The 144179-nt window shown below is 33.0% G+C and overlaps 1 protein-coding gene across 1 annotated transcript; it reads right to left on the reverse strand.

Annotated features, from left to right (window-relative positions):
* Window positions 1–3556: 3556 nt before the first annotated feature.
* LOC145239849 (uncharacterized protein C05D11.1-like) lies at window positions 3557–82927 on the reverse strand. The gene is made up of 23 exons (XM_080103401.1): window positions 82637–82927; window positions 64603–64685; window positions 63944–64102; window positions 62542–62751; window positions 60288–60410; window positions 55302–55442; window positions 54046–54156; window positions 48025–48116; window positions 45788–45890; window positions 43694–43768; window positions 42431–42541; window positions 41296–41439; window positions 40194–40376; window positions 39422–39524; window positions 38789–38919; window positions 37307–37487; window positions 34996–35081; window positions 33734–33897; window positions 23893–24129; window positions 20612–20705; window positions 18342–18502; window positions 12188–12340; window positions 3557–3798 (listed from the first exon to the last, which is right to left on the reverse strand). The coding sequence occupies exons 1-23, from the start codon at window positions 82779–82781 to the stop codon at window positions 3732–3734; spliced, it is 3057 nt and encodes a 1018-aa protein (XP_079959527.1). The 5' UTR covers window positions 82782–82927; the 3' UTR covers window positions 3557–3731.
* Window positions 82928–144179: the final 61252 nt, after the last annotated feature.

The raw sequence follows: 144179 nt of genomic DNA on the forward strand, positions 1-144179 counted from the left end.
GATGGAGTACTGCTGCCACATCTGGGCAGGAGCTGCTTAAAACAGCCTATCCTGCCTTGACAGAGTGCAAAATGCCCTTTTCTCTTCCCTACAACCTCTCTCCCATAGGAGAGAGGTTGCAAGCCTGTCTGTTTTATCGTTACTACCATGGCAAGTGCTCGTCTGAGCTCCAATCTGTCCCCCTTCACTAATCTTTCACGATAAACACCCGACTAGCTCAAACCACTGTCAAAAATTTTCCCCACTCCTTATCTGTACCAAAATTAAAATGTAGATTCCATGAACAAAGCTTCTTTCTTAGAAGTGCACGCCTGTAGAACTGTTCCGGTTGCCTGTTTTCCCACCTGACTACAATCTGGATCAATATTTTATGCTCTTTTAGGAAGTTTAGAATGGTTTTAGGGTTTTCTTTTTTGAAGAGTTCAATTTAAGTTTGTGGCCTTGTAGTGTTGACGAGTTTGTGCAAGGTCATAGCAGTCAAGTAAAGTGTTTCACCATATAAGTCCAATGCAAACAAATTCCTGATGAACCGCCCTCTAAAGTAAGACACTTTATCAAATCTCCAATACTAACATACTGTACATGCAATAACCCTTATCCCCAGGTGACTTCCAGGTCTTGATAAGCTACCTTGTAAAAAAAAAAAAAAAAAAAAAAAAAAAAAAAAATATTCAAAGTTGTTTTATTTTGAAATGAAATTATAAACAAAATAAACATATCCATTGGCTTATCTTTTTCCTTTGTTATTCATTAAAGTTGCAAACATAATGGATGACATCACATGATTATTTTTTTAATAGAAATTTAACTGTTTTTATTTTATATGCACATATATATATATATATATAATATAATATAAAGCTGTGTGTGGTCACGAATGGGCTCCTATATGGTTGACTATTTTAAAAAACTGATTACATATAATGATAGGAGATGTATCGAGACACAGGAATGGGTATGTTTGATCTGGCAGAACGGTGGATAATTAAAATTGTGGGGTCTGCGTTCGCACCTGGTCCACAAAGTATGTAAATAAAAAATTAAAAAAAAAAAAAACGTTTACAAGTGTTTTTAATATAGATGTACATAATACTTTGATAAGTATGTTTTAACTTAAATAGGGATGGTATAATAAAATTGTGGGGTCTGCGTTCGCGCCTGGCCTCCATAGAATGGAAATAGGCACAAACTTTAATAAAGACTTTTCATATCTATCTGCGTAAGTATACTTTGATAATTATGTTTCAGTTGTTTGAAGAAATATGGTATGATAAAATTATGGGGTGTTTGTTCGCACCTGACCTCTATAAAATGGAAATATGTCACAAAGTTTAACAAGATTTTTTAATATAGATCTACAGAATATTGTGATAAGTGTTTCAGTGTGAACAGGTATGGTATAATAAATTATGGGGTTTATCTATTTTATTTTTACTTTCATCATATTTTGCTTTGGTTTTGATACCCCCAAATTCGAAGCTATCTCTTTACAACCCTTCCTTTTCATAACCTATCATACTTTCATAAATCAGAGTCCATTTTCTGCAGGCTGTTTTGAACCCAGTCAACGACGGGTACTTTTGCTAGTATATATATATTCTTTAGGGGTTAATTTTTTCATTCTTTGAAATTTTCCCTTAAAATTTACAAAAAATATAAAACTTCAGTAAATGTGAAAAGCAAACCATAATAAGTTTCAATAAGATATTTTCAACTATTCAAATTATTAAAACCAAACAGTTAAGTTTTCCTGTAAATCAACACAACCTGATTTTCATGAATTTAATACAGAGTTAAATACTAAATTATTTACTCAGATACAAGGTCACAGTGTGGGTCAAACTCACTTTACTTTCAAATGTAAAAGAAAACTTTTTTAGGCACTCATTAGTTGTGAGAGGTTGCAAAATTTGAGATAAAATTCACATTGTTCACCGTTTTCATCTTTGATGTTATTCTCGCAATGTTTCAACTGATGCAACCTCGGGCCTTCATGTGTGTCTTGTTTTAACTTGAAAATCTTTATTTGTACATAAACTCTTAGCACAACAGATAAAGTTTAAAGTGATAATCAATTCTAAGTGACTTCTGGAGGCTGAAAGTTGAATCCTCAATATAGATAAATATTTTATTTTTAACACTTCTACTCAGTCATGGATAACAGAAGGAGAACAATCTACCTTAGTAAATTAAATGAAGAGTTCAATTTAAAATTACATAGATTCCCAAGTTCAATAAGATACACTTTAAGAGGATCAATGGTTACATCAGTTGAAATGCTGTGAGATTAGTTAAATCCGAGATGAGATTCTTAGTCTGAATAATGCAAAGCTAACTTAACTGATAAAACAAAGTTAACTGATCAGAATTTGATTTAAGAGGGTAGTGAGAAAAGAATTTGTTAACATTGTACTTGAAAATGACCATGCTATAGTCAGCTGGGAAGCAGCCTCATGGTATTCTTGGAAATAAATTTTGCTTGTGGAAATTGTTTATTTTTTTGTACACAGAAGAACATTATTTACAGTGGTTGTATTTAGATGAGTTATGTTTTACAGTGAGGATTATAGATTGAAGCTCATTCAAACACCTATCATTAGAGCAGAGAAAGACTAGCAACCTTTATTCTACAAGAAAGAGACTGTAGAGAAGAGAAGAGGACATCCCCCTACTAGATTTTGTAGTTGGTTTTGCAGAAAATGTTCTTCTGAGCAGCATCTCCCAATATGTGGCAACAGTATTCCAAACGTATTTGACTCTCATACAGGTAGAGGATTGCATCAGAAGCGAGTTAATTACTGTAGTGGTAAAATAATCCAATTATATTTCTATCAATTTTAGCTAAAGATTTGATGCAAGTTTTCCATTGACTGGATGTACTTTAGACTACTTTTATAAGCCTACCAGAGAGAAAAGATTTGTTGGTTGAAAAGATATTTCTAAATATTCTATAGCTAGTTAACTTGTGAAGTAAAGGCCTTTGCTATTTCTATTGTCCTAGATACAAAACCTCCATCAAATAGATTCATTGATCTTATGTGATATTACAGTAAACACATCTTACAAGATGAAATCCATATTGCTTGTCATTAAATAGATTGTTTTTGCTGGCTTAGTTAACCACTTTTTGATTTATTAGATTCAAACTCTCTCTCTCTCTCATATATATATATATATATATATATATATATATATATTATTTATTTTTATATCTTGAAGTGTAATTTTAATCTGGAATCTAAAGCAGAGTTGAGGTAGGCTTGTTTCCAATGTCCAACCTGTCTTGTGCTGAATAAAATGATGTGATTTCATTTTTTATTCTGCCATTTGTCCATGTGCATAAGTGTTATCATTTCACCAAATTAATGTACTTTGTGACCATGTTTGTATACAAATTTAAAAAGGTTAATCTCATTGTTTTATTATTGCTTTTGAGTAGAACCCCAAAATTACCACTCATTATCATTTCAGAATTTTCTTTCTCCAATTTAATCTATAGCTGAAAAATGAGAAATAAAATTAAGATTTTGTATTGAATGTAAAGAAAAAGGTTATATTTTTGTGTTGCAATGAAATTTATTTCACAGATAAATTATCTTTAGAACATTTGCACAACTTGAACAAAAATGTCAACATGATATTAAAATATGCCCTGGAAATTTGCCAAAAATTACACTGATGGGATGAGCCATGGGTGTTTGAATAAGGTCAATGGCTCTCCGTCAAAGAATTCATTCATGAAGATTTACTAAGAAGGCCTCATCCAAACCTGGCAACAAATCCAATTCAAGGTTTACTCTGAAAAAAATAAAGAAAAAATATATTCTTAACATGAACCAAAATAAAAATACTGGATTTAAATATTTTTTTATAACCGATTAATTTTTATTTTATTTAATTAAAATTTGAAATATGATTTTGATATGAATATAAATGAAGTTTCTGACATATTCCTATTGTGGAATTGTTATTTAAAAATATTGAAATTTTTACAACTTTAAAAATTAGTACAATCTCAGTTTACCCATTCTACAAGATTTCTTTAAAAGAATCAAGTGTCAAATGCCAGCATACTGACCTTCTTTGGGTCATTTAATGCTGGATATATAATTTAAATTTTTAGATGCTTTTCAAGGGTATATTTGAGTAAAGTTTTGATATAGTTTGTTATTTGATGGCATCAATATTTTATGCTCTTTTAGGAAGTTTAGAATGGTTTTAGGGTTTTCTTTTTTGAAGAGTTCAATTTAAGTTTGTGGCCTTGTAGTAGTGTTGACGAGTTTGTACAAGGTCATAGCAGTCAAGTAAAGTGTTTCACCATATAAGGTTTGTGACATGGTATATATTTAGAAGGTTCTTCACTTTTTAGTATGAAGGTGTGAGTTATGTATGTATGTCCTATATGGATATTTCTTTGTGATTTTCTGGGATCTAGTAGGATCTTTTTAAGTATAGGCATAATTTGAAAGAGTTTGTTGTTTTGGAAATTGTTCCAGTTTTCTTACCATTTCTTTGTAATAAAATTAATAAAATTGTTTATTGAAGGTTTGTAGTCCATGTATGGAACCTTTATATCGCTTATTTGGAGTTTTGGGGAATTTTTTGACTGCCATATTAGTTTTTTCATTTCTACAGAACTCCTAGTGACTAGGAATCCAACAGAAGAAAGTTTTGTGTTGTATTATAGAATGGATCCTTCGTAGCAGTTTAATTAGTAAGGGATTGTTTAATTTATGATTTTTTTAATGATTTTAGTACTGATAATGAGTTTACAAATATTATGAATTTCTTGGAGTTTCAGTTGTTGATAATATCTAGAGCCAAGTTTATGGCTATTATTTCTGCACTATAGATTGAGGAGTTATTTGGTAACCTTTTCTGCCAAATAGTGTTTCTGAAATCGCAGCACATCCCACTTTGTTTTGATGTTTGGAACCATCTGTGTAAATGTGTGTCCAATTTGGGTAAGAAACCAGAATGTTATTTAGTTTTTCTCTATAGTCTGAGGGGTGAGTATTGGATTTGTATATATTGTCAAGTCTAGTGACTTTAGGTTGATTTAACAGCTAGGGTGGGGGTTCTGTGAAATTCCCTCGTGAATACTGGTTTGATTTATTGAGTTATTTGTAAGTGGTTTTATCATTTCTTCCACGTAGAGACCAAAGGGTTTAATTGCATTTTCATTTTCTTTTAATAGATGTGTGTAGTTGGGATTAAAAGTGCATTGATATGCAGAATTTTGGGGGTTTGATTTGAGTTTTAGATAATATTGTAAGTCTAATTTTTCACGTCTCAATTTTAGTGGAGGTTCATAATATAATGGAATATAAGCTTTTTATATATAGTGGAATATAAGCTTTTTATCAAGGAATATAAGCTTTTTATATATAGTGGAATATAAGCTTTTTATCAAGGAAGTTTTGAATGTCCACAAGGCAAGTGCCTTAATCCTGTGTAATGGATGGGGTTCAGAGTTTTAAGATAACTTTTTCTGGTTAAACCATATATAAAGCTCCCATAGGCTAGTTTGGCACTTATAAGGGTTCTATATAATTTTAGGAGTCTGATCCCCACTCAATATTTGCTATAACCCTTAATAGTTGTAGGGCTTTGAAACATTTTCATTTTAAATATTTTACGTGAGGGGTGAAGGAGAGTTTTTTGTTAAAATAAGTCCTAGAAATTTATGTTGGTTAGCTATTTCGATTTTTGTTCCTTTTAGGTTGAGAGTAGGGTCATTGTGCATTTTCCTATTACAGAAATGAATACATTTAGTTTTGGTTGTTGAAAATTTAAAGCCATTGTCTGTGGTTCATTGTGTTAGTTTGTTTATGCACATCTGTAGTTGGCGTTCGGAGATATTTTTTTATCTATGCTATAGATAAAAAAAATATTCATATCTCAGAATGCCAAGTCATGTCAACATGTCATCCACATATAAGGAGCCATTTATCTTTAGACAATTTACAATATTATTAATTTTTTATATTGAAGAGTGTGACTGATAAAATACATCCTTATGGAATGCCTTCCTGTATTTTTGTGTCTAATAGGCTTGGTCCGATTCTTACTTTAAAACTTCTATCAGATAGAAAATCTTTTATCAGGATAGATAGTTTGTCTTTTAATCCAAGATTATAAATGTCTTTTATTATACCCTGTCACCATGTTGTATCCTAAGTCTTTTCTAAATCAAAAAAGATAGCTATTGCATGTTCTTTTTTAATGAAAACTTCTTTGATAAATGGTTTCTAATTGGATTATGTTGTCCATTGTTTCTCTTTTGTTTCTAAAACCACTTTGTATGTTGGCAATTGAATCATTGGTTTCTAGATACCAGTTCAGTTGTTTGTTTATGATTCTTTCAAATGTTTCGCAGAGACAACTTGTCAATGCAATTAATCTGAAATTTTGTGGATATGAACTGTCTTTCTCTGGATTAGGGATGAGGATCACGATAGCATGTTTCCAGCCATTGGGTAATTTTCCCTTTAACCAAATTTTGTTGAGGGTGTTTAAAAGATATGTTATTGATTTGGGAGGAAGTGGTTTCAGAAACAACTAATGTATCTCATCTGCACCGATAGCTGTATTATGTGTTTCGTTTATGGTTTTTAATTCATTTTTAGTAAAAGGATAGTTGTTTTTCTTTGCTGTTTGAGTTAAAATTTAATTTGTTTATCTTTTTTCTGTATCTTGCTTTGTCTTTTGAAAGAACTGACTAATTTTTACTGGAGGAATTGTTTTGAAAACTTTCGTCGAGAAGATTCGCTATATTTTTTGTCTGTTATTTTAATGTTTTGTCCAAAATTTTCTTTACGATGTTCCACACTTGTTTGGGGTTTGTATTTGAATTTATTTTATTTATATAATCTTTTCATGATGTCCTTTTCGCTTCTCTGATAACTTTTCAAGCTCCTGCTCTTTTTGCTTAAAAAGGTTTAAATTGTACTTCATTGTTTGTTATTTCTGCCACCTTTAGGTATACAATCATGTGCAATGGCTAGTAATGTTTTAGAAAAATATTCTATACATTTATTTTTCCTCTTCTAAGAATTTTTGTTGGTATTTTTTTATATTCCTCCCAATTTGCTTTTTTTTTTTTAAATTTTCCATTGGGGAGATGATTTTTTGTTAAAACTACTGGGAAATGGTCGCTACCCCATAAATCTTTTAGAGCCTGTTAGTTGTAGTCCATGAACATAGTGGGGTCACACAATGATAGATCGAGTGCTGAGTAGGTGCCTGAAGCGGTAAAAAGATATAAGTTGGATTTATTGTTTAAGTCATTCTCATTAATAACGTTTTCAAGATTTTTTTTTTCTTTCTTATCCAAGTATGCAGATCCCCATACATCGTCGTGACTTAAAGTCATCTAACAGTAAGAAGGGTTTGGGTAACTGATTTATTATTTCGTTTAGCTCCGTTCCATTTACTGGATTTTGGGATGGGATGTAGATAGTGCGGATATTTATAGTTCTGTGTAGTGTGGCTGTTGTAGCAATGGCTTGAATATTAGTTTTTAGATATATTTTGCTTTGTAGGATAATATTTCTAATAAGGATAGATACTCCTCCAGAGGCTCTCTGTTGGATATTGTGGATGTGGTTGTATTGTTTGTAGTTTTTTATATTTATTTTCAGCTATTAAAAAAGTTTCTTGAAGACACATCATGGCTGGTTGATGGTTTGTTATAAGAAGTAATAGATGATTTATATTAGGCTTTAGGACCTGGCAGTTCCATTGGATGATTTTTGGGTTATGGTTTGATTTTATGTATTTACTAGCATTTCAGCCTGGCGTTGGATGTGTATGTTTCAGCCGGGTGTTTGGATGTGTATGTTGTGCAAAAAAAAAAAAAAAAAAGTGGTAGTAGGAAGGCAGGCTCGAACCCGTACCGCAAAGGACGAAAAGAACGGGGTAAAACCTAAAGTTTATGCTGTTATGATCACCGCCAAACCGGAAGTGACATTTTTTAAAAGTAAGGCTAGACAATCTAAAGGAGAGGATAACTTTAAAAAATATCGGCGAAAAAAGTGACCCTCCACCCTGTAGAAAAGTGCCTAGTTGAAGGGGAAGATATTTTTTAGCCAATTTTTCGATATTTGTCATATGAAAGGTCGAACTTAAAAACGATACTGATCTTGGTAAAATCCGTTGCCTCTATTGAAAGTTTAAGGCAAACATGCAAACAGACATACATACATACATTTATATATTGGTAACAAAAAATTTTCGACCCAAACTGATGAAAAAGCTTGCCCTATCTCTGAATACCCTTTATATAAAATTTCAAATATTTAGAACAGAAATTGTCTGAGTAATTTGGAAGAGACCACAGAGGTCAATTTTTTAAAAAACTTTGACCCCTATTATGACCCCTTAAAATTTATAGTTTCGGGCTCAAATCACTTTATTAAGTTAGATCCAGGTTCAAGGAACCTATATCTAAAATTTCAAGTGTCTAGACCCAAAATTGTCGGAGGAGTTTGGTAGAGTTCTTAAAGGTCAAATCATTGAAATTTGACCCCTTAACAGCCAAATTTCTGGCTGACACCCGTCACATCGATTTTCCCAAATCTCAGTACCCGGTATTTCAAATTTCGAGTCTATAGACTAAAAATTGACAGAGTTATTGTGTAGGGAAATGTACACAGACAGACAGACACGTTCACTTTTATAGATATATAGATTTTTAACTTTTGTTAGTTGTTAGTATCTGATGTTTGATCTTCCATGTCCATTTTCTTAAATCTGTTTTGGATGAAGTCTCTTAGCCTGGAAATCGAGCATGGTTTGTTTATTTTGGTTTTAACTTTGTTGGTTGGTGGTTTATTTCCTTTTCCTACATGGGCACTTTTTGGGTTTCTGTTTTTTTTTTTTTGTTGTTTTATTTTGGTGAGAGGGGTTGTTTCTATGGATGTTGTAGTACTTTGGATCTTCCGAGTTGAGTTTTGGAAGTTTGTGTAATCTTTATTTACAATGCAGATTTGTTTTTTTTTTCCATAGTTTTTTTTTAACTCTTCCCATTAGTTCCCTTATTTCATTGAGTAATTTAATAATATCTCCAGGTTTGATAGGTTTGCTTTTGTTGTTTAGTTATTTAGTCCGGTGATATGCTGTATGTTTTTTTGTTATTTCAGAGTATCTTGTATTTTCGGCTAGGTTATGAGCTTCTTGGAAGGTTATATTTTAGGTATATTTTATTTTAGTAATTTCTTTTTCTTTCATTTGTCGCATTCTTTTGAGTTTGCACTATGACCTTTTTGGCAGTTGGTACATTTTAACTCTTTTTGGCAATCTGTATGGATATTGTTTTCTCCACACCCCATGCATACTGGAAAGTGTGTGCATGGGTGTCGATGGTGTCCATACCTTTGGTAGTTGTAATATCTGAGTAGGTTTGGTATGTATGGTTCAGTGTTTATTTTTTTTTTATATAATATTTTGATGTTACTTGGGATTTAATGAGTGTTAAAAACTTAGAATGTAGGAATGAATTTGTATAGATAGTTTCACCATATATTTTAATTTGGATTCTTTTTACATCGATAACATTTTGGTTTCTCAAGTTAGTCTTGATTTCTTCCAAGGAGCACAAGGATAATTTTGAACTTCTGATCACTTTACTGGTATTCAGCATTTTCTTGCAGTAGATTTTTACTTTTTGGTTGTAAAAAGTTTCCATTTGAAGATTTCTATTATGTTTTTAGCTTTCTACTTCCACTAGTAGTCTGCTGTTATTTAGTTTCTTGACCATTTTAGGTTTGATGTTTGAAAATATTTTCTCTATTTTGAAGGGAGACACTTTTGTTATCGGTTCTTCTTCAGTTGCTTCTATAATTATAAAATAAAGATTTTGATTTAGATTTCGGTTTTGGGATTCTTTTTTTCTTTTTTTTTTTATTGCATTTTCACCCCAAACAAGGCACATTGCCACTTTGTTGTAGGGGGCTACTATCAGGGACATTGGCAGCAAGATGTCGGTTCACATTACACTTGAACTTCTGCATGTCAGTACAGGGACCCGGAAGGGAATTCCAAAGTCTCACTGTTCTGGGGAAGAAACTACTGGAGTAGAAGGCTCTCTTGCATCTAGGGATCTCTATTGTAAAGGGGTGGGATTTAGCTGCTTGTTGGGTTTGTCGGGGGTATTTACGTCGAGGAGGCACAAGTGCTTGCAGTTCGCCGGAGCATTCACCACTAAAGTACTTGTAGAACAGGCAGAGGGATGCAACATTTCATTGATGTGACAGAGGCTGAAGTTTAGCTGACAGTTCAGGACCTATCAGATTGGCGACTATTTTGAACCTTGTCTAGGAGCGAGACTAGTGGCAGATGCACCAGCCCAAATATGACAACAATACTCCATACATGGGCGAATGGTGGCCTTATAGAGGTATAGAATATTTTCAGGCATTAATAGCTTTCTAGCACGATAGAGAGAACCCACTTTCTTGGCAGCGGTCCTGGCAATGTTCTCAATGTAATTGTTCCAACTCATGTTTCCTGTGAACGTTAGGCTGAGGAATTTAAAAGATGTATTTTCAGATAAAGAGTCATTGGCCATTCCTATTGGCGGTAGGGAAGGTTTCTTGTAATTCTAATTCTTGGGATTCTGTTTCTGAATCTGAACTAGATTCATCTGAAACATCACAGTGGTTTCTTTTTTGAGGCTTTTTATTTGACATTTATATATTTTGGATTTTTCATTTCTCCTGCTCCCCCCACCTGCCTTGGAGCCCTGTGTGGGAAGTGTTGGGAGGAGGAGGGGCATTTGCCCCAATGCAACAAGGATACAAGAGAAGTATACTTATCCTGGTGATGGACTCAAGCACACATGTTTCCTTCGTCTTTTCTAATGGCCTAATTTCTGGAAAGATGTTAGTTTTCTAGCCATGTTTTATCCATTCTTCAACAAGTTGATTCATCCTTAAGTCACCACAATCAGTTTATTGTCTAATGTGAGGAGCATGAGCATATTTTCTTGTGTTTATCTGATTTAGTGCTAGTCACGACCAACCGATTGATTTGATCGGGCCTATCCTAGCTCAAGTAAGAGCCAAAGTGGCATGTTGCATCTCATGTCCTAATAGAACCTTGAACATGATCTGCTCTACAACCAGGATCTCGTCTTTAGGCATTACAGATTGCCATTCACGGTTACCAAGTGACCCCATTGAAGGGCTTTTACTCTTTGCAGAGAGGAAGGGGCAGTTGGTGGATTTTAAAATGCCCCACCGATAGAGTCATGTAATGATTGAAAAAGAAATATTAGAAATTGCAGATATTTAGAAGGCAGCATGTGACAATTGGGATTAAAGATAGAAAGACGTTAAATAATGCTTTTAGTTCATTTTCCATTCTTCTGATACATATCAGAATATTAAAGTTAAAATCCATTTATATAAAGTTAGGTATGTGTAAATGTTTCTATGTAAAGGTATACACAGTGTATGTATTTATAAATGGGATTCATTCTTAAGCTAATAAACCAATTATTACACATTTTTTAACACATTTGTTAGACATAAGGCACATAGTGAGGGCTGTATTTAGTTTAATTTGATGCAAAGAGGTAAAAAGGTGAAAACTTTTTGTGAAAATTCGGATACCTATGATTTTTGTGCAACTTTAACAATAACTATTAGACATCACTTAATAAAAATTCCTCAAATTTCATATTCTTTGGAGTATTTGAGTTTTACGGCACATTTGAAAATATTTCAGATTTGCATTAAAGTTGATACACAGTCATTAGACACCAATCAAGCAAGATTCCTTAAATTTTAATTTCTTCTTTAGATTCACAGAAGGCATAAATTTTCTAGAATCACAATTGGATAAATGATTCAAGACATAAATATTGTAATATTTTGATGTTAATCTTTGTAAGGAGACACAAAAGTAGTATAAAACTATTCTGTTCGGGAAATTAATTTTCTCCTTCTTGGGACAGATATACTACTAATCTATTTTATATAAAATAAAAATGTGGATGGGAGGACAACCAAAATAAACCACATTTAACGAGATATGGTCTCCCTAGAAAGATTTGAAGATATCATTTCAACTATTTGCATTATACAACTCTATAAAAAAAAAAAAAAATATGCAATCATTTCACAGGATAGAAAACTTCGAGATGGAGCCAATACTAAAATAAAAAAAATAAAAAGATACATACTGCTTTAAACCATTACGCACTTCTTCCACTTTTGATGGATGACAACACACAGAACAGCGAACCTTGTTTGCATCAAAGAAATCACCCAGATATTTATCACCAACTCTCTTCAGATCTTCCAAATTCACTTGAGAAACTTTCTTGAGCATTTCTCTGAAAAAAAGAAATAATTTGTTTACATAAACATCAAATTATGCAAACTCCAACAGCCACGCGACTTTGACCGGATCCAACAGCCACGCGACTTTGACCGGATCCAACAGCCACGCGACTTTGACCGGATCCAACAGCCACGCGACTTTGACCGGATCCAACAGCCACGCGACTTTGACCGGATCCAACAGCCACGCGACTTTGACCGGATCCAACAGCCACGCGACTTTGACCGGATCCAACAGCCACGCGACTTTGACCGGATCCAACAGCCACGCGACTTTGACCGGATCCAACAGCCACGCGACTTTGACCGGATCCAACAGCCACGCGACTTTGACCGGATCCAACAGCCACGCGACTTTGACCGGATCCAACAGCCACGCGACTTTGACCGGATCCAACAGCCACGCGACTTTGACCGGATCCAACAGCCACGCGACTTTGACCGGATCCAACAGCCACGCGACTTTGACCGGATCCAACAGCCACGCGACTTTGACCGGATCCAACAGCCACGCGACTTTGACCGGATCCAACAGCCACGCGACTTTGACCGGATCCAACAGCCACGCGACTTTGACCGGATCCAACAGCCACGCGACTTTGACCGGATCCAACAGCCACGCGACTTTGACCGGATCCAACAGCCACGCGACTTTGACCGGATCCAACAGCCACGCGACTTTGACCGGATCCAACAGCCACGCGACTTTGACCGGATCCAACAGCCACGCGACTTTGACCGGATCCAACAGCCACGCGACTTTAACAGAATATAATGTACAATCGATTTTACCAGAATATAATGTACAATCGATTTTACCAGAATATAATGTACAATCGATTTTACCAGAATATAATGTACAATCGATTTTACCAGAATATAATGTACAATCGATTTTACCAGAATATAATGTATGTACAATCGATTTTACCAGAATATAATGTACAATCGATTTTACCAGAATATAATGTACAATCGATTTTACCAGAATATAATGTACAATCGATTTTACCAGAATATAATACACAATTAATTTTACCAGAATATAATACACAATTAATTTTACCAGAATATAATACAGAATTAATTTTAACAGAATATAATATACAATTAATTTTAACAGAATATAATATACAATTAATATCTTGGGAAAAAAAAAGTTCCACTACTAAAAGACACATTTTTAATCCCTTTATAAACAAACAATTTCACAAATAATAGATTTCAGAATCTTTGTGATAGGAAGTGATAACTTGTATTATAACCTCTGCTAATGAGTATGTTTTTAGTATAGTTTGCTTGGGTACAGCCTAGTGTCCACATCGTCTGACTAATTGTCACCAAACTGTATCAAAGATTCAATGTTAGTAAAATGATGGTGATAATTTTGGTTCTGTTCATTACTTAAGACTTATTACTTGATCCATCTTGTAGTCTGTTACAATATTGTTGTATAATGGGGTATGATTCCGCACAGTCGGGAGATTCTATTCATAAACGATGCTGCTAGGAACAAACAAATCAATTCACATTCTGCTACCAACCAATCAGAAACCAGAATTGCTTCATAAATATTAAACCTTTCTGTAGCAATTTCGCATATGTTTTTTTCCGTCTTGACATGGTAAGAATCTTTTGCTCTGTGGAACTGTCTACTGAAAACCAGTCACCTCTCAGGACTTGTATAGAATAACGAACCATCAGAAACTGTTCTGAAACTAAACATGGCCTACACTTCTAGAGGTTATGGACCGAATATGCGTCTTTATTTTGATGGATCCGAATCAAAATTCGAATTGTGGCAAGTTAAATTTCTCGGATATCTACGAATTCAAAAGCTACACAAAGTACTTCAAACTCAACCTGAAAATAGAAACGACCCCGACTTCATTGAAAAGAACGCAACTGTCTTTGCAGAATTAATACAGTGCTTAGATGACTGAAGTCTATCACTGGTAATGAGAGAAGCCCTGGACAATAGCTGCAAAGCATTGAACATATTGAGAGAGCATTATTTATCGAAAGGAAAACCCCAAATTATTTCTTTATATACTGAACTGACCTCTCTAAAACGAATGGAAGCCAAAACCATTACTGATTATATTATAAGAGCCGAAACGACTGTAAATTCTTTAAAAATGTCTGGTGAAGTTATAAGTGACAGTATGTTAATTTCCATGGTCCTTAAGGGATTACCGACTGATTTCAAGCCATTTACCACCGTGATAACCCGGAAAGAAAAACCCATAACGTTTAGCCAATTCAAGGTAGCACTCAGAAGTTACGAGGAAACTGAAAAAAATGATCACAGAAAAAAACGAATCTACCAATATCATGAAATTTAAAAATGCACACATAAAAACACCAAAATCAAATTATAGCCATGCCGGGAATAAAAACCGCAACTTTGCCAAAAACAATTTTTCTCGTAAGAAAAGTATACAAATTATTTGCTATAATTGTGGATGACCTAATCACAAGTGTTTCCCATGTAGATACAGGACTCAAAATGGTAACTCCATTAAAAATGTGGAGAGTTCCGTTAGCGAACATACATTCTTATTTGCATGTAAGTTTAACACTTCAACAAACAATAATAATTTTCTTGTCGATTGTAGTGCTACGACACATGTGATTACAAAGAAATCTGATTTTATCAATTTTGATCCCAACTTTAAGCCACAAAATCATTTTGTAGAAGTAGCTGATGGGAGTCGAGTAAATGATATCGTTTTGAAAAGAGGCGATGCTAAAATCTCGCTAAGGAACAATAAAGGTGAATTATGTTTCTGTATTCTAGAAAACGCTCTTCTAATCTCAAAATTTAAACAAAATATATTTTCTGTACAAGCTACCACTAAACAAGGTGCAAATATAAACTTTAACCCCAATAAATCAAAACTAGTGTACCCGAATGGAACTGTATTCAACATTAAAGAAAATGGAAGACTATATTATTTAAATAGCGTAATCCCATCAAAAACTGCCTGCCATGATCTACAGACATGGCATAAAATTCTTGGACACTGCAATATTCCTGATATCAAAAGGTTGCCAACTGTAGTTGATGGAATGAAAATACAAACATCAAAAAACTTCAACTGCGACGTCTGTATGCAAGGGAAAACGACAAACTATCAAAGCAAGATACCAGACAAGAAGGCCAAAAAAATCCTATCAATGGTGCATTGTGACTTAAACAGTGTTGAATTTCGTAGATGACTATTCAGGTTTAATAATGTTTACTTTTTAAAGAATAAATCTGATACCCTGTTAGCAACTAAAAAAATATTTAGCTGACATGGCTCCCTACGGTGAAGTAAAGTATATTCGCTCTGACAACGATACGGAATTCACAAAGACTTTGAACTTTTACTAATTAACCATCATATCAAGCATGAAAAGTCAGTTCCTAGATTGCCACACCAAAACGGGACTGCTGAACGAGTGTGGCAGACACTTTTTGAAATGGCAAGATGCCTACTCATTGAATCAAAACTCCAAAAAAACCTCTGGACGTACGCACTTATGGCGGCAGCCTATATATGCAACAGGTGCTTTGACAAAACACTATCTAAAACCCCATATGAATCTTTCTGTGGTAAAAAAAAAAAACAAATTTAAGCAGAATGCATATATTTGGTTCAACTTGCTTCGTATATATAGATAAAAAGAGTAAATTGAATATTAAAGCCGACAGAGGTATATTTCTTGGATATGATAAAAACTGTCCAGCCAATTTAGTATTTTTTCCAGAGAAAAATAAAATAAAAAGAATCCGATGTGTAAAATTCAGACACGTTTAATTTTAAAGATGAAACCCCGTCAGCTGAAGAGGATGAAATATCTTGTGTATTTTAATCAATGAGTTGACAATAACTTCAAAATTAAGCACCACTGTTCTAATAAAATAGCCAAAGATAAAACTTTAACAACAACTTTAGTAAGAAACAACCTATTCATCATCTTGTGGAAATCTTACACCATCTTACTATCCTCCATTACAATTAATAGATAGGCATAAATGCATTGGGAGTTTTCTGCTAGTTGTTTGATGTAGATTCTGTGTGACAGAGTACAAAATAGACTTCGTCGCTTGGTGGGGGATGCCTTTTTCTCTCCCCTGCAACCTCTCTCCCACAGAAGAGACGTTGCGAGCCTGTCTCTGTTTTATCGTTATTTCCATGGCAAGTGCTCGTCTGAGCTTCATTCTCTGCCCCCCCCCTCATCAATCTTTCACGAAAAATACCCGACTAGCTGAAACCACTATCAATTTTCCCCACTCTTTATCTGTGCCTAAATCAAAATGTAGATTCCAGGAACTCTCTGCCGCTTGCCTGTCCCCCCCCCCGACTTCAACTTGGATGTCTCCAAGTCCAACACAAACAAATTCCTGATGAACCGCCCCCTTAAGTAATGACACCTTATCAAATCTCCAATACTAACTATTACTACGATAATATTCCATTGATTACTGTACACACAATAAACCTTATCCCCAAGTGGCTTCTGGGCCTTGATAAGTGGTGACCACCATGTAAAAAAAAAAAAGAAAAAAGAAAAAAGATTTCTCATTACTTCCATATCAATTGCTGAAAAATGATGTCACATTTGAGGTCCTAACAAGCAAGATCTTTCGAACAGTCAATGTTGATAATGAATGAGAACTTTTTACAAAATCATTAGAAAACTTAAAACTTGCATTAAAAAAGAAATAAGTAACAATTTATACTGAAACTGAACTTATGCAATATAAATTGGAAAAAAAAAAAAAAAAAAAGAGAATTAATTCAAAAGGAAAAAGTTGTTTCTGTGAAACAACATTCTGTAAAACATTTTGTTGTTTCATGAATTTAAAAAAATTAAATTTGTTGATTATTTACTAAAAAAATTGCATAAAAAAGAAAATAAATGAACAGGATTCAATTTATACTGAAACTGAACTTTAATATGAAATATAAAGCAAAAACAAGAATTATGTATGTCAAATTATGTATGTTTAAAACAGATAAATACTGCAAAAACTGAATTATGAATTCAGCAAATAAAATTAAATTGAATGATAAATCATTTTTAAAATGAAAACTATTTAAATTCAAAGAAATAATTTAAATACAAAGTTACTCGTGTAAAAATTTTTTTTTTGTTTTTTTTTTACATAGGCATCACCACTTACCATGGTCAAGAGGCCACTCGAGGATAAGGGTTAAAGAGTGTACAGTAGAAATTGGACAATATAGTAACCGTTAGCAATGGAGATTCGGTAAATTTGTTAACTTATATGGAACAGCTCATCAAAAACTTGTTTACGTTAGACTTGAAGACAACCATATTGTAGTCAGCTGGAAAGCAGACTACAATATGGTTGTCTTCAAGTCTAACGCAAGTTTTTTTAAGATTCTTATAATAAATTATACACTTAAAAGCTAATTCAACATTGTTATATTATCAGGAGAAAAATTATTTTAAAAAATCTTGTTTAAATATTATTTGAAAGCTGGTAATTGCACGTGTCTAAATCTAAAATATTTTTTTCTCTTTCGAAAAATAAAATAGTCACTTTTGAGCCAGTTTTATGAATCCTGTGGCAATTTCTTTGAGAAAAGAAACAGAAAATAATGATCCTTCATAATAATCAGTACTGTGAGTCCATGACCGTAAGATTTCACCTGTGACTTAGTGGCATAGCCTGCTATATTTACGTTGGTCTAAGGTCTCCCCTTTGAGCAACATCCTCATTTTGGCATCCACAAAAAAATCATTGTTGATAGTTTAATTCTTAGCACTCCAGCAGATCTGTTTCTCTATCTGATCAAAGCTGAGATCCGAAGAAGGTATCCACAGAGTTGCTTTCATGTGGGGTGCTGCCTTCAAAGATGTTAAGAGTAGCATTCTGATGTATACACCAATTTACTTCAATCTTTTCATGAAAGTCCATATGCTACTTCCATATACAAGACATTAAGACATGTTTGAGATATTAATATAGATTACCTGTTATAATTATGATCAACCCGCTTGAGGTAAGCACGAAGAGAAGCCATTGATACATCAGCTGTTGTCTTCTCTAAATCAATGATTTCAAATATCAAACTGCTTCGGGCACTTTCCAATTCAATCTCATTAAACTGAGATTCACCTTTGATGTAACTCATCTGGCAAAGAAAAACAAAAAATATAAGGCTCATAAAATGCACAATTACTTTTATACCATCACACTGATATGTTTATATCAATAAGATTTTAAAGTGACCTGAATGGTTTTGTTTGTTATGTTAGGTTTTACGGCATGTCAACCCTTTGGTTTATTATATGCAGAGTGTCTACGGGTTCAGGGAGTCTTTTCCCCCTGCTCTAGCTGTTGTATAAGCGAGTTCTTTTTAAATTTTTTGATAAAAAACAATCTTTTTGAGATATGAAAGTATGATGTGGGGATTGTTATTTTCGAATAGATCTTCCATATTTTTTCTTTGTAGAAATTATTCCTTGTTATTTCAAAATCAGTGCATTCAATCAGTATGTGTTTAATTGTGAGTGATGTTTGACAAGGTATACAGATGGGTTGGCTTTCTTTTTTTTAGCAGGTATGAGTGGGTTAAATGTGTACGGCCTATTTTTATTCTTGTTAGTTTGACTTCTGTTTAGTATTATATTTAGTTCTTGTTTTTTTTTTTTAATTTTTGGCATTATTTCATGAAGTTTGTTGTTAGGATATTTATTCCAGTATAAATTTGCCATTTTCTATTAACTCAATGACTAGGAATCTTGGGAAGTTTCCTTTGCATATAGATGGTACAGTTTTCCTAATTTGGGATTTTTTTTTCATTATCTGGACTAGGATTTTTTAAGGGTTTTCAGGGGGAAGTATTTGTTTTTGTCAGCCATGTATTTTGGAGTTTATTTTTCATCAACCACGCTCCCTACCCACCTCAGAGTTCAAAATTGTGACATAGTAAGGGGGAAACCCATTCACCTTGATCATGTCGGAGTTATGTAGAGTATATACGCTTTTGGTAAGGAGTTCTCAAATACTTTCTATTTCCTTTTTATTATGTCCTTAAAAATATAAATGTTTAGATGAAGTGTTGAGTTTTGGTCTTTCCAATTGATTGATCCATGCCACCGTTTTCTAGCACTTGTTTTTGGTAGCAAGGAAAAAAGATGAAGTGCCTTTGAGTTTTGTTCTTTGTTATGGTAGTTGACATTTTGAGTGTAAGTGCTAGGGCTTAGTGTGACTGGCTGATTAGTCAGATTGAGCCTCTCTGACCGCCCATCTAGCCCAAGAGCCAAACGGTGCCTAGATTTCTATGCACCCAGGTCTAGGTCAGCTCAATTACCAGGATCACGTTCTAAAATGTTATGGGTAGCAACCCACAGCTAACTGGTTGCCCCATTGAGGGATTTCTACCCTCTACAGGGGGGGGGGAGTCGGCTTAATTTAATGTCCTACTGATAGAGTGAAAAAAAAAAGTGTAAAGGTTTTATACTTTAAGTTGTTTACATTTTTCCTATATTTATTCATGGGTTCCGATTTACTGATTTTGTAGAGTAAGGTAGAGATAAAGCTGAAGACTTGTAGTGGATTTTGTTGTTTTTATTCCCGACACTACAGAAGATGATTTAGCTCTGCGAATGGAAAGGGTTTATAATATTCTTGATTAGTGTGTTTTAAGTTAGGAAGTCAGTAGGGAAGTGAGAGTGAAAAAAGAAAAAGGAGGGAGAGGATGGGGACTTGTTTTTGTAGAACATGATTTAGTTGTACAAAGAGTTAAAAAAAACAAAAACCAAAAGATGTTAATGCAGATGCATTTGAATCAGGAAGCCATCTTCAGACAACCTGATCCAGTTACACTAGCCGAATGGTTTTCTTATGTAAGGTAAAACGACTGAATTTAAAACAGTTATATATAACTGTCTTTGAATGATAACATTAAAAAGTTTCAAATAAACCTGATAAAAATGACACCATTCTAAAAATAGACATTTTGCTTACTTTTTATTTTTAGGTTTGAAAAGTCTATTTTTACTTCAACTTTTAGCATGAAATAAATTTTAAAGATTTATTCTGCAAATAAAATACTGTTTAAAAAGACAAATAAAAAGTACAAATAAAATAAAATTTATAAATATTTACATTTAAATAAAATTTAAGTGCATAAAATAAATTAATTTTATTTAATTAACTGAACTTTTCTAAGATCCAACTCATCATAAATTCAAAACTATTTTCCAAAATTTGATTAGAAGACACTCCAAACACTTACCACAATATTTTGAGCAGCTTTGTAAGCTTCAACCAAGTTAACAGAACGTCCGAGCACAAGATAGAGCAATCCACTTTCTTCATTTATCATCATACTAAAACATGAGAAAAAAGTCAAATGAAAAAATTTGTATTCCCACTCATAAAAGATCATAAATTATAATCATAGATTATTTCCATATAAAATTGCAAATAAAAAATCCATTAACAGGACAGTAAAAACCATTAGAACTCATTTTCATGTTTGATTTTAACAGAAAACCATGTTTATTTAATTTATAATTATCATAGCAAATGTTAATGAGATTTTGATGTCTGAGAATCCAATTTTTATTTTATTTGGGATATTTAATTTTAGATTTGGCCATGTCAAAAAGTTAATCCAACTAGAAATATTTAATAATAATAAAAGATTAAAAACAAAAAAAACACTGTTCAAGATATCTTTCAAATGAATAAATACACAATATTTTTTCATTACATATACTAGTGCTCATCAATAAAATAGAACATCAAGGTTTTTACAACTAAATTCTTATTGAGGACGATTTGTGAGATGTAATTGGTGTTGAAATACCCCTATCATGCTAAACTAACTGAAATAGTTGTTTTATGACAGAATGTTTTTTTTCTTATCAATTGCAATGTCAGTTTTCGAATATTTATTATTAACATAAATACAAATAAAATTAAACAATATTTAGTAGCAGCACCTTTTGCCTTGATAACAGCATCAATTCACCGGGGCATGTAATTAACAAGCTTCTCGCTATCCTGTGTAAACACTGAATCCAATGTGTTCGGGTTTGCAAGGGTAGTAGGTTTTTCTTTGCGGAGTTTCCTCTTTATTTGGTCCAACAAGGCTTCAATAACGTTCAAATCTGGCGAGTTCGCCGGCCATTCAAGAACAGGGACCGATCGTTCTCGGAGCCAGGAAGATATGGTGTTAGTAGAGTGCACCGGTGCCAAGCCATGTTGAAAAATGATGTCTGTAGCCTCCCTGTCAAACTGGTTATCCTACACTGGCAGTAAATTAGCTTCCATTATATCTTGGTACACTTTTGCATTTACAGTTCATTTGATGAAGCATAAATTATCAACACCTTTAGCACTCATACAGCCCCACACCATGCAAGACTGCGGGAACGTCACAGACTTCTTAACGCATTCTTGGTTATACCGTTCCATGGTTCTACAAACACGTGGCCCTTGGTCGCCGAAGGAGATACAAAATCAAGACTCATCTGAAAAGATAACACGCCACCATTCGTCTGCAGTCCAAGTTTTATGAGCAGTTGCTTTTCAGATGAGTCTCGATTTTGTATCTCCTTTGGCAACCAAGTGCCAAGTGTTTGGTGAAGACCCACGGAACGGTATAACCAAGAATGCGTTAAGTCTGAAGTTCGAAGTTAGCCGTTTCACGGTTTCCGTAAACATCAGACCGCTAATCTTTTGTGGCAAGATATAGTCGATGAATTTGTTGTGTTGCATAGCCCCTAATTTTGTGAGTAGCAAACATTTTTTTGGGTCTACCCAATTTCCACAGTCGATATTGTACAGCTCTTCATACCATCTGAAATACGTTTCAAATGTTTGATTTTCTTCAGGACAGTAAGTGAAATTATTTATTGTACTTAGTACTGCACTCTGGGGAAACGCTGTATTGCTCTCTGTAGCTCGATTCCTATTCATTAAAGTAGCAGTGCTTCAGTTCTCTTTTTTTGTGTTCTGTTTGTAATGCAAAGAGTCTGTCATCAGCTCTCTTTTGCATTTGGATCATTCTTTCTATCGTTAGTTGTTTTTTGCTGGTCCATTTGAAATTCAATTAGACGTGTTATCGTCTCTTTCACATCTTCCATTGTGTCTCTTTTTATTTTATTTCTCGAAGAGAAAAAAAAATTCTATTCTTTTAAGGGAACTTGTAACTTAGCGGAAGTCACAGCAAGGGAAAACTTTTATAATTTATGGACTAGTATACACTTCAGTAGCTGTAGCAGAAGTGCAAAAATTATAGATTAATTTTGCATACACTTATTTACACGTTGACACATGTTCCTTTTGTCTCAGATATGCCAATAGTTTGGATCGAGGCAGATTTTTGTTTTACTATAGAGAAAAAAAAAATAGTACAATATACTATATACACCATGAAATAAACAATACAATACAAAATATACAATATAACACATACAATATACAAGTCGACTTGTGTTCAGCAAAGTTACGGGTTTAAAAAAAAAAAAAAATTGTTCCGGGTTCCTATTTGCAGTAATAGATATTGTTGCACGAGCCATATTTTTTTTCACTCCACTGGCGAGCAAAAATTTATCCAACAACAAAAAGAGTCTTTATTTTAAGTGCTTTAAAAAAAAAAAAAAAAAAAAAAAAAAAAAGACAGGTGAAAGAAAAAAAAAAAAAATAGTATCATTTCCCTTCAATGTGCATGTGTGCCGTTGCAAAAATAAATGGGGAGGAAGAAAGAAAAAAATTCTTTTTTTCTTCAAATCATCAAAAAACAAAAAATGGCTTCCTAGCACGTAAGAATATTTGCCCTTTTCACAACTGTTTCTTTTTCTTTTCTTTTTCTTGGTACAGTTCCAACAAACAACGAGTCGGTCAACAATATTCACTTTGTCATAAAACAAGAATTCATTTCCCGAAATTTCAGTAACAGAGGAGAAAAGAAATCTTCCAACATAAAGTCCATATGTAATTTTGCATAAACAATTGAGTCAACTCGGTAAAAACAAGATTACTTTTCTTTCACCCCCCCCTTTTTTTTTTTTTTTTTTAGCAAGCATGAAAAAAAGAAATTCTACTTACAATTTCTTTTAGTAGATAAATTTAAGTGTTGTAGACTTTTTTTTTTTTACACTGCCATTTTCCGTCGTTGAACTTTTGTGGTTTTGCATTGTAACTTAGAAAGTTTGCATTTCGTATGTTTGAAAGTTGAAGTTTTGCACGTGAGTTCTTTAAAAAATAAATTTTTTTTTTTACATCCTTGTTGCCACCATTGTAGTGGAGTCAGAAAGGGTGAAAGTAGGAACACGACGACTTTGTGAGAATAAGAAGAACATTTATATCAAGCAAGGGTTAATGGTACAGAAAAGGTTCATGGAGAGTCGTCTCTGTTCGACATCTGGGATAGCTCTCATTGAGTGGTCTAGACTTGGTAGTTATATGCCTAATGGACAAGTTCATCTTAGCGGTTATAAGGGTGTGTATGTCCCCACAAAATATACAACTTATAAGCTTTTAAATAATGCGTTAAAATAGTCTTACCTGTAGCTGTAAGAAAAACCAAGTCCTCTGATTTGTCTCCACATGGGTCCCTCACACTGGGTCAGGTATTGTAATAGAACCATCAAAGCTGGCAAATCTGGATTGTGATAGTCAGCAATCGAAGGTACGGACAAATATAAGTAAGCAGACTCTTCAGAGCCAATGCCGACAATCACACGTTTAGGCTCAACCACATCTACTGGCAATACATAATCCGATGTACGCTTTAAAAAGTCTCTGGAAAAAATAGTTTTAAGATTTTCAGTTTTCACATAAGAATTAAATATTTTAGTAGCAAAAGAAATATTTTTAAATTATCAAATGTGCAACGTTTGAAAGTTTTATTCAAATCTAGTCAGACTGTGAGATTTAATCTCAATTGCAGAAGGAAAATTAATTATTAAAAAAGTAGATGTTAGAAATTACTGCAACATTTACTTGCAAGAAAGTAATAAAATATATAGCTCGAGTATCTATATTCAAATATTTTCAGATAATATAAACTAGAATAAACTTGCCAGGACAAGTAAAATGATTTTCCTGAACAAAAGGTGTTGTACCACTTTTATGTCCTCTTATAAAAAATAAATCAGCAGTGAATGATAAACTTATGTCTTATTCTAATGAAAATCCATTACATGATTTTCATTCTGGAAAATGTCTAAGGTTTAAGAGATAAGAAATTGAAATTAAGGAAATCTTTAACTGGTATGCTATGATAAAAAATTTAATGCAAATCTGAAATATTTGAACTTTCAAAGGAGTGCATATTATGCCTCCTGAAAAGCATTGAAAATACTTAGAAATTGAAATGTGGGAAATATTTATGTTCGTCTAATACCTATTGTAAATATTTCACACAAATTAAAGTATCTGAATTTTCAAAAGGTAAACTAAATATAACACACATTTGGATACTTTACACCTAACAGCTGTGTTCTAAAATGCATAATGATTAGAGTGAATCCTTTACATGCAAATATATAAACCCCATTTAACTTTATAAAATAGGATTATTTAGGGGGTCATATAACATCACATTCAACAATATAGTGAGAACTAAGGAATAAATTGTGTTTATGTTTCAAATTTCATAAAAATCTGTTCAGTATTTTTTTCATCCTATTCGTGTACAAACAAACATTCATCTTTATCATTGGGTTGAGAAGAAAGTTCTTGTGGAATTTTTAATTTTGATCTCAAATGATGTATTTTCAAATAAGTTTTGTTATAATACCTTCACTTTATATATCATTTTAAAGAGCATTTTTCGCTCTTGTTTGTTGGTTGGTTTTACAGCATATCAACCTTAGTGGGCATTTAATGTCGAAGTCTTTTTTTTTTAACAATTTTGGTTATATAACTATATATATTATCTCCTATATATAATAATTTGATTGTAGAAATTTTCATCTGGACCAAATTACAGTAGGTTTGCAATAACAAATGTAACATACAAATTAATTATGTCTTAACTTTTACCCACCATCTTATGTAACTTTTGAACGCCGTTACAGACATTTATTTGTTATAATAAAATCATATATTACTTCCTATGAACGACATCACGATTGCCAAGATCATTAGACGAATTAGTTCGTATTTTCCCCTCTACCTTAAAAGTCCTCCCAATCTCCCAGTAAGGACTGGGTAAATATATAACCATTATAACTATATTGACCTGACACCCTTATTAACTGGATTAAACTCTCAGATACGTATAACTATCATTACACTTTACTATTCGAAAGTAATGATTTCTCCCCAATAGCATTCTGTCTATTCTCATTGGCTGCGACCATGAAATTCTATTATTCCAGATTATACACAAACATACAAAAACGAACACCGCAGACCTTATTCAATATGGCCGATCAACCGCCACGCATTGTTTTACATCAATTATACTTTACTATTATCGCTTTTGCTTTATTTTACAGACCTAGGTTTACAAAAATTAACCACAACATTTACTTTTAAGTTACACTTGCCATTACACATTATTTGGATTAACATTATTTACTCATTAATGTTCTACTAAATTGACCATCACCAAGAAAAATATTACAATATTTTTCTCAGTGATGATCACAAAGTATGTATTCAATTCAGTAGAACATTATAATTGAAAACTGATCCCTGATGATAAGTCATAAAAAAGATGTATTTTTTTGTTTTTTTAAATTTTATCTGAAAGTTAAGTTTGTTAACCATGAGATTAACATGAAAAAAAAAAAAAAAAAAAGAAAAAACGTACATTGTGGAATTTACAAGGGGGGGGATTTCATAAACGTCCACCAAATCTCATTAATAGAGTTGTAGTAGCCCCCAATATCAAAGCGGCACCAAGCCTAGAATGGGGTGATTAGGCAAAAAAAAAAAAAAAAAAAATTTTGAAAGAAAAATTATTTTTCACTTTCAAAATCATAAAAACTATTTCTTTTTATACAAAAAATTTTCACACTCTAAGCTTAAATTACATCCAGATAAATTATCATTTTCATTACTTTTCATTCAGTTTGTATTTGACTACATTTAATTCCATGTTTTTTTTTTACTTCCTTTGTCTGTCAAATAATTTACGCTACTAAAGTACAAATTTCCCCTTTATTACATTGCCTACGGATATACTTATTTGTTTTATATTGGCTTTTGTTTTGTTTAGTTCTCTTTTTAGGACTCCTTTTCCACACTGCTCAGACATGAACCTTTTTTTTTTTTTTTTTACCTTACCACCAACTACACTATTTCCTTTAAATTGATGACTTCTATATTCTAACGTATTGAATTTGTATGTGGCATCTAGTCCAGAGGAAATTTCTTCAATCAAAATATTATATACCAATCTTAATGCTGCTTTTGCTGTATTGTCAGCTCTATCATTACCCTTTGTGTTAGCATGACCAGGTATCAAAAAAAAGACGTTTTTATTTTTGTGAAATATCATTGATTCTATTTAGGATTTTGGTTATTACTGGGTTTATCGGTTTCCTATTTTCCAGTGTTACAAGTACTGATCTGGCATCTGAACGGATAATGAATTCTTTATTTTTAGAATATTCTATAAGGTCAAGTGCCATACTGATAGGCAATACTTCAGCACTGTAGATGGATGCTTTGTTTGGTAATCTTTTGATTAGGATCGTTTTATTGTGTATAGCTGCACATCCAACGTTATATTCATCTTTTGAACCATTTGTATAAATTGTTGAGTGTTTGGGATATTTATCTTTGATTATTTGGAATTTTTGGTATAAGATTGGATTGGTTTTTGTTTTGAGATATTTAATTAGATCTAATATTATTTTTGGTTGTTTTGTCAGTCGGGGGGGGGGATATTTAGGTTTTACAGATTCATGTATTATTACAATGTCTATCTGGGCTTTACTTATGGATTCTTCCGTACGTAGACTAAATGGTTTTATAACATTTTCTTTTCCATCAAAAAGGTTTTTGTACTGGGGGTGGAAAACATCTAAGCATGATTAGTTGGATATGATGCCAATTTTGTATAATATTGTAGTTCTAGGTTTTCTCGTCTAAGCAATAATAGGAGTTCATCTGTCTCTACATATAAGCTTTCAACTGGAGAGCTGGGGAAGGCTCCAAGAGCCAATCTTAGCTCTTGATGATGTATCGTGTCTAATTCCTTGTTGTAAGATTTTCTTGCAGATTCATAAATATAGCATCCATAATCCAGCTTTGATCTTACAAGGGATCTGTATAATTGAATTATTGTGTCTTTATCTGCATCCCAGTTTGTGTGTGCTACTACTTTTAAGAGTTGGATGGCTTTGTTTTTTAGGTATTTGATATGAAGAATGAATGTTAGCTTTTTATCAAAGATGATGCCCAAGTATTTATATTGGTTAACTATGGGTATAATTTCATTGTCCAATTTCAATATTGGGTTATGGTGCATTTTTCAAATTCGGCAGAAATGGATGACTTATTTTTTTCTTTGGAAAATTTAAACCCATTTTCTGTTGTCCATTTATTTTGTTTAGACAGTTGTAAATGGTGTTCTATCCTTGGAATATATTTTGATTTATAACAGATCAGGAAATCATCCACATAGCGCACATTCTGTTCCTGCATTTATATTTTTAACAATGTTATTTATTTTGATGTTAAAAAGTGTGATGGACAGGATACTTCCTTGTGGTACCTCTATTTCTTGTTTTTTTTTTTACTAATAGATAGGGTAGCACCGAGTCATACATTAAATTGTCTATCATTTATAAAGTTTGTGATGAAAATTGGCATTATGCCTTTTAATTCTAGCTCTTATAATTTTTTTTATTATGCTATGCTATGCTGTAAGCTTTAAGCTATAAGCTTTTTCAATATCAGAAAAAGACTGCTGTTAGGTGTTCTTTCCTGATGAAGGCTTCTAGCCGAATCAGGTGACCCATGGGGCTTCTTTTATCCCTAAATCTTGACTGATAATCTGTAATCAGATTATTTGTCTCAAGATACCATACTAGTCTGTGCTTAATCATTCTTTCCATTAGTTTGGAAATACAGCTAGTGAGTGCTATAGGTTGGTAATTCATGGGATTTGTAAAGTTTTTTGATGATTTAAAAATAGAGATCACTGCCTCTATATTTCAGGGATGTAGCCACTTCCCAAATATCATTAAATATTTGCAGTAGGTAGTTTGTAGATGTATCAGGAAGTTGTTTTATAAATTGATAGTGGATTTGGTCAGGGCTGACGGCCGAGTCATGAGCTTTGCTTAGGGATATTTTCAGTCGGTTTTTAGAGAATGGTTGGTTGTATTTTTCTGTATTATTTATCTGAAACTGGAGTTTTTCCTTTTCTGCTTTATCCTTAATAATTTGAAATTTTTTGTTTGGATTTTGGGCAAGGAGTTTTTTGCAAAAGTTTCAAGACAATCTACTATTTCTTTCTTGATAGTAATTTTTTTGTTGTTATATGTTGGGTGTTTAATAGGGTTACTGTTATATTCATTTTTCAGTTGATGTCCCAAACCTTTTGACTTCTTGTATTTGTATTTATTTTTTATATATACTTTTTCTGTGTTGTTTGCTTTGATTCTTTAATGGTTTTGTGAACTTTAGTGCCACTGTTTTGATATTTATTAAGATTTCTTTAGTTGATTCTTTTTTGAATTTCCTTAGTTCAACGCGTTCTGATCGCTACTTTGCAATATTATAGAGTGTATTGGTAAAATGTTATATTATTTAGGTTTAAATTATTTTCTGATGTTAGTTTAGTCAGACATAAATTTTGGAATTTCTCCCAATCAGCCCTCTGTAGGTTTCATTGAGGTATTTGTTTTCTGGAATTGGATCATTATTTTCAAGTATAATGGGGAAGTGATCACTTCCATATGAATCTTCCAGTACATTCCATTTGTAATCCAAGGCAAATGGTGAATCATGTACTTGCAATAACGCTTATCCCTGAGTGGCTTCCGGGCCTTGATAAGTGGTGATCACCGTGTAAAAAAAAAGAAAAAAAAAAGCATATTGGCTGATGTATACAAAATAATCAGTGACACAAGCGACTATGCATCTGCCATGAGAGCTCTGGACGCAGCATACATCAGGCCTACTAATATCGTTTACAACCGACACCAACTTATTACCATAAAACAACAACCAGCGCAAACAGTGGATTCTTTCAGGCTACAGTTGGAAAACCTTGCTAAGACATGCAACTTCCAAGCCGTGAGTGCTGAAACAAATAAAAGCCAGTATATGCGGGAGGCTTTTATTAACGGTATCTCCTCCTCCTCAATTCGGCAACGACTTCTCGAGAAATCCTCGCTAACTTTTCGGGAAGCATACGAGATGGCAAGATCTCTGGAACAAGCAGAAAAACACTCTGCGTGTTACAACCAGGAGAGTGTGATTTCTGCGCCAATAATCGCTTCAGGAGAAAATACGAGTCTGGCTGCAACACAAAAAAAAAACGAGGCCGAAGAAAATTTATTTTTTTCTGTGGGAATTCTCGTCATCCGCGTCGCCTTTGTCCAGCACGGGACTCGAACTGCAATAAGTGTTCGAAAAAAGGACACTGGGCCAAAGTCTGCAAATCTTCCGTGTCAGCGGTGTTAAATGAAGACACTGATTTCCCAAGTCTCACATGTCTAGGAAGGAAAAAAGACATTACTTTTACTAAGTGTAAAATAAATAGATTCACTGTCAATGCCATGATAGATTCTGGTAGTGTGGGGACTTTCATTAACGACAATATTGCCAAAAAAATGAACCTCGAAATTATCCCCAAACACAAAGAAATATCATTAGCCGACCCTAAAATGTGTGCGAAAATTGTGGGAGAAACTAAAGTCGATATCTCTCTAAATAATAATGTACACTAACATAATAGTGGAGGTCATTAAAAATTTATTTGTCGACTTAATCATAGGAAAAGATATTCTCGGCAGATACAAGATGGTAACTTTCAAATTCGATGGACCGGAGGAAGAACTTATTATCGGAGCAGTCACCAAGAATACCATTTTTCCATCCATGAACATTTCTCCTCCTCCATTATTTTCTCATCTCTCTACGAAAACAACACCAATCAGCACCAAGTCACGTCGCCACACAATTGCTGATAGCAAATTTATAAGAGCAAAGACTGCAAAATCGTTGGAGGAAAATGTTATAGAACCTTCAATTTCACCTTGGCGAGCGCAAGTTCTAGTAACATCGAATGAAAACCGAAAAAAAAGAATGGTGATTGATTATAGCGACACAATCAACAGATTTACTGAATTAGACGCTTATCCGATACAAAGTATATCAAAGATTGTCGAGGAAATAGCCAGGTATAATGTTTTCACTACACTTGCTCTTAAATCAGCATACCATCAAATCCCCATCAGTAAGGAGGATCGTAAATTTACAGCATTCGAGGCGAATGGTAAATTATACCAGTTTACTCGCCTGCCGTTCGGGGTTACTAATGGAGTAAGCGCCTTCCAAAGGACCATTGACGGCATTGTCAGCAAAGAGCAATTAGTAGATACTTTTATCTATGTGGATAATGTTACTATCTATGGAAAAACCCAAAAAGAGCATGACTATAATCTTCAAAGATTTTATGAGGTTGCTAAACAGTACAACATCACGCTTAATAAACAAAAAAGCATCGTTTCAGTCTCAACGATAACATTACTTGGGTACACTATCAAAAACAACCAGATATCACCTGACTACGAACGTCTTAAACCTCTACTTGAGATGCCACCTCCTCTAAATCTAAAATCACAAAGACGGATTATTGGGATGTTCTCCTACTATAGCAAATTTATCCAGAATTTTTCAGAGAAAATATTAGCACTAAACCGCAATAGAGAATTCCCGTTGTCTTCTGTGGCGTTGGACCCTTTTATAAGGCTGAAAAACGACTTGAAAGATGCTATGCTGGTAATGGTTGATCCAGAAAAAGAATTTATAGTAGAAACAGATGCTAGTAACAACTATTGCAGCTACCCTTAATCAAGAGAATCGTCCGGTTGCATTCTATTCCAGAACACTAAGCCCTAGTGAAACGAAACATCACGCGGTAGAAAAAGAAGCAGCTGCTATTGTTGAAGCACTACGTAAGTAGCGACATTTTCTCCTTGGTAAACACTTTACTGTAATTATGGACCAAAAAAGTATTAGCTTCATGTTTGATAATACCAGGAAATCAAAAATAAAAAATGACAAAATATGCCGTTGCCGCATTGAACTGTCACAATTTAAGTTTAGCATCGTCTACCGTCCTGGTAGAGAAAATATTGTCGCTGATACGTTTTCCCGAATATCTGCTCTCACTTATTCCTTACAAGATCTTCGGGACTTACACTGTAAATTATGCCATCCAGGCATTACCCGACTCTTCCATTTTTGCAAAAAAAGAAACTTCCCTTTCTCCCTCGATCAAATAAAAGGAGTAACTAATTCGTGCTCGTCTTGCCAGTATTTAAAACCCAAATTCTTCACCGGTAACAAGGGAACTCTCATAAAAGCAATAGTACCATTTCAGCAATTAAACATGGATTTCAAGGGACCACTGCCTACGTCCACACATGGTAACAAATACCTACTTACGATAATCGATGAATACTCGCGTTTTCCTTTTGCATTTCCGTGTAAAGATATGACAAGCTCAACGATCACACAATACCTGAATCAACTATTTGCGATATTTGGTATGCCCGATATGATTCACACAGATAGAGCGACTGATTTTCTGTCGGAAGAAACGACCAATTACTTACATGGGAAAGGCATTGCGACTTCGAAAACGAGTAGATATCACCCAGAAGGCAATGGTCAAATTGAGAAACTAAACAGCACACTATGGAAGGCCATACAAGTAACCTTACATTCTCGTAAAATGAGACTATCCTGCTGGGAAAATATTCTACCTGATGCTCTACATTCTATTCGATCATTGCTCTGCACAGCTACGAATGCGACCCCTCATGATAGACTATTTAAGTACAGCTGTAAATCCACTTCTGGTACTTCTATTCCCCTGTGGGCAAAACCAGGCCAAGTATACGTCAGAGATCATATTATGTCGAGTAAAAATGACCCCCCGGTTACACCTGCGACGTTACTAGAGATCAACCCTCATTATGCCCAAGTACGATTACCTTCAGGCATCGAAACTACCGTCAACGTCAGAGATTTGGCTCCCAACACAATTAATGGAGACAACACGTTAGAGAATGGTTGCATGCCAACTGTGAGTAAGCCAGGGAGTGAAAACGAATACTGAAATTTCCTGAGAAATACAAGGACTTCATTACTAAGTAAGGCACGAAAAAAAAAGTTTAAATTATAGGCAAAAAAAAAAAAAAAAAAAAAACTTGAAGGGGAAAGTAATATCCCCAACCCCTCATCCCTTGAATGAACTCTTCTGTTAACTATAAATGCTGCGTAATTAACGCTATTTGTGACTTGCTTTCTTTTGTGAATAAAACCTTTACAAAGGTATTCGGCTCTTCATTTTTCACTACATATGTTTTTGCTGTTTATTAGGTTTTCTATAGTTTTGTCCCTTTTGCTTATTTTTTCACTTCCCCATATCTCATTATGGCTTTTTAAATCTCCCATAAGGATATATAGCTTTGGAAGTTGTACTAGAAAAGATGTTAGCTTTCCAGCCGTGTTTTATCCATTCTTCAGCAAGTTGATTGACCCTCCAGCCACCCCTTATTAAATCAGTTTATTGCCTAATAAGGGGAGTGTGAGTGTATTTTCTTGTTGTGTTTGTCTAATTTAGTGCTATTCATGATCAACCGACTGATTGGGCCTATCCAACTGCCCGTCTTAGCCCAAGTAAAGGCCAAAGTGGCGTGCTGCATCTCATGTCAACCACCAGCATCCCGTCCTTGAGCATTTTTTTTTTTACTTTTGATCTCACTACTATATATTAGTGTTAATATAATACTCAGAGAATTGTCTTTATAACAATAAGTATGTAATCTGCATGCATTAAAATATCATATTTAAGCGGATCTTACGACCGGGCAATGCTGGGAAACCTGCTGGTAATTAATAAAACTGAAAATTTAGAATTTTCTCTTATTGCTTTCCTGACACACAGATAAATGGAAATAAAGTATTAGAATTTTGGATGATTCTAAGATAGAAGTAGATCATATTATTGGTTTGTTGTTCAGCATTCACCCAAGGTGGGTTGAACCAGCTCCTTCCAAAGGAGGAAATGTCAAAGGAATATTAAATTCATAGGAAGTTCCTAGTATGGTAAATCATATATAACTTATCCAAGCTCAGCATCAGCACAAACATAATCTCTTCATTTAGGATCAAAATCTAATTCTTAGTCTGAAATAAAATTTACCTTGATTTGTCACTGCATACACCTGCACTTTCTGGAAGGAAATTAACCCATGGACTTTCAAGAGGAATGTCTGCAGACAATTTCTTCAGATTTACAGCCACATGAACACACAAATTGTCAGCTTTAGTCAGCAAACTGCGCAATTTTTCCATCTTGTTTATTACCTGCAGCAAAATAAAAAATATATATGCATATAGGTCTGAACAATGAGCCATACAATATCTATTTTTAAATATAGTAATAAAAATGTAAATGAACACTTACTAACTTTGAAGCATGTTAAATGCTTTATGTGTACGGCAACCGTTTTCTAGAGAAATAAGAAACTGTTCATAAAGGCATATTTTTATAGTTAGAACCAATTTACATACATTAACAACTAGTTTGCATCTGTAGATGCATTTTTAAAGTGTTTTGAATTTGTGTGTTTATTACGGTGTTGTTTAAAGAGTTCCTTGTGAAATTTTTAACGTCATTATACCTACAGATTTACATAGATTTTTTTTTTTTTTATATTTTAGTTATTTTCTCAAATGATTTCTAAAAACAAGTTTAAAATTCATTCATTTGGATGAAGACAAAAATATAATTGTTGATTTTCTACAAGTACCAAAATAAAAATTGGAATATTTAAATTCATTAAACTTGCATTTGGATGAATAAGTAGTTTTTGTTATTTTTTTTTTATTTTAATTATCTGATAATGTTATGGATGTCAGCATGTTTATATTAAAATTCACATGTTTGACATTTAGATGTTTCACAACTGTAAAAGCATTTTATGTCATCACCATCTAATTTAAATGCAAACAATATGGTGACAACTATCATGTAAAAAAGAAAAAAAATAAAGTAGAGGGCGACCTGAAGACTCCCTTTTTCATTAGTTGCTACACAGAATTACTTGCATTCTTTATCCAGGATTATTCAATTAACTCTTATAATGCCAAGTGTTTAAACAAAGAGACATCAAGTAACATTTTGAGTTTTTGGTCTGACTCAACATAGAATTGAATCCTAAACAAATGGGCATGTTTATGCATCATATAATTTAATATTAAAGCAAAAAAGTATAACTTTTTAGAATACAACTATTGTAAGATTCGCTTAAAAACATCAGTTGATTTGAAAATAATTTTTTATAGATTGTAAAGAATTTTGCAATAATTGTTAAAAACTTGTAACAAATGAATTTTTTTAAAAGTTAAGATGCAAATAGACTTTGATAATTTTTCTCTTCTATACCAACAACTCGTACTTACTGAGCTTGGATCCGTTTCGAGTTGGCTGAGAAGACCAGTTAGGAATTTGTGCTGCCTCAGCATGCCATTAACATGAATGTTGCATTCTGGACAAAAAAAATGAAAATAACATCTTAATTCTATAAAACCACACAAGAAAAGTTGGGGCTAGGAGTTCTAGGATGTGATGATGACTCATCAGTAATCTAACACTAACATATTTTAAGATGTGTCCAATTAATCTGTGCATTTCAACCTGAAGATGGATCAACACTCAAACTTTTGAGATGACATTCACTTAATCACTAGATTTTACCCGATACATTTTTGGGTATTCTTTGGTTGCCAAAGACACTTAATCTTAAGGATTCTTAAAACAACTTATATTCGATATATTAAGTACATAACATGTGATCCAATATGATTGTCTATGAAAACGTGAAATAAAAACAAACTTTCATTATCAAAACAAGACTTCTTAAGTATTGGGGAGGGGATACAGTTGTTAAACTTTAGTAACTTAGTCTCTTAGCTATCTTTTTTCCAATTCAGTTGATTCTTCAAGTGTATTTTGTTGAACTCGGGAATCTCAAAGAAGCAGCACATATGACAGGTGACGATCCATTACTAAATAAACCTAGTATAGAATCTAACAATATGGGAACCATTAATTATAAATAGATAATATATAGAGTAATAAAGAATAATGTACTCCTATAAATGTTTTTTTGTATATTGATATTCATATTAAGAACCCTTTTTTCTATTTATTTAAAAAGAAAATACAACTTTGTTATATATGGATTGTGGAATTGCATTTATTTGCAAAAGATCTAGATAATTTGCATATTTTTTTAAACATTAATTTTAATTAATTCCCTATTAGTTTTCTTATGGAATGATCATCTTTAGTTAACTAATATGTGTAATTATATTCATTTTTAAATTATTATTATATATTGAGTCCAATATAATACAATAATAAATACAAAATCTGCATTAATCAAAATATATTTAAGTGTATTTTACGACGCGGCAATGCTGGGCAGCATGCTTGTGTATATATATATATATATATATATATATATATATGTGTGTGTGTGTTAGTAAAAAGAAACAAAGAAAGAAAACTGACATCTACATCTAGAAATAAAATAGGTTTAAAGCTCCTAAAATTCATACTAAAATTGTCCATAAGGACTTGTGGCACAGGGTTTAGAGTATTGGAAAAATTCAATTGTAAAATTATATTTTCCTGAGTGGGTGACAGAAAAATACTACTGCGAATTACTTAAGATTTCTACCCAGTCACGAGAGCATGGGTTCCATTCAAAATTTTGTCAGATTTCTACAAAATACATTTTAAGAATATCAGTGGTTTTACCGACTGAAACGTTGTGAAAATGACAGTAAAGATGAGAACAGTCATCCGACGAACCCAAATACAAATAACTAATCTTCATCTCAAAAATTCAGTTACTATTTTGAAATTGCAAATGAAAAGGCAAACCGTTTTCATTTTTTACAGTCATATTCAAAAAATGACTAAATTTGTATCGAAATGACCAAAATATTAATGTTTACCTATCTCTATGAATATATGGCACAATCATGTTGACACACCGGTTCTTGCCAGATCACCGAAGTTAAGCAACATCGAGCCTGGCCAGTGCCAGATGGGTGACTATTTGGAAAGGCTAGGCACTGTATGTACCTTCTGGGAAAGTTGGGCGTGGGGCCAGCACTCACACCCCGAGAAAAAAAAAAAAAAAAAAAAAAAAAAAAAACTCCTCGCTACAACAGCATCTACAAAGTTGTGGAAGGCCAATGCCCTTCCAGGGGCCATGGATGAATGGATTTCTATGAATAATTGAGAAAGATTTTGTTTTGTGTTTACAACAAAAACATGAAATGTTTATTTTAAATTAATGTTTCAATTATTTCAAGTAGCAAACTTTGCAAATTGATAACGAGCTGGTAGTAAGTTTATTTACAAAGAGAGAAACAATGAATTTCAATTTGAAAGATAAATCAAGCTCTATCTGATCTTATTTATTTGCAGAAACATTTTCACATCACGAAAAGAAGCTCCATCCATCTATTCATCATAGCATTTTTCATAATTAACCATGTAGGTTGAATGGACCTGTGCTTGTTTAACTGCAGTTTTTATTGCTTCATTTTTAAAGCTCCGAATCATTTTGCCTTATTTAGGGAAGAGGAGAGGGAATAAGATGGCCAGAATATGAAACAAAAATGTCAAAAACAACAGATTCATTTAATTGCTTAAATGTAAAACAAAAATTGTCAATTGAAATTGTTTAACTTGTACCTTTGCTGTAAATGAGATTGTATAGCACAGTTCTAGCAACGGCAGCACCATGTCTCTTCAACATTGGCACATCATTAATGAATTTGGTTGCAGCAATTTTCAGCCTCTCTTCAGTGAATTGTATTTGGTACAGAATTTCTTTCAGCCACTGAACACCTCTGTGGTATTTTTCACATTGAACCTAATAAATTTAAAAAAATAATTTTTATATCAGGATTGAATATGATTCATTATGAATCAGCTGTTCTGAAAGGAATTTTCACATTTTCATCAAAATATAAAAAATTGTATGTTTACTTCCATAACTCGTACAATTAAGAACACTTTGAAAAATCTAACTTTAAAAAAATTCTTTGAAAACCAAGGTGGATACATTGTAACTAGAATCCTCATTTTCATGCAAAAAAAAAAAAAAATCAAAAACTTCCTTTCTTAAACACAAAAGTTCCAAGATATTTTTTTTTAACAAATTTGGTTTAAAAAACCCAGTTCAATTTACAGTTGAATTTAAAACCATTGAAAAAAGAACAAAAAAAAGTGATTTATGTAAAGTAAATTTGATAGCATTTCTAGAAACTTAATTTCTAAAAATGCTATCAAATTTTTTTTTCTATAAGAATTTCATTGCAGTAAATAAAAAAAAAATAAAACTTTCTTAAATATATTTTATCTCAAGCTTAATTAATTGACATGGTTCCAAGAAGAACAATTTGGTAGCTCCTTTTTTATTTTATTAGGCATACAGATAATAATTACTCTAGTAGTATAAGTAAATCTGTTGCCAAGGCCGCTGGAAAAATGGTGGGATCTTTCTATCGATCCGGTAGATATCTCACTGCTGATGCTATTCTCTATCTATATAAGAGCCAGGTACATCCAAGGATGGAATACTGTTGCCACATCTGGGCAGGAGCTGCTAGAAAGGACTTGTCCTGCCTTGATAGAGTTCAAAATAGACTTCGTAGCCTTGTAGGAGATGTCCTTTTCTCTTCCTTGCAACCTCTATCTCACAGAAGAGATGTTGCGAGTTTGTCTCTGATGTATCGTTATTTTCATGGAAAGTGTTCGACTGAGCTTCAATCTATGGTCCCCTCTCGCCAAACTTTCACAAGAAACACTCGTCTAGCTGTAAACACTATCAATAATTCCCCCCACTCTTTATCTGTGCCTAAACCTAAACGTAGATTCCATGAACAAAGCTTCTTTCTTAGAACTGCACACCTGTGGAATTGTCTTCCGTTTTCCTGCTTTCCGGCTGACTACAATATGGTTGTGTTCAAGTCTAACGTAAATAAGTTCTTGATGAGCCGTTCCATATAAGTTATCAAATTTACCAAATTTTCATTACTAATGATTACTATATTGTCCAATTTCTAATGTACACTCTTTAACCCTTATCCTTGAGTGGCCTCTTGGCCTTGATAATGTGGTGATACCTATGTAAAAAAAAAAAAAAAGTATTAGTTATTAAAGAGAATATACCTTTAAGGATATTAATACAGCCTGGGGGAAACCACCACAGAAGAATTTTGATCCTTCCAATCCAAGACTTGCATGATTCTCCAGTGTATCAGCCTGTAGCTCAGCAATCACAGTTTCACGAGGAATTATAACTAAAAATAAATATAAATAATTAAGTTTGAAGTCTGGTTAAAAAATCAATTTTCTTTAACATTTTTTAAAATATGAATTCATTCAAATACTTTTCAGGTTTCAATTTCAACAGTGCAGAAGACAAAAATTAACTAGGAAAAAAAAAAGAACTTATTTTTCATATCAGATTTTCAAAGATTTCAGATAAAACAATTACTTATAGTACAATGCTTTTAATATTAATGAATCAATTCTTTTCATAAGAAGCAACACTTAGTTTTGCACAAAATTTAGTAAAATGTAAACGTTTTTGATTTAGTTATAAGGCAATTTAAAGAATGCATTAACTTACGATTCACAAACTAGAAAAGTTAGAGTTAATAAAATAATTTTCTATATAGAGACAGTTACATTAATTATATTTCTAATTATCCAACTCAAATTTACTAATATGTAAATAACTTTGAAATATTATAGTAATCTAACAAAAAACAAATGACACTAAATTACAAAAGTACATACCACCATCTCTGAGGATAGGACTCTCAAAAAGAATTTCAAGATAAAGAGGTAAGTAGTACCGAAGTTCCATGGGAATATTAACCGAATCCAATAAAACCATCATCTACAATAAAAAAAACAAAGTCAAACGTAAACTTATATACTACATTAATATTTTCAAGCAAAAATGAAAAAAATTACAGTAAGAATATTATAATATTTAACCAAAAAAAAAAAAAATTATCTAATTAAAAAGATAAAGACATATATCTATAATTAAATATGAAAAATTAAATAGAATTCCCCATCATCCCAAAAAAGAAATTAATGTTTCTAAGATTTAACAGCTCTAAGAAAAATTGAAAGTAAGATTGTAGATGTATAAAACATCGTTTCTAAGTCAACATGTATTATTTTTTTTACTTCAGCAACAAAAATAAATTTATTCATAGTTATTCTATCTGTCCTTGCTGAAATATCTTCAAAATAGTGTAAAAAAAACAAAAAAAAAAACAATTTACACTTTCCCAATATAAATTTAACATAATCCACTATTAATTTAAATCCTAGCTTTCAAACTAGTATCAGTCAATAATTAAAAAGAAAAAAAAAAGCATTCAAATTCTGCATTCTATAATTAAATTGCCATAATATCACTGTTTCTTAATGCAAAAATACTATATATCCAAGATATAAACATAGAATTATTTTTTTGCATAGATTAAATAGAGGAGGGGGCTTGTTGGATTAATTTTTTTTAAAAAACATAAATGTGAGTGTAGAAATTATGTACCTGTACAAAATTTGTTTGTAAATCATCAAGTTGAAACTTGAAAGGAATATCATCGATCGGAAATGCATCTGATTTTTCAGATTCTTTATTTATATAATTACAATATGGCTTCAAGTGATGGAACTGGATGAGACCAACATCAGGTACTGGAAGACTGCGTAAGATTTCATCGGATGGTTTGATCTGGAAAGGATAAAAGTAAAATAGAAACATTTTTTTTTTAAATTTATTTTGTTTGTTTTTTGTTTAAATTATTACATCCAACTTATAAAAAAATTACAACTTCTTCCCCTCATGCGAAAAGGAGATATGGATACACGACATGGATGATGTGACCCTCTTTTCCAGTTATGCGAGAGAATGCGATTAATTTACTTTCTCACGAAAGAGACGATGACTTTTTCCTCATCATGCAAAGGAGATGCGGATGTACTGACGCGGACGATGTGATCCCTTATCTCTCACGAAAGAGACAGATATATAAAGTGTGAGCAAGAAAGAGAACATGTGAATTTGCTATTCAAACTTTTTTCCCCACTGAAGGAAATATCTTGGATTAACTGCGTCGTTGACAAGTTGTGAAACACCAGCAAAAAAAAAAAAAAAGGGGGGGGGGGGAGACAAAAGAGACCTGTAAGTGCAAAGACTTTGATTAGCCCCCCCCCCCAAGACTTTCGCTCATTTCAATACGCATAGATATACTTCAGATTTCATAATTTTAAATACATTTCTTTTTTTTTTTTTTTATCTTAAATCTATTTGTATCATTTGGAAAAGTGTTTGTTACCTCGTTATTTCATTGCATTTTTATTGTGTTCGTCCTTATATCTCTATCCACTTGTTTTATTTTTTTGCGGTGTCACATATGTGATAAAGAGAAAAATAGTTGGGTTTTTGCTTTCCCGTACATTCCCTTATACCTCCCCCCCTTTGGCAACGTGTTACAAAGGTAAACAATATTTGTTTTTATCATTAAGTTTCTGTTCATACCCCTATGTTATAAATTGCCTTACCACACCTTTTATCGCATATGTAACACATGGCAAACAAAGATACAGAGGAGACGCAGTAAATATAGTAAAGAAAAATACAACAAAATTACTTCATTCTCTTTGTTAGCATGTCTTAGTTCTTCTGCTTTCTCTTTTAATCCATCTTCTCCAAGGTTTTCCTTCTGAGTTTTCAAACGACTTTTCTCAGCTTCTGCCATCTCTTGCATTAGAGACGTACTGGGAGAACCAGTAATCTAAAAAGATAGAAAATTTTAAATTCCATATAAAATTTATTTTAAATAGAAATTAGAAATTAAAAAAATCTATAAAGTTAGATATGTTTATTTATATGCATGTGCAGGATTCACTTCTAACCTGATAGATCATTTATGAATTTTGGAACCCAACTGCTAGACATAAGGGATCAAAATGGCTATATTTAGTTTTATGCAAAGAAGATAAAAGCCCTTTGTGAAATTTCAGATTCTTCCAATTTTTTTTTTTTATTAAATTTTAACAATAGGTATTAGATCTCAATAAATGTTTCTCAAATTTTAGTTTCTTTGTAATATTTTGAAGGGTGCTTAGAAGATATAATATATGTACAACCTCTCATTTGAAAATTCCATATCAGATTTGCATTGAATTTGATCCAGCATATTAGACACAAAATAAGCAAGATTCCATTAATTTTTATTTTATCTTAAGACTTCTTAAGATAAATATCTTAAGATGTTACATTTAGATATTTTTTAGAATTAAAATCATGTAATAGATTATAATAAAAACTAGAATAATATTTGAATATTTTGTCTAAACAGTTTTTATGCATTTGTTTTAAATGTATTTTCTTTCAATAAAAGGTGAAAAAAATATGAAATCTAAAAATGGCTACTTTATTAGAAAAATAAACATTTCAATGTTTTCTATTTCTAAAATTAAAATGCTGATTTCAGGATTTACAATGCTTATTTTAAAACAAAATGTTTGGAGGTAAAAAATGGAGTAATATGATGATAATATGTTCAGAAACCAAATGGGTAAGTTTTCCCTAAATTCTAATTAAACTGCAATTTTTTATTGATTTAACTCAAAAGTATACAATAAACTACAAATTTATGTTGTTAGTACCTAATACTTTTCAGTTTATTTTAAGAATAATAAAATAAACTTGGAATAAATGATATTACTAAATTATAACTATAGTCAACATTGGAAAAGTTGACATTTTAAAAAACAACTTACAGCAACATAAGGCTTGTCAACACAATAAGTTTTGAGTAAATTCACCCAATATTCTTCATCTTTTTTTTCTAACATCTCATAACAAGACAATGGGTTGGTACGGACATCAAGCTAAAAAAATAAAAAATATTTCACAATATAATGTTTAAGAAAATAGACAGTGTTTAACTACATTAATAAAAGGATACTATATTTACAATATACAATTTCCTGGGGTCATAGGTAAATTAAACTCTTGGTTTTGCATACCACCTCTTGCTTCTAATGATGGAGTGATATCCAAACTAATAAAATTTTTGTTTAAACTATACATAGTCAACTGCAATATTCAATTTAACTATTATGAGATAAACATTTTTGATATTCAATAGCCGCAAAAGGTTTGGGCCAGTTTAGTTTAATACAAACATTAGTAAAATTTTAATTAACTTTAATATTTAAACAGTTATAAAAATCTTAGACATAATATGTTGAAATAGTATTTTAATGCAAGTATAAAACAGAATGATTATACTTATAAATAATGGTTAAGACAACTAGAAATGATTTTAATCAATTTCATCTTTACAAACATTTGTCAAATAGTTTCAATTAACAGAAACCTTTTCAGTAGAAATGGTTTGTTTTCCCTTTCTGACATGATCATAAAATCGAACTAATAGTGAAGTATAATGGGGGTTAAATAGAAACAGTAAACTTTCTTGATGTAAAACTAATCTATCAAAGTTATCTTGCCTATCTATTAATGGATTAATGCCAAATACTTCTTAAAAAGTCCTGTTTAAAAATCAGTTTGTTTATGAAATTAAAGTTACCAAAATTAATTTCTACTTCTTCATGAATAGATAGTTTTTTTTTTTTTTACTTTCAGGCAATGCTGGATAGGTACAGCTAGATATAACTATTTTATTAAGAGATTTCTTGTTCTTGTCAATAATTAAACGTTCAAATGAAATAGTTCATCATCACCAAAAAGTTGCAGTGTTACCACATTCTGCAAGGTAAATGAGATTAGCTTAAATGCATAATCTCAGATTATAAGTAAAGCATATTCCTTCCAACATGGTTATTTTTAGGATGTCATAGGTTCATTTAATTAGTCTGGGCCTGCCAGAGATTGGAGTTATCTGCAGTATAAATTTACTTCCTCAAAAAGTTTGATAAAATTCAATTTAAAAGGAACTGATAAACTTTAGAAAGTGTTTGAAAGGAGAAACATTAATAAACTAATTCCATTGGTGAACAGATAAAAAGCATTATTACATCTTCTTTGTTGTCTCCAAAGAGAAAATCTCCAATCAATATGAATGCCAAAGTGTCATGAGGTTCAGTTTCAACCTGGAAAAAAAAAAAAAAGAAAAGATATTTTTAATTTGAAATGAAATTTTGAAAAAAATGAAAATCTTTCATTACAATTTATAAACATTTTCTGAAAAAAAATTAAATTTGTATGCATTGATGTATATTATTCTTTCTAGTTTTGATCCTCTTCCACTTCCTTTTCTTGGTTTCATTTCTTTCTGCTTCTTGTTGCATATAAGTGTGTTATTTTACAGCATATCAACCTTTTTCAGGTCATTTAATGCAGACTTAAGTTGGATTTATATATCTTTAGCTCTTTATATTTTTGTATATCGCTTTTAAAAAGTACATTATAGTCTTTGTTTTTTTAACAGTTCATTCATTTTTCAATACATTCAGTAAGAATGTGTTTGAATATGTAGTCTGGCATACATAGCATGCCTCGTATCATGGATGTGACCGAATATCCAGTGATTCTTGATATTGATATTGTTCCCTTCTTTGAGGAAGATTTCTTTGGGCCAAATAATTGTGGGAGACTCATGCATTAAAAATAAAAGCAATCCATAAAGACTTATTTTTAAACTATGACAATGACATTGGATTATTTTTTATAATTTGATTTGGGTGCTGTTTATTTATTTATTTTTTTTCAGAGTTATCTATCACTTACAGCATCTCAAACTGATTTTGTATCAGGTTTGCTGATTTTTGAAGCGATGTTTCTTTTCCTTCAAATTCCATATGGATTTCAGATTGATTGACCCTTGCCGACCCTTGCCAACTCCATCTTGCCCCTTTGCATGGGGTTGCAGTCGATTAATTCTAGGCTGCACTGACAGGGAATGTTGCATATCAGGTTATTCATAGACAGATACAAGTTTGAATGGCATAAACATAGAATACATGGCACACACACTACAAATATCTTACCATGCACTAAATTATATTCTTATATGGGATATTGTCAGGATATTGTCATCCTCAGGTGTTTAAATCCCCTTATTTTCATAGACATTACATTATGTTTCTTTACTAAAATATAATCAACAACTGAAATCTTCAAATCCTTTTGAGGTCATATAATAAAACTAGTCAATCATATCTATCTTCATATAAATAATCTTTTAAACCAAACACTGTCGATCAGACATAACCATTCGTAAATTATTGATCTACACTTAACTATCAATACATACTACCAAGTAACGTTAAGCTGTCTACATTATTTAAAGATTTAAAAAAAAATACACTATCAGTAATAGTGAGCACTCTTTCCTTATAAATAGTCAGTTTATAAAAATAATAAATGGACTGGTTATGATGAAAGTTGATTTACATGTTTAAGCAATAAATAGATTTGCAGACAATGATTTCAGTCACATCTAAACATTGTGGCAGCTATGATCCCAGAATCATAAGACATACTTATGTAAGAGACTTTTGTTAATACACTTGTTAACTATACTACTATGTCTTGATTATTAACCTGCAAGGTCACAACACTTGTTGCCACAGTCAATAAATTAATGCAGTAAACAATCGTTGGATATTTTTTGACTTCTCACTTTTCTGCTTCTTTACTTTCCAAGTCAACAGATTTCAGACAATAATCTCAGTCAATTCTTTTTAACCAATGAGAATACAGATAATTTATGAGCTCAGTTTTTTCTTATGATGTGCATTTGCTTATTGCAGTGCAAAAACCAATTTTGTTTTGTCTACATTGTGAGTTTGATCTTCACTTGTCAATTTCAAACTTAATATTTCAAAGTACATGCCAAGTAAAAAACTCTTATGGTCAAATAAGTTGGAGTCAATTCCATTGCTCAATCCAAGTTCAGGTTAATCACGTCAGCTAAAAAATATATTTCAACATTTTCTTTTTAAGAATCATACATACAAGAAACCAAGAAAAATCATACAGATCAAATTTTAACAAAATTTTTATAATATTTTGTACTTTTTTCTTTTCTTTTTAGATTAACTAATTAAATTAGCAATAAAAAATTATCAAAAAGTGAAAAAAAAAAAAAAAAATCCAAGATTACTTACACTATTCAATAAATCCAAAATTTTACGCTTGATCACCGTCCGCATTCTACTGATATCAATTATTTCCTCTTTGGAAGCAATTTTTTCAAGGGTTTGTTTTAATCTAAAAGTAAAAAATAAAATTCAATAGGAATATAGTTAGGATTTAGAGTAAGAGTCATTTAATTTAGCCAACTGCCCACATCTGCAAATACCACAATTTTCTAATACATGTCAAGAGATAGGACTGGGTTATAAAAAAGAAAATTATATTTGAATAATATACAAATTAATGCTATAGTAAGGTGCTTTTTTTTAAAATGCAACATTAAACATAGAAATAATTTTAAATTCTAGTACCTTGTTGAAATAGGACAGCCAATACCTTAACTATTATACAAATCTTTAGGTTAGTAAAAGTTATGTTACTTAAATAAAAACAAGAATTCTTATAAATTATGCTTCTTTGCCATGTATATCTGTTAGTAAAAATGGTTTCCTATATCTGTTAGTAAAAATGGTTTCCTATATCTGTTAGTAAAAATGGTTTCCTATATCTGTTAGTAAAAATGGTTTCCTATATCTGTTAGTAAAAATGGTTTCCTATATCTGTTAGTAAAAATGGTTTCCTATATCTGTTAGTAAAAATGGTTTCCTATATCTGTTAGTAAAAATGGTTTCCTATATCTGTTAGTAAAAATGGTTTCCTATATCTGTTAGTAAAAATGGTTTCCTATATCTGTTAGTAAAAATGGTTTCCTATATCTGTTAGTAAAAATGGTTTCCTATATCTGTTAGTAAAAATGGTTTCCTATATCTGTTAGTAAAAATGGTTTCCTATATCTGTTAGTAAAAATGGTTTCCTATATCTGTTAGTAAAAATGGTTTCCTATATCTGTTAGTAAAAATGGTTTCCTATATCTGTTAGTAAAAATGGTTTCCTATATCTGTTAGTAAAAATGGTTTCCTATATCTGTTAGTAAAAATGGTTTCCTATATCTGTTAGTAAAAATGGTTTCCTATATCTGTTAGTAAAAATGGTTTCCTATATCTGTTAGTAAAATTTATTTTGTATAAATTGAAATGCTATTTTTGTTTTAAATCCATTAAAACAAAAAAGATTCTATTTTTAATATTCATGCAAAAAAAAAAAAAAAAAAAAAATGGCACAACTTTTATACAGATAATATCCACATTTTTTTATCTAAAATTAAAAAAAGTAAATTATATAAAACTTGAGATAAGATTTGATATATTTTTTACACATTAAAACTTGCAAAGTTCAGAAGCGAAAAAAAAAAAATTTATGTGCATTAAAATAGTTTTACTTGATTTTTTGTTAAAGTTTTTAATAGCAATTTTAAATTATTCAAGTTATGTATATAAAACTTCAGTTATTATAAATAAAATATATAAATCAAACTTAAAGTTATTGATTTTAAAAATTTATACTCAAGTCTTAAATGATCACTTAACAATTGATTGATAAATCATTAGTAATAAATCATGACATACTAATATGATTTAATACATAAAACAGGCATGCAAATGATAAAAGCACTGAAAATATGATCAGGCAATATAGAGGTTTTTAATTATTTAAAATGGATTAATATAACAACAGCATAAGCACTGCAAGGAGAGTAAAATGTGGAACACTGGAAACTGTTGACTACTTCAAATACTTGGAAGCAGTTTTAACTTAAACGGCATCCAAAATGGGAACACTTTCCAGGATCACAATAGTGTTCACAAAACAAAATCTAGGATGACAAGGATATCATACTCAGTTCAAAGATGAACCGGATGCACTCCTTTGTCATCTAAATTTTGGATCCTGACAGTAAACCTAAGATGACTGATAGAGAACAAGCATATTGCTTTTGTAAACTTTTCAGCACCTCCTCTTACAGCGATCATGTCGCCAACAAGGAAATATGAAAAAAGTTACAAGTAATTCAGCTCCACAAGGATCTCTTGACTGCATTAAAAAGATGCAACATATAACAAAGCCAGTCAGCTCAAACAGCAAGTAAGCAAAGCAGATAGAAAATGAGACAAGAGGACGACATAATGGAATGGACACGTAAAAAATTGAGCAACACTGAAGAATGGAGAACTGTGGCACCTTCAATAGCAGATGATAGATGAAGGTAAATGAAGAGAAGGATTGTATGTTTATACTTTTTTTTAAGTGACAAAATTTCAATATTGCAATGTAAAAGGAAAAAATATTTTTCTCCAATAATTAACCTCACCTAGGAATTATGTCAGAAAGTTTATCCTTTGGTACACTTTGAAAATGGAGGTAGATAACAGTTTCTGCATTTTCAATAATAGAGTGCTTGACCTAAAAACAAAAACATGCAAAATATTTTTTAACATTCTTTTATGAAGAGCAGAAATAAAAATCAATATTCCTAAGTTAATTTGTGACTACTGGACTAAACCTACATCTCTATGGTTGATAACTCAAGGTTTTAGACATTTTATTAACATCTATTAGTTTAGCTTAATAAGTAACCATATATTTCATTTTAATTTTTATATTATAATAGATTTTAAGCAAAAAGCAAATTTCAAAACAATATGCACTAATAAATCAATAATTATTAATAAAGAGAAAATTAAGTTTTGCAACTTAAAACGTCATCAAAACATATTAGTTAAACATATGGCATACAAATGTAAAAATTGCAAATATTACTACAGTTTCAAAGTTGTCATGGCCAATACCTTTCCGAGAGGGCAATGTTTAAACTCTCCAGCCTGAGATTCTCAGGCAACATGAAGCGAAATATTTATATAGATGTTGCCAAGTCCGCTGCAAAAAAAGTAGGCTCCCCCTACAGGGTTAGAAAATTTCACATCTGCCAGTATTCTCTATCTCTATATAGTTGTCACATCTGGGCTGATGCATCAAGCACTATTTTTTCCTTCTAGGACAATGTACAAAAAAGAATTTCTAATTTTATAGGATTTGCATTGTCTCACAAGACAATGCAAATCCTATAAAAGTCCCTGTTACATTGCCGAAGGGTTGCATTGTGCTCCCTGAATGTAAGTACTCCCTACTCATATGACTAGTAAAATCTCACCCATTTCACTTTTGCTCCATTGACCATACCAACATACAAAAATTTAAATGTAATGTGATCTTGCTGCCCAACTCCCAACCATGTTGTCTACCTATAAATCTGATCAATAGCAAAGTATCTCCTTATGCTTCAGTGGCAAAACTAATATATTTTAACCAAAGCAATGCCAATGTAAATAATTGGAAAAACTTTACAAAAATGCATTTAACTTTTATAAGAGTTAGAAAAAAAATCTGATAAAAAATCTATTAAAGAACTCAAAACGTATATTAAAAGCTCTAGTTTTGTATACAGTTTCAAATAATTTCTGCACACATTCTGAATAGTTCCAAATAAAAGAATTGGAAATCAAATTCACCAACTTTTGCTAAACTCAAAGATGTAATACAGTTCTCAAATAGCTCACAGAATTTAATATTTATTGTTATAAAGCTTATTTTAGTATAAAATATTTTTAAACTAGTGGGATATTGTGAAAATTCCAGTATTTTATACATTTAATCGCTATAATTTACTATCAATAATATTCCTTTTGAAATAAGTGTCAGAATCAATACTATGAAAGGAAAAAAAACAAAGAATTTTTTTCCTTTCATAAAAATAATAGTCATTGTCTGCTAAATCTGAACTCACATATAAAAGGGACTTTGTGTAAGCGTGTTTATTCCAATGGACTCCTAAATGACGGACAGTTTTTAAATTACACAAATGTATTTTATGAATCTGGGAGTGTTCTTAGATGGGTTTTGTATTGGAATGCTTCTGATAACTATCAAATTGCTAATAAAAAAAAATAAGATTAAAGAAGGAACAACCCGATTTTGACTTATACAGCTTAATATCACAAGTGCATTTGAGAAGTTTTAACACTACAAGCAGAAGGACCTGGCACATAAAAATAAACAAGATGTTCTTTAATAAAACAGGAACACATTTGAAATGAATGTTTCCGTTTATAGCAGTTTCAAAGTTGTCATGATACTTAATTTTTGTATTTTAAATTTTATTTCAAGCTATTATATAAAAATAATTTTATAAAATCAACAGTAGGTTCTCTACAGTACAATGTAGACTACAATGTATTGTGGACTAAGTTACTGCGGTGGGTGGGGGCATTTGAAGTGTTGTCCCAGCGCACTGCAATGAGTCCTCAACTACAGAGCAGGCAATCAATCGATTGATTAAAACATGGGCGATTTCATCAATTTCGATGATAATGAAAGTATTGGAAATATGAAACATTTATTGATCTTCATTCAATCCCGGGCAATATCAGGTCTCCCGGTGCTAATGCACTTACTGATCCGCGCTATTTTTTAAATTGTATTTCCAAGTTTAATTAAAGTTTTATGATGTTTTTTTAATTGTAAGGTATACAATAGGTACAAAACACCCTGCCCTCCCCATGTTAAGAATGGCTTATTAAATAATAACATTATTTCAGCACAGATCAATAAGTACATGAGTACCGGTCTCCCTGCTAGTATTCTTTAAATACAACAAATGTTTCTTTATATAAAATTGTAGTAATTCTTTTTGAGACAAAATATTTTTGATCTTAGCATAAAAATAAGTGTCAGCTAAAAATTCAATAAAACAAATGTCACTTTAAAATTTATTGATTAGAAATATAGTTTTAGTCTATGGGATGTCAATTTGATTTTAAAACAATTCATATTAAAATGGGAAATGTCTAAACTTTTTACCTTAAAAAATTAACCCTCAATCACTATCCTTTGCTAATTGGACAATTGCTTTTTAATATGCATAAAACATGATAATGTATGTACAAACATGAAGTTTGTCAGCATATTATTATATGAATTATTCTTTCCAAACATTTTTCAAGTCAATTTTTTAACAATTTATACATGTAACTAAGCACGGTTGTTCTGAAAGGTTTTGTCAAAATTTAAAATGAAAATCTACATTAGATTTTCAAATGTTTCTATTAGTAATGATTAATCAACAATTTTTAGTATTACACTCAAATATACAAAATTCGAGTTAAAAAATCGATCTCACAAATCACCAGAATGGGACATGCAGATAAGATTGGGCATTTGTTTCAATATGCTTTAGTTAAAAATAAAAATTAGTGTTTGAATAAGTTTCATTTTCCTTCATCAAATACAGATAAAACTTTAGCAATGGATACTTTTTCTTTAGATCAAAAAATGTAAAAGGTGTCAATCATAATTTAGATTAAGCACATTTTTGCAATATACTCATCTCAAACTTTTTACCTTCTTAGTAACAGTGAAACTAAATGCTAATAGTGATGGTAGCCAATTCATTTGAATCTACGTAAAAGTATTATGCTGAAGGAGGAGAATAAAAGAACTATCTTCCATTTTAGAAAAATTATTTTTAATGAATTTTACAAATGATAAATACAATTTGAGATTCACTTTTACAGAAACATATCAAAAAAAGACAAAAATGCCAGTCTATTTTTTTCTTAGTTAATTTAACAAAAAAGTTATTGCAAAATAAGAGATAACCAAATCTCTAGGTCTTAATTGGATTGCCCAAACTGTGACATAACTTTCATAGACTTAAAAATATGGTAATCATTCACCTTCCTAATGTCAACTCAGAACCTGTCATTGGTGATAACATACGCACAACTACTATAAAAAAATGTATAAGAAATAGTGAAGAAACAATTTGCAGAAAAAACCTTCAAGCAGTGAAGAGATGAAATAAAAGTAGGTGTCACAAACCAGTTTAGTTTAAAAATGGCCAAGTAGTGAAATTCTCTTCAATTTGTGATAATTTTTTTTTTTTTATTATGTTGATAAAATTTAGATGCAAACAAAATTTAAGCTTTTCTCTTTATAAATATACAATTCTTTTTTTCATGGCATTAATAGTTCTTTTCAGGTTACTTAAAATTAAGTTACAATTTTCAGTGACAGGTGATTTATTGTTTAAGGTTGATATTTTTCCATTTTATGTATACAATATTGTGTATCTGTATGCATATAAAAACAATCCCATTTTAAAGAAAAAAAGGCTATTCATCAATATGTTGGGCTTAATATTGAGTTTTTGTGTTTTACAAAAAGATTCAACAAAATATTTGCCCTATTATCAAATTGTGTTTCTACTCGTTTTTACATGATCAAAATAAAAATCTAGCTTGATATCCACTGTGCTGTGAATCATTAAGATTCAATGCGTTAGCTGTTGAAATGAATCTCATGAAAAATCAAAACTATACTTCTGTCATTTTTGTACATCTTTTTTTTGGAAAGATAATGGAATTTTACTCATGTAAAGACTGGTTCAATCTAATAATTATTGCTTCAATAATGATCAATTTTCTTTCACCACAAAATGACATCACATTTGTTTGAAGCATGCATTTTAATTATAATTGACTTCTGAACCAATAGCAAATAAGACATCAAATTTTCTAATTTCGTACAAATTTTGAACGGTGATAATTTAGTGGCTAATTGTGCTATCAAAATAAATTTGGTACCATTCTTTTTCTTTTCACAAAATTTTAGTTTGGAATACTTAATAAGAGAATATAAAGCTTTACAAGTCTTTTTTTAATAACTTGTTAATGGGTCAAGAAACTGCTTATTTGATGCGAACAATTTTATGATATAAAGCAAAAATTCCAACTTCTGTCACATCACTGCAATATTGTATCCCTGTGCTGATTTTACAAATACTCCCATAGAATGTGCTCTGACGACTTTGTGGCACTAGTACCTCGCTATATATTAATTACATGACCAACCCAACAATCAGCAAAATCCCACCCCTTCATTGTGGAGGTCCCCAAATGCCATAAGGCTTTCTATTTTAATAGCTTCTTCCTTCAAACTGCTTGACTTTCAAATTTCCCCATTCCCTGACTGTACCAACATGCAGAAATTTAAACATCTTGCTGCACACCTCCCTACTTAGGATATCCTTGTAGGTATGGTCCCTCACAGCATCCCTTACGTCTTAGTGGTAATATGTTCTGTTAGGGATGAATAAAAGTAAAATGTAGACCTGTCTGTAGGGTATGCAAATCAACCATGCAACGTATAGTGTTCAAGCAGGAGTTATTTTCTTTAACAGCAGGGTACGTTAGTATGAATCATTGCTTAATAACTTTAAATCATAAGATAAAAGTAAATATATATACTTGAAAAATCCTAATCACCTTTGTTAGTCTCTTCTTGCTAATTGGTACATACCAAATCTATGTAACATTAACATATTAAAAAAATGGAGATTTTCTTTGCTTATATGCTGTAATAACCTATCTTAAACATTTAAATAGGTCAAATAATAAATTTAACAAAATAGATTTTTATATAACTCCTATGAATCCATTTATATATTCTTACAATAAACATAAAAAAAGAATCACAAATTTGGTTAACTATTATTATGAACAAGCATTTGTTTGTCGAATCTCAATTTCTATGACAGATTTGATAAACAAATGCTAATTCCATATTTTTCATGTAGTTTTAAATTATTTAAATTGAAAAAAATAAAATGTAAATGATTTTAATGTTTTGTGATTTTCAATAATAAAATCTTTTTTTCAACTGAAAGAATATTTCACATATGATTAATTTTATTTTATAAAAGAATCAAAATTAAATAATTAAATCTGTTGAAGTTTGACAATTTTTTTTTTTTTTAGGAAACTTATTCTAAATAGTATCCCCCCAAGCAAATATAATTTATAAAAGTTCAAATTAACTTTTCATTTATAATTTAGATTATTCATCTTGACTGTTATATTCAACACATTTGCTTTTCAATGTTTTAAAAAATCATTTACTGGGAATAATTTTTAAAAAGTACAAGTGAATAAATATTTAAGATTTTTAAGGTCCCCTTAACAAATCTTTCTATGGCTAAACAAAGTAATATTAGAATTTCTTCTACTTCTTTTTTCGTTATAATAGCAAAATTTGTTCCTTTATTCTTAATTGAATACTTTGGTTTGATTGCAAAAACAGCTTATTATTCTATATTTCTGATAAATATGATGTGATTTCCTACATATGAGCAAAGCTGATTCACCCTTCTATGAAAAGATATAGAGTATTTTGCTTTTTACAATTTCAATTTATTGAAATTCAGAACAAAAAAATAAATTAGATAAAAAGATTTTTAAATTTGTTAACAAAGCATGAAAAATATAAAATTACACACCATACTGCAGTAAGGTTCTTCCAATTCAACAAAATCTCTTTGCAGTGGAGAAATAGCTGTGTATGTTAAATACTCCAGCAGGATTTTCAATGCCATCACTAATTGCTGCTCCTAAAAAAAAAAAAAGAAAAGAAAAAAGTTTTATTTCCTTTGTTTACAAAAAGTTACCGTCTACATATGGAACAGAAATTAAAAAAAAATGTGTCCAAATCTGTAAAATAACAACAAAGGAATAAGACATATGAATACAAAAGATTCAAAGACAAAAAAGAATCTGTCGCAACCAGAAAATGTCACAAATTAAAATGTTATCAGAAAAAAAAAAAAAAAAGGTGAAAATAGCAAGCAAAATAAAAAAGGGGGGGGTAAGAAAACATTGCTGTGTAAATACAAAGGGATACTTATTTTAAATTACTATGTGTGATCCCCCCCCCAAAAAAAAAAACTTTTCTTAAAGGAGGTGAGGAGGTTATGGTGAAACAATTGTTTAAGGAAATATAATCAGAAAAAGGGAGATAACTTGTTTTATTTTTTTAATCCAACAAAACATTAACAGTACGATTAAGTAGTTAATGTTTTTTTTCTCATATCATCATCCCAAACTACTGCTAATATAGTTATTGTTGATTAAAAAAATTATTTAGCAATTGCACCACCACCTCTTGATAAAATGACTTAATAATGGTCCCATGAATTTTTCACATAATCGTCCTGAACTTTATTGGCAACTTGAACTAAGATCTGTTGTTTGATTAAACAGAAAGTATGTGGTCTTTTTCTTTTTGTCTGTTTTTGTATTAATTTCTGAAATAAAAACACTTTTTCATAAAGATGATAATAGTAGTCTAACTGTTCCAATCAACAAAAAAATCCATATTATTTCAAGTCTAGATTACTAATTGAACTTCCTTCACATGTTAGAGTGGCAAGTACCCCCTCTCATGTTTTACAGTAACATTGTGGGATCTAAGTTTGCATTGGACAACTATAAGCAGTAAATAATTCAATAGTTGAAGGTTAGGGCTTTAAATAGAAGTTAATTTACTTTCTCAGGCAATGCTGGGAAACAGTTTTATAAAATTAGTGTTTTATAAAATAAAATTTTCAGAAATACTGAAAAATTTTTATAATTACTTTATCAAAAAATATATGGGGTTAGAGATGTGCATACATGCATATTGCACAAGTAGTCAGCCTTGAAGAACTATACAGAACTAACACTTTATATCAATTTCAAAAGGAAAAAGTAAAGTTACTTTGGCTTTTGGACCTCTCCAAGCTGAAAGGACCATCCCATGAGTTTCCTCATCAGAAGGATACGGCACAATCTTCTCTACAGTTTCTAACAATGGATCTACTGGAGATTGCCAAGGTTTTTGAAATGGGGTAGTAATGTTCTGCAAGAAAAAAAATAACATTTCTTAATATATCAATAAAACGCACTTTTAAATTGTCAGATAAAGAAAAATACTGGCAATTTAAATGCTTATTATTAAAATTATAAGATACAAAATAAAAACAATTTTTAAATTGTAAAATAAAAACTATAAGATTATATAAAAAAAAAACTATGTCAAGACAAGTAAAATTCTCCCAAAAAAGCAGTCTTGCGCCAATTTTTATGTTGTTTTATAAAGACTATAATCAAGATATAATAATACTAAACCTTATAAAATTCTTATAATGTTGATCAAAATTAATTATACAATTTCGATACTAAGAAGTCAAGTTTAAGGTTTATGCTTAATAGGTGTTCAAAAGAAATTGAAATTCAGGAAATATATAGATCAAATTTAAAGCAAAACTGAAATATTTGAATTGTCAAAAATGTTACATTCTTATTATACTCCTTAAAAACCATTTAAATTATTCCAAAGAAACTGAACATTGAGGAATATTTATTGATTAATGTCTATTGCAAAAATTTCACAAATATTGGAGGTATCTAAATTTTCATGAACGGCTTTCCTCTCCTTTTCACTCTCTTTGTATTAAACTAAATGAAAGCAAATATAATCAACACTAGGGATGTACCAATTAATCGGCAGGTAATCAGCCTAATTAGCCACTTTGCCAATTAATGGGCCAATTAATTATTTTTTTATTTTCTATTAAATTTAAACCATTTCATCACTGCCAAGAGACTCATCAGATAGCTTTGATACATTAACATAGTAACTACTAATTTAACTTAACATTTGTTAAGTGCCTGGCCACTATTATGGCTTTTTAAGTACAATTTCCAATTCTCAAATTAGGGGTAGTCTATCTGCAAATCAAGGAGTGCAGTCTCATTTTGGATGCATTTTGGGATAAGAAACATGAATAAAAAAAAATATTTGAAAAATAGTCATTTTTGGCAGTTAGCACTCTCAAAAAAACTGCTAAAATAATCATTTTTGGCTAAAATTGTAAAAAAAAAAATTCATATATCATGCACTCACCCATAGAAATATTTTAAAGTTTTATGACAGCTTCAGGTGACAAAAATAGTTGCTACGCCACTGGTTACAATGAGAAGTATGGTACATCGGTTATTGCACGAAAATCACTGAGAGGGATTCCACTATGTCGAACATGTCCTCGCACAGATCAAACCTAAAGTGGAAGTATCCTACAATACATGAGAGAGAGGCCGAGACTTTGGTGTGTGTGTGTGTGTGTGTGTGTGTGTGTGTGTGTGTGTGAAGTGGATGGGGAATGGAACTTGACCCTGAGAAATAACGTTTTCACCCTGAAAAATCATGCAGACATTCATGCAAAATTTTCCAAAGCCATGCAAAAATGAGAAATGAAGACTGAGTTTTGGTCATTTGATTACGTTTCGATTGCGTCCTAGTACCTTACTTATTAATCTTGCAAACCTTTCAAGCTCTCAAGTACTTCTGTGCATTTCTACAGCTTTTATCAACAGGTAATGGAACTAGAACTTGACAAAAGTGACTTTGAATACACTGCATCCATCTACATTTAAATCTGGTGTAAAGCGTTCTTGCTAACTGAGCTATTGGTAATGGTGATACTAACACCAGGTTGAATTTGAACCAACAATTGTCCCTTAATTCACCTTAATGTATCTAAAAAGTTTATGATTTTTTCAACATTTCCAAGATTGGCCTGGAAAAGTTTGCAAGCTTTTTTATTTCCAGAAATTTAACCATACTTGGATAAATTCTTATAGTTTTATCCATGTTAGTATTTTTGTTGATTTCCAATGTTTATGTTTTTTTTTTTTGCCTCATGCTTTTAGTTATCTTAAGTGAATTGGTTGGTTTCTGTGACTAATTTACTGTACTGTGGTCTGTTGAAAGCAAACCTAAATGTTGAGGGTGATTGGAGTAGGAGAGGGTGATTAATCCTAGGTATTTTCTGTATGCTACAGACAAATGCGTGTCAAAATACTCTGAAAACCCGAAATTATCTCCAAAATTCTATTTTTCAACTAAATACCCCATGAACACAATTTTAATGAAAAAAGAGATTAGATCAATTCCAAGCACATAGAATATCATTTATCAACAGAAATCAGCAATATTTCCTCATTTTACCCCCAAATCCCAATTTCTGACAGTTTTTGGGGTGCTAATTGCCAAAAATGTACTTTTTTCAAAAATTCTTTTTGAATCTTACTTAGGCACTAATTTACACCAAAAAATGAAACTGCACTCATAAATTTGAAGCTAGACCCTATTTTCAACCTCATATCCCTACTTACTTAAACTATCAGATGAGAAAAAAAAAATTACAAACCAACTACAAAATACAAATTGTCATTTTTTGATTGACTAACGATAAGCTAAAGTTCTGCACCTGCTGCTGTTCTACTCCCTCTTCTATTCTTGCTGCCTGTCTCCTCTGCTCTCATAGTCTCCTCAGTATTTAAAGTTGAATATTTTTAAGTTGCAATGTGGAAACAAAGTTTCTCCATTATCAGGACAGCCTGTTCCTGGTAGGTTCATACATATTTCCACCTGCACCTCGTGCGCTTAAATATTTTGAAGCCAGTTTACTAAGCAGTGGTAAGGTCTTCTACTACTGTGAGTAGGTATAAAGTTACATAATAATCAAGTTCTTTTGTGCACTGAAGCATAAAGGATTTACTCCTTTTGAGTTGAGATTGTGATCTTTGAATTTCTATTGTAGTTGCTGTCTCCAGCTTCTACCTGCTCTAAGTTTTGATATGTTACTTCAGGCTTATTTGAAGCTAATTCATCAAATAAGGTTGAAAGAAATACAGTTTTACTTTCAATTTAATCTTCTTGACCCTCAACAGAGCTTGAGGAGTATTCTGCTGATTTTGCTTCATTATCATCAGAACAATGTAGATATAGATTTCAATTTTTAGTATTCCCCAGGTCATTCTTTTGAAATTTAAATTTAGATCTAGGAAGTACACACACACGTTATCATTTAGATAAGATGACAATCTTGTTTCCATTGATTCATTGAATTGTTCAACAGTGGTAAAGATTCCACTAAAGTCAGAAATATCAGAATTAGATAGGACAGCTTTTGAAAGAACTAGTCGTCAAAGCTAAAATTGTAGGTATTATCATTGATACAATTGAAGTTCTGTGACTTGCTTCTTTGATGATTTCCTCAAATGGAATCAGTAACTAGACAATTTTTGAACAAGTCCCCATTGGTAAGTTAAGATAGGAATCTTATCAACAGCATACATTACAAGAACTTTTTTTTGTTCTAAATTTCTTTTTTGCATATATGTTGAATTCCACCGTGTGGTCATATCTTGAATGAGTTTGTTTTTCCAGATGAAGCTGATCCTGTAATTCAGTTAATTTCCTAATGAAGAGTGATGAACGTGAAAGACTATATTTCTGTTAGTTGTAATGATTGTTTTTACAGCCTGCGGAGAAAATGAGTCATTTATTGAGAGTTGCAAATGTATGTATGAAGTAGGTTAGTGATTCTAAACCACATTCCTTGACACCAGCAAACATATTTGTATTTGAATCCTACAAGACTAAGAAAACTTTGAAGATTTTATACTCATCCAGAACATTGTGCAATTCTTCACTTATTCTTGCACCTGTGTGTGCACCAGGAAATGGAACAACTCTAAGCACAGCTGTGCACTGTTCAAAGTCATTTGAAAGCCAATAACCTATCAAACTCAGAAAGAGCATTATTTGTAGCAACTGTCCAAATGTCTAGTCAAACAAGTGTTAATTTCATCAAGAGATGATTGAATTTGTTTTTACTTTCGTAAATATATTGAGAATTATTTTTTTATTTATTTAAATTACTTATGTCTGATATTTAATTAGTTATTTATCTCAATAAAATATACATTATCTAAACCAGAAAAATAAAAATATATGTAATGGTAGCAAGAGTCCAAAAATGAGGAACAAGGGTATGACTGATGAGGAATGCTTTATTTTCGGTTCACATTGTTGCAATTTACTGTACAATTCAACATGAAAACTTAAAGATAAAGTAATAATTTTCTTTGACAGTGATTGAAAGCACAAAATAAAGTATGATAGAAAGAAAAGAGAGAAATTTTCTATGTTTACATCTATTTGCCTCAAATTCAGTGCAATTGTAAAAGTCTACATGTTAACAGCGCGTCATGCCTGTTATTTGATAATATGATGTAAATGATGCATTGATAAATGTAAATGATGCTTGATAAATTTTCACTGGCAAGCAAAAAAGAGAGTTAACTTGTCTTCGTTTAAAATATAATTTAATTAATATTAGTATCATTTATGACAATAAAATTTGCTGAAAAATTGGCATTAGAAAACCTATTAATCGGCCGATTAATTGATAATCGATCAATTTGCTAATCGGTACATCTCTAGTCCACACTACTACTCATTATGCCCAACAGCTGTGTTCCAAAATTCATAATGATCAGTTAATTAGTTTAGGAGTGAATCCTGTGCATATAAACACATAACTTTATATAAATAGGAATAGTAAATAAAATAATTAAAAAAAAAATGTAATAAATCCTTTTATGGTAAAACCTAAAGCATAAAAATACATGTAAGTTTGAAATGATTATCAAAAAATATAATTTTTTGATATGTCCAACATTTCTATGAGAAACTTTGTATGTTGGTCAGTTTGATACACTTTGTATGTCGGTCAGTTTGGATTATTGTTGCTAAACACACAAATTGAATAGACACATCTTAATATAATCCATTCTTATTGTTTTTCAAACTCTATAATATGGCTATATTTTTCAATAAAAATAAATTGTTTACCTTGCAAATGCTTTTTTTTTCAAATTCCTTAAGCTTTGCAAATAGTTCTTCAGGCTTTACTTGACCTGTGATAATCAGACACAAATTCTCAGGGCGATAGAAGGCTTTGTGATAATCAAAAACCTGAAATAGAAAAAGCAAGGTAAATTAATAGATTTTGTCGCTGCTGAGTGGATCAAAACATCAAAATAAATAATGAGAAAAATATTGATGGAAATTAACAAATTACAATTTTTGAAATAGACATCCCTGCAAAATAAAAATATTTAAGTTAAAAATTAAATTAAAAAAAAGAAAAAGAATATTTTTAAATTATAAAGTGTTTCCTCCACCTGTAGCAAACATGACTTGATTCGGTTTTCTTAGTTTTGCCAGTCTACTTTTCATTGCTGACTTGGGGCAAATTAATAAATGGATGTTATTTCAGAGAGTGCGTTCTCTAAGGCTAGTTGTTGCCAAAAATCTAGTCTGTTATATCTTTTACTATAGTTTTTTTTAAAACTATTTTTAGTAATCCTGTAAGAAATTAAGGAAACTCCTCTTCAACAACACAAATAAATCAATTCCAATGTTCTCAACTGTCCAAAATTTAACTGCCTGACCTTTCATATTTCAGTTGATTCCTCACACATGCTAATTATGCTAATTGGTTGCAATTTACAAAAGTTTACCACTGCAAAGAGAAGCCCCCTTCCTACTTGGACAGTCTCAACATGCAAACTATCACATTTTCTTCTTTTTAGGTGTTCCACTTTATTCTTGCATTATCAAATCATAATAACAATTATAATATTTCTGAAGTATAAGAGAGAATTGGTAGGTAAAAATAGAATCATAGGAGAAATGAATGAGTTAATTAAACATCAAAACATTTGCAAAGGAAATAAGTTCAGTTGAAAATTTGAAGTGAGGTTTAAATTATTTTTTTTTTTGTTTTAATGTTAAGTTTATATTGAAATCGGATGTGTTATTTACTAGGGTTGTGACAACAGGATATTCTTTTTATTCTTTTGACTCAAGTATATATCCGACACAGTAAGACAGTCAATCAACCGAGAACCACATCAGTCTATATAAACGGATATCAAAACAATGAAAAGAATATTCTATTGTCACAGTCCTGGTTATTAGAATGAAGTGTTGGTATTTTCACTCTTAATCTTCTTTAAACAATGAAGAAATCAAATCACTGAGAGACAAATGCATGTGAAAATGTATAGAAGAGGCCTCTGCATTTTTTTTAGTATTCCTAGCAAGAAAAAAATGTCATGGTAATAAGCGTTGTTTTTTTTAATACAAATGTATACTTATTAGCATAAATCTATGAGATAATCTGAGAAAAAAGAAAGAACTTTGATATGTAAGGCAAAGGGTGCAAGATACTAACCCAGAGTACTAATTACATGACTTTTCTAGAAATAATTTGAGACCATCCATTATTTAAAACACATACTTATTGAAGATTAAGTGGTTTGTCCTATGACCAACCCCTTAGGTATTCCTTGTTTAAATTCTAACATTCTTTTATGTTTAATTTTTTAAAATCTAAAAATTTGTTCATATAATATAGAAAATAATCATTTCTTTTAATACCAGGAGAGATACTGTTACCCAAGGTAACAGTTAAAAGGCCTAGTACTTTTTAACCTACAAACTCCAAAATTATTGTAAATGTGTTAGCTAATTGTTTTATACCTATGCATTAAAACATTGATAAAATATTGATGCACTTTCAGTATGCAATCTAGCAAAAGTTTCACTCTTTATCAACTTGTAAGTATTCATGTCGATCTTTCAGGTCCTAACCCCCAGAATCTCACATGGTAGTATGTGTAGTCAAAGATGCCAAAAGCCAATGTAATAAAAAAAAAAAAAAAAAAAAAAAAAAAATCAGAAAAAAAAAAAAAAAAATCAGAAAAAAAAAAACTAATCAAGAACATTTCCCATCTATTTGTGTGTATGTAAGAAGAGGGCAATCAACTAAAAACACAGCCACAAGTCCAGTTAATTTATTATATTTAAATGTAAGGGATTTCTTTACTACAACAATTTATATAAAATAAATTCATAAAAAGTAAAGAAATAAAGAATTCATTTACATTCGGGGAATGTATAATAGTAATTAGATTGGTGACATCTTGATTTTTAATCACAACATTTCAAATACATTTCATTGAAGAACAAAATCAGAATATACTCAGATCTACTATTCTAGTCCACCCCAGTCCTCCACACAATGTTTAATGTACCTTACCTTTTTATGAGACGTACTGGTTCTAATATTCTCAATAATACCACCAGTTTCTGATTTGTAACCACAATGGCCGGGATACAATCCCTGCAACATTGCAAGGTAAGTAAGGCTCTCTCCAGTGTTTTGCCGGGCTTGCATTTCACAGTAGACAACACCAGCATCTTCACCATTCTCATCGATGTGGTGCACTTCAGTAATGTAACCAGATTTCTAAATACAAGATAGAAACATTTTTAGAATAAGAGAAAATGAAGAGACACTTTATCAGAAAGATTAAATGCTATAATATTTCATTTAAGTTTTACTTGAAAGAACAAAATGACTGAAGATTAATTGTATTTCTGTTTTATATTCTACATTTCAAATTACCAATCAGAAGACAAAGAATTGTTTTCCATATTAAGAGTGTAGAAACAAAATATGGATAAGGATATACATGACAAAACAAATAGTGTCTATTATTTAAAAAGGAACATGTTAATCACCAGTCATTCTATTTTATCTATTCAAAACATACTGAAGTCGAACTCACATTAGACAAGTTGAACCATCTTTCTCTGATGAAGGAAGTTTCATGGGAATATCGAATTCACAAGCGCCCCCCCCCATTCATTTTAAATTAACTCAATATGAACATAAACATTAATTTTTTTTTCTTTTAACTATTGTAAGTTTATTTATAATTTCCTCATTTAATTTAAACAAATGAAAACATTTTATTAGAATTGGAAAGTATTAAAACCTCATTTTATTAAATTTCCTTATATTCCTAAAAAAACTTATTACAAAATTTGATGGAATTTTATTTTGGATATTTACAGTAAAAGATATAATGCTGTCAACATATCTTAAAATAAAATCTTAATTATAACAAACAAAAAAATTATTTTTATGAATTACAAACCTGAAGAGTATTATTGGAATATATCAGTGAACTGCCACCATTTTGATGGTAGAGATAAATTATTGAAATAAAACATTCAATTAAAACAAGAATTTATACCTACATGACAATGTAAAGATGGGCCTAAGTTTTATCTGGATCTTACTTCTCCATATTATATGGAAGTATTCCAAAAATGCCATGGAAACATTTAACATGTTTGCTGTTACCAAAAAACTTCAGATCCATGCATCAAATTTTGGAAAAAAAAAAAAAATCCAAGTCAAAATTATAATGTCAAACGAGGTCAATGTCATAAGTTCCAAGACTTCATTGGCTACAATATGGGCTAAGTAGTGAATCTATGATGAATAGAACCAAAATTATCTCCAAAAGTGTGACTCATTTTTTCTGTGACCATAACCTAGATATCCCAAACTTCAGTTCTAAGTTAGACCATAGCTGATATTTTGAAAAGATTAAAAATAAGAGAAAAATAGATAACAAATGACAACTTACAGTGAGTGTTGGATACAAAACATGATCCAGGTAGATTGGCAAAAGGTTACAAAAGCCTTCACTACCAGCCATGGTGACCGTGTAACAAGTATTGTCTGTATCAGTCCAGGCGTTAGTACCTGAGGCAAGACAACGATTTGCTAACAAATCAAGGACTCCCTAGAAAAAGAAAGAAAATATCCTAATGATTGCTTTTTTGTATACTTGATGTTTTGAAGGGCATTTACAAGATCTATACAACTTCTTTTTAATAAAAAGACAAATTCTTTAATGAGACTACTTTTGCTACAAAAATAATATTTTATGTTTTGGACGGCATATTTTCCAGTCATTTCCATTTTTTTTTTTTTTTTTTAATGATAGCTTATCTCAATTATTGGCAAGACATATTTTTAAACTAACATTTGAATCACTAAATTTCTATCTAAAATATTTATTTTTACCATATTATGCATGATATTCAGCTTTTGAAATGAAAACATTTCATTTACTTCTTTTTGTCAACATGTGTTGAATGAAATCTAGAAATTTAGCATTTACCAGATTTTCAGAGTTCTTAGGAAAATATCTTCATGAGAGCAACTGATTTTTAAAAACTTACGGTTTTAATTTTTACCAATAATTATGGATAAAAAAAATAAAAATAATAAAGAACTTACCTTATAGGGATAATCTTCACTTCCCAAGAAAACAAGATGCTCCAGAGTGTGTGGAAGGCCATCACCATCGTGAGCTTCAGTAGCTGAGGACAAAAAAGTACATTAAAAATATACATTATAAAGTCATTAATTTGTATTATGTTCTCATTTTAAATGTTATTCTCACAACATTTTGAGCCAATGTAATCTCAAACCAGGTGTCTTTAAGAATATGTAAGGAATTTTGAAATGAACACTTCATTTAATCTATGGGTAGATTGTTCTCATTTCATCAGTCACAACCAGGTAGAAGTCTGAAGTAATTTTTATTACATTCTTAGTATTGCCCAAACTGAAGGATTAACTTTCAACTTTCAGAGGATTGCACTCGAGATAGAATATAACTAAACACTTTATCCATTGCGCCATGGTCTATGTGAGGGTTATATCAGCTGAAACATGAAAATAACACCCAAGATGAGAACAAAAATCAGAATAAAATTATCATTCATTAGAGTTGTTCCATTCCCTGGTGCACACACAAGGGCAAAATTATGTTCTGAAAGAGTATAAAAATGTTTAAAGTTTTCTTAGTCTTTCGGGATTCAGGAAGAAATATGGTTGCTGGTGGCAAGGAATGTGGTTTAGTATCACTAACATACTTCATACATACATGCAACTCTCAATAAATGATTCATTATTTTCCCAATAGACTGTTAAGACAATCATTAAAACTAACAGAAATATAGTCTCTCACTTTAATTACTCTCCATTAGCAATTAGCAAATTAACTGAAATACAGGATCGGCTTAATTAGGAAAAACAAACTCATTCAAGATATGACCACATGGTGGAATTCAACATATATGCTAAAAAAGAAATTTAGAACAATGAAAAGCACTTGTAATGTATGCTGTTGATAAGATTCCTATCTTAACAACTTACCAATGGGGACCTGTTCAATGGATAAATGGAAACAAGATTTTTATTTTATCTAAATGATAAAAACTTGTGTCTACTTTCATAGATCGAAGATTCAAATTTAACTTTCAAAATGACATAAGAATAGGATTCTACACCTACTTTCTACTGATGATAAAATCAGCAAAATACATTTCTTCAAGCTTTGTTGAGGGTCAAGATCAAAGTGAAAATAAAACTGTATCTCTTTGTAGAGTTGAATGTAATAATCAAAGAAGAAAGCGCCTGTGTGTGTGCATTGTGCAGTTATACAACTTACCTTCAGATGGGATCTGAGAGAGAGAGAAATTAAAGATGGCAGCCATGGATTTATAAGGTGTAATCTTGTGGAATCTCATGAGATCTCATCTTCCACTGCACACGTATGCAAATGGAATGAGGTCAGATTTCTAATAAAATGCCTGTTGGCAGAAGTGGTTGGGAGATGTGCTGGAAGTTGAGAGAAAAAGTTGACAGTGACGAATTCTAGCTGAACTTTTGCTTACCGTATTTATTTTATTTTGTTTTGCTGTTTACCAGCCCATTTAACTGCAAGCTATTTCAACGTAATGGGGGACAAGTTCGACCTTAAATTAATACCAGAATTCGACGGATCAACCCCAGTACTTAACTGGGTGGAGAAGGTGGAACTGCATTGCCTGTTGTCTAGTGTGAAGAGCATTGAACACATGGTTCCTCTATGTTTGTCCGGCGGGGCTTTTGCGGTATATCAACAGCTTAGTCCCGAGGAAAAACAGGATTATGAAAGGATCAAGGCACCATTATACAAGGCGTTCACTATCGACCTCGCCACTGCTTAGGAGCAATTTGAGGCAAGAACCTTACATCCCGGCGAAACTGTCGACGTTTATTTGGCAGAGCTGACGGTGTTGTTTGGTGGGCTGCTTGAGCAGGCCTTGTCATGCAAATTTTTTGGTAGGGCTCCCAACTGAAGCAAAGCAACTCCTGCGAGCTAGCTCAAGCATAGCTTAATTGTCCCTTAATGACCTGGTAGACTAGGCCAGGATCGTGATGAAGAATACTTATGAAAGGAGAGAACTGGTAGTCGCTGCTGCACAGCCTGCATCAAGTGATGATAGACTGTCCTAGGGGCCCGGCCTGGATGGTGAAGTCATGTGTTATAGGTGCAATGGCCAGGGCAACATTGCGAGGAACTGCGAGTGGCGACTGAGAGCTGTTCGCTGCTACCAATGTAATGAGACTGGTCATATGGCCCGGGATTGTTCAGGAAACGGGGTCAGGGATAAGGTGCCAGCGTCAACCTCTTCCCCAAACAGAAATTAGAGGAGGCACTTCCGACCATTCAAGTCTATATCAATGAGACATTGTGCTCAGCACTCCTCGACTCGGGGTGCTCTCGCACTATAGTGAGCGCGGACCTCTGCCGCACTTGGAAGAAGACTACTAGAGTAACCACCCTCAGTGGAGCGACGCGGACATGTTGCAGGGTGGGCACTGTGAACATTCACACTAGAATTGGAAATTCGGATAACGTCGAAGCACTAGTAGTACTTGAGAAACCGCTAAGCTTTGACCTGCTTCTAGGCTTTTCCTGACTCATTATTGACACTGCTTAGACAACTTTTTTTTTTTTTTTTTTATAAATTTTTACCTTAGCTGCACCTCCATAATTTCCTTAAAATGATAACTTTTATAGGTTTTCAACTATGCTGAATAAGACAATCTCTTAACTTTGGTGGTGACAAGTAGTTTTCAAGATATAAAGACATGCATTATGCACTTTAATTTAGTGCCCGCCAGATTTTCATGCACGTACGATAAATTTATTTCTCTCCACCCGATACTACCCCCCCCCAATATTGGGGGGGGGGGGTTATAGTCTTGCAGGCGGGTATGCCAACAACGAATATCAAAGTTAAATTTTGGGGCAAATACTTTGACAACCTCTTTCTCATAAAATGGGGTGTCCATTCCGAAAGCCGTTCTTACCATGGTGAGGTTGGGGGTGTCTATTCCAAAAGCCATTCTTACCATGAGAAGGGGTTGGGGATGTCTATTCCGAAAGCCATTCTTAACATTATGACATTTGGGGTTGGCTACCAACAACAACCGTATTTTAATTTTTTACCAGGTGGGAGGAGGGATAATGCTTCCCTTGGGCAACACTAGTTAACAGGTATTGCTAGTTTTGATTAAAAATTAGTGAAATAATTTTTAAAAATATTATCTCAGATGAGGGGGGGGGGGTGTTACACACAAAACACTGAACATCCTCATTCTTTTTTTCAAAGTTTCGTTATAATTTGAAAAGTTGGTAAAAATTTTGCAAGATATAACATTAACTAACTTTTCTAAATAAAAACTAAATTTTGCCATTTATTTTTAAAAACTGACTTTTTTTTTCACATGGTTTATTGAGGCAATTTGTAACTGTCTAGTTGATTCCAAGTCCATCATTAATGTACTTCAGGTGTAGTTTTGTTCTTTTGAACAAAACTACACCTGAAGTACATTAATGATGATGTACAATCAATATTGCAAACCTTACAGTATATAATAGTGCTCAATAATCAGCAGAGCCATATAATTTCTTTTTATTTATACAAACAGACTTTGCTACACATTAAGTAAAAGAAAAGTAAAAAGATCAGATAATAGTAAAAAATATACAATATCAAAGAATATATCTTTAACAAAGCAAAACTTATCAAGATAAGAGCTCAATAATATTAAAAAGAACAAATATATTAAATGGAAGATGAGGAATAACATGATTTTTGGATTCCTTGTAAATGAAACTATGTCATGTCTGAAATATGTAACGTATAGTTTTTATATAAATAATTTGCATTTTAGCTGTCACATTTGCGAGCAAAAACTTGATTTTTTCAATACATCCTGATGATATATATATTACACACGACAGAAAGCTTTATCTATGCCTATGTATAGTAGCCATCTTTAAATTTCCATAATTGATTCAATTGTTTCAATCTTCATTTTAAATATACTCGAAAAAGTATCACCAGTTGTGCCATTGAGTTGTTCATTGTTTGAATCAGGGAAAAGCGAGTTTGCAAAGCCAGCAAAATTAAAAAAAAAGGAGAAAGCTAAAATTAAAAATTAGTCTTTCTGTTCACTTTACCTCCATCTTAAACTTTTTCAACACAAATGGGTTAAATAATATTAATACTTGGTGATATTTCTTGTTTATAATGGACTACTCCAATCTTCTGCTATATAGTTTTATTACATTTGTTATGCTGACAACAATTATCAAGGGTAAATTTAGGAGGAATTATTCCCCCCACCCCACCAAAAAAAGCAGTTGTCTATTCCGACAGCTGTTCTTCACATGGGGATGTTAGGGGTGTCTATTCCAAAAGCTGTTCTTAACATTGGGAGTTTGAGATGTCTACTCCAAACACCATTCTTAACATGATAATACTCAAAGAAATGAAGTGAAAAAAGTTGTGATTTTTCATAATATTTCAAGCCAAACGTAAAACTTTTCCTGCTATATTTCATTTAAATAAGAATTGGACAAAAGCTTTAATAAGATACATATTTGTACAAAGTTTGTTCCCCCCCCCCCCGCCCCCTATATTTTTAATGTTTTATAACGCCCGTTTTCCATTTTTTTTATGTTTTGGTTATTTTGTGACGTTCAAATCAAATTTTGTCTGGTTTTTTTTTGTGTAAATTAAAGAATGCTTATATGAGATTTAAACACTGATCCTTCCTCTTCGATATACAGTAAAAATCACAAATTCATTTCATTTTACTAGTTTTTACTTGTATCTTTTATTTTTTTTTTTATTAAATTTTCACCCCAAACAAGGCACATTGCCACTTTGGTGTAGGGGGCTACTATTAGGGACAACAACTACTGGGGTACTATGTTGGGATTTGGGCAGCAAGATGTCAGTTCACATTACACTTCTGCATGTCAGTACAGTTGGGGAAGCAGTGACCTGGAATGGAATTCCAGAGTTAAGCGGTTCTGGGGAAGAAACTACTGGAGTAAAGATCTTTTACATCTAGGGATCTCTACTGTGTGGGGATGGGATTTAGCTGCCTGTCGCGTTTGTTGAGGGTGTCTACATCGTGGGGGCACATGTGTCTGCAGTTCGCCAGGGCATTCACCATTAAAATACTTGTAGAACAGGCAGAGGGATGCACCATTACGTTGATGGGACAGAGGTTGAAGCTTAGATGCCAGTTTAGGGCCTATCAGATTGGCGACTCTTTTGAAACTTGTCTAGGAGCGAGAGACTTGAAGCAGATGCACCACCCCAAATGTGACAGCAATACTCCATACATGGCCGAATGGTGGCCTTGTAGAGGTACAGGATACTTTCAGGTGTTAGTAGTTTTCTAGCATGGTAGAGAGAGCCTACCTTCTTCGCAGCGGCCCTGGCAACGCTTTCAATGTAATTGTTCTAACTCCTGTTTCCTGTGAACGTTAGGCCAATCAGTTTGAAAGATGTACTCTCAGATAAAGAGTCACTGGCCATTGCTATTGGTGGCAGAGAAGGTTTCTTGTAATTATTGAAGGAAACCAGTTTAGTTTTGGCAGCATTGAATGTGACCATCCATTTTTGTCCCCATTCAACTACAGATTGGAGGTCATCCTCTAGTGTTTTTGCCATTTCTTGAGATATATGTTCATTTGTTTTCCTGTCATGCCTGCTATAGAGTGTGGTGTCATCAGCATATATACGCAGCTCAAAGGCAATTTTGTCAGGGAGGTCATTAATGAATATTACGAACAATAGAGGTCCAAGGATAGACCCCTGAGGCACTCCCGCATTTATATCATATTGTTTAGATGTACGAACGTTGAGGACAACCTGGATTTTTCTCTTTTGTTATGGGTGTTGAAAATTAGTGTCATACCTATCTTATATAATGAAAATAGAAAACATTGTTTGCAAAATGGTTTATCCCGTTGTGTAAAATAAATGCGCTATATATTTTTTTTCAACTTTTGTGTTTTTTTTTATTTTATAGTTTTGTTGTTCAAAGTTTTATCAATGGATGTAATATTTCATAACTTTGATTAAATACAAAATCACACACAGGCCAAATTTTCAGAAACAATGACAAATGCAGAACACTTTCTTAGGAGGAAGCAGCAGCTCTTGAGCATTATGCTCTTTCACCCACAAAATTAGGTAGCATTTTGCAAATCTAGGAAAACGAAGCCTGTAATTACCATTGCTACTAATCTAATATCCCCATGGTCATTTCTTAAAGAAGGATTAGTATATATAAAAAGAAAATATAAGTGAATAAAGAATATTTCCACAGATATATACATACACACACATATATATATATATGGATATATATAGGCAACTGGTGATACATCAATTACTCCTTCTGGTTTTCAGAAGTAGCCAAGATTTCCAAACAAAACTGCAGCTGAAGCAGTCTTAGTCAACCTAACAAACAACCTTCCTGATGCAATTGTGTCCGAGATAGGTGTATTTGCTAATGATACCATGTTCTATTTCTGGAAGGAGAATAAATCAGCTGCCCATGCATGAAAAGGAATGGCTAAATACTTAGAAAATGACTTCCAATCTACTACAAACTGAAGCCAAAAATGGATGGTTACATTTAATGTTACCATAACAAAGCACCTTTCCTTTAAGTATAAGAAACTTTTCCAACCATCAATTGGTACATCAGATAGTATTCTTCCCAAAAGCCAAACATTTCAACTCTTTGGTATAATATTCTCAACAAAGTGGAATAAGTACATAAAAAGATGCTGCCAAGAAGGTAGGCTCCCCCTATGAAACTAGAAAATATTTAACATCTGCCAGTATTCTATATTGCATGGCATATTGTTGTCACATCCTTGCTGAATGTAAAAAGTGTGAAGGGCCGACGTTGCTTTCATATTTTCACCAAGTTTCAGAAAAATCTAATGGATGGATCAAAAGTTATGGGGTAAAAAGTCATTTTTTTTTTTGCAATTTGGGGGCATTTGTGACCCCTTTTGAGTTCCTGGGAACGCCGAATCCCAGTGAAAATGGACAAACCAAACCATGCAGTTTCATGCCTTAAGACATGTACATTTGAATTCATCACCATGGAAAACCACTATATAGACATACATATCAAGTTTTTGAGTAATATAAAAAAAAAAAGAAAAAAAAAAGAGCTCCAAAAACGCATGTTTTTTTTGTTTTTTTTTAGCCCTAAAAGTCCCAGAGGGATGCGAACCAGAATTTTGCCAGGGTCACTCATTCTGAATTTATAGTAAGAACAATGTCCACATTTTGGCCAAGTTTCAGGAAAATCTAATGGATGGATCAAACGCTATGAGGTAAAAAATGTCATTTTGGGCCATTTTGGAGCTTTTTTTTTTTTACCTCTTTTGAGCCCCTGGGGATGTTGAATCCCAGTGTAAATGGATAACGGTGCAGTTTCAGGCCATAACACATTATATTTGAGTTGATCACTGTGAAAAACCACTATATAGTCAGACAGATCAAGTTTTTGTTGAGAAATATGAAATAAAGAGCCACTTAAAGTCCCCGCAATTAGAATTTTGCCAGGGTCACCCATACTAGATTTATATTAAGAACAATGGGCTCCACATTTTGGCCAAGTTTCAGAAAAATCAAATGGATGGATCAAAAGTTATGGGGCAAAATGTGTCATTTGGGGCCATTTTTTAATTTTTTTTATCTCTTTTGAGCCCCTGGAGACAACGCGAATTTTCGCAAAATTTTTTTTTTTTACTATGCACATCTATTTAATGAACTACAATTTGCGGCAAAATTTCAGGAAATCCTAATGGACGCTTATCTGGCAATCGTTCAGACTAAGGAACGCACGGACGCCACTGAAAACATAGGTTCCTCTCCATTAAATCAGGAGACCAAAAAAATAAAATAAATGAAATTGTGTAATTAATGATGTAACATTAAACTATTTTGGTTAATGTATAGAGTGGGTAGTTTTTTTTTTTTTTTTTTTTAAAGATTATCACATGCTGAATGTATTAGTATTAAAATCAATTTGCATATTAATAGGAAAAAAACTAACTTAGTCAAAATAAGCTGATGTACTATGTTGGCATGAACAATAACAAAATGGTGGACTGGAAACAAGATGTCAGAACGGAAACAATGAAAAGAAGTTTTTTAGTAACAAAAATAATTTTAAAAAACACATTTTTATTCTTGCAATATTTGCGCTTTCTCAATATAAAAATTATGAAAATATTTCAAAGTCTTAAAATTTATAAACACCAGTATTGCAACACATCTTGACAAATGTATTAACTTCTTTTCATTAGACTTATTTCAGATTCCATTTTTTTGCGATTACCATTTAATTAATGAAATCCAATGAATGATTCTGCCATTTTGGGAATAAGCCTATAATACTAGCATATTTACCAATTTAAAAAATACTTTTGTTTGTTTCATATTTAATACATCATACTAAATTAAGTCTACATGTTATCTATCTATCTTCTCTTCTATCTATTTTTTCTATATAAATAAAATGAACTCATTTTTCCCCGTCTGACCTTAATAGGATTAAGAATCTAAACATTTTATGCAGATGTACTATGCACAAACTGCATCACGATATCTAAGGTGTGTTATAGGCATATTAGCTATCCACTAACTCGCAGATTGGAGCTTCCCATATTATATCTGGTGAGAGTTCACTGCCAAAACCGGTTACGATCAATGGAAGTAGTAAAGTCATCTCTCTCTAAAAAATTCATACTTTCACCGCCACTCATTTACACCGTCCGTGACCATTCACAGGAGACAAATAAGGACGAACGCCGGTTTAGGTTTTCATAAAAACTGGACTGCAATTTAGGTGAAACGCACCATGCTAACTTTTCGATTGGTTAAAAATAAAAACAAACACAAACCAAAAAACTTTACATTTCCTTACAGTGCATTAAAACTTATACTTCAATTCCGTTTTATTTCGCATTCTTCAGCAATTACAAAATCATTTTCTTGGCTTTTTTTGGGGGAGGATCCATGTATCTTCCCTCTGTTTTTCATTTCCCCAATCTTTCCCTTTCTCAAATTTATTTCTTCTCTTTCCATGTTTCCTCTCTTTCTCAGCAAGTTCACCACCGTTTCTTTTCATTTATTTTTTTAATTTATTTATTTTTATAAACTATCCTCTGTTTCTATTTCTATGAACTTTACATTTTGTTTATTTCTTTCTTTCCGATTTTCCTCTTCCTTCTGCAAGTTTAAGATAGTTTCTTTCTTTGTAATACAGCCTGATTTTTTTAACACTAAAAAAAAAAAAAAAACACAAATAAATTACATGGATTATTTATACGTTGTTCACATTTATACACTAGGAAATATAAATACATTACTTACACATTTTCCACATTTTTACACTTATACAAACAAATTACAAACACATTCTTTCCATTTTATTTTTATTTATTTCTTTATTTTTTCTGGAACCCATATATTACATGATTTTCGTTAGATTTCGTTTTGTTCCATTCTATTTTTCTGTTTACATTTTTCCTATCTTTCTGGAAAATTTGACATCGTTATTTTTAAATATTTATTTCCGTTTTATTTGGTTTCGTCCACTTTGATTTTTCTTTTTACATTCTTACGAACTTTCTGGTAAGTTTGACAGCGTTCTTTTTTTTTTTTCCTTTCTGCTCCCATAGTTAGATATTACTTTTCCGGTCAAATTAATTACACCATCGTAATTACTGCATTTCGTAATCTAAAATATCAATTTTACACCTAAAACCGCGCTTAGTTTTACGTGGGTCACATTTTTACACTAAGGCAAATATATCGATTACTTTTTTTCGAAGTTTCACACTCTTTCCATTTTTTTTTTTATAAACCATACATTATATCGTTTCCGTTTTATTTCGTTTCGTTCCATAAGATTTTTCTTTTTGCTGTTTACATCTTTTCAATCTTTGTGGACAGTTTGACATTGTTATTTCTTCCATTATTTTTTTGTACCATTTACTAATTCATTTCTGTTTTATTTTGTTTCTTTACATTCGATTCTTCTTTTTTCTGTTTACATTTTTCCGAGCGTTCTGGAAAGTTTGACATTGTTCTTTTCTTTTCATTTTTTTTTTTTTGGGGGGGGATGCAGTTTCCAAGTTTTTTTTGGAGGGGTACCAACAGTTAAACATTTATTTTCCAATCAAAATAATTATACCATCGTGATTATTGCATTTAAGAAATATAAAATATCAAATTTTCACGATAATCGATTCGGAACACATCAAACTATGACTGATTTCATGCTGACTTTCTTCTGTTAATATAAGGAGGCTGTGCGGAAATAAAAACATTTGAAAACATTGTTATTTATAATGATACTCTTAATATTTGCAGGGGATCTTTCTTAGATATATTCAACATCAAATTAGATTTTATCGTTGTTTATACGATCCTGAGCAATGCCAGGTAGCCCGCTAGTAATATATACACACACACACACACACACACACACATACATACATATACACACAATTTTTGAGCTAGGACATATCACATTTTCGAAAATCTAAACTTTCACCTGAAACTACAATGAAAGGTTTATGGCATAAAAGATTCAATAAACCAGTTAACCATACAAATCCAAAAGTCCTATTTAATGGTGTGGATGGCAAGGTTTTAAGAATAATGACATGTCATCCTCTGTTATAACCACCTCCACTTGATAGGGTGGCAGAAACCTCGTCTGCAGTACTACAAAGCATCCCCTTCCACACAAATCATATGGCTCATGTTTTGTTTCTTAAAAAAAAGAAAATAAAAAATTTCAAGGGCATTTAATCCTAATCCCTTAATCTCAGAATGTATATTTTAAATCAATTTACAATTTAAGTCAACTAACATTAAACAGTCATTATCTATTTGCCTCCTCACGTGAACAGAGTTAGACACAAGGTCAGTTTTTAATGTAGGGAAATCCACATCCACAAAAAAAACAAAAAAAATATAAAATAAAAGGGTGGGCAATTAGGACAAAAATAAAAATAATCTCATTTTAGAACTTTTTCGTGGCCCACATGAGATCTTGTTTGATAATTTCATAAATTTTTTCAAGTAAACTAATTTTTTTTTCCTTGAAACATGTTTTCTGTACTTTTACATAAAATGAGACATTTTTTCTGATAAACGTTAACATCAGATGCATCTTAAAAATTTAAATAAAATTAGTGTATAAATGATTACATATATTTTAAAGATTGACAGGAACGTTTTGGAGTTCAAATTAATTTAGTATTACATGGGGGGGGGGGGATTTTAATAACATTTTTTCCCTCAGTTAATTTGTAAACACTTGTGTTAGCCATTATTAAATACTATTCTGAAAATTAATAAAATTACTTTCTGGAATAATGAAAATGGTCGCTTAATTTCAGTTAACGTTAAGTTAGCTTTTTTTTTTAATACAGTATTTCTGATTCCAGTAAGATGCCATTTTGTAACTATTAATCTAGCATTTTCAAAGGTACTTGTACAGTTTAATCAAGACATTAAAAAATGAAAATATTGAAAAAAAGTTCTATTATACATACCCATTATGGAATTCAGTTTTCTGAAAAAAAAAAATTGACTTAATTTGATCGAGTAGTTTTTTTTGGGTTTTTTTTACAGCAGAAAAACAATTTATTATGACATCAAGCAAAAAGTAGCCACGTTTTGATTTTCAGGCCACAAGGAAGGAAGGAAGAAAAGCTATTATTTAACATAAGGAGAGGGGGTCGGTACTTTAGACCGAGTTATCTCCCTGTGGCGCCCCTCCCGTACCATCCTCGTGGCTATGTTCAGCTCGTTGTCATAAAAAATTGTTTTTCTGCTATAAAAAAAAAATACTTGATCAAATTAAGTGAAATTTTTGGGGGAGAACTTTATTCCATAATGGGTACACACAATATAACTGGTTTTCAGTATTTTCATTTTTTAATGTCTTGATTAAACTGTATAAGTACCTTTTCAAACATGTTTTTCTTCAGATTACATGCATAATACGAACTAGATTTTAACTGTAAATGGTTATTCATTTTACAAACAATAACATAACTCCTCGGCCTAACGTTTATAAGGAACATGAACTGGAATAGGTGGGCTCTCTCTACCGTACTAGGAAACTACTTACGCATTAAAGTATCCTGTACCTCTATAAGGCCACCATTCGCCCATGTATGGAGTGCTGTTGTCACATTTGGGCTGGTGCATCTGACTACCACTCTACCTTCACATGCTTTGTCCAGTTTCTAACTCCTTGACAGGGTTCAAAAGAGAGTCGCCAACCTGATAGGTCCTGAACTGTCATCTAGGCTTCAGCCTCTGTCCCATCGACAAAATGTTGCATCCCTCTGCCTGTTCTATAAGTACTCTAATGGTGAATGCTCTGACGAACTACAAGCACTTGTACCCCCTCAACATGAATACCCCCGACAAACTCGACAAGCAGCTAAATCCCACCCCTTCACAGTAGAGATCCCCAGGTGTAAGAAAGCCTTCTACTCCAATAGTTTCTTCCTCAGAACTGCTAGACTTTGGAATTCCCTTCCAGGATTCTGCTTTCTCAACTGTACAGACATGCAGAAGTTAAAGTGTAATGTGAACAGACATCTTGCTACTCATCTCTTTTCATAATATCCCTGCAACCTATGTCCCCAATAGTAGTTCCCTACTTCAAAGTGGCATTGTGTCTTGTTTGAGGTGAAAACTGAATAAAAAACAAAAAAGCCTATATACAATTTTTATTACATTCTGTTTAGGCATACAATCTTAACATTTGTCCTTTTTATTTAACCCTTATTAACCTAATTTTAGGTTTTGTTCGGAACAAGTCATTTTAGTTTGGTTCATATTGCACAAAAGTACCATATTTTCACTGCTTTTTAAATGAATATTAAATTTGAATCATGAAATTTAAATTAAAATTTCTTAAGTTTTATTTATTTCACTTTCTATAGGTTATAGTGTTATTGTTTTGTGGGTTTTTTTTTTTGTTACTTTTAAGTTTAATTTTATTTCTCTTTGCCATTATTTTTAGCAAGTCATGCCAGGAAAAAAGATTTTAAAGCTAATCCCATCAATTGTATGTGTGAAAACATTATCAAGATATTTGAGAAAGATTACGATGGGGGGGGGGGGGGCTTAACTTAAAACAAAAAGCATCAGTGGCCAATGTTTGCCGAATTTGTGATTTTCAAAAGAAAATTGTCATTAAATTTATGCCGAATTTGGAGCTATCCATAGCATTCTCATAGTGGTTCGGTAAAATCTGTTAATGAGAGGAATTGTGAAGTTAAGCCAACAAACGACTAATGGAAAAATTCAAATATACAATAAATGTTACCATAGATAAATTTTATGCCTACTTGGCTTATTTTTTGTGTTTTTAAATAGTTTTTAATGCTTTTTATTTCATTGCAAATATTCACTTTTTACGAGTTGGTAGTCACTAAGATGGTTGCCGACATGGAAATGAAGTAGACTGTTGGAGGCCATCTTGTTGGCTACTAACTCGTACAAATGGATATTTGCAATGAAATAAAGAGCATTTAAAACTATTTAAAAACACATAAAAATAAGCTAGTTAGATAAAAAAAAAAAACTTTTTTTTTTTTTTTACCTTTTTTTCGTTTGTTAACTTCACTACATAAGTCCCAGTTATTTTTGGATGGGTTATTTCGGTACTTGTGCACTTTTGCCACCGTACTGAAATAATAACGTTATTTTGAAAGCTATTCTTAACATGGAAAGGGTGTTTTGTAACTATTCTGTGCTTCCACCTAACAATTTAATAAAAAAGATATTGTGAAGCTTGAATTTAACCTGGAAAACTATTTAGGTGCTTCTACATTATCAGAACGAAATTTTGTAATCGATAAATAGAGTTTTCAAATAAAAAAAAAAACAATGGTGTTTACTGATTTTTTTTTTGTCAATTCTAATAAATTACAATGTTAGCTTTCAAATTATGCAGGTGAAATTACCTGAATATTACTGAATTATTAGAAAAAACTTTAATCGTGTTAGCAAGCGAAAAATTATGGCCATCTTGATTTCATAAAATAAACCGAAAACATAAACAAGGCAAGTAACTCTAAATGTTTAATGTGACTAATGCAAAACAAAATAAACATTACAGATATACAGTGGTTCTGAGTCTGTTTGTTTTTTTCATTTAAGATTTTTTCATAATTGTTAATATAAAAATAACTGTTCACCTAAAAATTAAATAATGTAAAAATAAAATATACAAGTTTTTTGCAACTGTTAAAATTTTTCCTGAATTTTCCAAGAATTATCAGGAGGAAATTATCCCCCTTTTGAATTCTCCTGTGCAAATATGATTGTTTCCTTCAAATTCTATTTTCTTTAATAAATAATTTTCTACCTTATCGATTTTCGTAATTTTTGGATATAATCATCTGAAAAATACAAGGAATACGCAGATACTATTGTTTTCATGTGAAATTTGGTATTACAATTTCTTAAATTTCATTCTGACAGTGGTGAATCGCCACTATTTAAAAAAAAGCGCAGTGGCAAAAGTACACAAGCACCAGTATTTCTGAATTTGAACAGAAACAAACCGACTTTTGCCAAATCTAAACTTGATTGAGCAATAAAAATCAGTTCAGTTCAACTTCTGTAGAAGTTGTGCTTATTTACAATTTTTTTTTTTTTTTAATTTAATTTTCACCTCAAACAAGGTACAGTGTCACTTTCATGTAGGGGGCTACTATCAGGGACAGAAGTTGCAGGGATACTATGTAGGGAATTGAGCAGCAAGATGTCTGTTCACATTACACTTTAACTTTTGCATGTCAGTACAGTTGGGAAAGCAGGAAAGCAGAAGGGAGTTCCAAAGTCTAGCAGTTCTGAGGTAGAAACTATTAGAGTAGAAGACTTTCTTACATCTAAGGATCTCTACTGTGTAGGGATGGGATTTTGCTGCTTATTGGGGGTATTTATGTTGAAGGGGTACAAGAGCGTAGTTTGGAGCATTCACCATTAAAATACTTGTAGAACAGGCAGAAGGATGCAACATTTCATCAATTGGACAGAGGTTGAAGCTTAGATGACAGTTCAGAACCTATCAGGTTGGCAACTGTCTTTTGAACCCTGTCCAGGAGCGAGAGACTAGTAGCAGATACACCAGCCCAAATGTGACAACAGTACTCCATAGATGGGCAGATGGTGGCCTTGTAAAGATACAGGATACTTTCAGGTGTAAGTAGCTTTCTAGCACAGTAGAGAGAGCCCACCTTCTTTGCAGCGGCCTTGGCATTCTCTTAATTTATCTGTTCCAGTTCATGTTCCTTGTGAACATTAAGCCAAAGAATTTGAAAGAAATACTTTCAGGTAACGTATCTTTAGTCATAACTATTAGTGGTTGAGAGGGATTCTTGTAATTATTGAAGGAAAGAAGCTTAGTCTTGGCAGCATTTAATGTGACCATCTTTTTTGTCCCCATTCAACTGCAGATTGAAGTTTTTGCCATTTCCTTAGGTATGTGTTCATTTGTTTACCCCGCGTGCCGATTATAGAGCCTGGTGTCATCAGCAAATATACCCATCTCAGAAACAATTTTATTAGGGAAGTCATTTATGAATATTAGAAATAATAAGGGTCCAAGGATAGATCCCTGAGGTACACCCGCATTTAATATTGTTTAGATGTACGATCATCGAAGACAACCTAGATCCTTCTCTTACTTAGGATTTAATTACGTTCAGTATTTCTTCAGTGATACCATAAGATCTGATTTTCTGAGAAGACCATTGTGCCATACCCTGTCAAAAACCTTAGATATATCTAGGACTACCGCTCTACCTTCACATGCTTTGTCCAGTATATGGTATATACGTTCAGAGATTACAATTAAGATATCTGCTGTAGAACGGGCTTGTCTAAATCCATATTGTTGGTCAGTCAGAAGTTTAGCAGCTGTAAGGTGATGAACTAGGGCTTAGTCAATTATGGACTCAAATATTTTGGCGAAAAGCGGGAGGAGGCTAATGGAGCGTTAATTTAATGGGTCAGTTCTTTTGCCAGAATTTTTGTAAACTGGTACTACAGAAGCAGTTTTCCAGCAATCAAGAAAGCAAGATTCGTTAAGGCATTTGCTGTATACTTTGGAGAGGACTGGAGCAACCTCATCGGAGCATTTTTTTAATAGCACATCTGGGATGAGATCGGGTCCACATGCTTATGAGATGTCCAGGTTTTTTTATATCATGCACCTAAGAAGGGATGATTTTCAGATCATCTAGTGTGGTGTCTGTCCACAAAGGAAAGTCAGGGAGGGAGTAGTTTGCTGGGTCCAATGTGAAGTTTAAGACAAACCGACTGACAAGTATGTTAGTCTTCTCGGTTGCCATGCAAACAACCTCATGATTGTTGGATAGTGGGGGAATTGTTGATTGCCTACTACACTGCTGTAGATTTTTCACTTGATTAAAAAACAAAAAAAAAATGTGATGTATGTGGCATGTGCTCATCACGGAAGGAAGATGAAATTTTAAAAAAATCACAAATTAATCGTTACTTGTTTAGTTTGATCCAATAGTTTTTTTTTTTTTTTTTTTTTAATAAAAAAAAAAAAAAAATTATGAAAAAAGCGAGGGGGTCGGAAAGTGGCAATTGCCAAAATTCAAGGGCGACAATTATTGCAGAGATTTTGTATTCAAAATAATAAAAACTTTGGTGCTAGTGAACTTATTGATCCGTGCTGAAATAACATTTAAAAAGCCATTCTTAACATGGTGAGGGAAGGGTGTTTTGTACCTATTATGTACTTCAACCTTACAATTGAATAATAAAAAAAAAAACATCATAAAACTTTAATTAAACTTGGAAATACGATTTAAAAAGTGAACTAGCACCAAAAACGGTAATCGCTAAAAATCGCAAAATTTGATTTTCTTAATTAAAATATTACTTAATTTACGTTTTGTTTTTTAATCTTCGTTCAGTGACGAGTACGTCGTTACACCATAAAGAGTTTTTTTTACATTTTTAATCAAGTGTAAATTCTAAATAAACACCCCCCCCTTTTTTTTTTTTTTTTTTTTTTTTTTTTAAGTATTTACGTACAACATGAATGGTCGACCCCCATTTGGCTCTCTTTACGGTATTATTATACAAACACCGTGACAGCGTTAGGGTTAGGGTTTAGGGTTAGGGTTTAGGGTTAGGGTTAATTCGCTGTCACGGTGTTTGTATAGTTTTACCCTCTTTACTTGATAAATTCAAAATTAAGAAATCAACTAATTTTAACTAAAATTTTAGTCATGTTTTATTTGCTTTTTATTTTCTTTTTCGGTTTCGATGCTTTGGCGTCTATAAAATTTAAATTCTTTCAACAACTAGAAATAACTATTTTTCCATTTTTTTTGGAAAAGGGTAGAATGTAGATATTTGGAATAAATGAATTGGATTGGTCTCAAATTTCACCGCTAAAACCAAAACAAATAAACTGCACGAGTAAAATGCAACAATAATCCTGCATCCACAAAACCAAATTCTTCGCATGACAGAAACAAACATTCGTTTATCGTTTTCCATTAAAGGAACCCCATTGTTTTGTCTAGTTGCCTTTCGGCTGTTGTCGAAATTTATGGAATTTTACCGAGCCAATATGGGCAGCCATGGGGGTTAATCTGTATAAGCACTCGAAAGAAAAAAAAAAACTACTGCAAAGTTTTTGTTTTAAAAAAGAAAACGATAACGGCAACATTAATCGTAAGTTATTTTGTCTTTTAAAATAAAATTTATTTATATCTCGATATTATTTCGCTTTCTTTTTAAAATCTCTTTTTATAAGATTAAGAGACGCCATTGTCTTGAAGATTTGTTTTTATTAATCAAAATATGGTGTTCAACTGTGCAATGCAACATATATAAAATGTAATCAGAAATAAAGCTAAGAAAATATTTAAAAAAAAAAAAAATCAATCTAAAATAACATTCAAGTTCTCATAAAAACTCCGACATAACATGCAAAACATAATGTACAAATTTAAAAAAAAAAAAAAAGAAAAATGAGGGAGGGGGGGGCATGAAACCTCGTGAATTTTATTTACCCAGACAGAAATATCCATTGACAATGGGTCCATCGACAGCAGCAAGAAATACAGTCAGTCCGGTTTTCTTAGACTTATATTTGGAGACTGGAATCGAGCCGTTCGCTTCAACAGTGCAAACATATTCAAAGTCTCCGAGTGCCATTGTAGAGGTTGCTTTTTGGGTTCCGTGTCTTACGCTCTCCTCACTTTTTTCTTTTTTGAGCTGAAAGAGGATTACCTGCCCTAGACCGCTATATGACGAACGCTGCTCCTCCTGCTGATTACTTTTTTTCCTATTTCTTTCGTCATATTAGGCCGGCTGGTTTGTTTTTAGGGAGTCTCATATTGCGAGATAAACTATTCTTTCTAATTTTATTTCTTATTATATTTTACTAGCTAATTTATTTATTTAAATTTAGACAAAACTATTTGGGTTTTAATTTTAAAATAATAGAAATAACTTTAACCAGAATTATTAATAATATTTCATTTTTTAAATAAAAATCAATACTACTTTTCAAAGTGGTTCAAGTTTTAAAACTTGCTTATTTCTGAATTTAAATTGGGCCAGTGGTATTGGGGGGGGGGTACCAAAAGTAGATCAACAAAAATAAGAAAAAAATCGTTTCTAACCCAAATGAGTATATAATTTCGTTCAAAAAAAATTAAAAACTAAAATAAAAAGAGGAAAAAAAAGAATTTAGTGTGGAGGATCAATGTTTTTGTTGCATATAAATTTAACGTAAAATGATCGTCTATAGAGCTCTTATCAGTTCAAACAGCATTTAAGTTAACCAGAATTTTTTTTTTTTTTTTTTTTCCCCTCCAAGGCAGATAAATTCTGTGCAATTTTTTCTTGTTATTTGTCCGGAGGCAAATCCAATACCCTCACGCAAACACCCTCTCTGAATCCTACCACTAACTCTGTTTGAGTAACAAGACTCCCTAAAATAAACCCGTGGTCATTGTATAGTTTATAGGATAATGAACAAGAAAATAAGAGGTTGTAGCATCTACTACAAACGGCCGCAACACAGGGATATTTTCATAGCAATCACCGTTTCAACGCCTATGGATATCAGAACGCACAAAGACAAAATGTCGTAATTTGCACATGCAATAAAGGAACTATGTTGCATTTCACGCGCAGTGATACAACAGACAGGCTGGAATGTTCTAGAACTCACATATACAAGAGTTGACCAGCGAAAATCAAATCAGTTTTCTCTTTTGTACAGTCACACACACACATACACACACTAGTGCACAAATAACGAACTATTATTCATTTCGATTTTCCCCGCGCGTTTTTAAAAAAAACATGTTCGTTCAGCAACGACTCATATTTAAATATGCTCACACACTTTTTTCAAAACAAGTAAAAATAACATATATTTGGTGGACGTAGTTGAAAACAAGTCACATGACACAACTAGCCAATGAAAAATTAAGAATATAATCTTTTTTATGAATTTTGAAAAGCGAAGATAGCAGCAGGAGCCGGACAAAAAGGTATAAAATAGCCATTTACGGAGACATTTCAGCTTAATCTCCTTCTTAACTCACTTCGTAACACCACGAGAGTATGTTTCTATTGTTCACGACCTCGCCGCCGCCAACGTCGTAAACATCACACGCATATGCCATGCGGACACAAAAAGTACTTGTGCACACAGGCATTCATCCCGAACATCTACTAAAGCTAATAACAACAAAATCACTCACTTCTTGAATTTCTTTCCTTATGGGACTTTTTCAGCAAGGCGAACTTCGCCAGATACACAAACTTTGAATTCCTTTTCTTTACTTTCACGCAGGACTTTCACCTAACATTTCTAATTACTATGATGTCAAAAGGACTCTCCCCCGTTGGACCTTTTGTGATCATCTTATTGTTGTTGTTTAAAAAATAAATGAAAAACCAACAATTAAAACTGGAAGGATCAGCTTTAAAAGCTTTCCATCAAGCTAAAACTGCCTTAGTCAATTTCACAAAATTGAATTATATTAAGGACAGCGAAGAATCGAAGCTTACACTTGTTGTTACAGACGCGTCAGACATAGCTGTAGGAGCAGTTATACATCAACTAACAGGGGATACAATGACCCCTATATCGTTTTTCTCAGCCAAACTGAGCAAGACACAGACAAAGTACAGTACCTTTTCAAGGGAGCTATTAGCAATTCATTTGTCAATTAAACATTTTAGACATCTGTTAGAAGGAAGAAACTTCTGTATTTACACTGACCATAAACCGTTAACATATGCACTGCATACGCATGTAGATAAATATGGTCCAAGAGAAATCAGACACCTTGATTATATTGCCCAATATTCCACAGACATTAGATACGTCAAGGGACAAGAAAACATTGTGGCGGACGCATTATCACGAGCTGCAATAACTTCACTAAATTCCAGTTCGTTAACTATGGAATTAATTGCACAAGAACAAAAGACGGACAAGACACTCACTGACGTACAATAGAAAACGTCTTTGCGACTGAAGGAAATGCCCGTACCTTTTAGTGTAACAACACTTTATTGTGATACAGCAAAAGAACAACCGCGTCCATACATACCGCCAAGCATCAGACGACATGTTTTTCTACATTTTCACAATATGTCGCATCCAGGCAAACGAGCCACCGTAAAAATAATAACAGACCGCTTTGTTTGGCCAAATATGAATGCAGATATTCGAAATTGGACCAAGACGTGTGTATCCTGTCAGAAAAATAAAATACACAGGCACACGAAGTCACCGCTGGGCACTTTCAGTGCGCCTGATACCAGGTTCACCAATATCCATGTTGACTTGGTGGGGCCATTACCGCCCTCAAAAGGACACACCCACATTCTCACCATAGTCGATAGGTTCAGCAGATGGCCAACAGCCATACCCATGAAAGACACATTGGCGGCGACAGTAGCTGGAACAATACTAAAAGACTGGATAGCAATTTTTGGAGTACCGTCAATACTCACAACGGACAGAGGTTCGCAATTTCAATCGAAACTCTTCGCAGAGTTCAGCCAATTGTTGGGAACAACCCACATAAAGACTACTGCTTATCACCCTTGCTCAGATGGCCTCGTCGAACGCTTTCACAGACAGCTAAAAACTTCTTTGGCTACGAGTCTTAACAACGCGGACTGGTCAGATAATTTACCATTAATCCTATTAATGATCCGAAACACAATAAAAGAAGACTTACAAAGCACACCAGCGGAGCTAGTTTTTGGATCCGTAGTCACACTACCTGGACAGTATTTTAATGCATACACAGATATTTCACCCACGGCTACATTTGTGACGGAATTAAAGAACAAAATGTCTTCTCTCAAATTTACCCCCACCAGGAGGGCTGACAAACAAACATATATACCGAACGACCTTCACACATGCAAATTTGTGTTTATCAGGAATGATACGGTCAAAAAGCCATTTTGTCCAAATTACACTGGACCATACCAAGTTTTGGACAGAAGTGAAAAATATTTTACTGTCCAACGGAAAGACAGGAAAGACAACATCGCGATCGACCGAATTAAACCAGCACACATTGAGGAATACCCTCAGACAATTTCCCCACCAGAACAAATTCCCTTAGAACATGGGAGTCCAGCAGAAAATGACGAAGACACCAAACCCACGACAAAAACGGGTAAGAAAGTCCACTGGCCGAAACATTTCAAGGAATACATTACATATTGAAAAAAAAAACTTTTTTTTTTTTTTTCCAATCTGGGGGGAGTATTTGTGCCAGTTGGCACAGTTTAATATTCAAATTTAAAATTGTTAAATACAATTTAGGCGCGCAGTGCAATTAATTGTTTCGGCGCGTTAAAAAAATGAAAAATGACACCCACGCAAATTCCGGCGTGACCTTTATATACCAAAGGTGCGGACGTAGTTGAAAGCACCCCATGTGATGTCTTCCGTCCAATGGAATTCCTCCTAGGACATATTTTAAAACTGATTTTCTAGAGCTCGTTTGGAGCTGATCAAATCATATATAAACATGCACAAACACAAAATCTATCTCTTTAGTCTCTTAGCCTTTCGAGCATTCTTTCGTCTCTTTAAACTCTTCCGACTCATTCAACGCTTTCTCATTAGGACTTGCCACGTGTGCAAACATCAATTATTTCATTTCCACTGCTCCGTGCATTAATACTCTCTTTTAACAGACGAACTTTAATATTGTCTCTGTTACATATGTGAACATTCAAAGAACACAAAAAAAGAGACTCTCCATCTTTCATATGAACTCAAGAAAAAAGAACTCTGAAATATTGAGAACTATGTTTTGCTTGTTATTGTTTGCTATTTCTATTCCAGAAATAAACCTCCGTTTGTGTTGCACATAAGATTTCTTATTTTGATTTTTATTATTTGTGGAGGAAGTCAGTTCCCAAAAAAAGGCCAGGCGACCCCCACAAGATCTTGGAAGATTAAAGCTTTTTCGATTATAATCATGCTTATTATACTCATTTATTACTATTCATTCAATTATTCATTACAGTTAGCTCATGTTTTCTGTTTCTTTTGCTTGTTTGTTTATAAATTGGTGAGCCATGTTCTTCCACACCACTTCAGAATTATGAAGATCCCAATCAAATACAAAATATGATTTTTATCAGTCTAGTGCAAAGTATTTTGAATAAAGAAGAACATAAAATAGTTTTAGTTAAAAATATACACATCGGGCGAAATATATTTTAAATTATAGGTGAGTGTTTGGAAGGAGAGAAGACAAATATGAAAGACGAGTGAAAAGAAAAGCTGGCGTCTTTACATAGTTATGATTGGAGAGAACTTGGAATTGAGACCAACACCTTAATTCTCTGACAATCACTGATACTCATGTCAATTAGACACTGTAAGTTGAGAAAAGATTTTAGAAAGGAAAATCTGCAAGTTGTTAGGAGATTAAATGAATTCTGAGCTGGACATAACCTTGTAACAGGACTAGAATGTGATTTACATAGTTTATTATCTTTTCATGTTGCACGGAGAGAAGAAAACATATATCCACTTTAAGCAGATGCAATAGGAAATATCTTTTAGAGGTAGAAAGAAGCACTGCAAAGAAAATAATCGAAGGGAAATCGAATGTGCAAGCAAGTCTTTGAAGTGTGATACAAAAAAGAAAATATACACAGGCATAAAATAGAATTGAATAGAATTTACCAAGGTAAAATTCAGTCATAATTTACACTCTTCGGGGGGGGGGGGTTTAATCATCAGTGTGGGGGACACTTAAAATACAATTGCGAATTACTTAGGACCTTTAGCCAGTCATGGCTAATAGTATGAGAGCATACTAACTTTATAGATTAAATAAAAGGTTCTGTTCAAAATTCCATTTATATTGCTGAGTTCAACAGAAAGATTCTCGAGTTTGACAAGATACACCTAAAAAAGGTCAGAGGTTACATCAACTGAAATGTTGTAAAAATAAGACCAAGATGAAAACAGTAGTCTGAAGAGTCCAAACAATATGAATAATCAACTTATGTGATCATGTAATGATCAACTTATATGATTATATAATAATCAACTTATATGATTATATAATGATCAACTTTTATGATCATATAATGATCAACTTTTATGATCATATAATGATCAACTTTTATGATTATATAATAATCAACTTTTATGATCATATAATGATCAACTTATATGATCATATAATAATCAACTTATATGATCATATAATAATCAACTTATATGATCATATAATTATCATATAATGATCAACTTTTATGATCATATAATGATGAACTTTTTGAATTTCTTCACATTTTATCATATATGACATTGATTGCTCCAGAGTTCACAATCCACTTGCTCTTTTCTTTATTTATTAATAATCCATGACGTGCACTAAGTCCAACAACATAGCCGTTTGTGGAATCACTTTAATCATCTGGCATTTTCTTAGCGAAGAAAGCTTTCCTTTTTGGATAATTCCATTTGAATTTCTATTTCATATCTTCACCAAGCAATTGACAGTCACGTTTCATGTATCTATTTTTTCCACAGTGATAACACTTAGATCTCTTTTGTTAATGCAATGTTTTGATATCATGACTTTCAATTAAGCACCATTAGTTTCTCTTTTTTTTTATATATATAGCAGTCATTCAGTAACTAACATTACTTGGGAACATCCTGATTTGCTTCAAATGCTGTCAACATAAGATTCTGGGAAACTAGCCAGGCGATGTACAACTCTATCTTCTTCATCAAATGAGTTGCTAATGACTGATAACTCATCCAGTAATCACTTTTATTTGTTTATAAACAGAATCGATCTATTTCAATTTAAAGGAATGTAATTTTGTCCTCAATGTTAGATTGTTAGTTTTATGAAAAGAAAAAGAAAAAAAAAGAACTATTAACTGTACTTTAACACTTTGCAAAAGTGAATTACTTCCCTTGTTCATTTTTTTTTTTTTTTGTAAGTGGCTATTGTTCACACAGAGACACATTCTTGTAGAATAAAGCTTTTTTTTCAAGTATAATCAGACTTCTTATACTCATTCATTAATATTCATTCAATTTATTCACCACAGTTACCGCATGTTTTTTTATGGTCAGTCAATTTCTTTCACACATTGGTCTGGAACGATTTCCACTAAAAAATTATTTTCCAGGTGTCATGTCTATAGATATCAAATTGGAGGGTGTTATTTATGAGTAGGAATCTTCCAATATCTTTGGTTTTATTCTGTCTACAGACATTTTGGTTCTTCATTTTTCAAGACCCTTGTAGTAGACATTTAGTGGGCCAGGAATTCTCAGTACTTTTGTGTCCATTTTGGGTAAAACAAAAGAGAAGAACTTGGCAGTGAGATTCTATCAGTTCACCATGAGAACAGTCGCCTACAATGTAGTATGTTAGCAATACTGCAAAGTACAAGACATAAAGCATTTAACAGCAAATACATTTCATTTATTAATAGTTAAACTATAAAGAAAGCAAAGCAAGAAAAGTAATATGTAAAATTAAACATAGATAATACATTGTTCCTATTCAATAATAAATGCACAAATTATCCATGTATGATAATAAAGCATCTTTTTATTAAAAGAAAATGCCAAAAACAATGTTGACAGTAGCACATCTAGGTAGCGAATAAGGAAAGTTCATCTTAATTCTCAATCATTTGTTGATATGAGAAGTGCCATAAAATCTTATGTGTAGCGGACCAGAGTATAATACCCTAGCTCGCCACAAGAAAATAATGAAACGAATGGAATTGAAGGAAACAAAGACTCAATTGATGGATAAGATAAACGTCATTTATTTGCTGTTGAAAGAATGAACGTTTTAGTTATAACATGTGTTCATTTCCGCGCGTGTGTAACCAATGTTCGTTGCGGGGTTGGTGTTGTAGAAGAATAGGAAATGTGTGTTCATCTCACTATCGTTTGTTCGCGCGTGGGAAGAGAAATGAGTGTTGTAGTGGAAATGAGAATGGTAGTCCAGCGTGTAGACAAAGAAGAGGATATGAGAGTTGACGCGAAGGTGTTCTCAGGGACCAGTAGTAGATAAAAAGAGAAAGAGTGGGAATGTGTACATACAGTCTGTTAGCTCGTGCCCCATACATAGTAGTAAGTGGACGTGACGCGCGCGAGCGTGCGCCTCCCGAAAGGGAGGCGGCTGGTTAGCCCAACCTCTGGTCGAGAGTTGGTCCTAAAAAGGGTTAGAAACAGCTTGTCTCTTTGTTTTATACTCGTTTCCGGTGGTGTTTTGCGCATGTGTATATTTCCCCAGAAAGCAGAAGTGACGTCGTCCATGTGTGCATTCGTGTGCGCGTGTGTGAGTACATATGTGTGAGTTAGCGTGTGTGTATATACCGTGAATGTGAGTGTATGTACGCAAACGTGAATATGTGTACATGTGTGGACGTGGGCACGTATGTTTGTGTGCGCGTATGTATATGACATAGCTTGAAATGTGAATGTGTGTTTTTGTGTGAGACTTGAAAAGGCTCGCACATATGTTCACAATGAGATTTGGAGATCTACCCTTTTTTTCCAGGTGTGTCTAAACCCTTTCTACTAATTGGCATAGTTCTAGCTTAGAAAATAATTTCTCACAAAAGGGAAATAACTGATCTCTAAAAAGAATTTGTTTTCAAGTTGAAATTATTTAATTAACATGCTTCTATCTTTTTGGAGCAGAGCATTTTGATGTTACTTGATATGTCGTTTGTTATTCGAAAATTATTCTGATGTGTCTTTGACTAGTTGTTGAATGACTATAAAGGAATATGTAGACTCTGCATACAAATACCATGAAGACAAAGATTGTGTTTTTTACATATCATTATATTAAATTGGTTTCCTTTATTTAAATTTTGAACTACAATTAGAAAAACTTACAACTCATCCTTGCCTACACACATACACTAGACCTCAGAAGTTATGATATTTTCATATAGACCTATTACATATTTCATTTGTACAATTCTAAACAAAACCCAACTATTAAACAGTGACCAGTATAGTAGCCTAAACAAATCAAAATAATATCTATCAAATTTGTTCGCTTTCTTAAGAACATACAATGATTTTAGGTGACTACAGACGATCTTAAAAATTCGTCACTTTGTTTTCACTTATACTTGATGAAGGACTTTTATATAATAAGTTTTTAAATTATAACGTTATTCTTAATGGTTTTAAATAATAACGTGCTTAAGTCTAGAAAGATTTCTACATCATTAACTGTTATATCCGGTTTCAACGGTATACAATAATATAACAAAATACGCCGAGTGGGATGCGTAACAAAAGATGGTTTATTAGTACTTCGTAATAATGTAAATACAAATGGTTACTTGCTTTTGAAGTTAGATAAATGTCAATGAAGGTAAAGAAAAGGAACTTAGCGTGTGAGAGCTAAATGCTCGTCACTGGGAAGCTTGGTTAACCGGAGTACACTTGTAGAGTGTCCGACGCGAGACTTCAAAACAAGACAAGACGCCCCACCTTAAAATGGTAGCTCTTTTATATCCTGTTTCATATCCGGTTTGATACGTAGTTATGCCCCTTATAACATTAGCGTAGGACAATAGACTAAGTATAGCATGAGAACTGATACTATTCTATGTTCCTAGATAACATCGGAAAATTCAAAACAAAACAAAAAAATGGAATACAATGTAGCATCTGCTATATATATATGGCCAGAACAAATCTTCAGAGTAGACATTCTAATAGCAATCACTGTTTTCAACGCACACGTGTATGAAGTATGTGTAAAGACACAACGTCGTGATTTGCCCATTCACACACATGTGATAACGGACTATGTTATGCTTTGCGCACAGTGAAACAACAAATAGTCTGGAATATTCTGGAACTCTCCTATATAAGCTTTTGCATACATACATCAAACCATTTCAGGATGCAGTTTTACCAGTAAGCAACATGCTGCCCGACTCCGTCGTTGTGCGACATAAAACAACTAATATGACTTTGCGCATGCCATACACATAAATTCTTATCATGGAAAGCACCATATTCAAAGAGGATTAATTCTTTTCAACAAGTTATTTCGAACTGCTGTTTGCATACGTATTAGACACACATATAAGAAAATCTGTATGTACACATGTTTAATGACCATTTACTTTTCCCTCCAAAAATGAAATTCAACATGAAAATCTGTAATCATGAACTTTTTGTCTTTAAGACACACATTAATGAAGACTGTCTAATGAACACTTGTTGCAAAAACCTTGACGTTGAAATAATTTGGATCATCTTTTCTTACATATGTTAATAAATGCTATTTTATCCTAGTACAGTGATCTAGAGTTTTTTGTTGGATATCGTTATTTTTCCAAAGTTATTCACGCCTTTTTAATTTATATGGATGTGGCTGTGACTCCGTAGAACCTTTCTGTAAGTCGGAGATCTTGTAAAATTTATCTTTAAAGGTCCCAGTGATACTCTATCTGTTTTCAATATAGATATCTTTGCACCTGCAACCATGATCTCTAATATCAATGGATTCTGACTGAAAATTGGTGAATGCTGACTCACTCCCCACATATCCGATATCTGGTGACTCCACTGTGAGTCCTATAACAATTTGATTATGTCACGAGACTAAAATAGGAAATACAAAGCACAGAATCTGGCACTTACTACTTATTTTTAGGTAGGGTTTTCAAGTTAAATTATTTTTTTTAAGGTATTTGTGTTTATTACATTATTAGAAACATAAAAACAAAAACACTCTAGGAAAATTATAAGGAAAATGGTTTTTATTAGGAGCTAGGGTTACACAAAATCGTTTTTACAGAAAAACTCTTCAAAATAAGGTAAAACTAAAAAAAGTTATCCAGGTAAGTAGAAGAGTAAATTATCTTGTCTTTGGTAACATTTATTTGTTACTTGTTTTGTTTTTTTAATCACATTTTCATTTTGCCCCTTTTATTTCGTAAATTGTTAGATGAAAGTACAAGTTATTTAACAAAGACCACCCTCCCCATTTTAAAAATGGCTTTCTAAGTCATAATGCTATTATTTCAGCATGGTACATAATGAATAAGAAAAGGATCTTTTTATTTAAAACAGAACAAAAAATAATTCCTGCTAACTGGCAATGAAGTGGGTGCTCCTTTTACATTAAATTAGGGGTAGGCTATAGAAACAAAATTTTTCAAATAAATGCCAAAAGTGGCTTATTACCTTCATTTATATGTAAATAGATGGGAACAAGTGATTTTTTTCAAAACGGGTCAAAATTGGAGGGTCGCTGGCCCCAAACATGATTTGACCGCGTCAACGCGTGAAAATGGCCCAAATTTCGCCCCCGAACACACTTAATCACTTATTGAAAGCCACAGGGTGCATTTTTGGACTATAAATGCATTTGTATCATTAAATCTAACATTCCCATTGGCTATCCCACAAGTATAGGTTTTTTTTTAGGGTATCTCAGAGTCCAAACTGGGTCAAAATTACCCTAAAATTAGCCAAAAATGGTCGGAAATCACAGATTTTCCAAAATGCCCCTCCCAAGCCACACAGGGTGCAATTTTTGACCATAAATGGCTCTATATCATTAAATCTAACATTCTCACTGGCTATCCAACCTATATAGGGCTTTTCAAGGTATCTTAAGGGTCCAAAATGGGTCAAATTTACCCAAAAATTAGCCAAAAATGAACAAAAATCACGGATAATCCCCAAAATGCAGGTATTATATCTCATCGGGCTCCTATAAACACTCCTGTATGGCTTTTTACAGTTGGAAGACTGAAATAACCACCCTGTTATCTTATCCATTTGTATTTAGGGTATTTAGAGATCTTTGGGGGATGTAAAAAGGGTCAAAACAATCCAAAAATGACAAAATTATGCTTTACGGTACATAACATATGAATCATTAGTTCATTCATCAATGATACTTTTTAGAAACATTGTAACTTTACTACATCAACTTCTCAGAAAGTAATTAATTGTAAATTGAACATTGAATGTCAATAAAATGCTGTCCAAGAAGAGTCTGAATTCATATTGTTCTCATAGTTACCCCAAAATTGATGAAAATGGCCCTCGATTCGCTATTTCTCGATTTGTAACCAATATATTGAATAACTTGATAAAAGTAATTAGCAAAGGAATTATTTTGTTATTTCAAGACACAGCTTCACTTCAAATTACCAGTTCGCAGATTGTAAGTGACATGTGTTTGGGTGGTGATCTCGGTACATGGGACAGTGCTACGGATTGTACCCGATCTGTTTAATGAGTAGTTCAAATTGTTTGAGGTATCATGCTCTGGCAATTGGTCACTTATATCCTCCACTTCAAATTGATCATCGTCCAAATCCAAACGATTGTGCAGTTCTTATTCTGCCAGAAACCGTTCATGTTCCATATCGACGTGGAAAGTGTCAATGAGCCATTTGCGAGAGAGAGACTTTTGATCGACAAAGAATCTTCATTCATGTACATCAAATTCATCAGGATTCACATCTTTTGAAAGTATATTGAGAAGGACATGGTGCTCTCGTTTCCATTTAATCATATTCACATGTCTGGAACCCTTTGCTTTGTAGACATCTTTGTCGTAAATTTTTAGCGATCGATCAAGTTTATGTTTTATCCCAGGTATTGTAACATAACGAACATCACTTCCAAAGGCTTTCTGCCACAATTGTAGTAATCGCAAGGAGAACTGGTGAATATGATTTTTATGTGTCGTGGTACCATATTTGGCAGCATGATGTTGCACAGCTTGAACACATTCAGCCTCAGTTGGAAGAGAATCAAGCAGAAGATAAGTCCAATCGTCGTAATTATAATCTTCGTTAATCTGCCCTGCTAATCCAGCCATGTTCATTGCATTTTACTAACTGAAAAAGAAAGCAAAGTTCAATCAAATTCACAATTAATGGAATGCAATGTTATCGTGTCTATTTAAAGATGCCATTGCATTGTTACAGAAAGAAAACATTTCCTTATTTGGTAATTTTCCATCTATAACTCAAATTAAGCCCCTTTTTGACAACCTATGTTGATTCTTAGGGACTTTTTGACTTTCTTTGGCTAAATCGGCCATATTTATCCCCTTTTAAAGGTCCTTATACCCCTCATTAACAGTGCAAAAGTTAGGAGAGTGCCTGCTTCAAGCATTTCCCAACAGTTTCTGCCATGTAGAGGTTCTTTGGGCCCATGGGAGGTGCATTTTGGAAAATCCGTGATTTCCGACCATTTTTGGCTAATTTTAGGGTAATTTTGACCCAGTTTGGACTCTGAGATACCCTAAAAAAACCCTATACTTGTGGGATAGCCAATGGGAATGTTAGATTTAATGATACAAATGCATTTATAGTCCAAAAATGCACCCTGTGGCTTTCAATAAGTGATTAAGTGTGTTCGGGGGCGAAATTTGGGCCATTTTCACGCGCCGACGCGGTCAAATCACGTTTGGGGCCAGCGACCCTCCAATTTTGACCCGTTTTGAACAAAATCACTTGTTCCCATCTATTTACATATAAATGAAGGTAATAAGCCACTTTTGGCATTTATTTGAAAAATTTTGTTTCTATAGCCTACCCCTAATTAAATTTATATAGTAAAATGATCCCCACTGTAAAAGCTTAAATATTTTTTTTAGTTCCTTCTGGGCCCATATTTTTTAAGGCTGCTTGTTTTTGTTTTTTTTTACATGGTAGTCACCACTTACCAAGGCCCGGAAGCCACTTGGGGATAAGGGTTATTGCGTGTACAGTAATCAATGAGATAATATTGTAGTAATCATTAGTAATGGAGATTTGATAAAGTATCTTACTTAAGGGGGTGCTTTATCAGGAATTTGTTTATGTTGGACTTGAATACATCCAAGTTGTAATCAGGTGGGAAACAGACAAACGGAAGAGAGTTCCACAGGCGTGCACTTCTAAGAAAGAAGCTTTGTTCATGGAATCTATGTTTTGATTTAGGTACAGATAAGGAATGGGGCTGCTGAGACATAAGAGCCAAAAAAAAGTAGATTTTGAATTTTAGGAGGGAGTGTAAAATAATCAACATGAACAGGTACTGAAAGGGAGATGACCGATTTCTGGAATTTTTTAATACTGGGCAGACTGATGAAGTTTTCCAGGGTGTTGGGAAGCATTTCTCTTTAAGGCAACATTTAAACAGCTTCATTAGTATGGGAGCTAATTCCGATTGAAGCTTTTTGAGCACTATGACTGGAAAGTCGTTGGAGCCAATTGCTTTACTAGAATCAAGGTTTTTGATAAGCTTGGCAACATCATGTACAGAAATTTATATGCCGCTGGGTGTGTTTTCAGTCACAGGAGGGAATATGGAGGGTAGGCAGCCCTGATTGCAAAAGTAGAATTTGCTGCAAAGTTCTTGGCAAAGAGTTTTGCTTTGTCAGATGCTGACGAGATTACCTCAAGTCCATTGATGATGGTAGGGATAGAGGACACACTGCTGTTCAGGAGCCTGATTATTATTCACCAAAACTTGTAAGAGCCAAGCCACTGCTCAGCTACTTTAAATTTGACGTACTGAGCATACGAATTTCTTGCATCTTTTATTACCCTTTTGCAATGGTTTCTGGCAGTTCTAAAGGTGGCTTTAGTTTCACAACATCTATTATGCTAGAAGCAGTGGCGTAGCAAGCGGGGGGGGGTATGGTTCGCCCCGGGTGGCACGTTCCAGGGGGCAGCATTTTGAGAGAGTAAAAAAAATAAATAAGTAAAAATAAATGAAAGCTAACAAAAAAAAATGAAATTTTATGCTGAAAAGGTTGTAAAACATCAGGACTTTTACAGATATCAGAATCAAGAAAAATGTGTCCCTATTTTATGAGCGGCACATGTCAGGGGTGGCATTTTGACAGGTTAAAAATAGAAAATAGAAATAAATAAATAAAAGTTAACAAAAAATCAGAATTTTTTACTGAAAAGGTTGTAAAAAATCGGAACTTTTGGAGATATCAGAATCAGAAAAATGTGTCCCTGTTTTACGAGCGGCCCATGTCAGGGGGCGGCATTTTGAGATAGTAAAAATAGAAATAAATAAATAAAAGCTAACAAAATATATTAAATTTTATACTGAAAAGTTTTTAAAAAATCAGAACTTTTGGAGGTATTGGAATTGGAAGAATATTTTATGAGCGGCACATACCAGGGGGCGGCATCTTGTGGGGATAAAAATAGAAAAAGTAAATAAAAATAGATAAAAGCTAACAAAAAATTTGAAATTTTATACTGAAAAGTTTGTAAAAAACCGAAACTTTTGGAGGTATCGCAATCGGAAAAACGTGTCTCTATTTTACAAGCGGCACATGTCAGGGGCGGCATTTTGAGAGGGTAAAAATAGAAAATAGAAAAAATAAATAAAAGCTAACAAAAAATCTGAAATTTTATACCGAAAGAGTTGTAAAAAATCGGAACTTTTGGAGGTATCGGAATCAGAAAAATGTATCCCTAATTTACGATTCCAAAATCGATTGTTTTAAATTTTTAATTTAATTTTTCATTATTGATACTAATGATAAATATTTATTGTTTTTAAATTGTCACTAAAACTAAAATGATAATGACATCAAAATATGATGTAAATTTATTTTATTTGTAAAAAAATATTTTTAAAAAGTTGCATAAGTTCTCTAGGTAACCTTTCAAAGAAACCAGTTGACTTATAGGTTCAAAAAAATGTTGAAAAATTAAACAAAACATTTTTTTCAAGAAAAATACTTTCAAAACATCACTGATAATTAAATGATACAACGGAAAATTAACAGCAGAAAATTACATAATTTTGGAATTGTAGAAACATTAAGTAAATATGGAATAAAAATCGACTGTAAACAGACTTTATGACCGTCACATCAGGGGATCTAATTTTAAATGGGAACTAAGCGCTACACCTCAAATACTATTTAAGTGGCTTTCTATTCAATAGTTTAAATACTGCCGAATTTCTGTCAAGTTTCGAACAATCACAGAGTAATTGATTTTTTTCAAACTATTAACAAAATTTTATAATCGCTGACGTATTTATGATTAAACCGAAATTTATCATGATGAATTAATTCTGGTAATATGATTTTAATTTTTTACTTTTTTTTCATTAATATAATAATTGTAAAAGATAATACAAGAAAAATCTCCTTAGAACGCGAACCTAACTTAGAAAAATCGACTTACTTGAGTAAATATTTAAAAATATGTATATTTCTGTGGGAGGCACTTGAATCCTATTTAAAACTATATCGTCTTTAAGAATCGTCTTAAACTCTATCTTCAATTGACATTTATTTCGTAGATGCTTAATTATCATACCTTGCCAAAATTAGTTCACCGGTTTCTAATTTTCCTAAATTTAATTTAATTAAAATAAAAATATAAAAAGTGATTTTTAATGTTTTTGATTCATTTGGGATTTTATCTGTTTTTGCTTTAATTAGCTGATGGGTTTTGTCCAGTATCCTTTTGTCTGATCCCATATGTATATGTGTGTGCGTTTGGCAGGGGGATGTGATGCGTCTAGTGTGTTAGGTATAAGTTAGTGTTAAGTTCATACTTGCATGCCTTCTCGCTTCCAGCTAACATTGCTGGCTAACCTTGTGGTGAAAAGGGAGCAGCTATGCATAAGTCTTCCCTGCCAGTACATAGCCTCTCCATCATCAAGACTCTTACAGTGCCTCCACGTTGGCCACACATGGTAACTGGGTGCCTTGCGACCCCAGGCTAAACTTGTAGATCTCGGAGTAGTAGAAGACCCCAGAGATAGTGCGTTATGGCCCACTGATGTGTGGACACACCCTGACACACTACCAACCCCTACCCTGTCTTGTGCGTGCCCTTGGTTGGGCGAAGACTAGGGGAACCAACCCCAAAATCAAATACCACTGCCTTGTGGGCCTTGAATTGATGATCAAGGTGCTGTACAAGGCTAAGAGATGGGAACTCTGACTTCAAATCCTACTGCCGCCTTGCAGTTTTCCTTAAAAGGCTATGGAATCTCATCCAGAAAGAAAAGGCATAGTAGTGGACATGATAGAGCAACTGTTTCCCTCACTAAGATTACTTTCAGCCAGAAGCTGCAGCCTCCTCTGCTGCCAGTTGTCGCGGGTTCACTCCACTGGACATGAGCATTGGAGGTTCAGAGGGTGTCTATCTGATGCACAACAGATACTGCACCTAAACTGCACAAGCAAGTTTGGAGCCAAGGTGGGAAGTCCTGTGGCGATGGAGTGAAACTATGCCAACACTGAGGGATAAAGCACTGAGGCCCCAACTAGTCATCATCAAGACCGACGGACTGCATCTGCATGATGATGATGATGATATATGTATATATGCATAGATGTGTATATATATATATATATATATGTATACATATACATATAAATATGCATACATGTATACACATATGTATACATGTATGCATATTTATATGTATATATGTGCATATACTAGTGATGGGACGATTCCAAATTTTTCCTGATTCCGATTTAATTACCGATTTTGTCTTAAATTCCGGATCCAATACGATTCCTGCTTCCGATTCCGATTCATTTTAAATTTCTAAATATTTAATTTGCATTTGGTTCCATATTTTACATGTTCGCGGCCGTCATCTTGCGTACGACTTTAGTCAAGATTGCCCAGTCCTTGTATTTTTCTATAACATTTTCTTAAATAAGGAAATACTTTGAAAAGTATTTAATTATTCTTTTAATTATTTGGGGGGGGGGCGGGTTGCTTTACAATACAGAAAGATTCGAAAAAGTGGTAAAAAATCAAATCTACAACAAATAAATGTTCCCATTAGTGACCTGTCTCTCTCTATATATATATATATATGTATATATATATATATTTTTAGGGGAAGGTATCTCAGAAAAATGATTTTATGGAGAAGGGGGATATATCACCTTTTGTGGTACTAGTACGGAACAATACAAGAAGGTACTTATGCAGAGAAATACTGTGCTATTTTAAAAAATAGAATTTTAAATTTTTTTCAGAATATTTGCATGAATTTTCAAAGAAGGTACCGTAATGAAGAGAATGAAGGAGAATGGTGCAGCATTCCGTAAAAAGCAAAAAACAAAAGAAGAGGAAGCAAAAAGAATAAAGGCATGCTATTGAAATTCGTGGAAAAGACTTCTATGGTCGAAATAGCTAAAACGAAAGTTGAAAATCATACCAAAAGAATTGGAAAGGCATGAAAACATACACTAGAACCGATTTTACAGATGTTGGTTTATGGCCAGTTGAGATTAATCTTAAAATTTGCGCTATGCTTGTTCGGCACGGATCTGCCACTGTACAGCACCTTGATCATCAATTCAAGGAAGTAGTTCGACCAGGAACAAAAACAAAAGGCAACGTTAGAAAGCTAACTAAAATATCGTTCTATTGGGGATTGCACAACGGTGAGAAAATGTTGAGAACATGGATGGTGGATTCGCCTTCCAGAGAAGCCTTATTTTACTTCTGCTGCAGACTGTTTTCAATTGGACTGTCGAGTTTTCAGGTGATGTGTGTTTTACGAATTGGTGGAAATAAAACACAAATATGAACATGAAGCTAGCACATCTCATGCTCAAGCGTTTCTCAACTGGAAGGATGTAGAGATCCGACTTGCTGAAGGAAAGGTAGTTGACAAAGTAGAGCAACATCTTATTGAGAAGGAAACTAAGAAGTGGCGGAAAATTCTAGTTAAATTGCTGGACATCATCAGGTTTCTCGAGGAGCAGAATCTGGTACTATGGAGTCACCAGTTATATAATGATGACAGAGGTCAAGAAAACAAAGGGAATTTTTTAGAATTGGTAAATTTATTGGCCAAGTATGACCCTGTGCTCCATGAACATTTGGTGAAAGTTAACCTGGGAAAGAAAATCGCTATTGCTTATCTGTCACAAGAAATTCAAAATGAATTTTTGAGCATTTTGGCAAAGCAAGTGAGAAGTAAAATCATCGATCAGATCAAGGAAAGTAAATATTTTTGCAAATTTTTTATAGCACTCCTGATGTATCTCACAAGGACCAGATGAGTGAGGTGTTGCGCTATGTAAAAATTGACGAAAAATAAAATGACAGTGGAGGAGTCGGTTCTCCACTTCATCGAAACAAAAGGTAAAAGCACGGAGGACATTTCTAAACTGGTTTTGAGCTGGAGAATGATGGGATTCAGATTGATGACTATATTGGCCAGGCATTTGACAATGCTGCTATTATGGCAGGTCACTGACTAGTCTAAGTATCAAGCAGACTATAGAAACTAGATGGAGTACTCGAGCAGATGCTGTAAATGTTGTAGTAAAAAAAGTCATCATTGCCCTGGAACAGCTCACAGAAAGAGAAAATGCAACCACAAGATCAGATGCATCTTTAATTCTTAACTCAGTATTGTCGCTCCCGTTTCTTTTATTTCTGAGCCTTTGGAAAATTATTCTCCCCGAAATCAATGATGCCCAGAAGTATCTTCAAGAAAAGGGACTGGGTCTGCAACAACGTTCTATCAGGCTGCCGGTGTTGAGAGATTGCCTTCTTTAGAATAGAGAAAAGATGGTGGACACTGCAATAGACAAGTCAAAAAAACTCTGCTCTGAAATGGGGATAAGCATGGAGCATCGTATCCGCAAAAAGAAACGAATGGTTGGTGAACGATTGACTGATGCAGCATTGGGGTTTGGTACTGAGTTGAAACGGGAAATGCTGTCTGTCATAGACAGGTTGATTGAAGAAATATCTTGCAGATATCAACAAGTTCACAATCTTGCAAGTAAATATGCTTTTCTTACACCGCCAAATCTGCTTGATGATAATTATGATTGTCAGCTTGGCGAAGTTGACAAAGATATAGATAAAGATAAATTCGTTGCCGAAAGGAAGAGATTACAGTATTTTGTGAAAGCTTCAGGAAAAGACAAAATCAATGGACCTCTTGAACTTTTGAACTTTATACAGAGATATCACCTTGGGGATTCCATCCCTAATATTGTGATCTTGCTGCGCATTTTTCTTACCTGAGCTATAAGCGTTGCCAGCTGTGAGCTCTCTTTCTCGAAACTGAAGTTCATAAAAAAACTACCTTTGATCAAAAATGAGCCAGACAAGGCTTACAGACTTGGCAATCCTCTGCATAGAAAGGGAACTTTTCAATACAGTGAATTTTTATAAAATTATTGATAACTTGCCGAAAATAAAGTGTGAAAAGTATGTTTGTAAATTTTCAACTGACTTGATGCCTTGCGATAGTTCTCTCACAAAAAAAAAATTTATAGCCTTATTTTCAATTCATAAATATATTTATTAAAAAAAACAAACTATTTTTAAAAGGATTGAAACATTATTAACAACAACAAATTTCTTAAATTTCGCGCTTAAACTGAGCGATTACATGCACGGATTTAAAAAAACACGGATACAAGACGTTTTTTTCTCTTCAGAATTTTGAAGGTTTTAACAGGTTGTCATATCTCAGCAGTGGGGGGGGGGCGACACATAGCTAATCATATGTCAGTGGGTGGGGGATATGCCAGCGGGTGGGGGCAAAACAGGTAATTATATGCCAGCAGGGGGGGGCAAATTTTACGACCGCCCCGGGTGGCAAAAACTGATGTTACGCCACTGGCTGGAAGCAATTGAAATAGTGGTTTCTGTGCGCAATGGCAGCAGCACATTCTGGGGTGAACCATGGTTGACTGTTGGGCTTTTGCTAGAATGTTTTGGAGGGTATGAAATGATCTATACCGACAGTTAACCGTTTTGGAACAAAAATAAAAAATCATTGCTTAAGTGTAGAAGGATTTCAACATCATTGACTTAGGACACAATAAACTAAGATAACATGAGAACAGATACTATTCTATGTTCCTTGACAAAAGACCAAAGAAAAATCTATTGATAAAATACAGTGATGATGGGGGTGTTTACATATTAAATATACCAAAAGCCAAATATTTCTGATGAATATCACATTTTATGGGTACAATCTCCTTCATGGAAAACAAAAACATTGGTTTTAGCATTTTCCAATACTGCTTAACATTTCATATTTCCATTGCATGTGTGGGTAGGAGGATGTGGAAAATTGTTTTTTGTATGTGATGTTCCCTCCACCTCTATTTCATTTAATAAAATCTAAAGAAAATATATTACACTCCCTCAGAATTTTAACGTCATATATTTATTTTGTTTACTGTAAATTCATATATAAACAATGCAGATGAAGTCAATATTATTGTTTTGAAAAAAAAACAAAAAAAACAAAACTTCTCATTAATGTATATATAATCTGCTAAACTATAAAGAAAAACATTCAGGAAAATAATTGATTTTTAAAAGATTTAAATGACTTACATTTTATTCTTCCGAAATGTTCAGTTTAAAAACATACAAATGTAAAAACGGGCTTCCTATGTTTTCTCATTATTAAACTTTACTTCCATTATTCATATTTTATGCTTTTCCTACATCCATGCTTACAAACAGCTTTGTAAAATATACACAATATGATGATGTCATTTATTCTATAGCAAGCATTGGAAGTCCCTACTGATCACTAAGTACAAAAGAATACAATTTCGTTAATTTACGAGACTCAAATAACAAGCAGCACAGATATATATCTCATAAATTATCTATTGGGGTGTTTGCATGTACATGTAAACACAAATTAATTTTAAGCCTATATTCATATTCCTATATTAAAATCATATTTTATTTCATTTCTTTTATTATGATGGTAGATAACTACCTCAAGTTTACTGCCATCTTTCTCATGGATTTGGCTAAATTCTTTAATGTTTGAGATTTAAGAGCTTTAATAAACCCTTTTGTACGTTTTTTGTTGATTTGTCTACTTCCAGACTTCCTCGAAATAGTTTTGTTCACAGTCATTCTATTCTTTATATTATAGTCTTTATGGATACTCCATCTATTCTTGAAATCTCCTTTGGTGTGATGAGTGCATTCAGCAAATCATACACTCTGTCATTTTTGCTGTCCTGATATATATATAATATGGGCAAATATTTCTGAAAGGTAAGGAAAATAGTGCTAGTTTTTTTTTTTTTTTAAATGACATGAATTAGCTAGCCTAAATTTATTTGGAGGAACAAACTAGATCCAGTATTAAAATTAATTTGTTCGTGTGGTTTAAGGAAGTTGGTGTTTGATGGGCATTGCTGGCATGTCATGATTTAATATCCTGTTTTGTTTTTAAATCGCCAACACAGTGTTTCATGGTAAACAACTGATGATCCCTTTAAGAACATTGGTACTATTGTTTGTTTATGTAAGTAAAATTATTCAGCGATATGGGAGATTAATTGCCTTACCGACAAAATAATGTTTCAATAAAAGACAATTTTTTTCTTTTCTTTTTTTTTTTTGTAGTTTTAAAGGTTTTAAAGAAACTTTGAAGACTACTGATACCTTCCACGGATGATAAACAGTTATCGACTTGTGATTAAGGTTAACTTTAATTTTTATTTTTTAATCAAATTTGTTTGAATATAAGTATCTATCTTTACAAATATTTGTTTACAAATTTATAATTTTTTAGTCGGGTAAAGAGATGATAATTTACACAAGGGGAGGCAATTTTAATAGAGTTATCCATCCTAGTATGACAAGCAACCAATTCTGACAAGGTTTTAGTTAAGACAAATTTAGTAACTAATAATAAAATTCATTATTATTAATTATAAAAATCAAATTAGAAATAAAGTGAAATCGAATTGATTTTGTGTTTGTGAAATCACAATTTTTTCTTTAGAATAATTTTGAATGATTTTTAAAATGATGTCATATTTTTCAAATATTTTAAACGGGTAATTTTCTTTCCTTATGAAAATTTACTTATTAATTATAATAGTATGGTCATTATTACATTCACTATTACCAAAATAATGAATGTAGAATGGCCATACTATTAACATTATCAATAGCTGAATTATTACTTGAAGTGAAAACTTTAATCATAATTGATTGAGTAAAAAGCTTCTTTATTTTTTTCCTCCAAAGGGAAGTAATAATTTGATATCTTCCGAATTGCCTCCCATGGTTAGGAACTTAAATTTAGTTATATTAGGAGATTCCTTTGTCTTTTGACTAAGAACAAAGTAGTAACTGTTTTGACATTACTTCATCCTTTTTGTCCTCTGTTTGTGAAAGAGAAATCATTTTAGGCTAGAGCAATTTTTAATTTTGTTTCAATCCTTTTTTTTTTTTTTCCCCCTACACAAAAAAGCCGATCTTGAGTCAAACTTTGCCCTTGTGTCAAGTAAATAATGAGAATGGGACATTTTCACTTGATTTGTGAATACTAGCCAAAAAAGTCATCCAAAAGGGCGTTTTTAGTCTTACTCCAGCTATTAAGGGTATTAATGCTTCATTAACGTTAATATTCTTAATTTTAATACTGTCAGCACATGAAGGACTCGCATGTTAAATTTGGTGCAATTTTACCCCGCCCCCATAAAATGCAGTTGTTGTTGTTGTTGTTTTTGTTGTTGTTGTTGTTCCTTTTTACCCCTATAATACATTCGGCATCACATTAGGCCTTCATACTCAATTTACGGAATATATCCAATACTCTTAGTTGCTATGAGTATTTATTAGTATCAGTAGTAGGGTATAGGGAGCTCTGGTAGAGGTAGCACCTAGCTGCTGCGTCCAACAGGACGGACAGGGGTCACTGGTCCTCACGTATTTCCTAAATCTCTCACATGTCAGCTCCAAGAGCTATATCCTGAGTACTGGTCTCAGCAGACTTGCCAAACCTTGTGAGGGGACGGTGCTGGTGCAGCACTGTTGGGCAGAGAGTTCACCACACTGGACTAATGGCCAAGACTGAACTCTGTTTAGAGTAACTTCCATGTATCCATGACCAGAGCGAACCACCAAAGAAGAGGACTTCGGCCATGGACCTCGGAGTGGAGCTCCATAGGCGGTTGGCTGGCATACTTGTCTCCTTCCGACAGCTCCTGCATCCCTACCTGGCCTCCAGCTGTCTCGACCCTGTTTTGCCGCTGGACCAGGCTGGTTTGGGATGAGAGAGTGAGGCTGGCTCTGCGCAAACCAGCTTCACTTTAAACAAACTCCCAGTGCATATCATCCATCATCCCCCCCCCCCAACATCCTTCAAGTCCTTTGGCAAGCGACAAAACGATAGGTGTGGGCATACTGAAAGTCGTAGCCGCAAACCTAAACACAGGCGGCTTAAGCCATAGGGTCGCTCTTCACTAACAGGAGCGGAAATGGAGTTTGGCTGCCATCTGAGTGTCTGAGCAGCCCTCTTTAGGACAGCACTGCTCACCCCTGTAGCATGGAGAATGGGCTAGAAAAGGTGCCCCAAACATTGTCCACTCTACTTTATCCTGGCTGGCTTATCGTGGTCAATGGGAACCCTAATAATGCGGTCGAATAAAGAAAAAAATACCTACCAAGATTGTGACATGGAATGTTTGTACACTCTTAGACAAAAATAACCTAGACAGACCACAAAGACGCACTGCACTCATTGCAGGCGAACTCGCCAGGTACAATATTGACATTGCTGCTCTAAGTGAATAAAGACTGGCAGGTGAAGGTGAAATTAATGAAAGAAGTCAGAGCTACACCTTCTTTTGGACTGGCAGAGGACTCAGGTCCTCTGCCAGTCCAAAAGAGAACTCTGCCACTCCAAAAGGCGTGAGGCAGGAGTTGGCTTTGCGGTGAAAAATGTGCTTGTGAGTAAACTGGCTGGACCTCCAAAAGGAGTGAATGACCGTCTAATGACACTGAGACTCCCTCTCTCAAATGGAAAGAAGTTTGCTACTCTTGTCAGTGCTCCTATGATGACAAACCCTGATGACATCAAGGACAAGTTCTACGAAAACCTGAATAACATCATAGGTGCAACACCAACTCCAGACAAACTCATCATATTTGGTGATTTTAATGCAAGAGTAGGCTGTGACAATGCTGCTTGGGAAGGTGTTATATGAAAACATGGTTTTGGAAAATGTAATAGCAATGGTCTTCTCCTTCAAACCTGCTCTGAGCATGACCTGTGTTTCACCTCCCTATTCGCAAAGGGACATCATGGATGCAACCTCGCTCAATTGATTGATTATATCATCATCAGGAAATGGGACAGGTGGGATATACGTATCACTAGGGCCATGTGTGGAGCCGAGTGTTGGACAGTGGCTAAACTCAATCTAACCAAAGAGAAAACCTCAAGGAAAGAGAGCTCCAAAACAATTTAATATCAACAAATTGAAAATAAAAACTGTCCAGAAATTTTTCTCTGAAACTCTGTCAGAGCGCCTTGAACCTACTGAAATAGACAACCGAGATGTGGAAACAGCATGGAAGACAATCTGCGAGACAGTGTACAGCACAGCCATGGAGTGTCTAGGGCCAGTCTCCAGGAAATACAAGGACTGGTTTGATGAGAACTGCCTGGAGATTACCCAGTTGTTAGAGGAGAAACATTCTGCATGCAAAACCCATATCGAAGATCCATCCTCCAAACGAAAGAAGGACATATGGAAGAGTTTGTGTAGCAACGTTCAGTTGAAGCTCAGACACATGCATGATTCTCGGCTAAGCAAGAAAGCAGACGCAATTCAAATATATGCAGATAGGAACGACATGAAGAATTTCTATGATGGTTTCAAAGAAATTTATGGTCCAATTCCATCCAAATCATCATCTCTCCTCAGTGCAGACGGATCCACTCTCTTCACTGACAAAGACGTGATCCTGAGAAGATGGGCGGAGGTTTTAAAAGTGTACTAAAGCGTCCCTCTACCATCAGTGATCAGGCTATTGACTGCCTCCCTCAAATTACGATAAATGAAGAATTGGATGAACTCTCAACCCTCAAAGAGACTGAGAAAGCAATCCGCCTGCTGTCCACTGGGAAAGCGCCTGGCTCAGATTCTATTCCAGCTGAGATATATAAAGAGGGCGGCAAGACCCTGACTGAAAACTCCATCAGCTTTTCCACATCATCTGGAAGAAGGAGGTACTTCCCCAAGACTTCAAAGATACCTCCATCATACATCTATACAAGCATAAAGACAACCACTGGGGAATATCCCTGCTATGCATTGTAGGCAAGGTACTGGCCAGAGTAATGCTGAACAGGCTCATAGTCCATCTGGTAAAAGACCTCTTGCCAGAGAGCCAATGTAGATTCTGTAAGGATCGTGGTACTACTGATATGATGTTTGCCACCAGGCAGCTCCAAGAAAATTGCCAAGAACAAAATGTAGACCTTTACTCCACCTATGTTGATCTGACGAAAGCCTTTGACAATGTAAGCAGAGAAGGTCTCTGGAGAATAATGGCAAAGTATGGGTGTCCTAGAAAATTCATTGCCATCATACGTCAGTTTCATGACGGAATGATGGCCAGAGTGCAAGATCGTGAGGAAACCTCTGACCCTTTTTAAGTCACAAATGGAGTGAAACAGGGGTGTGTTTTGGCTCTCACTCTGTTCAGCCTCATGTTCTCTGCGATGCTGACGGATACCTTCGGAGACACTGATGTGGGCATTGGAATCGGGTACAGATTTAATGGATCAATCTTCAACCTCAGGAGGCTACAAGCTAAATCTAGGGTTGCATCAGACACTGTAAATGATCTTTTGTTTGTTAATGATTGTACCCTTAACGCTACCTCTGAGGCAGGCATGCAACACAGTGCAAACATATTCTCAGAGGCTTGTGAAAATTTTGGTCTCACAATACCAAGATGACTGTGGTGATGCATCAGCCTGCTCTGGGAAAACCATATGCAGAACCCAACATTTCAATTTGAGGACAAAGACTCAATGCGGTTGACAAGTTCGCCTACCTTGGCAGTACGCTCTCCCGCAATGTAGTCATTGACGATGAAATCAACACCAGATTCGCTAAAGCAAGCACTGCATTTGGCAGACTCCACAAAAATGCATGAGACAGAAAAGGCATCACCTCCATAACAAAGATCAAAGTCTATAAAGCTGTCATATTCATCACCTTACTCTATGGATGTGAGTCGTGGACGTTAGAAAATTAAATCACTTCCACACCACCAGACTGAGGAAACTGCTTGACATAGGCTGGCAGAAAAGGACACCAGACACAGAAATCCTCACCTCATGCTAGGCTCCCAAGCATTCCCACTATCCTGATGAAGGTCCAGCTTCGCTGGGCTGGTCATGTAGCTTGCATACCAGACTACAGACTACCCAAGAAGCTTCTGTTTGTTGAGCTCCAACATGGCAAGCGCTCCCATGGCGGCCAAAGAAAACGATTTAAAGACACTCTGACGGTGCCTGCAAATATGAAAGTTACCGAAAGGTTACTGCAGAGAAGCACAGAAAGGACAGGAAGGACAATATTTTGAAACCCTCAACATCTGCTATGATTCCCTGTTCCCACTGCAATAGAACTTTTCAAGCAAAGATTGGGCTTATCAGCCATATCCGTACTCACCGATGATGACTCCCCCCATCCTACCCTACAGGATGATCAGATGGTCCTCGTCGTTTCGATGGACAAACACACACAGTATTAGCAGTGTTCGAGGCAGATGCTTACTGAAGACACTATATATATATATTCACCAGACTATCCATTCACGTGAAATCACTTCTTTATTCACCCTATTCCCTCTGCTTCACTTTTTGTTATCAAGTAAGATCTATGACTTACTTGTAGTTTCATTTAATACTTTTGCAAGCAAAATCCAATCCTGCATTTTGCTAAATCCTACCCTCTGACGAGAAGGAAAGTATTTCTTTGAAACTCTGCAGATTAAGGACTATCCATTTATTTAGTGTTTCCTTTTTAAAATTAAATAGTTTTTAAGTCTTTTTCAAAGTGTTTTTTAATATGTTTTATTAACTACTTGTTATAAATTAGTTCAGAATGTAAAGGATATTTAACTTCATATCCAAATTGAATGGTAAATCCTAAAGTGAGAGTATTTGGTAGCAAGGAGGTAAAAGGATTCAATGCGTATCATAAATTTTCCAAGGTACAAGACAGATAATATCTGGATTTACATACCAGTAGATTTATTACATTACATTATTCTGAAGTATATATATATATATATATATATATATATATATATATATATATAGGCAGAGATGTACAGGCTCTGCTACACTGGCATCACAATGTTTTTATTTGTCGTTTTTATTAACTAAGATCTTATCAAACAAAAAAATCTATCTTTTACTTTAGGTGTTCATATTTTCATTATGAACGCCTAAAGAAAAGACCAACCTTTGTCTGGTGATATCTTAGTTATTAATAACTACAGATTGAAATATTGTCATACCAGTGTAGCGAAGTTTGTTACATGTATGCAGAAATGAATGTTAACATAAATAACACTATTTATTATTGAACACTATTATGCAAATACGGTGGAAATTCTCTAGATTTTTATCCTATGAATACATTCTTAACCTAAATTACTACATATATATATATATATATATATATATATATATATATATATATATATATATATATATATATATATATATATATAGTTAACATCTCGCAGATCGGATCTTGTAATCTGAAACTTACTTATTAATAGTTTATCTTTTTATCTTTTTATATTTTATTTATCTATTTTTTTTCATATATTAGTAAAAATAGTAACCGTATTATTTTACATTTTCTTATTGGGAAAGTTGTATTATCCACTGGAGAGCCATGTATTTAACAGCTGTCCTGTGGTTAAATCTCCGAAACAGCTACATGGTAAGCAGCTCATGATCCCCGTTTTCTATTTACCAAATTTTAGTAAAGGTTTTCTTTTCATCCTTATGTAGTTAAATTCTGTTTTAAAATTGAAGACTTTTGCGAAATCGGCTTATGCAAGTGCTAAGTCTATTACTATTTAACAATTTTAGTTAAGACCTTTTTCTTTTTTTTTTCTTCATCCGTATATAAATGAATTCTCTTTGGTCATTATAAACTTTTTAGAAATCGGATTATATAGGTGCTTAGTCTGCGATAGGTTAAAATTAATTTTTTTTTACTTTGTTCGAACATGTTCTTTTTCCTCAAATACACACACCCACATGTACGCACGCACATACGCACACACACGCACATATATACACATCCACATACACACACATGTACGCTCACACACGCACAAACATGCACACATTGGTGACGTTACTTCCTTTTAAGTGAAATCCAGACATGCGCAGTCAGAACACTGACCCTGGTATAAAAGTCAACAACAACATTCAACTTCCTCTCTTTTTTCTCTTTTGCCTTGGTCCATCAACCAGACAAGTTCGCGTCCACAGCTTATGGCCTGAAGACACTTCCACGTGGCCGACTGCCAACATGCACGTGCAGCTTTACTGAGGTCAACCCTCTCTCTTTTCTTTTTCTACATGCTGGACTGCCATTTCTCTTTCCCCTACTTTATTCCTTTTTTTCCACACGCATAGTCGCCAACGACTGAACTGAACACATGTTCCACCTAAACCATTTATTTTCAACAGAAAATAAACGACATGTTTATTTTATTCAGCAATTGAGTTTTTTCCTTCTTTCCATTATTTTTTTTGTAGTGAGTTAAGATTATTTTATCCTGGTTCGCAACGCCTTCCAGGAATCTAAACTGCATTCTTTATTTTTATTTTTGCATTTTTTTATTCAAAGTTTCTTTAGACTATATATATATATATATATATATATATATATATATATATATATATATATATATATATATATATATATATATATATATATATATATAAAGAGAGAGAAAGAGAGACAGAGAGTGAGAGTGAGAAAGTAGTAGTAGAATGATTTTGATTCAGCAAGAGTTCTTCATGCCAAATTTAGTGCCATTTTTTTTATTTTTTAACCATTGGATTACTACTTATCAAAACAAAAAAACACTCAAGGATAAGGGTTAATAAGACAGATACCAAAAGATAATGGAGACCATGGAATTACTAACATTGATATGAACTGATTATTACTTATAGGATAAGAATTTATTGACATTAGATTTGAAAACAACCAATTTGTAGTCATCAGATAAGCAATTTTGCAGTAATGTGTTTCATCATAAAGAAAATGAGTTCTTGTTTTGAATGTCTTACAAGGAGGAAAATGTCACCTGTCTGTTTAAATGTATGTATGTCTGCCTAAAAATTTCGACAGAGGCGACGAATTTTCATGAGATCAGTATCATTTTGAAGCTCGACCCTTTGGACAACAGATATTGAAAAATTTGCCAAAAAACGTTAATTCCTTCACCCTCAACTGGGCACTTTTCTACAGGAAGGGTCGTTTTTTTTTTGCTGACGTTTTTTGCAAGTCATCCAACCCTCAACTTCGCATAAAACGAATTATTTCGACTGCCCGTGACGTTACAACCACAGTAGGTCCATCCGTAAGACCATTTTTTTGTTTTCACCTTTTTTTCCTCAAGCAGATTACGGGTTCGAGCCTGCTTACTACTCCAATTTTTGTTTTCCTTTGCGCTTGCAATTTTCCTATTTTTTTTATTGCTCAACCAATATCCTTACACACACCTCCACTTTCTTTTCCACCTTTGCGTCATGGGTTCGAGCCTGCCTGCCTACTACAACTTTTTTTTTTTGCTGCTCACCATACACCTCCAAACACCCGGGCAATGCCGGGCACCCAGGCTAGTCTATATATATAAAAGCAAAAATGTGTGTATGTATGTATGTATGTATGTATGTATGTGCGTTTGTATGTCTCGCAAAAACTTTCGACACGGGTCACGGATTTTCGCCAGATAGGTATCATTTTAAAGTTCGAACCTTCGCCCAACAAATATCGAACAATTGGCCAAAAACATTAATTCTTTCACCCTAAAATCATCAGTTTTGTACAGAGAGAGGTCAGCAAAAACCGTCCTCTCATGACAAGTTCGCTACTACGCATGCGCAAGTGACGTCAGAACATGATTTAGTTTAAATATTAAAAAAAACGACCAAATTTCGTCAACGTTGTCTTAGCTCAGTTGCTTTGAGGGCGGGGTCATTATCTAAAGGTTATAAGTTTGAATCGTGGTGTGAGGTGTCTTTTTTTCCTTTTTTTTTCAATTTTAAAAATTTTAATATTGAAGCAGGGTTATCAAAGCCATTTTTCACGTTCTATGTTTTTTTTTGTTTTTATTTTTCAGATTTTTTAAAGGAGTTTTAACGTTCGTTTTTCTGTTTTCTTTTTCCATCACATTCGCGTTTTCTTTTTTGTTTTTGTTTTTCCAATTTTTACATTTAACATTGTTCGTTTGCCTTAGGTTAGTTTTTTTGTGTTCTTTTCGATTTTTTAAAAGTTTTAACATTTTTTTTATATAAAATATTTAATAATTTAATATTTAATATTTAAAAATATTTACTTCGCTTATTCTTATGTTTTGATTACCCCCCTCCCCCGCCCCCAGCCCGAACACACACACCTCTAAACACTCAGGAAACGCCGGGTACCCCCCGCTAGTCTATAATGTAAATCTCAAATGTATGTATGTATGTATGTATGTCTGCCTAAAAATTTCGACAGAGGAAACGGATTTTCATGAGATCAGTATTATTCTGAAGCACGAATCTTCGGACAACAAATATCGAAAAATTGGCTAAAAACATTAATTCCTTCACCCTCAACTGGGCACTTTTCTACAGGAACAGATTGCTTTTTCCACCAGTATTTTCGAAAGTCATAACCTCTTTTCGATTGACTAGCCTTAATTTAAACCTTTGCCACTTCCGGTTGGCAACAGCAACAGTGTCACGTCTTTTTTCGCATTCTTTTTCACCTTCACGGTACAGGTTCAAGCCTGCCTGTTTGCCTACTACCACTTTTTATTTTTTGCTCAACACACACCTCCAAACACCCGGACAATGCCGAGCACACAGGCTAGTATCAATTAAAACATGTAAAAAGGTGAAAACACCACTCTTTATATAAAAAAATATATCCATATTAAAAAAAAAATTCAATGTAACAAACCATTTTTTCACATGTTCTATTCAAATTACTATGATTTTTTGTTCATTGAGGTATAATTATCTCCCTTGAATTTATTTCTCCCAATATTAGTAAATGTGCTCTCTGGTCAGGAAGAAAAGAAAATTTGTTTTAGCCATGTATGAGAAATTCATAATGAGATAGTTCTTTATTTAAAATTATTAGACATAGTTTGACTGGCTGTTCATTTTTGCATGGCCTTTATAAACTCTGATATTGTATTCATTAGGTGCATTCCAAGTAGCAGTCGGATATCCATCGCAATACAACACGCTAAATGGCGACCTCACGGACAGGAAAAATATATCCAAACACATGGCCATAAATGCTAGAATATAAAATATTTGTAACTTTCATTTTTTTTTTCAAAAATCATGAAATATAATGGTCTTATATGCAATAACTAGGACACCATCCCAGGATAGGTAAAATTAATTCCTAACACAGAACAGTTTTGCAACATTTTTATGGTGATTAAAATGAATGCTATGTAACTTTACATCTAGAAACGATATTCCAATGTTGATCAAAATTCATTACATGATTTTGATTCTAGATATCTAACATTTTAAGCTTAAGCTTAAGAGACCCTAAGAAAAGATTAAAATCTAGGAAATCTTATTTAATTCATGTCTAATGATTATGGATAAAATTTAATGCACATCTGAAATATTTGAATTTTCAAATGTGAGATTGTTAGTATGCCCCTTAAAAATCCTTTAAAATATTCCCAAAAAACTGAAATTTAAGAATATTTTTTGAATCGATATTTTGTATCTATTCTTAAAAATGCCAGTAAAAATCGGAAATATCTGAATTTTCATGAAGGTCTTCCATCTCCTCAGCATAAAACTAAATTAAACTAAATATAGCCCATATTTGAACCGCTTATACAAAGCAGCTGTGTTCCAAAATTCGCAATGATCAATAAATTAATTTAGGAGTAAATACTATACATGTAAATATAAACATACTTAATTTTATATAAATAGTGATGAATTGTTTTGAAGGAGTATCCTGCATTTTTTTTTTTTTTAGCATTCTTCTAACAGCATTTTTGGAGGTGAATACTCCAATGGTCATATACTCTCAGTGCATTTTCATAACAAACAAAAAGTTATTATTTAATTTTTTATTTTTTATTTATTGTAGAATAGCAATATAGGTTTTCAGCCATTTGTGTTGTGTTTGGCTGTAATGGTACAAAAAACTGACATTTAAAAATATTTTTTACTTCAAGGTGGCAACTTTCAGTTTTCTCAAGTAAAATTTTCAGCATTTCTTTTATGTTTATTTTTTAATCTCAGCTTATTTTTAGATTTTTATCAGCATTTTTTTTCCATTGGGTAACCACTTATCAACACCAAAAGCCACTCGAAAATAAGGATTAATGAGATGGATTGATTGTCAGCTAAGATATGAAGAAACACTATGAAAGTACTAATGTTGGAAAAGTTATTCATTTTAGAAAATTTTACAATAATGATAAAATAATCATAAAATATATTAGGCACAAGTCCATTTAAAAATGTGGGCAGTCACTTTGTCACTCTACCTTATAATTTTTTAAACTATTCTTTGCATACATCACGCGAGTTGCCACCCAGGCAACATTTTATTACATTTTTCGGAATATGAAAATTCACTCATGTAAATGAAGCATGTTCTGGCGTTTCTTCTGCAGGAGTCCTGCAATGTGGACACCCCAGACAAATCCACTAATCTGTAACTGTGTTGCATGGCATTAAGCACATTCCAGGTCAATCGCCAGGTCAAGGAAAACTCAGAGTTATTGAGATGACTTGAACCTGGCACCTAACTCTGCTCAAAGAGGATCTCCTCTTCCAACAACCCCAACTACTAAACAAGCAGATCGTTTGCAACCCCACTCACTAATCTCCTATAGAGTTCTTTGCTGGACCATGGAAGCTTCTTGAACACTGCTTGGCACTGAAGAATTGTATATTGCCCCTTCGCCTATGATGACCCTTGATCGAATGATCGAGGATGAGGTTGTGAAAGGTGCTATAGATTGCAAATGTCTTCACTTCGTAAAGCCAGCCTCTCGGCATCTCCACTCTATTCTATCAAAGCCAAGAATTGACTGATGCTTGGACTTTTGACTGTACCTCCGACCAATTATTTTCAAGCTGGAGGCCCAGTCCAAACCACATGCCAAGTATTTGAACTGGGCCATTCATCCAGCTGAAAGGCATCAGAAAGGTGGCGACACTGCTCCACACATCCAATCTCAGACTGACCGACTTCCGGCAGTTGATTTTGGCCTCAGTGATCGTTTTGTAATGTGTCACTATCTCAGTATTTTGGAAGCACAGCACAAAATATGGTGATGTCATCAATGAACATTGAGACTCTGGTCAGTGTTCCATTGGGCAAAGCAATTCTACAAAGGACTGAGTTTGCCTCCCCATGCTATAGCTTGCCAAGTATAACCTCCGATGCATGGACGTAAAACAGGGGCGACAGTGGACAGCCCTGATATACCAATCAGGAGATAGCAAAAGATTTTGAATGTTTTCCATCGACCTGTAATATTGTCGTCAGCACGTGATACACTACAGAGATCCATTGCCTGGAAGCAATGGTCGACATCTGTCAAAAGCTTTGGACTGATCCAAGTTGATTAGTGCGGCTTCCACATCGTCTTCTATCCCTCCCTCTGGTCTCGTACAGATCAGATGCAACTTGTTCTGAATTGCTTTCCCCTTCACAGCATAGTTCTGCTTAGGTTCGATTAAATCTCCAATAATAACCTGCAACCGATTTGATAGGATCTTGGCCAGAATCCTTTGAGTTCAGCAGAGTTATGGGCCCGTAGTCATCTAGTTCTTTCCTACTATGCCTGCCCCTCCTCCTCAGCAATGTGATCATTGCCTTGGTGATTGACCCAGAATAAAACCCTCATCAAACTAATGGTTGAACACATACATCAGAATCGGTATAAACATGTGCAACAGCCTCAAATACAGTTCATAGGGAAAACCAATTTCAGTCAAGACCTCCTGCTCTGCCACCCTGCCTCTACAACCAGCTGCTCTAGCTGCATTGAAGTGGCAGAAGTCGGCCAAATTGTCACCTGTCTTGTACAGGGAGATCAGGTTGTTGTGTAAATTGCTCCTGAAATCCCTTGCAGATCTCTCAAGTAAATTCCAAGGTACATCCATTCAGGTAGCTTGACACTGGTGATATATCTTTCTGAGCCATGCCTAGAAACTGGATTTCAATGCTTCGTTGAACACTTTTGTTAGGCTAACCTTCATAATGTTCACTAGCCTCATGTCAAAGGTTCTGCTTAGTTAGTTCTTGACTACTGCCCAGGCTAGTTTTTCTTATAATTGTTTCTTCATAGTGTGAGCTGCTGAACGTATTTGATAGAGAAATTCCTAATTTTAGTTTTCAAACTAAGTCATCACTTACTCCAGGTAACTGCCCCCACTAAAGTCTCTTGGATAAATAATGCTAGTTTTTCCTGGAAGTCTTGTATCTCCAGCAAGGAGGTATTCAACTTCCAGTATCCAACTAATTTAGATCTGTTCTGTATTTCAAACAAGCCATAAATAGTTTATCCTCGCCAACTGAATGCAGGACGTGATAGACAATCTATGACACCTCTTCTAACTATCATCTTGTTCAAATAGGTATTGAGGTAGGAAGGAACATTATTGGCTCACATCCACATCTTCCACCCTGAGTGATCGACATGAAACCTGTCAACCAGATTGCAACTAATCATCAGGTCAGCCAGGTTGGTCTTGCATCTCTCCAATCTTTCTAGCTCCCCCTTTTACCTTGTTTATTCTGTGGTTAATTCCCATCAAGATTATGTGCTTCGGACATGGGATAAATGCATTGAGATCCAAAAAAAGGAGATCGTCTTTCAAGTGGAGCTAGCACGTGAACCATAATGACCCGAAAAAAAATACAATATGTTTGACAGCAATATCAACCACAACCAGCCTACCTGCCTCGTGTCTATGGACAATGCTGATTGTCACAAATAGCGTGCATTTCACAAGCAAGGAGATGCCCTTCACATGAGGATTTCCACATGCTGAAAAGACAGCCCAACTTCTGGCCAGAGACTATGATGACAAAATGAAATTGGTTGGCTGGATCACAGCAACATCAACTCTCCTCCACCACAATTAATGGTAATTCCAACCGACGATTGTCTAGTCTAACTGCACTAGAACTTTCATCTGTCCTACCACATGAATGCAATTTCCATACATACTTTTGAGGGTTCCAGCAACTTTTTATTGTTTTTTTTTTTTTACCCCACGTTTGCAATCCCATTATCGTTACAGATGCTACATATGTTATGTAATGGGTTATTATTAAGATGGCGTATATATTTGTATTGTTGCTCATGTTAGTATTAGAAAGTCTTAGTGTTTTATCTAGAGACAGTCTTAAGAGTGTTCGTGTTGCATGTTGTGAGATGTTCATATTGTCTTAGGATGTTCATTTAAAGAGAGAGAGACCCGCATGTAATTCAATGAGAGGAGATTTGATATATAGATAGATAGACCGAGAGATTGACATTTATACTTTTGACAGTTCTGAATGTACGGGAGTGTTTCTATAAATATTGATACATATATTTCTTACCTATTTTTGAGATGATGATTTTCACAAAGTTCTTATAATATAAATGGACAATACCTTTTATGTTGAATCACAACACGAAGACGCAGATACACAAAGATGATGACGTCCTTTATTTCATGACCGGTCCATGATTTCGCTTGAGGAATTCAAGTTTCTTTACATGGCTTTTTCTTCTCTAACCTTTCGCTTCCAAGGTTTGACGTCAGCAGCCGTCTCTGACCTCTCTCTCTCGGCTCCCTATCCCCAACTCTTCTCCCAGACTGCATCTAAAACTCTACCTATATTGAAAACTCGTCACGTCATCGCATGATTAAACATGTGCTCATAAAGCACGTTGGATGACATGCGTCATGTTGCCAAACTTGACATGACCTAGAGTTTAGTAACCTATTTTTCAAATAACCTCTTTACAAAATATGTTTACAATTTCAATTGACGATTAAATTCCTTATTTTAATTTTCACAGACGCAAATTTCATTATTACATTCCTTTCCAATAAACAGATATCTAACTATTTTGTGTGAGCTAAACAATTGCGATTCTACATTCCTTATTTCAATAACATTCTGTATTTATTTTAACTTATGATTGGAATTTTTAATTCCAAATCTAGCTTCACAAGTTCGAATCCTTGACTATCCTATTTCATATTTACATTTAACTAATTCCCCATTTTTTACTTACATGAAAAGGGGACAGCCCTTTATCATGTAACACATAGATACCCTCTTGTCTTGATATCTAGATAATAGGGGTCCACTTTTTCCAGTGGCACGCTGATTCTATTTATGATACAAACTTCCTCTGAATTATTTCAATTCACGCCTCCCACTTCTATTTGCCTCACTGAATTCTTTTTCTTTTTTTACAATATTGGCAGGTTTCTTTTTTGTGTTTAATTTGAAACATTTAACATGTGTCCTCATATCTTACAGTAGTGACACATGGCATATCTAATAGGGCACTTACTTGCTTTTTGTCTTTGCTCCACAACAGGCACACTCTTCTTTCAACTCTTCCTCTAGTCTGGGTTCCTGTTTTACTTTTTTGGTCTGCTTACATGGTGGTGCAAAGATTTTGAAACTTCCATTTTTTTGTTTGAATATCTTGTAAATGTTTGGAAACAGATTCCATGTTGACCGCTATGTTGAGGGTTTCATTGAAGGTGGTTGTGTCTCTCTCTGCAAGTAGTTTCCTTTGAGTGTTGTCATTGTTTACACCTACTACGAGTTTATCCCATAGCATTTCATGTAAAAACATTCCAAAATGACAATCTTCGCACATGCTTCTTAACTCTGATACATAGTCTTGGATCGACTCAACCAGTTGGTGGTTTCTTATATAAAATTTTGTTATACGAATGATCACAGAAGTAGTTTATCAAATCCTTTGTCTTTTGGTTTCTTTGGATTTAATAATTTTGATATTTTTTTGTACATCTTGCTCCCACAAACTGATGAAAGAATAGCCCGCTTCTTCATCATGTAAGCCATATCTCTGGGAATACTGTTTGCTTCGAAAAAGTGTTCCAGATGTTCAATACATCAGTCTATTTTTCACTTGAATTATCAAACGATTCCAACCGACTGAAGGTAGGCATAAGTTGTTCTTTGTTTGAATCCTCATGGCCAATTTGTAATGAACAAACAAGAGGAAGGTAACTCATAAATTTGCTTCATTCCAGTATTTAACTGCATACAATAATAATGACGTCCTCATATTGCATGTGAAAAAACATCCAGATGTGTGAGTTGGTTTAGTTCAAGGGAAACTATTCAGTTTAAACATGTGTAGCAATTAGCTAAATCAAATCGCTCGTTACATAATAATCAGCCGGAATTTATTCATTTTAGGAACAGTTTGGTTTTCTCACCATTCGCCCACACAATTCTATCAGCGTGTAGAATCATGGTTATGATGTGACAAATCCATGGGACTATATTTTTGTCTGTTCACGCATATAGACAGTGAACAGGCTGGAACATTCTAGAAAATCAATATAAAAGGCCTGACACACCAAAACCAAATCAGTTCCGGACAATGTTTCCGTGAGTTACTTCGCCACTACTCATGATTATCACATGTGTCTAACTCCATCTAAAAGACGTAAAACCGCAAAGAATACCAAAAGCTCCAGCTGCCATGGATAAATTACTCAATCTTTTACCAATGAAGCTCACATAAACAACAAAGAATGAATATTTTTCCTCGCAAAACTCTTACATTACTGGTATACCTTCATTCGCAGTGTTTCTTCATGAAATATGTTGACAATAACAATTTCCTCAGTCACGAAAGATTTTCTCAGTCACAAAAGATTTCCAGCCAATACCCTTACATTTACACAAATATTATTTTTTCACTTGGATTATAATTCTGAACTTAACTTTTGTCTTATATAAAATGCACATTTCCCTTCATACTTATGATCATGAATATACAGGATTTAATACAAATTACACATCTCCCATATATAAATATAAACTACTTTGGTTAAATAAATTTTCTTATTTTGAGTTTTAGAATTTGTTACTGAGTTATTGCTATTTATTGATGTCTTTTTCTTTTTGTTGTTTTTCTTGTTAAGTAGAAGAGTTTTGGCCTATGCTCTCATCACTGTCACAAATTCGGACATCAGTCAAAAAAAACCCTTTTCCCTACACATGCTTTACATACTTTACAATTTTAAGTAAGTTTATGGCATAACTATTATTGAGGTCGTTTTGGGGAAGGGTCACCATTTGTCAAATCTCCAGGGGGGTGGTATTCGTAATGAGAGAAAGATAAGAGACATGTTACATGAAAAGAACAAAACAAAACAAAGAGGCATACATTCACACAAGAGATATTTTATATTTGTTTAGGAACAGAAGATTACAGCAATAAAAAAAAATAGAATCTTCGTGAATATTAAGAGTTCTTGTAGAGCAAGAGAGAGTCTTTAGTTGAGATACAGAAGAGTTCCAATGTCAACCATTTTAGTGCCATGCATCGCATGGGTTGGAAATATTGTAACAAAACTTCTCTGCTCACTTATGTGAATTATATTTTCATAATTAAAAGTTATTAAAGAGAGTGTGCATTGGTTTTTATATTATTAGAAAGAAATTGAAAGAATGTTTAAATGTTGAGTATGTTCATTAAGTTGCGATGGATTTTATCATCTTTTTAGTGCCAACAGGCCTCCGATGGAGCACTGTTGCACACGTGTTGTCAGTTCTGGATTCAAGTATGGAAGAGAGGGAAAAGAGAGTGAAATGTTTGGGTTCAATCTTTTTATTTATTTTGTCACGTGCTCAACTCGCTTGAGACATGATGTACGATTGGGAAGCCAGGAGGTAAGCTGTGTGCCTGTGCCAATCAGCTTTGAGCTTGTAAATGAAAGCTATTTAACTATTAAAACTGTGAAACATCTTTGCTAATTCCGCCACACTATTATCGACATCATCTATATTAGTTGTTATTTAAGGTCAAAATCCAAGGTATTTTACATGTTCCACACTTGCTAAAATTACTTAGTAAACTGAAGTGGAAGCTTAGCTTCCACTTCAGTTTACTAAGTAATTTTGGTACAATCAAATAATAAAAGAAAATGTTTCATTTCGACTGGACTGACTCCATGGTCTTGTTAATAATATATTCCTTGCATTCTAAGTTTTAAAAAATAAACAATTCCAATTGATAAGACAATTCGGGTTTGTATTACTGTACACATAGATTCGAAAAAGTTGTCAAAAAAACAAATATATAACAAATAAATGTTATCAAAGGCAAGATAAATTACTTTTCTATCAAACTGGATATAATTTTCGTGTTTTTATTCAATTTAACATGTTTATTCAGCTCGAAAAGCATATAGTGTTTACCGATGTATTGGAAAATTCAAAATGGCGGCCGACTCTCTCTTTAACACGGTAAGTTCGGGAAAAGGTGTTATAAATAATAAACTAGCAACAATACTATTAAAAAATATATGTCAAGTTATGTCACGGTAACATATATTGAGCGAATTTCTAACAGCATTTTCTCTAGTTTATTATTTATAACACCTTTTTCCGAACTTACCGTGTTAAAGAGAGAGTCGGCCGCCATTTTGAATTTTCCAATACATCGGTAAACAGTATGCTTTTCGAGCTGAATAAACATGTTAAATTGAATAAAAACACGAAAATTATATCCAGTTTAGTAGAAAAGTAATTTATCTTGCCTTTGATAACATTTATTTGTTATATATTTGTTTTTTGACAACTTTTTCGAATCTATGTGTACAGTAATACAAACCCGACAATTCAAAAAGATTTTTACAAAAAAAAAAAAAAAAAAAAAAAAATAATATATATATATATATATATATATATATATATATATATATATATATTTCGGCATATAAAACGACCTTTAAAAGATCAAAAAAACAAAAAAATTTTAAACCAATATTTCATAAGATACCAGGTGTTGCAATCTCTAGCCTAGGCTAAACAAACATGATTTCATGATTTAGTAATCGTCTTATACAACCAGTATATGATAAATTTATTCAGATTGCTCCAATTTTGCGTCTTGTTTCTGACGGTAATTCAAAGATTCCAACAGCCAATGAAATTGCAGGTTTAATGTTGTTTTAGTTTGTTGTTTCTTCCAATGAAGAAGATTTTTTTCCCTTTAACTAACCAATAATAATGTTGTTTTCATTCCTGTTTCAAAAGAGATTTTTAAAGTCTGTTGTTTTTGTAACTGAAAATCAACTGTTGAAAAAAATCTTTGTTAAAATCAATTGTTCAAAAAAAAACAAAAAAAAACAATTCTTAATAAGTTGAAATAAAGAAAATGTAAAAGATTTACAAAAATTTGAGGCAAGAACAGTTACCTCCCTTTATATCATCAGTTGCACCCTTAAAGTAAAAATAAGACAACTGTATCGACGTTTACATTTTTCCTCCTTTTTTTTTAAAATATTTTTTCTTTGCTTTTCTTTTCTTTCTAAAACTATTCTCCTCTGTGTTAAAAGATTTTTAAAAAGATTTCTCTCAAAATTTCTGACATAAAAACACATGGCACAAGAGAAAGCTCTCGATCTTTTAATTTTAATCTATTATATAGATATGGGAAGTCAACAAAGTAAGATGTGCCCTACTTTAGTAACTGGCAGATATTTGCTAAGTGTTTTCAATTTGAGGCTGGTACATATTTTCATACGAAAGAGGAGCCGAGTGTGTATCCTGATAAGAACACGTCGCATCCTGTTCTCATTCTCTCTTCCTCTCTACACCATAATTGGAACGTGTTTATGCATTAGACTATAGAAAACTACAATGATCTTTAAGTTATGAAGATTTTTTAAATTGAATTATTTAGTCATAATACATAGTGGAAATTATAAAGATTAGCTTAGACATGTTATTGCTTTATGTTATACTACTAAGGCTACCTGGCGTTGCCTGGGAGCCATTAAAAACACAAAAAAAATAGCAGATGTTAAATAGTGTATGTAATATTTATTTGTGACTCGAAAGCCCAACTAAAACCAAACCTAATCTCACTTTTGGGTTACTAAGTGCTCTATCAAGGATACTGAGCATTATGGATTATGGCTCCTGGGAACACGGACAAAAGGATAGAGAAGTTCTTTATCCTGGATTATACTGTGTTTAAGCACACCTGCTCAATCTAGAATTAAGAGCACCAATAAAACCAAGTCACGAATTTCTTGGGATACAAACTCAGTACAAGTAATTATAACTTGAGTAAGGTTCAAACATAAGGTTGAACTTGTTACATTTGTGCCGCATCAATGTAATAAAATACTTCTTACCAACTCAATAATCAGCAAAATCCTATCCTTTCGCTGTAGAGGTCCCCCAGATGCCAGAAAGTTTTCTATTCTAATAGCTTCTTTCCTCAAACTACTTTGCTCCTTGTTGTACCAAACTGTACCACCATGTAGGGATTTAAATGTAATGTGAACAAACATCTAACTACACAACTTCCCACTTAATATACCTTATTAATATGGTCCCTAATTTACAATCGCCCTTACATATCTATGGCAATGTGCCTTGTTTGAAGTGAATTTAAGTAATAAAGCAAAACAAAACAAAACAAAACTGTCTCTAAGTATGGCGTACTAAGTGATTAACCCATAGACGCTATTAATACATAAAACAGTTTATTTTCATTTTTCTCCTACTCTCTCTCTCTCTCTCTCTCTCTCTCTCTCTCTCTATCTTTTTCAGTCTCTTGAACATGATGAAGAATGAAACTTATATAATATTAGCAGGTCGCCCAACATTGTTCAGTTGTAAAATACGCTGAAATTTTAATTCATGCAGATTTTCTATTTATCTTTATAGAGCAAATTCTTTAGCAATTATTATATTGTACCCAATAGATAGTAATGATTTCAAAAGTAAAAAAAACAAAAAAAAAACAAATTACGTGACTGCCATCAGCTAGAATCAGAACCCAAACCTATAGCTTTCCAGTCTTGTCTGTTAGCATATGACCTAAATCTATCTATACGTATACAGAAGCGGAATAAAAAATGTTGTTTATCTTATAATTGTTAATTAGCACATGTGGAGATAGTCAACTTATGCCAGACCAAGGTCAATGTTTTTTTGTTTTTTTATTTTGACACCTTAGCAGTTATTTTACCAGCTAAAAATTAAATCAAAAGTGTTCTATAGGTCCAAATACCTTATATATCAAGTCTGGAGACTAAAACTTCAGAGAGGAATTTAGTAGCGACTTTCCGCACACAGAGAGGTGAGGTCACTTAATATATATATATATATATATATATATATATATATATATATATATATATATATATTTTTTTTTTAAATTGTAAATCAATGAATTTCAAAAAACTCTCATTGAAATGAAATGAAGTGGTTGAGTTTCATATCAAAGAATTTTTTTATTATTCTAAGCAAGACAAAGAATGCTTTAGAAAATTAATCTCCTTAACCTATAGGGTTTCGATGTCTACCATCTCATCAGAGGAGAGAAAATATTAGCAAATAGTTATAAAGGTATGCACCCTATTTGCTAAAGTCAGTGAGACATGGAAAGTCAAAGTGAAAATAATACATTTATCAGAAGTCCTGTAGCAGGAGTATTTGTAGAAAAAGGATATGAATGTTTTTGTTGATCCAACTTGTTTGGTAAAATCCATATTATACGTTCTTTACATCTGTTTGGTAATAATTTCCAAGCTATATACTGGGTAATCCGCATAGCTGTGTATATATCCGAATCGGGCAAGTGCTTGTTGAACCCAAAACAAATTTAAACAAGCACTTGCCCGATTCGGATATATTTATGGTAGCACATCTAAGACAGTAAACGACCAAGTTCTCTCCAATTCTCTCTCCTCTGATCTTGAGCACGTAGTACAATGGGGAAAGGAGTGGCTGGTTACTTTTAATGCATCTAAAACCAAGCTTCTATCTTTACATCATCAACATTCTAATCCACATTTGTCATCAATTGAAATGCATGGCTCTCGTCTTCAGGAGGCCTTAAGTTTTGACAAGCTTCTGGGCTTGACCATTACTCCTGATCTTAAATGGAACACGTACATCAAATCTGTTGCCAAGGCCGCTGGAAAAATGGTGGGATCTTTCTATCGATCTGGTAGATATCTCACTGCTGATGCTATTCTCTATCTATATAAGAGCCAGGTACGTCCAAGGATGGAATACTGTTGCCACATCTGGGCAGGAGCTGCTAGAAAGGACTTGTCCTGCCTTGATAGAGTTCAAAATAGACTTCGTAGCCTCGTAGGAGATGTCCTTTTCTCCTCCTTGCAACCTCTATCTCACAGAAGAGATGTTGCGAGTTTGTCTCTGATGTATCGTTATTTTCATGGAAAGTGTTCAACTGAGCTTCAATCTATGGTCCCCCCTTGCCAAACTTTCACAAGAAACACTCGTCTAGCTGTAAACACTATCAATAATTTCCCCCACTCTTTATCTGTGCCTAAACCTAAACGTAGATTCCATGAACAAAGCTTCTTTCTTAGAACTGCACGCCTGTGGAATTGTCTTCCGTTTTCCTGCTTTCCGGCTGACTACAATATGGTTGTGTTCAAGTCTAAAGTAAATAAGTTCTTGATGAGCCGTTCCATATAAGTTATCAAATTTACCAAATTTTCATTACTAATGATTACTATATTGTCCAATTTCTACTGTACACTCTTTAACCCTTATCCTTGAGTGGCCTCTTGGCCTTGATAATGTGGTGATGCCTATGTAAAAAAAAAAAAAAAATACACAGCTATGCGGATTACCCAGTATATAGCTTGGAAATTATTACCAAACGGATGTAAAGAACGCATAATATGGATTTTACCAAACAAGTTGGATCAACAAAAACATTCATATCCTTTTTCTACAAATACTCCTGCTACAGGACTTCTGATAAATGTATTATTTTCACTTTGACTTTCCATGTCTCACTGACTTTAGCAAATAGGGTGCATACCTTTATAACTATTTGCTAATATTTTCTCTCCTCTGATGAGATGGTAGATATCGAAACCCTATAGGTTAAGGAGATTAATTTTCTAAAGCATTCTTTGTCTTGCTTAGAATAATAAAAAAATTCTTTGATATGAAACTCAACCACTTCATTTCATTTCAATGAGAGTTTTTTGAAATTCATTGATTTACAATTTTAATTTATTTGCTCTATCTTGCATATCGAGCAATTCTTGTTTAGATGGGATAACTTATAGGATATTGCTGCCAGTAATATTTTGTAAACCTACAATCTCACGTTTACATAAGCACTGATTGTTAAATAAAAACTATTCCGAAGTATATATATATATATATATATATATATATATATATATATATATATCATAAGAGCAAATAGTTAATAAAACATGATAAAAAACACTGAAAAAGAGTTAAAAACATATTTAATCTGAAAAGGAAACACTTAATAAGTGGATAGTCCTCAATACACGGAGTTTCGAAGAAATACTTTCCTTCTCATCAGAGGGTAGGAATTAGCAAAATGCGGGATCGGATTTTGCATATAAAAGTATTTGATGAAACTGCAAGTAAGTCAAAGATCTTACTTGCTAACAAAAAGTGAAGCAGAGGGAATATGGTGAAGAAAAAGGTGATTACACGTGAATGGATAGTCTGGTGAAAGGTGAATTATCCAATGACGGTAAAATCCAAAAATATAAATCCAAGAAAGTTAATTGAATTTCCATTCACACAATATTTTATATATATATATATATATATATACATATATATATATATATATATATATATATATATATATGTATGTATGTATATATATATATATATATACTTGTGAATTTATTAGAACCGTTTTATTCTAAGTGCTACACAATTATGCATGATGTAAAAATATGCATGGATAGAATTCAGCGTAATAGTGAAATAAAATCAATCATCTAATAATAAACTATAAAAAAATGAATAAGCAATTAATTAACGCTTATTTTTCAAAGAATATGCAAATTAGTTAATGTCCATGTAGTCACTTGCATATCAATTACTGAGTATATAAAGAAGTTCGTTTTACTACAAAATCGTATTGTAGTATCTGTTCTGATGCTTTTCTGTCCTCTGTCAGTGGAGGAGAAATCCTTCATGACTGAGGTAATTTTTATTTTTGTTCCTCTCCAGAGTGCCTCTTTATAGGAAACTAGATTTTCCCCCACATTAAAAATCGACCTTGTGCTTAACTCTGCTCTCGTGGGGAGGCAAGTAATTTTTTTTTTTAGAACCTGGAAGGACACACTATAGTATTGACTTGGGAGATTTATTAACGGGTTCGAGTGCATTTCGCAGATCACTTCACCCAACCATTTTAGGCTCCACGTCCAGGAGTTTAGTAGCTATTTGGCTGGCTCACCCTGCCTGAAATAGCCCGGGTGGCTAGCTGTGATGGTCGAGATTTAGAAAATTTTAGCCAGAGTTCTTACGAATCGTTTGCATGTCATTATCACTGACTTGATTGAATCAGACCATAATTATGCTGTGAAGGGGAGATTAATTCAAAACAATCTGCACTTCATTCACACAGTCATAGAAGGGCTAGATGATACTGAGGCTGCACTGATCAATTTAGAACAATCCAAGTCGTTTAATGGGGTCGACCATTGATTCTTGGGGTCTGTTTTAAAGGCCGCCAGTTTTGGTCTGGACTTCATCAGATGAACTTCATTCTGCATCTTTGGCCAATGGCAGTAGTGCAGGTAAACGGGAAGCAGTCGGCATCGTTTGCTGTTTCTTAGTCAGTTCGTCAAGGGTATCTGCTGTTGCCCTTGCTCTATGTCCTTGTGTTAAAGCCTTTCCTATACAATTTGAGGATGGGGGCAGCTGGACTGGCCCTGTGCAGTATCACACTTACTGATAGTGTGTGAGCCAGGATCACTATGTATGCCAATGATGTCACCATCTGCATGTCAAGCTTTCAAGACATAATGGCGGTGATTAAGGCATTCAAACGGTTTTTCATTGTTTGTAATTTTGTGCATTTTTGTATTGCATTTTGTATTGTATTGTTTTGTAAGTGTGAAAAAAAAAATCGTTTTGTACTATTTTTCTCCGTGATGTTCCAATACACCTTTAATTATTTAAGCAGTGGAGTTGAGTTCCAATTTTGCACAAGTGGTGGTCCTTTGAACCATCAACGATTCAAAGCTAAAACCAACATTTATCGATCGAGTATCATTTGTGATCTCCTATTCCCAGATAATACTGCCCTTATTACGTCATCTGGGAGAAGCTGAGGAACTCACAAAGGCTTGTTAGGCTTTCGGACTTACGATTACATAAAGAAAACTGAAGTTGTACATCAACCTCCTCCTACACCAAAGCAGGTTCACTAGTTTCTAACTGTTCCCATAACAGTGGATGACAAAAACTTAAGTCAAATCGTTCACACATTTGGGAAATGCAGTGAACTAACATGCACTATTGGATGATGAAATTGTCAACAGAAGAGTAAAGACATTTAATGCTTTTGGTAAATTCGCTTGTGAAATGATAGAATTAGACACAAAAATTCAGGTTTATAAAACTGTTGTTCTCTCAACGCTTTTTTTTTTATGTGAAACTTGGACCCTCTACCAATTACAGATAAATCAACTTGTAATCCACAAACGATGCCTTCATACTATATGTGGCTACATACTTGAAGATATAAAGTACCAAATTATGAACTTCTTGAAAAATACAAGATTGGGGATACCGAAACGTTCTTTATTCAGTCACAGCTTAGATGGTCTGGCCATGTCGTCAGAATAAGTGATAAACGTCTACCAATAATTGCATGTGCCAGGAGGAAATGCATGTGCCAGGAGGAAATCAAGACTTTTGAAGTAAATTGTATCAAAAATTGAAAGAAGGACGATTAAGGACCAAGATACGTGTCCCAAAACACCAACCATCTCCGACAGTCATCGACCTGTAGTCTTGTTTGCAGATCACTTACTGAACTTAAATGTCATCTCCAACATAAACATCCGAACTGATCACTAAACTGTTAGATACTCATACGTCAAAATCGACGTGCGAGTTCATCATATATATAGGTTTAATGGTCATATTCAACTATTCAGTGTGTATATTATTGTAGGCAGTAATTTATGACCTCTGTTTTACAAATGTCAGTGAACATTCGTATTTCTTTTGCATTTTATTTGCATTTGTGTTGCCAAACCACTTGAGTTAATCGTTTCAGATTAGAAGCAAGCACACAGCTGCATAATCTCCATTGTATAAATATTATGATGAGTGGCATCTGTACAGAAGATGGGAAAAAGAAAAAGATTGCAAGTGGTCACTGTAATTTTATTGATCTGAGGTACTTGTTCTTTTATAATTATATATTTTCTTGACATGGGGTAATCAAGTTTGATTTTATTATTGATTAAGGATAAAAATCAAATAACTGACAGTAAATGTTAGCTTGCATTTAAAGATGTTGTATTATTCATCAGGAAGACTGGATTAAAGCTTAAGACTAAAGTTAATGAATATTGGATATTCTTATGTTTACCTTTTTAGCAACGTATGTGTTTGATCATCTTTTCTGAAAATAAATCTGCCATTTTGTATGCTGTGTTATTGAGTATAACATGTCGAGAGAATAATAAAAAGGATGATAATGCAGAAACCGTCAGATTTACATACATATACATTTATTCTCCCACATAAACCGTTTGCCAAAGACAAACATAAAAAGGTGATCAATTTGTGTTAAAGTTAAATAGTACCCCCGCTACTTGCAAAAAAAGAAAGAAAACCTTTTGAACCATCGCATGTTGCAATTTTATGTTATAAATCTAATAAATATGTTTTAAATTTCACATAATTTTTTTAGATGTGTCTTCAATCATTTCTTTCCCAAATAAATATTTTTTGAACTGTTGTACTTAGGCTTGAAATAAATGTCTATGCATCTTTATGAAAGCGTTTGGTTGTTCTTTTTGTTTTGTTTGAAATGGCATTTTCTTTGGTTTGTCATGCTTAAGTTTGAAATAGTATTTTTGTTTGTTTGCCATACTTATGATTGAAATAACATTTTTCGTGGTTTTTCATTTTTGATATTAATTTTACTCATTTTTACTCGAAACAAGACATATTGCCACTTGGAACATAAAGAACTATCGTGCCTAACAGGGAACGGAGGAGAGTTGAGCAACGAGATATCTGTTCACACTGGTTGTCATAATAAAGTTGGAAATACTATTTTTGTTTGTTTGTCATGCTTACGTTTGAAATAATATTTTCCTTGATTTACAAAATTTAAGTTTGAAACAGTATGTAATAATATGCAAATGGATTGACCTATTTTAGAAATGGACTTATATTAAGAAATGACTACTTTTAGAAATCGACCCATCTTAAGTACAAATTATTTTTAGAAATGGACCCATCTTAAGAACGAGCCCATTTTGTAAATAGGCCCATTTTAGGAAAGAACTCATTTTAAAAATGAACCCATCTTAATGAATCTATTTTAGAAATGGATTCACCTTAAGAACGGATCACTTTTAGAAAAGGACTCATCTTAGAAACGAACCCATTATAGGAATGGACCTATCTTAAGAATAAACTCATTTTAGGAATGGACCCATTGAATTCTATCTCACGAATGTTGACGTTTTGTAAATATGTTACCAAATTATTTTGTTCGTTTTTGAGCTGATAAAAATTTAAATTTTTCAAAAATGATCTAGACTCCACCCTAGAATTTGGGATCAAATTACCCACACATATTCCGGATTAATATTTGAGATGTCAGGATGTTCAACTTAATCCTGCCTATACTGGCCATCTTTACCTTTGAAAACTTTGATTACTTTTCAAATGAAAGAAGATATTTTTGCCTCTTCGGTATTTAGTTAGGAAATTGAAACTTAATATAATTTTGTAATTTTAGCATCAAAAATTGTGAGTAATGCCTCATTCTAGTGGAAAAATACTTGGAAGTCAGATTTAAAAAAGCATTACGTAGATTTCCAGTAAGTTTTGGACAAAAGATGTTCACGTAAGTAAATAAATTTTCTATCATTTCATTATATGATTATCTATATTACCATGAGACACGCCACTCTGTCTATCTGTGACTGTATCTATTTCTCCCCCTCCCCCTCTCTCTATTTGCTTATGTCTGTTGACTAATTTTATACCTTTAGGCCTAGGAACATTGGGAGGACAAATTTTCTATCTATACAAATTGTACTCATGTATATATTTATGTCATGTATCATTTAATAAATTTTTTCAAGGTTATTTCAGGAATTGCAGGGCATTTAACTTGTATTTTTGAACCAGTTAACCAAATTAATTTATATAAAACTCTAATGAACTTAATTGCTTGTCACTATACACACTTTTCATCTGTACATGAATGCTGTAGATGATGTTAAATCAAATGATATAAAGAACGAATGACAAGATATATAGTGGGATGAAGCGAATGACAAATAATTATAAGAGAAAGGAAAGAGAACAAAGAGTTATAGGAATGAGAAAGTATGTAAATGTGTGTGTGTATGTGTGTGAGTGAGTGAAAGAGAGAGAGAGAGAAAGAGAGAGAGAGAGAGAGAGAGAGAGGGGAGAGAGAGAGAAAGAGCGGGAGAGAGAGAACAAAAGTTAAAAATTAATGATTATCATCAAGAAATATATATTTACTTGAAAATAAATGACATCACAAAATGAGCTTCATTTTTTTCAAAAGTTTCCAAAACTTTTTCATCCCTCATAAAGTCATACAAATCTTTAGACTATTGAAGAGTTAAAATTATTCACTCAACACTATCCTAGATATTTATTATTTATTTATTTTATAATGCATAATTATATTGAGATCTTCTCAATTTTATGTGGCAAAAAGCTTACTGTGGGCTTGGCATGCTATGTTCAAATTGAGTCGTTTTTTTTACATATTTAATTTTAATTACTTCCATCAAATGATATTATTTCACTATATTTCATAGTCAGTTGTTGTATATTTGTCTGTTTGTTAACAGAATTATACAACACTTTTCTGCAATATTTAGTGGGAAGATGACCCCCGAGCCATAGAAGTACTCCTTGATCTTTGTTTTAATTAAAAATGTAATAGCCAGTTTTAGGCCAAAGAACACTGAGGTTCAATGAACGAGAAAAAATTATAAAAACAAAATTAATACACTACTAAAGGTATGTGGATATTTCTTTCTTGTCACCTTGCACACTGGATGATTGTAAGAAAAGGTGAATAATGTAAATAAAGTGTGAATGATAAATAATGTGAACTGGCCTTATTTTTTTTTTTTTTCTGGTTTTCACTTGATTTTTGGTGTGTTTTGATTTAAACTTTTAATTTGTTTGTAGACAGTGTCCTGTGTTGATATTTTTTGTAATTAATTGAGCATTTGTGTGTACTGCTTCTTTTTTCCGATTGTTTTCTGTCACTCTAATGTAAATGTGTTCTGTATTACTTTTTTGGTGTAAATTCACCCTTGTCCATTCGTCCATTTGTCTGTCAGCACTTTTCTCAATAACTACGCCTTGGGATTTTTTGAAATTTTTGCACAAACATTAATCATCATCATCATCATCATCATCATCATCATCATCATCATCATCATCATTCTTTTTAACATCCGTTTTTCATGCTGGTATGCATTAGACGAGTTGTAAAAATTTATTTACAAACTAACCTATCTCTGGTCAGGTTTTTATTCATCCCTCTTTCTCTCAAGTCTATTCTTATCACTTTCTTCTATTTTTTTTTTCCTTCTTTCAATGTGACTATACAATCAATGTCTCTGCTTTTGCACACATCTCCCTATCCTGTCCAGATTTAATCTTTCTCTGAGGTCATCTGATCTAAGTCTGTGTTTAAGACTCACATTACACAACTATTATAGCATTCTCATATTATTTCTCTCCATGCAAGGCATGTCCTCAACCCTCAGTGGTTAGGATTTACTTCTATACATCATTACACTGCATACTCATGCCTGACAATTTGAAGTTATTTTTTTAAATTGACGTGAACACTAGAATATTTCAATTAAAAATCACATATCAACAGGTAAAATTATAGAGGAATAAAAGGCGAATCAAGTGAGGTAGAAGTTGTTTAAACAGTTACATTAAATTTAGCTTAAATTTGCAGTTTTTAAAAAAATTACAAGTGTGGACTTTCTTTATGCCGCCTGTATATATATATATATATATATATATATATATATATATATATATATATATATATATATGTAATTTTTGGTTCGTTTAACATCGATAAAACCATATTTCTACATTACCAATTTAATTGAAATTTTCAGAAAATCTATCTGTAAAGTCAATGAATGTTTGCATGTTATTAAAATAATTTAACATTGCGAATTATAAAAATATTAATTAAAATATAAATATTTTTCGTAAGTCGTTTCTGCGAGACTGCCCGGGTTTTATTTCCGCTAACTTCCCTTTCAAGTACTCTCGAATTACAAGATAAGTAAAAAAAAAAAAGGTACTCATGCAGAGAGTGATCCGTGCTGAAATAATAACATTATTATTTAAAAAGCCATTCTTAACATGGGAAAGGGAGGGTGTTTTGTGCCTATTCTGTACTTTAACCTTACAATTGAATAAAAAACATATCATAAAACTTTAATTAAACATGGAAACACGATTTAAAAAATAGCGTGGATCACTCTCTGCATTAGCACACACACAAAAAAAAAATCCTGTATTTTTTAAATTTAAATTCCTTTATGTATCTTACCAATTTTTTAATTTTAAATTCCTTTATTTATCTTAAGACTTTTCATTCATGAAACATTACGTTTTAATTGTTTAGTTTCTTTCACGGCATTGTTTACATAAAAAAGTTTGTTTTAACTTTTTCTAAACTGTTTCATTTTTACAACATGCCTCAGCATATTATAAACACCCTAACCTCCCCATGTTAAAAACGGCTTTCAAAGTAAAGACGCCCTTCCACAAACCTCGAAAGCCGTTCTTAACATAGGGAGGTTGAGGATGTTCATTTCAAAAGCGGTTAGGGTGTTTATAATATGTGGAGGCGGGTTGTAAAATTAACAAAGTTGCTATTTATTATTTATTGCAAAAATTGCTTGAAATTTATTTATTTGACAAAAAAAAAAATTACATTTTGGTATTCCTTGGGTATTGAGTTCCATGGCGACCAGCAGAAAAAAATAATAGTCGTTCCCTTAGTCCCCCACCCCACCCTGCACGTAACATATTTTATTTACTGACGTTGCCGTAACTAAACAATTATTTGTCACATTTACAAACATTTATTTATTTTGAAAAAAGTTTTACTCTTTATGAATATTAAAAGAAAAATATTACTAAACATTTATTAATAATTTCTCACTTTTACAAACATTTGATTTTAAATTTCTTTTTAAATGACGACTTTTATCGACTTTTTTTTTAATAGTATTTGTGGATGGGTATGTTGACAACAAATATCAGTTAAATTTTGTAAATATCCCCCCCCCCATGGTGTTTATTCCGAAATCCGTTGTTAACATGGAGAGGTTGAGGGTGTTTATTCTGAAAACCGTTCTTAACATTTGTGGAGGTGGACCTAATGTAAAAATAAAAAAGTAAATAAATAAAAAAAATAACTAAATCATTTACTGATAATTTCTCACTTTTACAAATATTTTTAATTTACATGCGCGGATGAACAAATTGTTGAATAGTGCGAAAACAAAACGTTTTTGTAATAATCTTCGGGTTTGCAAAATTTAACTGATATTTGTTGTCAGCATACCCATCCGCAATTACTATTAAAAAAAAAGTCGATAAAAGTTTGTCATTTAAAAAGAAATTTAAAAACAAATGTTTGTAAAAATGAGAAATTATTAATAAATGTTTAGTAACTTTTTTCTTTTAATATTCATAAAAAGTAAAACCTTTTTCAAAATAAATAAATAAATGTTTGTAAAAGTGACAAATAATCGTTTAGTTACAACGGCAACATCAGTAAATAAAAAATGTTACGTGCACATGCGTCAGGCTTGACTAGGAGGGGGGACTAAGAGAGCGACTATTATTTTTTTCTGCTGGTTGCCATGGAACTCAACGCCCAAGGAGTACTAAACTTTTTTTCCAATATTCATGAAAAGAGGTAAGCCAACGTAAATAAATAAATAAATGTTTGTATAAGTGACAAATTCAGGTTTAGTTACTCTTTTTTATTCATGAAAAGAGTTAAGCCAACGTAAATAAATAATGTTTGTAAAAGTGCGAAAGGCAACTTAAGTAAATAAATGATAAATGTTACGTGCACATGCGACCATTAAATAATTCTGCTGTTCGCAGTGGAACTCAATGCCCAAGGAGTACCAAAAGTTTTACTATTTATGAATATTAAAAGAAAAAAGTTATTAAACATTTATTAATAATTTCTCACTTTTACAAACATTTGTAATTCATGTATTTACTTACGTTGGCTTAACTCTTTTCATGAATATTAAAATAAAAATAACTAAACGATGTATTAATAATTTCTCACTTTTACAAACATTTGTAATTCATGTATTTACTTACGTTGGCTTAACTCTTTTCATGAATATTAAAATAAAAATAACTAAACGATGTATTAATAATTTCTCACTTTTACAAACATTTGTAATTCATGTATTTACTTACGTTGGCTTAACTCTTTTCATGAATATTAAAATAAAAATAACTAAACGATGTATTAATAATTTCTCACTTTTACAAACATTTGTAATTCATGTATTTACTTACGTTGGCTTAACTCTTTTCATGAATATTAAAATAAAAATAACTAAACGATGTATTAATAATTTCTCACTTTTACAAACATTTGTAATTCATGTATTTACTTACGTTGGCTTAACTCTTTTCATGAATATTAAAATAAAAATAACTAAACGATGTATTAATAATTTCTCACTTTTACAAACATTTGTAATTCATGTATTTACTTACGTTGGCTTAACTCTTTTCATGAATATTAAAAAAAAACTAAACCATGTATTGATAATTTCTCGCTTTTACAGACATTTTTAATTTACATGAGTGGATAATTTTTGGGGTAAATATTTACATTTAGGTCCACCTCCACAGTTTTCTTTTTTAAATGACGACTTTTATTGATAAATAAATTTACTTCTCTGCAACTTTTATTGATTAATAAATCTACTTCTCTGCAACGGACAACTGAACCCTTCCTTTTTTTTTTTTTTTAAATAGTATTTTCGGGTGGTACGCTGACAACAAATATCAGTTAAATTTTGCAAATAGTCTTTCACCCACCCCTCCAAAAATGGTGTTTATTCCGGAAGCTGTTCTTAAGATGAGGAGGTTGGGGGTGATTATAAGGCGGACCTAATCTAAAAAATAAAAAATACCAAGTTTTTTAAATGATTAAGATAATTTCTCACTTTTACATGCACATATAAGCAACTATTTTTTATTAACTTTCTTTTACTTTTTTTATTTAAAAATTAGTAAATTTCAATGAATAGAATAATAAATCATTTATCATTAATGTGTTTTTGGTTTTGTGTTGAATGAAACTTTTTTTTTTTCATTACAACAATAATGAACCAATTTAAATCTTCTGGCATGCGTTTAAGGGTTACGAAATTATCAATAAATCGTTTAGTTACCAAGCCAACGTCAGTAAATAGAAAAATGTTATGTGCGCATGCATTAGCCTTGACTATGGGGGCGGGGGGTCTAAGGGAGCGACCATTAAATAATTATGTTGGTCGCCATGGAACTCAACGCCCAATGAGTACCTAAAGTGGCACTTATGCACTTATGTTATCGTGCTATTTTTTAAAATAGTATTTTCACGTTAAATTCAAATTTTGCAATACCTTTTTCTTTTATTAATTTGTTAGGTGAAAGTACAGATAACCCGGTTGGTTTCTAATGTGTGGAAAATCTAGCTCCCGAAAAAAAAAAAGGGGGTACTCTGGATAGAAACAAAAAATTAAAATTGCCTTAGTCTCGAAAGATTTCTTCTCTACTGAACGAGAAAAAAACAGTGAAGTGTAGTTTACCTTCTGTTTCTCTCCCCCTTTCTTCCTCTCTTAATACCTCTCTCTATCCATCTCTCCCTTTCCCTCTTTCAATCTATCTTTCTCTCTATATCACCCTCTCCATCTCTCTTTGAGCCCCTTTCTCTCTCTAACTCCCTCTATCTCTCTCTCCTTTCCTCTGTCTTATCCCTCTATGTTTCTAACTCTCCCCCTCTCTCTGTCTATCTATCAATCCCTTTATCTCTCTCTATCTCATTCTCTTTCTCTATTTTCCTCTCACTTTCTCTTTTCTATCTATATATTTTTCTCTCTATCTGTCCATCTCTAATCCCTCATCCTATTTTAGTCTCCTAATTAATTACAGTGAATAAGGCATTGTCAAAACATGTATAAATCCTATTTTAGTCACCTAATTTACTGACTGTGAGAATAGAAGTTATTTGGAAATTACTGCTACCTTGAACAGCACCAGAAGTAACTGGTAAAACCTTTCTAATTAAATTGATTTTGGCAGCCATTCGGTAACAAAATGACATAGCCTTAGCCCTTGCTGCATGAGGAATACCTACGACCTTGCTGCCAAGTAGAAGAATTATTTATTCTACTTTGAAACATTCAATTTTTCAAAAATTTCATGTTCGACATCTCCAAAACATCCAATATGGGAAAAAATATTGCAGAAATGCAAACTTATTGTTTAGGACGAATGCCCAATGGTACGCAAAAAGTAACTTGAGGCTCTTGGTCGATCCTTGCAAGATTTCCGTGGCAATGTCAGACCATTTGGAAATGCAGTAATATTGCTTGCAGGAGATTTCAGACAAATGTTACCTGTTATTCTTCAATCAACACCAGCAGATGAAATAAATGCTTGCCTCAAATACTCTACTTTTTTATTCCATGTGAAGACATTAAACTTAACTTAAATATGCATGTCCAGTAGCAGACTGTTCAATCCGCACAAAAACTTTTGCATCACTTGTGGGAAATTGGGTACGGAAAAGTGCCAACTGATCAGAGTTAAGGGCAAAATTCTTTCACTTTTAACTTCTGTAATTTTATTACATCAAAAGACGAGTTTTTGCAGATATTCAAATTATAAGAATTCCACTTGAGTGAGTGAACGAGCTATTCTTGCAGGTCAATACAAAGACGTTCATAAACTTAACGCTATTATTCAATGTAAAATTCCAAGTGAGGTAGTCAAATAAAAATCCAACGACACTGTTGTGAAAGCAGATAAAGTGGTTAATTATCCAACAGCTATATTTGCCAGGAATGCCACCGCATGTATTGCAACTGAAATTTGGTGTACTAATTATCATGTTGTGAAATATAAATCAATCCAAGCTTTGCAATTGCATATGGCTTGCAGTAAAAAAAATTAACAAACAATATCATAGAAACAACAATCTTAACAGGACCTTTCACAGATGAATATATCTTCATTCCATGCATTCCTATGATTCCACTGAATACATCATTACACTTTAGGAAATTGCACTTTCCAATTTTATTGTCATTTGCAATAACCATCAACAAAGCACAGGGAACAATCTTTACAATTGTGGGGCTTATAATTACACACTGACTTTTTTTTCACATGGACAATTTATGTTACGTATTCAAGAGTCACCAAACCAGAAAATCTCTATATCAGCTAAGAAAATGGAACAACAAAAACTGTGTACCCATACAAAATGGAAAATTAAACCTATAAGAAACATGCTTTTTCTCATTTTGGAACTTTTTCCATTGCACCAATTTGAGCCACAGCAACGCATGGCAGGGTACAGCAAGTATATATATATATATATATATATATGATGAGAATAATGGAAATAGTATCATGACAAAATAGGTAAATAACAAAGAAACAAACCAAGTTATGTGTTCATACACGTTTCGTGTTTATTTCCAGACTTCCTCTGGGTGAATGAAATTAAGAAAATAAGACACCAGTACAAATATATGAAAATATATTTTTGATGACCCTGTTTCATTCAGAAACGGAAAAAGTCATTGGAAATAAAAAAAAAAAAAAAAAAATGGGTGGGGAGCATAGCGTTGTGAAAGACAGTTAGATTTTTTAAATATATATAATGTCATATAGCCGTTAATATATTTAAAAAGATGTGATGCAAATCATATTCTTTTTGGAACAAATATGTCCGTTATAATTCAAATATGGATGTGTAACTGAAATGAAATGCGTGTATTTTTCTTATGTAATTTATTGATTGAGATTATATACATATTATTATCGGAAGTGTTTTCTATAGTGTGAGAGACTTAACCTGTGTCTTAAATTAAATTATGTTTTATTAATAGAAGTTTAAGTATTAATATCGATACATTATAGAAACCTCCAAGTTGTTTAATTATGCTTAAATTTGCGATAAGCGCCGATTCAAGAAGTCTCCGTCGTGGTTTATTTGAAATAAATTTAACTATTTTTGCTTGTTTGAATTCAAAAGTATGATTATGCTGCAATGAATGAGAGAATAATGCATGAAGAAACTATTAGAATAGAAACCTTTCTGAGATTTAGAGTCTTCAACAGTAAAGGGGGTGAGATTTTGTTGTTAAGTGGGTTTGTCGAGGATATGTACGTCGAGGGAGCATAAGTGCAATGAGTTCATCAGAGCACATTCCATTAAAGCATTTGTAAAACAGATATTGCGGCGATAGGACAGGGGTTAGAGCTTAGTTGACAAAGTGGGACCTTCTAGATTGAAAACTCTTTCTTGAACCCTATCCAAGAGGGAGGGGTTAGTGGAAAATGCACCAGCCCAGATATGGCAGCAACACTCCATGCATGGGCGAATGGTGGCCTTGTAAAGGGACAGGATACTTTCAGGTGAGAATAGTTTTCTAGCTCGATAGAGTGAATCCACCTTCTTTGCAGAAGCCTTTGCAATGTCCTCTATGTATTTGTTCCAGTTTATATTGCCTGCCTAAGAGTTTGAAGGAAAAATTCTCAGGGCGTTATTTGTCATAAATATAGGAGTGGGAGAGGCATCTTGTAATTGTTAAAGGAGAGCAGCTTAGTCTTAATAACATTAAATGTTACCATCCATTAGTGGCCCCATTCCACTACGGTCTGGAGGTCATTTTCTAATGATTCTGTCATTGTCTTAGATTTATGTACATCTGTTCTTCCCCCATGCATATTATAGAGCGTTGTATCATCAGCAAATATAACCATCTTGGACACAATATTATTACAGAAGTCGTTTATGAATATCAGGAATAATAGTGATCCAAGGATCGACCCCTGAGGCACTTCCACATTAATCTTATGCTGCTCGGATGTACGTCCATCAATGACAACCTGGATGATCCTATCGTCTAAGAAGAATCTAATTATATTTATTATATGTCCAGTTATATCATAGGATTTCATTTTTATTAGCAGCCCTTTGTGCCAGACTTTGTCAAAGGCCTTGGATATATCAAGGACTACAGCCCTGGCTTTGCCTGCCTTATCCAGTACATGTTATACGCGTTCAGAGATGACTGTTAAAATATCTGCATGGATGAAAAATGGAAACTATTTACTTTATCGTCATATATGATTTACCTTTTCTTCATATATGGTTGAATTCACATAGGAGATAGAGACTAAAGTTATTGTAGCGGGTTGTATAGTTCTTAAACTTGACTTTCTAACTTAACGAAAAGAGTGATACACACAGACAGGCATTAAAGTAACATTCACCTTAGCTTACAGGTTTCTTACATTATTAGCTGGGTCTCGTTCACATGGCTTCTCATAGAGACTGATTTGAAAAACTTTACTTCTCTCCACATGAAAACGTGACATCATTCATCATCATCTCTGTTTTGTCTGTGTCATTTGACCTCTGCCCCTTGCCTCAATTTTACATCAGTCATTTCTCATTCAATCCTAGGAAGGATTCTGTTTCACAGATTTGGATTATCATGCACTCAGTGTGATCATTGTCAAAATTCATGCTAGTTAACTTAATTGCCATTGACATAGGGTCCCTAATATTTTTTGTAGCCAAGTGAGTTTATGCTGGCAAATTATATTCTATTCAATCAACCACAGATCAACGTTGAAATGCAGTGTTAAACTCCAAAGCAAGGTCAGCTGAACTTACTTTAGTTTGTAAGTTTATCATGGCTCTGTATGCAAGTAAAACTAATTAGAGGATCAAGAAGCAATTTCATATTTGCCAGGTTATTGTTTTTGATTGGATTTGTTAAAACAGATGTTGTAAAAAAGATATTTTGATTCATTAAAATACCAAAATAATGCTCTGAACATTCTATAGACTTTATGTGGTGACAACGTCCAGTAATTGTAACAAAAGTAATTGTTTTTATTTATGAAATGGTTTGTTAATCTTGTTTTGCTATTTAGGCCAGATTGAAACAACAATGGATGCGTAACCTGGAAAGTTTCGACAGACTTTGATAGTCGCACCTGAAATGCGTCAGATAACATCTGTCATATTGGTATAATTGTTCTGTTGGCAACACTTGTAGAGTAGTAACCAAAAATCTGTATCTCTTGCCAGGTGTTCTGAGTGCTGCAGGGTGTAGTGCTTAAAAGTATCTTCTCTCATGTAACCTCTGACCTTTTTCAGGTAGTTCTTGTCAAACTCAGGAATTTTATACAGAATTTTGAACCAATCTATGGGGATAGATTGTTCTTGTTCCATCAGCCATTGCTCTGACTAGGCAGAAGTGTTAAGTTTTATTATCACTTGTAGTTAGGATTGAACTTTCAACCTCCAAACGACTGTCACTTAGAACTTATTGTACTCAACATTGCGCAACTGGATCATGTGCATGCAAAAAAAAGTAACATGTGGCAGCAGCCGAGATTGAACTCACTGTACAAGTTTGTAGTGTAATTCAAATCTTGTCCATAGCTGATTACTTGATGCTTCACCAGGGCTATCATGGGTATTTTTTATTGTAAAGTATGGGCATAAATGCCTACCATAATTATTTTAATATGAAACACATGTAATTTTCCTTTTGTACATTGATGAAACTTTATGAACTTCTTTAATCAATTTTGAACTGTTGTATGACATTTCAGAGATGTAGTTGATACCAGATTGATCACTCAAGTCACATATTTCACAGAATAAAAGATTCGATTTGCAAACTTTTATGCATGTCCCCCCCCACACACACACATTGTTGCATATGGACAGAAAGGAAAACAAAAAGGAAAAAGTCATGTGTAAGGCAGAGTACAGCAGATCATTAATTAATACTGTATATGCCAGAAAATTAAAGTTTTTCGACCATTTTTGCAAGCAGACTGTTTGGAAAAACTTGATGTTAGGAAAAATCGCCGGAAAAAAGAGCAGAGGAAGACAACGAACAAAGGTCACTGACAGTCACAACAGAATCACTGAAAACACGACTAAAGATCTCATCAGAAAGACCAAATGCAGAAAGGACCGAAGGGCCATAATCATTGATATCTACAATAACAGACATGATACATGAAGAAGAAGTTGTATATCCTACAGATGTTGCATGTAGATGAGAAATGACTCGATAACATAACAAGCAGCCGTAAAAAGTATTTGAAAACTTTCACAGTGATGAAACTGTACAAAGAAAAGGAAAGTTTTGAATATTATAGGGAAAACATGTGTCATAGATTTCTGCGATTTATGAAAAATGCTGTAACTGGGAGAAGAATTTGAAAGCATGTCCCACAAATTTATAATGGTGATGAGAAACTAAAACTTGCATGTGAAAGCTTTCTTCTCTGGTGCCAATTCCGTTTTTGACACACACATGCATCCAACTCAGTTTCATTTGATATT

Source organism: Euprymna scolopes, chromosome 19 (genome assembly GCF_053919585.1).
Source record: "Euprymna scolopes isolate OS-2025 chromosome 19, ASM5391958v1, whole genome shotgun sequence".
Taxonomy (NCBI): domain Eukaryota; kingdom Metazoa; phylum Mollusca; class Cephalopoda; order Sepiida; family Sepiolidae; genus Euprymna; species Euprymna scolopes.

Coding starts and splice junctions, on each gene's coding strand:
- LOC145239849 (XM_080103401.1), bottom strand. CDS start 82,781: ATGGCACTCGGAGACTTTGAATATGTTTGCACTGTTGAAGCGAACGGC. Junction 60,411..62,541: donor CCAGTACGTCTCATAAAAAG/GTAAGGTACATT, acceptor TTTCTATTTCAG/GTTTTTGATTATCACAAAGC. Junction 18,503..20,611: donor AAGCTGCTCAAAATATTGTG/GTAAGTGTTTGG, acceptor TTTCTTTGCCAG/ATGAGTTACATCAAAGGTGA.